The 140,716-nt window shown below is 50.9% G+C and overlaps 2 protein-coding genes and 1 non-coding gene across 5 annotated transcripts; 1 reads left to right on the top strand and 2 right to left on the bottom strand.

Annotated features, from left to right (window-relative positions):
• Positions 1 to 47,836: 47,836 nt before the first annotated feature.
• Positions 47,837 to 47,939, bottom strand: LOC120365423 (U6 spliceosomal RNA). Its single transcript, XR_005580364.1, has one exon. It is a non-coding gene; the product is annotated as a U6 spliceosomal RNA (small nuclear RNA).
• Positions 47,940 to 52,395: 4,456 nt separating this feature from the next.
• On the top strand, positions 52,396 to 131,162 carry DNAJB6 (DnaJ heat shock protein family (Hsp40) member B6). Of its 3 annotated transcripts, XM_039472723.2 has the most exons (10): positions 52,396 to 52,540; positions 71,696 to 71,786; positions 75,475 to 75,584; positions 78,877 to 78,936; positions 80,264 to 80,374; positions 97,370 to 97,501; positions 99,639 to 99,780; positions 100,317 to 100,387; positions 125,639 to 125,845; positions 129,691 to 131,162. In XM_039472723.2, the coding sequence occupies exons 2-10, from the start codon at positions 71,722 to 71,724 to the stop codon at positions 129,771 to 129,773; spliced, it is 981 nt and encodes a 326-aa protein (XP_039328657.1). In that variant the 5' UTR covers positions 52,396 to 52,540; positions 71,696 to 71,721; the 3' UTR covers positions 129,774 to 131,162. The 3 variants fall into 3 exon arrangements, with proteins under 3 accessions (XP_039328657.1, XP_039328656.1, XP_074234943.1); XM_039472722.2 differs by lacking the exon at positions 129,691 to 131,162 and having other exon boundaries at positions 125,639 to 129,684; XM_074378842.1 differs by lacking the exons at positions 52,396 to 52,540; positions 129,691 to 131,162 and adding an exon at positions 59,182 to 59,884 and having other exon boundaries at positions 125,639 to 129,684.
• LOC104649903 (peroxiredoxin-like 2C) lies at positions 93,431 to 94,462 on the bottom strand. The gene has a single exon (XM_010329576.3). The coding sequence runs from the start codon at positions 94,460 to 94,462 to the stop codon at positions 93,722 to 93,724; it is 741 nt and encodes a 246-aa protein (XP_010327878.1). The 3' UTR covers positions 93,431 to 93,721.
• Positions 131,163 to 140,716: the final 9,554 nt, after the last annotated feature.

Here is a 140,716-nt window from a genome sequence, read left to right as displayed (position 1 = left end):
TTTGGAGTCACTGCGCTTAGTAAGCGCCTTGCCATGGCCGAGGTTTTGCACACATGGTGTGTAAGCAAGCACTGTTACTAAGTTGCTATTAAAACGGGTGTCTGGGGCCGGGCGCGGTGGCTCAAGCCTGTAATCCCAGCACTTTGGGAGGCCGAGGCGGGTGGATCACAAGGTCGAGAGATCGAGACCATCCTGGTCAACAAGGTGAAACCCCGTCTCTACTAAAAATACAAAAAATTAGCTGGGCATGGTGGTGTGTGCCTGTAATCCCAGCTACTCAGGAGGCTGAGGCAGGAGAATTGCTTGAACCCAGGAGGCGGAGGTTGCGGTGAGCCGAGATCGCGCCATTGCACTCCAGCCTGGGTAACAAGAGCGAAACTCCGTCACCAAAAAAAAAAAAAAAAAAAAAAAAAAAAAAAAAACGGGTGTCTGGGCCGGGCGCAGTGGCTCATACCTTTAATCCCAGCACTTTGGGAGACTGAGGTGGGCGGATCATCTGCGGTCAGGAGTTCAAGACCAGCCTGGCCAACGTGGCAAAACCTCATCTCCACTAAAAATACAAAAATTAGCCAATCGTGGTGGCGGCGCCTGTAGTCCCAGCTACTTGGGAGGCTGAAGCAGAAGAGTCACCTGAACCCAGAGGGTGAAGGTTGCAGTGAGCCAAGATCGAGCCATTGCACTCCAGCCTGGGTGAAAAGAGCAAAACTCTGTCTCAAAAAAAAATAATAAAGAAACCAGCCTGGCCAACATGGGGAAACCTCATCTCTATTAAAAATACAAAACACTGGCCGGGCGTGGTGGCTCATGCCTGTAATCCCAGCACTTTCAGAGGCTGCAGTGGGAGGATTGCTTGAGGCCAGGAATTTGAGACCAGCCTGGGCAACATAGTGAGACCCCATCTCTACTAAAAATTATAAGTTAGCTGGGCTTGGTGGCATGTGCCTGTGGTCCCAGCTAACTCAGAAGCTGAGGTGGGAGGATTGCTTGAGCCCGGGAGTTCGAGGCTGCAGTGAGCTCTGATCGCACCACTGCATTCCAGCCTGGGCCACACAGCAAGACCTTGTCTCAAAACCAGTCAACCGGCCAGACAAACAACACAGAGACGCATCTGTCCACACAGGAAGCTCTGTGAAGTGACCTTTTGTTTTACTGACACACTTTGCTTGCCAGGTGTTGCAGGAACAGCTCACCTCCCCAGCAGGCCGGGCAGAGCTCTTTCCAGTCCTGCTGGAGAGACAAAGAGTTCCTTGAACCCGATGGGCGTTCCCTTTCGGGTGATCAGCCGGAAACGTGACCAGCCTCGGAAGGAGCTGGGGTTGCTCACGGCAGGCGGGAGGGGGCGCTGCAGTCAGCGGGGACCTTCCGGGCTCCACCCTCGGGACTGCGGAAGGAGTCAGAATCTCAGGGAATTGTCAAATTCCCCAAATCCTCAGTCCGTATTCGTCCTGTAACATGCTCTTTTCATGTTTTAAGTAATATTGACTGACCAGAATGATAGGAGCAAGTCACTTTCTGTAATAGAATCATACTAAACATTTCGCGACCTTTCTGTTTAAAAACAATTTAATAAGGCCGGGCGCGGTGGCTCAAGCCTGTAATCCCAGCACTTTGGGAGGCCGAGGCGGGTGGATCACGAGGTCAAGAGATCGAGACCGGCCGGGCGCGGTGGCTCAAGCCTGTAATCCCAGCACTTTGGGAGGCCGAGGCGGGTGGATCACGAGGTCGAGGGATCGAGACCATCCTGGTCAATATGGTGAAACCCCGTCTCTACTAAAAATGCAAAAAATTAGCTGGGCGTGGTGGCACGTGCCTGTAATCCCAGCTACTCAGGAGGCTGAGGCAGGAGAATTGCCTGAACCCAGGAGGCGGAGGTTGCGGTGAGCCGAGATGCGCCATTGCACTCCAGCCTGGGTAACAAGAGCGAAACTCCGTCTCAAAAAAAAAAAAAAAAAAAAAAAAAAGAGATCGAGACCGTCCTGGTCAACATGGTGAAACCCCGTCTCTACTAAAGATACAAAAAATCAGCTGGGCGTGGTGGCGCGTGCCTGTAGTCCCAGCTACTCGGGAGGCTGAGGCAGGAGAATTGCCTGAACCCAGGAGGCGGAGGTTGCGGTGAGCCGAGATCGCGCCATTGCACTCCAGCCTGGGTAACCAGAGCGAAACTCCGTCTCAAAAAAAAAAAAAAAAAAAAAAAAAACCTTTATTCATCGTTACGGAGATCTAAGAAGTTTTGCTTAATAACGACATTCAGTTTTAGCAGCATTTCCAAGGACAGGTAGCTTGTAGCAAACACTTGAGCATCAGAAAGCGGGACGTAGGGGCTCCGGGGTAACATCCAGTACCACGCGCTCACCCCTGCGGGCAAGGCTGGCACCAAGGGCTGCGCCCACCTCAGGGCTCCAAACCACAGCGCCCTCCCTACTGAGGCCCAGGAGGCTCGTCCAGCAGGAACCGTTTCCCTGTATTTTTGTATGTTTTGAGACGAAGTCTCCCTCCTTTCACCCAGGCTGCAGTGCAGGGGCACCACCTTGGTTCACTGCAACCTCCACCTCCCTGGTTCAAGCGATTCTCCTGCCTCCACCTCCGGAGTAGCTGGGATTACAGTCGCCTGCCACCACGCCTGGCTAATTTTTGTAGTTTAAGCAGAGACAGGGTTTCACTATGCTAGCCGGGATGGTATGGGTCTCCTGACCTCGTGATCCGCCCGCCTCGGCCTCCCAAAGTGCTGGGATTACAGGTGTGAGCCCCTGTGCCCTGGCCGTTCTTCTTGTCTTCGTGAAGGGTCGTGGCGAGGGGTCCCCTGACCGTCAGTGAGACTGTGAAGGGCAGTTGTCTCCTAGTACCCTGGACTGCACGTCCTCTTCACGCCCCGACCCTCTCCCCACACAGGCACCCCGCACTCAGCTCTTGGCCAGTGGCTCAGGAGACAATACCTCACTTGCACCTTGGAATGAAGGATGCACGGGACACTCCTGTACACGCCCACGTGCTAAAGAGAAGTCCCATGTGAGGACAAGGCTCACCCCACGAGTGTCGTCTTGGGAAAGGCCTGAGTTTCTGTGGTCCGTGAACCCAAAAATATCTGAGCTAAGTCTCAAATCAATTTAGAAGGCGTATTTTGCCAAGGTGAAGGATGTGCCTGTGACCTGGCCTCAGGAGATCCTGACGTCATGTGCCCAAAGTAGGCAGGGCACAGCTGCTTTTCCTGTGTTTCAGAGACAAGACACACCACCAACATATGTAAGCCAGCCGGGCGGTGGCTCACGCCTGCAATCCCAGCACTTTGGAAGGCTGAGATGGGAGGATCACCTGAGGTCAGGAGTTTGAGACCAGCCTGGCCAACATGGCAAAACCCCGTCTCTACTAAAAATGCAAAAACTAGCTGGGCATGGTTGGCATGTGCCTGTAGTCCCAGCTACTCAAGAGGCTGAGGCAGGAGAATCACTTGAACCCGGGAGGCAGAGGTTGCAGTGAGCCAAGACCACACCACTGCACTCCAGCCTGGGCGACAGGGTGAGACCCCTGTACCTATGTAAGATGTACGCTAGTTTGGTCTAGAAAGGCAGGACAACGTGGGACAATTTGAAGCGGGGGCTTCCAGTCAGGAGTAAGCAACAAACAGCTCCATTCCATGAGTCTCTGATCAGCCTTTCACTGAACACACTGTCTACATGTGAGGAGGAGGGGAAGGGTCACGGGCGCCTCAGTCTGGCTGGTGAAACAACAGGGCAGAGGAAGACATCAGCTCTGAGTTTGTCTCGGGAGCAGAGGGATGACTTTGAGTTCGTCCTGCACGTTTGAAGGTAAGCTGTCAGCCGACGTTGCCAGGGTGAAATTCCACACACTGCTTTCAGGTAAAGATCTTGAGCCCCACCAGGAATTTCCTTGTGAGGGACGTGTGTGGCACTAACGTGTAAATGACAGCGAGAGCCTCTTGGGGCAGAGGAGGGATCAGAGGGCAGGCTGCATCTGTCAAGAGGGTTTTTTCCAGGGGTCTTGGAGCCGTTTCTCAGGGGATGGGGTTGGAGGCACTGCCTGCTCCAGCCGTGCCCAGGAGGCACCCACCCAGGGGATGGCTGAGGAAGGCGCTGGGGCACAGTGCGGGGCTGTGGGTGGGAAGGAGGGAGCCAGGCCAGGCCCGCGGAGAAGAGAATGAGACGGGGCAGTCAGGCTGGCCAGGAGCCTCAGGAGGTGGGCCCAGGACAGGGGTGTGGGTGTGGGTGTGTGTATCTGGGTGTGGCCATGTGCATGTGTGTGCGCGCGTGTATCTGGGTGTGGCCGTGTGCACGTGTATGTGTGCGCACGTGTGTATCTGGGTGTGGGCTTGGGCGCGTGTGTGCGTGTATGTGGGTGGGTGTGCGTGTATGTGTGTGCGCGTGTGTGTCGGTGTGGGCGTGGGCGTGTGTGCGCGTGTATCTGGGTGTAGGTGTGGGCCTGTGCGCGCATGTGTCCGTGTACGTATGTGGGTGTGGACGTGTATGTGTGCGCACGTGTGTATCTGGGTGTGGGCTTGGGCGCGTGTGTGCGTGTATGTGGGTGGGTGTGCGTGTATGTGTGTGCGCGTGTGTATCGGTGTGGGCGTGGGCGTGTGTGCACGTGTATCTGGGTGTAGGTGTGGGCCTGTGCGTGTGTGTGTGCGTGTGTATCGATGTGGGCGTGGGCGTGTGTGCGCGTGTATCTGGGTGTAGGTGTGGGCCTGTGCGTGTGTGGGTGTGCGTGTGTATCGCTGTGGGCGTGGGCGTGTGTGCGCGTGTATCTGGGTGTAGGTGTGGGCCTGTGCGCGCATGTGTCCGTGTACGTATGTGGGTGTGGACGTGTATGTGTGTGCGCGTGTGTATCTGGGTGTGGGCATGCGCGTGTGTGTATCCGGGTGTGGGCGTGGGCATGTGCACGCGTGTGTGTGCGTGTATGTGGGTGTGGGTGTGCACGTGTGTGTGTGTGCTCGCACTCTGCAGCTTAGCCTTTCAAGCCAGGGCTGCCTCTGTCCCCGATGTTGCCTCATCTGGGGCCAAATCTCACCCTTCTGTGCATGGAAACGGCGCCGCCAGCCACCCCAGAAGGGAGCCGCTGCCTTCCCCAGGGCCTTGGTGCCCGGGGCACCCTGCAAATGTGCTCTGGGAAGGAACAGCACTGGCCGTCCTCACGTGGACGGGGGAGGCAGGGCCTCAAGGCAGGATGGCTGCAGGAAGCCTCAGGGGAGGGAGAGGGCTGGGGCTGGGAGGATTGGGGGGCTGAGGGGCTGGTGCCCACTCCCAGGTGTTGGAGCTGAGCACAGTGGTCCAAACACCTCCGGGTGAAGGAAGAGGGAACGAGTCTGGGGACCGTCCATGCACCTGTGAGAGGGGCCAAGGCCTGACTCCCAGGACGCAGTGATCTCTGCACCGCCCAGCACAGCAAGCCAGTGACCCTCAGGGCTCCGGTTGCTTCCCGGTCGCTCTGTGCCATGCACGCAGCCTGGGAGCGGGAGCTCTGTGCTGGCTTCACAGCCCTGGAGACTGGGGGAGGAACCAGCCTCTTGCATGGGGACAAGGAGCCACAGGGGCGCCAGGGGGTCCTTCCCCAGGGGTGCCATCCCAGGGGTTCCAGGGGGCTCTTCCAGGGTGTGCAATTCTGCCATTCAAGGCCCAGAAAAGTGACACATGAAGAAGAGTTAGAACAGATTCTGAATCGTTCAGCCTGAGCGGGAAGGAAACCCCTGCACCTGCGCAGGCTGGAGGACGCTGCCAGGCACGGAGGGGCAGGCGCTGCAGGACCGCGTGGATGTGGGCCGGAGAGTCTCCAGCCTCCTCAACAGCTGAGACAGTACAGTTTATATTAGGTGAGTTCTTTTTTTTTTTTTTTTTTTTTTTTTTTTTTTTGAGACGGAGTGTCGCTCTTGTTACTCAGGCTGGAATGCAATGGCGCGATCTCGGCTCACCGCAACCTCCGCCTCCTGGGTTCAGGCAATTCTCCTGCCTCAGCCTCCTGAGTAGCTGGGATTATAGGCACGCGCCACCATGCCCAGCTAATTTTTTGTATTTTTAGTAGAGATGGGGTTTCACCATGTTGACCAGGTTGGTCTCGATCTCTCGACCTTGTGATCCACCCGCCTCGGCCTCCCAAAGTGCTGGGATTACAGGCTTGAGCCACCGCGCCCGGCCGTATATTAGGTGAGTTCTAACACAACTTTTTAAAAATCAAGAAGTGGGCCAGGTGCTCACTGGGATTACAGCTCACACCTGTAATCCCAGCACTTTGGGAGGTCAAGGCGGGAGGATCACCTGAGGTCAGGAGTTTGAGACCAGCCTGGCCAACATGGTGAAACCCCATCTCTACTAAAAATACAAAAATTAGCCGGCGTGGTAGTGTGCGCCTGTAGTCCCAGCTACTTGGGAGGCCGAGGCAGGAGAATCACTTGAACCCAGGAGGTGGAGGTTGCAGTGAGCCGAGATCACACCACTGCACTCCAGCCTGGGAGACAGAGACACTATCAAAAAAAAAAAAAAAAAAGGCCGGGCGCGGTGGCTCAAGCCTGTAATCCCAGCACTTTGGGAGGCCGAGGCGGGTGGATCACGAGGTCGAGAGATCGAGACCATCCTGGTCAACATGGTGAAACCCCGTCTCTACTAAAAATACAAAACATTAGCTGGGCATGGTGGCGCGTGCCTGTAATCCCAGCTACTCAGGAGGCTGAGGCAGGAGAATTGCCTGAACCCAGGAGGCGGAGGTTGCGGTGAGACGAGATCGCGCCATTGCACTCCAGCCTGGGTAACAAGAGCGAAACTCCGTCTCAAAAAAAAAAAAAAAAAAAAAAAAAATCAAGAAGTGAAAATGTAGACCATGGATGCCCAGGTGAACAGCAGATAAAAAGTGGAAGAGGGGCCGAGGCCCATGGGGGTGGGGAGGAGGAGGCCAATTGCACTTTGGAAATCCACTCTGGCGGGGGCTTGGCCAGGAGCCCACCTGCCCCGGAGGGCGCTGCGCCCCTCCTCTGCAGAGGAGGAGCCCCGGCCGTGGGACCGGCTGTCCAAGGTCACAGCGGGGCCTGCCACCAGGGGTGCGGCAGGAGGGCGGTGGGGACAGGCCAGGGCACCGTCGGAGGCTGCGTTCGGGGGCCTGTGTTCACCTGGGGCCGGGGTGCAGAGGGGATGGCAGGGCAGACGGGGGAGGATGGGGGCTCCAGTCAGGTCTTCAGAGAGCCCGGGCCTGGGGGCGTTTGCCCTGGCTCCACACCGTGTGCAGTCGGCGCCAACAGCAAGTCAGGCATGTGCCCAGCTGGGCTCTGGGAGCAGAGACAAAGGCCAGTGCCTCCCACCGCCAGGGGCAGGACAAGCGGAGGGAGCGTGGTCTCCATGCAGAGACACAGGAGTGACCATGGCCTCGGCTGCCTGCGCCCTGCTGAAGGTTCTGTTCTCAAGGACCTCAGAGAAATCCTCTCCTTCCCCAGAGCTTCAGTGAACCGCAGCGCCGGAGAGCCCACTGAGGCGTGCACCGGGGCACCTGTGAGCGCTGCTTGTGTGTGTGTTCGTGTGTGTAGATGTGTATGTAGGGAGGTGTGTATGTGAATGTGCGTGTGTTACACATGTGTATGTATCTGCATGTGTAGATGTTTATGTGTGTGTAGGGGGTGTGTATCTATGTGAATGTGCATGTGTTACACGTGTCATGTATGTGTGTATCTGTGTATAGATGTGTATGTGTATGTAGGGAGGTGTGTATGTGAATGTGTGTTACACATGTGTCATGTATGTGTGTGTATAGATGTGTATGTAAGGAGGTATGTATCTGTGTGAATGTGTGTGGGTGTGTTACACGCTTTGTGTGTAGATGTGTATGTGTATGTAGGGATGTATGCATCTGAATGTGTGTGGGTGTGTTACACGTGTGTATGTATATCTGTGTGTAGATGTGTAAGGACGTGTGTGTGTGAATATGTGTGGGTGTTACACGTGTGTGTGTATCTGTGTGTGTAGATGTGTATGTGTATGTAGGGGGTGTGTATCTATGAATGTGCGTGTTACACGTGTCATGTATGTGTATCTGTGTGTATAGACGTGTATGTGTATGTAGGGAGGTATGTATCTGTGTGAATGTGGGTGTGTGTGTTACACGTGTTGTGTGTAGATGTGTATGTGTATGTAGGGATGTATGTATCTGAATGTGTGTGGGTGTGTTACACATGTGTATGTGTATCTGTAGATGTGTATGTGTAAGGACGTGTGTGTGAATGTGTGGGTGTTACACGTGTCGTGTGTGTATCTGTGTGTGTAGATGTGTATGTATGTAGGGAGGTATCTGTGAATGTGTTACACGTGTGTGTGAACATGTCTGTAGATGTGTATGTAGGTATGTGTGTATCTGTGTGTATTTGTGGGTGTATGTGGGAGGGTGTATGTGTGAATGTGTGTGTTACACTTGTGTGTGTGTGCTAGTGCGTGTACACGCAGCTCTGCAGTGGGCCTGGGGGAAGCCAGGACTGTGGAATCCTCGGGGGGGCATCAAGGGCCGTGTGTCCACGTGGAGGGGACACTTCTGGGGGTCACGCCCCTGACCCGGACCCTCTCCAGTGAAAAGGCAGGGGGCAGGTGAAACTGGGCCAGGCCCGGGGACAGAGGGACAGAGCCCTCACCCTGTCAGGTGGGGTGGGGCGAGCCGGGGAGCCCTGGACAGCCCAGCCCTGGAGCCCTTCCCAGACCTGACTCAGCGTGAAGGGGCAGACGGGGCGCGGCCGCCCACGGGGATTCCCATTTCCAGCCCGAACCCCGCCTTGTGCTGGCTGCAGAGACAGGGCCCAGCCCCTCCCGGCGCCGGGCGAGGCTCCAGGTGAGACCTAAAGACCCGTGGCAGGGACGGAGGACGCAGGTGCCTTCCAAGGCAGGGGCGCTGCTGGCGGCCGGAGCGGCTCCGCCCTCCCTTCCCTCCCAGGGGCTGGACCAGGCAGTGCTGGGCATGGCTCTGAACCTGCCTCGCCTGAGAAAAGACGTGAGAAGTGCACACAGGGCTCTGCGGCCTGCGGGACTCCTGGCCCCCCGAGGGCAGGGCCTCTGCTCCGACGCCTCAGGCTCCCGCACCACCCCGATGGGCCACGCGGTCTGGAGGGACCTTCGGCCCAGCTGCCAGGGACCATCCCGCAGAGACTCCTCGTTGGGGGACAAGTTCCCCGCATGTGCAGAGGTTCAGGCTGAAAGTGCAGAGATCGAGGCGTGGGACAGAGGAGTCCGCCGGCAGCCCGGGCGCGCCGCTCCCGGGAACCGCGTCGCCTGAGTCGTGTTTGGTAAAATTCACCCACAGGAGGCCACCGGTGCGGCCTGAGCCCCCGCGCTTGGCCCGGCAGAGCAGCCCAAAATGCGGCCACCTACGCTGGAGTTCACGTCGCCGAGCCAGAGCGAACTTGTTCCTCTCACCTTCCAGGAAACCAGGAGCGAGAAGAGCCCCAGACAGGCCAGGTCGAGCGGCATGACGCGGAAGTCCCCTCTGCCGGAACCTTCCGAGGAAAGCCACTTGGAAATGACCCGCCGGCTTTTCGTTCTGTGTCCGCTTCCTCGGCCCCTTTTGTCTACACAGCCAGCCTCCTCTGCCCCGCACCCGCGTGCTGTCTGACAGAATGATCTGTGCCTGGTTCTAGCATCGCAAAAAGAGCCTTTACGACCTTTCCTCTGGGGCCAGGTGCGGTGGCTCACACCCGTAACCCCAACACGCTGGGAGGCCAAGGTGGGCCGCCAGGACTGTGAGAGGAGATTTGAAGCCGTGCGGTGATCTTACCGCTGCCCTGGGAAACGCAGGGGTGGCCGTGCGGTCTCTGCCTTTTCCTGAACGAGTCAGCTGTGGCGGTGAGAAAGCCACAGAGCCCTCTGCCCGGGCCCCTGGTGTTTCCTCCCTGGGCAGAAGGGCGGATCTTTCTTTTTTTGAGATGGAGTCTCACTCTGTCACCCAGGCTGGAGTGCGGTGGCGTCGTCTCAGCTCGCTGCAGCAGCTACCTCCGGTGCTCAGGTGGTGAACCTCCTGCCTCAGCCTCCTAGGTAGCTGGGACTACAGGTGCCCGCCACCAAGCCTGGCTAATTTTTGTATTTTTAGGTAGAGATGGGATTTCACCATGTTGGCCAGGATGGTCTCCACCTCCTGACCCCACCGGTGATCCGCCCGCCTGGGCCTCCCAAGGTGCTGGATTACAGGCGTGAGCCACCGCGCCCAGCCCCATTTAGTTCTTTCACTGATTCAGGTTATTCATCACCGTGCTGCTGCAGGCAGGGGATGACCCAGTCTGAGGGAGTTCCCTAGGCAAGCACTGTCTCCAGCGCCTTACCTGGGCTCTGAATTCCCCAGAGATTTCAGAGGAAGTTTCCGACAAGCCAAAATCAAGGCAATGTGATCCGACAGAAAGTCCCCAACAGCTCTGACTGGCAAGAGTATCCGAGCGATCTGGACACACGCAGCTCTTCCTGGCTGGGTGTCTGATTAAGGAAGAAATCCCCCAAGTCACCTGACCTGTCGGTGTTTGTCGTCCAGGTGCTCGGCTGAAGAGGCACCACCGGCCCGAGGTCACTGCCTGGCACACGAAGGCTGTGATGGCGGGGTGGAGGGGTTATAGGTCACAGTCATGGGCTCCAGGCCCTCAGACCCCACCTCCAAATGCTCATCATCCTGCTAAGGCATTTAGAGCATAAATAATATTTCACCTTTAAGGTTGTTAGACACAGTCAACATGATTCTTCCATATTTTGAGTACAAGAACCACGTTTAACATCAAGAGATTATCGTGTCCTCTCGAGGGGTCATGAGTATAATTTCGTTATTTCTTGAACAAGAAAATTCGGAGGGACTCCAAGATCACCGTAAATTCAGTAACATTCACACGAGCTTGTGTCTCATTCATTCAAACAGCCCGTACATTTCATTTCGTACCTTCGCAGGACACGTGACTCATGCACAAGGCTTGCTGTGTTCGGGAATTTCCAAATCTTAGAGTGAAGCGGCCGCGTCCCGGGGCTGAGGTCCGCTGTAAGGACCCCAAGGCTGCAGGTGCCTGGGTGGGGCCGCGGGCGCTGGGGGACAGATGAGCTTCACACAGGTTGTTTTGTGTTAAAGTGTCCCTGAAAGGTGCACCGAAGCCCCAGTGCCTGTGGGTTTTGGGAAGCAGGGTCGGCGTCTGTGTGATTTGCTAAGAAGACGTCGAATTGTAACAGGGTGGACCTTAAATCCAGCGACTGCCGTTCTTACAAAAAGAGGGAAATTGAGACACAGGGAGGAGTCCATGTGACAACAGGCAGAGATAGGAGGGGCGCGTCCAGCAGCCGGGCAGCGCCGAGGGTCCCGGCACCCCGGAGGCCAGAGGCGCGCACAGAACAGGCCTCCTCCAGGAGGAGTCGCTTCTGCTGACACCGGGTCCGTCCCGGCCTCCAAGACCGTGAGGGGAGAAACCTCTGTTGTTTCAAGCCACGTGCGGTGATTTTACAGCCGCCCTGGAAAACGCATGCCATGGTCGTGTGTGCTGTGCCTTTTATTGAAATAATCCACATGTGGTTGTGAGAAAGCACACAGAGCCCTTCGCCCAGGTCCCGCCGCGGCGGCTCAGTGCAGAATCCCCACGTGGCATTCCCGCCAGCACTGCCACAGAGACGCAGCCACGCCTCTCGTCAGGCCTTCTGGCGTTTCTTGTACTTCCGTGTGCTGCATGTGTGTCTCTATAGATGTGTGTGTATGTGGTGTGTACGCTATGTGTGGTATGCTGTGGTGTGTGGTGTATGTTTATGGTGTGTGGTGTGTGTGTGCCTGTGATGTGTGTGTGATGTGGTGTGCATGTTATGTGTGGTGTGTGGTGTGGTGTGGTGTGTGCTGGGTGGTGTGTGTGGTGTGGTGTGTGTTCTGGGTGGTGTGTGTGTGTAATATGATGTGGTGTGTATGCTATGTGTGGTGTGTAGTATGTTCTGTAGTGTGTAGTATGTTTCTGTAGTATGTTCTGTATGTGCTGGGTGGTGTGTGGTGTGTGATGAATCATGTTGCGTTTTGTCTGTGTTGTGTATGTGGTGTGTGGTGAGTGTGTTGGGTGTGTTGTGTGTTGTGTTGTATGTTGTGTGGTGTGTGGCTTGTGTGGTGTATGGTATGTGTGTTGTATGCTATGTGGTGTGTTGTGTGATGTGTGTGTGGTGTGTGGTGTGTGTGGTGAAATGTGTGGTATGTGATGTGTGTGTGGTGTTTGTGGTGTGTGGTGCATGGTTTGTGTGGTATGTGTGTGGTGTGTGGTATGAGGTTATGAGGTATGTGTTGTGTATGTTTTGTGTGTGGTGTGTCATATGCGGTGTGTGTGTATTGCATGGTATGTGTGTGGTGTGCTGTGTGTGTGGTATGTGATGTGTGTTGTATGGTGTTTGTCGTGTGTGTATTCTGTCTGTTGTGTGGTGTGTGGTGCTTGTGGTGTGCACAGTGTGTATCGTGTGTTGTGTATGTTGTGTTGGGTAGGTGTGTGTTTTGTGTGTGGTGTGCGGTGTGTGTTGTATAGTATGTGTTGTGTGTGTTGTGCATGTGTTGTGCATGTGTTGTGTGTGTTTTGTGTGTGGTGTGGGTGCGTGTTGTGTGTGGTGTATGCTGTGTGTGTTTTATAGTGTGTTGTGTGTGTGGTGTGGGTGTGTTGTGTGTGTGGTGTGCGTGTGTGGTGTGGTGTGCGGTGTGTGTTGTATAGCATGTGTTGTGTGTGTTGTGCATGTGTTGTGCATGTGTTGTGTGTGTGTTTTGTGTGTGGTGTGGGTGCGTGTTGTGTGTGGTGTATGCTGTGTGTGTTTTATAGTGTGTTGTGTGTGTGGTGTGGGTGTGTTGTGTGTTGTGCGTGTGTGGTGTGGTGTGTGGTGTGTGTTGTATAGCATGTGTGGTGTGTGTGTTGTGCATGTGTTGTGCATGTGTTGTGTGTGTGTTTTGTGTGTGGTGTGGGTGCGTGTTGTGTGTGGTGTATGCTGTGTGTTTTATAGTGTGTTGTGTGTGTGGTGTGGGTGTGTTGTGTGTTGTGCGTGTGTGGTGTGGTGTGCGGTGTGTGTTGTATAGCATGTGTGGTGTGTGTGTTGTGCATGTGTTGTGTGTGTTTTGTGTGTGGTGTGGGTGCGTGTTGTGTGTGGTGTATGCTGTGTGTTTTATAGTGTGTTGTGTGTGTGGTGTGGGTGTGTTGTGTGTTGTGCGTGTGTGGTGTGGTGTGCGGTGTGTGTTGTATAGCATGTGTGGTGTGTGTGTTGTGCATGTGTTGTGTGTGTTTTGTGTGTGGTGTGGGTGCGTGTTGTGTGTGGTGTATGCTGTGTGTTTTATAGTGTGTTGTGTGTGTGGTGTGGGTGTGTGGTGTGGTGTGCGGTGTGTGTTGTATAGCATGTGTGGTGTGTGTGTTGTGCATGTGTGGTGTGTGTGCCGAGGCTTCTAGTTCTCTACAATTCCACTGCCCATGGGTGCTCACAGGCACCTGCTCGGGAGCGGCCCCGCCCACCCTGTGCCCAGCACCCCCGCTGCCCCAGCGCGCCCCCTCCCGCCGCGCTCATGTGCAGGCGCGGGGTGCTCCGTGTCCAGGATCTGTCACTCCCGCAGTGTCCGGTGGGCGCCTTCGGGCCGCAGGTCACCTTTGGGGTGCTTCCCACGCCCTGAGGCCGCTCTGAGCGTGGTGGGCGCCGAGGGTCTGGGGTGGGCGAGCCGGGGGTTTGCGCCTCGGGACGGACGATGCCAGGCTCGGCTGCTTCTCACCTGCAGCCGCGGCGACCCCGCTGCCCCGTTGGCCCCTAAGCCGGCCTCGGCGGGCGAGGGGTGCGGGCTCTGGGACCTGCGGGGACGCTGCGGTGGCTCGGCGCAAGCATCCCTCGGAGAGGCGAGAATGGCTCAGGTGATCGGTGTCACTCGTCTCTGCTGTGACTTCTTTTTTGCTGCTGCCTTTTTCGGGGCCCCTGTAAGGTTCCGGCTGTTTTTGTTTTGCCTTGTTTGCTGTTTGGCTGACCCGCCACGCGAGTCGCACCCCCTGTTCCGGGGAGAAGATGCGTCCAGCCCGCCCTCCGCGTGCCCAGCCTGCCCCCCGGAGCTACACGAGGGCCCGTGTGGAAAGGAAAAGGCGCAGCTCTCGCTGCGAGAGGCCTCGGCACAGCCCTGCCACCCCCTTACACGCGTGCCAGAGGGCCCGGGGCCACCTCCCAGGAAGGCTGTCTCCCGAGCGTCTGGCACGTGGCCCGCCCTGCAGGGGAGCTGGAGGCCGGGGGTCCCCCACACAGCTTCTTTCTGTCCACCTACGAGGAGACTCTGCACAGGGACAGGGGTGGGAGGACGGACCTCACGCGCGCCCGAGTCACTTTCCTGGGTGAAGCTTCACGGGTTCACTCACCATCGTCCCGCCCCACCATTCAGAGAGAAAAACGCCCTTAGTCCTACCTCTGTCAGGCTGAAAGCAGACACGACCAGTTTCTGTACGACCCTGGAGCCAAGAATGGCCTCTACATCTGCAGAGGACAAAAGATAAAGGCAGGAGGACCCCTTGAGGCCACAAGTTCGAGGCCAGCCTGGGCAAAAAAGCAAGCTCTTATCTCTACAAAAAAATTAAAAATAAAAAGTCCGCACCAGGCGCAGTGGCTCACGCCTGTAATCCCAAAGCTTTGGGAGGCCAAGGCAGGGGATAACCTGAGGTCAGGAGTTCAAGATCAGCCTGACCAAAATGGAGAAACCCTGTCTCTACTAAAAATACAAAATTAGCCTGCCATGGTGGCAGGTACCTGTAGTCCCAGCTACTCAGGAGGCTGAGGCAGGAGAATTGCCTGAACCCAGGAGGCAGAGGTTGCGGTGAGCCGAGATCGCGCCATTGCACTCCAGCCTGGGTAACAAGAGCGAAACTCCGCCTCAAAAAAAAAAAAAAAAAAAAAAAGGCCGGGCGCGGTGGCTCAAGCCTGTAATCCCAGCACTCTGGGAGGCCGAGGCGGGTGGATCACGAGGTCGAGAGATCGAGACCATCCTGGTCAACACGGTGAAACCCCGTCTCTACTAAAAATACAAAAAATTAGCTGGGCATGGTGGTGCGTGCCTGTAATCCCAGCTACTCAGGAGGCTGAGGCAGGAGAATTGATTGAACCCAGGAGGTGGAGGTTGTGGTGAGACGAGATCGCGCCATTGCACTCCAGCCTGGGACACAAGAGCGAAACTCCGTCTCCAAAAAAAAAGAAAAAAAAAATTACAAAAATACAAAAATTAACGTGGTGGCACAAGCCTGTAATCCCAGCTACTCGGGAAGCTGAGACAGGAGAATCACTTGAACCCAGAAGGCAGAGGTTGCAGTGAGACAAGGTCGTGCCACTGCACTCCAGCCTGGGTGAGAGAGCAAGATTCCATCTCACCAAAAAAAAAAAAAAAAAAAAAAAAAAAAAGGAGAAGACAGAGAGAAAGAGAGTGGCTGAGTCAGGGTTGATGTGACGTCCTCTGAGGAGGAGGTGCTGAATCTTCCACCAGGAGGGAGCTGGGCTCCGTCCGTATCCTGCAGAGAAAACGACACAGTTCTGGAGACAACCTCCAGAAGACAGCTGAGGGAACCACGCAGTTTGCCCGGGGCTGTGCTCCCCAAGCCACGCTGATGACAAAGGCGTGCTTTCGGGGCCGCCCCACACCAGGAAGCGGGCGCCCTCTGACAGACAGCTTCCTGGGTTCCGGCTGCTGCAAACTAGCACGTTGCTGGCACCGTCTCCACATCCTGAGTGGTTTTCCTTACTCATCCGTTCGGGGGGTTTTGTTTACTCGTGTTGGCTTTGGTTTTTATTTCCAGTTTTTAAAATGTGTGCCTATAATAGATAAAACGCACGTTGTCAGGAAAATTCGAAGCACGCCCTGCCTGTGCTGTGGACAGGCCCCGCGATTCCACTCCAGCGACAGGTCTGTAGCCTGAACATACACAGGGAACATACAGTTTAGACTCCCCCAAAACAGGCCCCGCCTCCTGGGTTCAAGCGATGTGATTCTCCTGTCTCAGCCTCCCAAGTAGCTGGGACTACAGGCAGCTGCCATCAGGCCCGGCTAATTTGCTAATTTTTTTTTTTTTTTTTGAGGCGGAGTTTCGCTCTTGTTACCCAGGCTGGAGTGCAATGGCGCGATCTCGGCTCACCGCAACCTCCGCCTCCTGGGCTCAGGCAATTCTCCTGCCTCAGCCTCCTGAGTAGCTGGGATTACAGGCATGCACAACCATACCTGGCTAATGTTTTGTATTTTTAGTAGAGACGGGGTTTCACCATGTTGACCAGGATGGTCTTGATCTCTTGATCTTGTGATCCACCCGCCTCGGCCTCCCAAAGTGCTGGTATTACAGGCTTGAGCCACTGCGCCTGGCCCCGGCTAATTTTTTTTTTAAGGCAAAGTCTCACTCTTGCCCAGGCTGGAGTGTAATGGTACGATCTCGGCTCGCCGCAACCTCAGCCTCCTGGGTTCAAGCAATTCTCCCACCTCAGCCTCCCGAGTAGCTGGGACTACAGACGTGCGTCCGGCTAATTTTTGTATATTTAGTAGAGACGCGGTTTCACCATGTTGGCCAGCTGGTCTTGAACTCTTTTTTTTTTTTTTTTTTTTTTGAGACAGAGTCTTGCTCTGTCACCAGGCACTAGGCTGGAGTGCAGTGGCACAATCTCGGCTCACTGCAACCTCCGCCTCCTGGGTTCAAGCAATTCTCTTGCCTCAGCCTCCCAAGTAGCTGGGACTACAGGCACATGCCGCCACGTCCAGCTAATTTTTTGTATTTTTAGTAGAGACGGGGTGTCACCGTGTTGGCCAGGATGGTCTCGATCTCTTTTTTTTTTTTTTTTTTGGTCTCGATCTCTTGACCTTGTGATCCACCCGCCTCGGCCTCCCAAAGTGCTGGGATTACAGGCTTGAGCCACCGTGTCCATCCCTGCTTTGTTAATAGAGACGGGTTTTTACCACTGCGCCCAGGCTTATCTCTAATTCCTGAGCTCAGGTCATCTGCCTCCCTTGGCCTCCCAAAATGCCAGGGTTATGGGGTAAGCCACCGCGCCCGGCCGACCTGCCCTTCTGTGCAGTCACTGGTAGTCTCTATTGCAAGGCCTTACCGTGTTCATTTCGCCAATTCCTTGGCAATCAGCGCTGAGGGTAGCTGCGGTCTCCGCCGCTCCCACCAAGGCTGCCGTGCGTGCCCCTGCCTGCATTTCACGTGTTTCACTGCGTCTGCTCACACGGACCTGCAGAAGCTCCTGTCTGTGGAACCGTCAGGTCAAAGACGACACATGTCTTCCTCTGAGTATTGATTGTCACGTGTCTCACAAGGACACATGCAACGGACTGCAAATATATGTGGGTGCTGCCTTATCAAATAACATTCGAATTAGTTGCAAGGGGAGAGAAAGACGGATTTCCTGCTATGAGTGGCAGGTACACAGCGACAACGTGGCGGAAGCGGGAGAGCCTGGGATGGAGCTGAGGGGTTTGTTTGTTTTACTGCTCCTGTAGACAGTGTGCCCAGAGTCATCAGAGGTTTTTCTTTTTGAGACCGAATCTCGCTCTGCCACCCAGGCTGGAGTGCAGTGGCACAATTGGCTCACCGAAACCTCCACCTCCCAAGTTCAAGTGAGTCTCTCGCCTCAGCCTCCTGAGTAGCTGGGATTACAGCTGCTGGGATTACAGCGCCACCACGCCTGGCTAATTTTAATTTTTGTATTTTTACTAGAGGTGGGATTTCACCATTCACCATGTTGGTCAGGCAGGTCTCAAACTCCTGACCTTGTGATCTGTCTGCCTCAGCCGACGTGCTGGGATTACAGGCATAAGTCACCATGCCCGTCATAACCTGAGGGTTCTTTTCAGAGGGATGATGGTGTTCTAGAAGTGGATAATGGGGATGGTTGCATAGATCATGAACAGACCAAAAAAACTTACGTGATTTTCTTTTCTCTCTTTTTTTTTTTTTTTTTTTTTTTGAGACGGAGTTTCACTCTTGTTACCCAGGCTGGAGTGCAATGGCGCGATCTCGGCTCACCGCAACCTCCGCCTCCTGGGTTCAGGCAATTATCCTGCCTCAGCCTCCTGAGTAGCTGGGATTACAGGCACGCGCCACCATGCCCAGCTAATTTTTTGTATTTTAGTAGAGACAGGGTTTCACCATGTTGACCAGGATGGTCTCGATCTCTTGACCTTGTGATCCACCCTCCTCGGCCTCCCAAAGTGCTGGGATGACAGGCGTGAGCCACCGCGCCTGGTTGATTTTCTTTTTTCTTTTCCTGATTGCATATTTAGAAAACACTCACTTTTTTTTTCTGATAAACTTGATTTTCTACGATGTGAATTATACCTCAGATTAAAATGAAATGAAAAGGCGATGCGTATTTGAAATTTTGTAGGCGCTGGTGACAGGCTGTGCGGCGCCCCCTCCCCACCGCTCAGGGCCCTGCGCCAGGCCCCGGGAACGCTGCGGGCCTCCCTGATGTTCACAGCCCCCCCAGTCGGTTCCGCAGGGGCGTCTTCCTTTGGTTGTGCCGCTCTGATTACTGATGAACTTGAGCAACTTTTTTTTTTTTTTTAATATTTATTAGTCACTTGCATTTCTCCTGTGAGCTTCACCAGATCCGGTGAGTTCGGCGGCTGGGGCTGGCGCTGGGACTCTGTCTAGAAAGGATTTCCGCAGCCCGGGGCAGAGGCCATCCCTGTGCCCTCCGGGCTGTGATCCTAGAAGCGCCCGTCAGCGCGGCTCTCTGTCATCTCACCGGAAACGTGCCCTCGTCTGTGGTGAAGCGGCCTCGTTCTCAGGCCTGCTTGTCTCAGGCACCCCTGTGCGCGGAGCCAGGCTGCCCTCCGGGTTGCTGCTGTGACGGCCTCGGTCACCCAGCCTTGTCCTACCAGCGCTCAAGGGCGGTTCAAGTGTCTTTCAGCCACTCAGGACAAGCAGAGAGGCTGCTAAAAAGAGGCTCATGCTTCATAGAATTCTGTGTTGTTTTGAGATGGAGTTTTGTTCTCGCTGCCCAGGCTGGGGTGCGATGGCGTGACCTCGGCTCACTGTAACCTCCGCCTCCCGGGTTCAAGCGATTCTCCTGCCTCAGCTTCCTGAGTAGCTGGGATTACAGGGGGTGCCACCACACAGGACTAATTTTGCATTTTTAGTAGAGACGGGGTTTTACCATGCTGGTCAGGCTGCTCTCGAACTCCTGATCTTATGATCAGCCCCCCTTGGCCTCCCAATGTGTTGGGATTACAAGCGTGAGCCATGGCGCCTGGCTTGCTTGCTTTGTTAATGGTAAAACACACGCAAGGTTAAATTGACCAGCTTCACCATTTGCAAGGATGTGGTTTGCTCGTGTGGCCTCCGCTGGCCGTGTTGAGGGCGTGGTTTGGTCGTGTGGCCTCCGCTGGCCGTGGCGAGGGCGTGGTTTGGTCGTGTGGCCTCCGCTGGCTGTGGCGAGGGCGTGGTTTGGTCATGTAGCCTCCACTGGCCGTGTTCGGCGACAGAGCTCTGCAAGTCTTTCACCCAACACTGAAACCCTACAGCCCCTGACACCCGTTCCCCTCCCGCTTCCCGACTCCTGCAGCCCTTGCTAACCACCTTCGACTTTCTGTTTCCATGATTTGAACTTCTTTAGACGCTTCCTATGAGTGGAATGATTTTACCTCGGGAGTTCCTGGTACCAGGTAGGAAAACCTCAGAAGGTGGCTGGCCCCAGGGTACTCGGCCACCCTCTTCCGGGCTGTGGGAAGAAGCTTCTCTAGCCTTCCAGACCTGGCCTTGACGCCAGAGGCTCCCACCTGGACCCACTCCAAACCCAGGTGTCTCCGGCAGAGCAGCTCTGAGATGCTGCTGACATCCTGGGTGTCCGGTGTCACCTGCCTTGGCCCAGGGGCTGTGACTCCACCTCTGCAGGGGGTGGGGGGACTGGAACGAGAATTCGAGCCCCAGTGACAGCAAGGGGAGGCACCTCCCTTCCCAAGAGCTCCCAGCCCACGTCCCCGGGCTCCACGCAATCCCAGAAATGCCTGCACCACCAAATGTGGCCATTGGTTCGAGGCTCCCGAAGGTGTTATTGTATGGACATGTAAGCTAGTCACCTGCTGGCTGGCGTAAGACACTTCTCTAGTTCCTTCTGAAAATGCCCACGACCGCATGAGTTGTAGGTGGTACATTCCTTCAGGATAACTGAGATTCTGTCCTTTTTTTTTTTTTTTCTTCAGAGACAGGGTCTTGCTCTGTTGTCCAGGCTGGAGCTCAATGGCGCAATTATAGCTCAGAGCAACACCAACCTCCTGGGCTCAAGCCATCCCCAACCTCAGCCTCCTGAGCAGCAGAGACAACAGACACGTGCCACCATGCTTGGCTAATTTTTAATCTTTTTTTTTTTTTTTTTTTTTTTTTTTGAGACGGAGTTTCGCTCTTGTTACCCAGGCTGGAGTGCAATGGCACGATCTCGGCTCACCGCAACCTCCGCCTCCTGGGTTCAGGCAATTCTCCTGCCTCAGCCTCCTGAGTAGCTGGGATTACAGGCACGAGCCACCATGCCCAGCTAATTTTTTGTATTTTTAGTAGAGACAGGGTTTCACCTTGTTGACCAGGATGGTCTCGATCTCCTGACCTCGTGATCCACCCGCCTCGGCCTCCCAAAGTGCTGGGATTACAGGCTTGAGCCACCGCGCCCGGCTAATTTTTAATCTTTTTATAGAGTCAGGGTCATGCTGTCATCCAGGCTGGAATCGAACTCCCAAGCTCAAACAATCCTCTTGCCTCAGCCTCCCAAAGTGACTCCGTGGCTCTTTCAGGCTACCGTTTGGGGCTGGTTTAGGTGAAAGTAAAATGTGACTTTCACCCAGGAGTTCACTCTGATCTCTAGTGAGATCTCAAGTCACTTAGCACTCACCTCCTGAGATGCTGTCTCGGATGAGTCAGTGATCTGCAGGACCCGAGAGCCGGGCTTCTCCAAGTGTGCTTGGGGAACCCACCGGAAGGGCAGGTTCTCAGCCCCTCCCCCGGCCAGTTCATCAGAAGCTCTGGGACTGGAGTCATGACTCCTGATTTTCCCTCCAGAGGATTTCCAGTCACACTGAAGTCTGAGAACCTCAGAGGCAGGATGGGAGACGCGCCTGCCACACGGAGCCAGGAAAATACTCCCTTGTTTTCTTTTCGTCTTTTAGAGATGGGCCTGGTGACGTTGCCCAGGCTAGAGGGCAGCGGTCATGGTCAGCACGGAAGCTCTCACCTGCTCCTGCTCCACGCTGGCCTGGGCCGGTTCTCCCCACCTTAGGCAACCTGGTGGCCCCCAGCTTCCAGGGGTTACCATATTGATGCTGAATTTAGCATGGACTCTCAGTCAACTTTGCACACTGCATCTCACCCGAAAGTTCCTGGGCTTACACCACCATCCCACCCTCCTGGCAATTGTTTTAGGAATTTATCTTTAGAAGATAATAAAAAATAACTTTTATTTTATTTTTTTTAAAATTCAGACAGGGCAGCAGGGGCCGGGCGGCGGAGAGAAAAATTAAATAAATAAATAAATAAATAAATAAAGTTCAGACAGGGTCTTGCCCTGTCCCCAGGCTGGAGTGCAGGGGCGCACTCTGAGTAGCCCACTGCAACTCCAGTCACAGCCCACTGCAACCTCAGCCTCCCAAGCTCAGCTCATTCTCCTGCCTCAGCCTCCCGAGTAGCTGGGACTACAGGCACAAGTCACCATGCTCAGCAATTTTTTTTTTTTTGAGACGGAGTCTTGCTCTGTCGCCAGGCTGGAGTGCAGTGGCACAATCTTGGCTCACTGCAACCTCTGCCTCCTGGGTTCAAGCAATTCTTCCACCTCAGCCTCCCAAGTAGCTGGGACCACAGGCATGTGCCACCACACCCAGCTAATTTTGTATTTCTAGTAGAGATGGGGTTTCACCCTGTTGGCCAGGATGGTCTCAATCTCGACCTCGTGATCTGCCCGCCTAGGCCTCCCAAAGTGCTGGGATTACAGGCATAAGCCACCACGCCCGGCCACTCAGCAAATTTTTTAAAATATTTTTTGTAGAGACGGGTTCTCACTATATTGCCCAGGCTGGTCTGAAAATCCTGGCCTCAAGTAATCCTCCCACCTCAGCCTCCAAAAGTGCTGGGATTACAGGGAGGAGCCACCACACCTGACCCTAGCAAAAGACAACTTTTAAAAAGAATATAGTCATGATTCATACAGATATAAAATGAGCATGTGTTAAAAGACTTAATGTAACTCATTAACTAAGATGTTACACCTGGCTTAAAAAGCATTCCAGGGCCGGGCGCGGTGGCTCAGCCTGTAATCCTAGCACTTTGGAAGGCCGAAGTGGGTATATCACCTGAGGTCAGGAGTTCAAGACCAGCTTGGCCATCATGGTGAAACCCTATCTTTAAAAAAAAAACAAAAAACATTTCAAGAACCACACACATATAGGAAACGTATGGGAAAGAGCCAAACTGTGTAAAATATTTGAAGAAATTTATTTTGAGCCAAACATGAATGGTCATGGCCCCTGACACAGCCCTCAGGAGGTCCTGGGAACACAGACCCAATGTGGTCAGGGCGCAGCTTGGTTTACACATTCTAGGGAGGCACGAGGCATCAATCAGACACGTTTAAGAAATCCCTGGCCCAGCCGGGCGCGGTGGCTCAAGCCTGTAATCCCAGCACTTTGGGAGGCCGAGGCGGGTGGATCACGAGGTCGAGAGATCGAGACCATCCTGGTCAACATGGTGAAACCCCGTCTCTACTAAAAATACAAAAAATTAGCTGGGCATGGTGGTGCGTGCCTGTAATCCCAGCTACTCAGGAGGCTGAGGCAGGAGAATTGCTTGAACCCAGGAGGCGGAGGTTGCGGTGAGCCGAGATCGCGCCATTGCACTCCAGCCTGGGTAACAAGAGCGAAACTCCGTCTCAAAAAAAAAAAAAAAAAAAAAAAAAATTAGCTGGGCATGGTGGCGCGTGCCTGTAATCCCAGCTACTCGGGAGGCTGAGGCAGGAGAATTGCCTGAGCCCAGGAGGCGGAGGTTGCGGTGAGCCGAGATCGCGCCATTGCACTCCAGCCTGGGTAACAAGAGCGAAACTCCGTCTCAAAAAAAAAAAAAAAAAAAAAAAAAAAAAAGAAATCCCTGGCCGGGCCGGGCACGGTGGCTCACGCCCACCTATAATCCCAGCACTGTGGGAGGCCAAGGCAGGCAGATCGCCTGAGATCAGGAGTTTGAGACCAGTCTGGCCAACACGGTGAAACCCCATCTCTGCTAAAAATGAGCGAGGCACGGTGGCAGGTGCCTGTAGTGCCAGCTACTCTAGAGGCAAGAGAATCGCTTGAACCTGGGAGGCAGAGGTTGCAGCGAGCTGAGATTGTGCCACTGTTCTCCAGCCTGGGCAACAGGAGCAAAACTCCATCACAAAAATAAATAAATCAATAAATATTAAAAAAAAAAAAAAGGCAATACTTTGGTTTGGTTTAGAAAGGCAGGCAACGCAAAGCGAGGGCTCTCAGGCTGTAGGTAAGTTTAAATATTTTCTGGTTGACAATTGGTTGAGTGTGTCTAAAGACCTGGGATTGATAGAAAGGAAATGTTCAGGTTAAGATAAAAGGTTGCCGGGCGAGGTGGCTCTTGCCTGTAATCCCAACACTTTGGGAGGCTGAGGCAGGCGGATCACCTAAGATCATGAGTTCAAGACCAGCCTGACCAACATAGTGAAATCTCTCTACTAGAAATACAAAATTAGCTGGGTGTGGTGGCACATGCCTGTAATTCCAGCTACCCAGGAGGCGGAGGCATGAGAATCGCTTGAACCCGGGAGGTGGAGGTTGGAATGAGCCCATATAGCACCACTCCAGCCTGGGCCACAGAATGCAACTCCGCCTCAAAAACTAAATAAATAAGTAAATAAAGATAAGTAAAATTAGCCGGGCGTGGGGGCTCCTGCCTGTACTCTCTTCTACTTAGGAAGCTGAGGCAGGAGAATCACTTGAACCCAGGAGGCAGAGGTTGCAGTGAGATGAGATTGTGCCATTGCACTCCAGCCTAGGCAACAAGAGCAAAACTCTGTCTCAAAAAAACAAAAAAGATAAAGGATTGTTGGCTGGGTGCAGTGGCTCACGCCAGTAATCCTAGCACTTTGGGAGGCCAAGGCAGGCAGAACACCTGAGGTCAGGAGTTCGAGACCAGTCTGGCCAACGTGGTGAAACCTCAGCTCTACCGAAAATACAAAACTTAGCTGGGCGTGGTGGCGGACGCCTTTAACCCCAGCTACTTCAGAGGCTGAGGTAGGAGAATTGCTTGAACCTGGGATGCGGAGGTTGCAGTGAGCTGAGATTGCACACTGCACCCCATCCATCCTGAGTGGCAGAGCGAGACTCCGTCTCCAAAAAAAATAAATAAATAAAAGAGGCCGGGCGCGGTGGCTTACGCCTGTAATCCCAGCACTTTGGGAGGCCGAGGCGGGTGGATCACGAGGTCAAAAGATCAAGACCATCCTGGTCAACCTGGTGAAACCCCGTCTCTACTAAAAATACAAAAAAAAAAATCAGCTGGGCATGGTGGCGCATGCCTGTAATCCCAGCTACTCAGGAGGCTGAGGCAGGAGAATTGCCTGAACCCAGGAGGCGGAGGTTGCGGTGAGCCGAGATCGCGCCATTGCACTCCAGCCTGGGCAACAAGAGCGAAACTCCGTCTCAAAAAAAAAAGATTGTGGAGACCAAGGTTCTTCTGAATGTTACAAATGTTTCCTATTCAGACTTTTAAAACAGAACGAGGGCTGAGGTGCTGGGCAGCAGAGGAGGCTGGCTGTGTAGACAGAAAGCGGCTGAGGAAGCAGACACAGAACAAAGAGCAGATTGGTCATTTCCAAGTGGTTTCCCTCGGAAGGTTCCAGCAGAGGGGAAGCTCCTCATGAGTTAATCTCAGCAGGATTGGGAGGGTCTGGAAGGAAGGATCTGGCTATGTTACATATTCTACAGATGCACATTCCCCCACAAAGACGCTTGCAGGATGATTTCAAAATACGTCAAAGAAACATGTTTTGGTGTAAAATATTTTTATCTTATATATTTATTTTTTGAGATGGAGTCTTGCTCTGTCTCCCGGGCTGGCATGCAATGAATGGCTCAAACTCAGCTCACCGCAACCTCTGCCTTCCGGGTTCAAGCGCTTCTCCTGCCTCAGCCTCCGGAGTAGCTGGGATTACAGGCGCCTGCCAGCGCATCCAGCTAATTTTTGTATTTTTAGTAGAGACAGAGTTTCGCCATGTTGGCCAGGCTGCTCTGGTATTCTTGATCTCAGGTGATCCACCCACCTCAGCCTCCCAAAGTGCTGGCATTACAGGCATGAGTCACCACCAAAATATTTTTATTTTCTTCTTAGTCATGCAATGTTATGCCAGAGTCAGATCAGAAAGTAAGTCACAATATATAGGGTTAAAGAAAACCCGTCTGTCTCTGAAGAAGGTCCCTCTGAGCCCTGGGGGGTGTGAATCCGGCCACTCTCAACCCAGCTCATCTCTCTACACCAGGGTCCAGGAAATGCTCGTGGTGAGGGGACGTGCCAGGGCCACACTGCAGCTCGGGTCCCACCAGCTGTGTGCAGCCACAGGCCCTTCCATGAAACTCACAGGACTTGATGCGCTTTGGAACTTGGGATTTTCCTGAGCTTTGAAAATTCGATTCTGCACAGGTACCCCAGTCTGATTCCATCCGCTCTCTGGGGAGCAGACAGCAAAGTGTGTGCAGGTCCACACTAGCCACCAGCAGCCTCAGGCCAGTTACATCACATTTGACAAACAAAGAGTTACTTTAAAATGTACTTTTTGCCTGGGCGAGGTGCTTGCCTGTATTTCCAGCACTCTGGGAGGCTCAGTCACTCTAACGAGGTGAACTCTCCCCGGCCCGAGGATCCAGCCAGCCACCACCTTCGACCGTCCCTGGTTTGTCCCTTCTGCTCCACGCCACACCTCTGACTGTTCTCTGACAGCTGCACCAGCTGCGTGAGCATCTCAAGTCGCTTGCCCCACAGACCTGGGTTTCCCAGCCTCCTGCCTCCCCATTCTCTGCTCCTATCACCTGCAGGCTTTCGTCGCACAGCAAGGCAACCTTTGTCCACCAGGCCCATTCTTCCCAGCCTGTCCTGAACCTTGTCTCCAGCAACCTCAGAAACCCCAAGCCCCTCTTCCTTTCTGTAGCTCAGAATGCTGGCCAGCCTCCGTCATCCGGTCCTCCTCTGAGTCTCTTAGCTCTGTGGTACTCTTACCAGAAAGGGGTCCTGATCCAGACCCAAGAGAGGGTTCTTGGATCTCGCGCAAGAAACAATTTGAGGTGAATCTGTAAAGTGAAATCAAGTGTATTAAGAAAGCAAGAGAACGGCCACTCCACAGGCCGGGCAGCACCTTAGGCTGCTGGACTAAGGATACTGACAGTTATTCACTGATTCCGTGCTAAACCAGGGGTGGATTATTCATGGGTTTCCGGCAAAGGAGGAGGCCAGCTCCTGGAACTGAGGCTCCTCCCCTTTTTAGACCATATACGGTAACTTCCTGACATTGCCCGTGACCTTTGTAAACTGTCAAGGCACTGATGGGAGTGTTTCTCAGCAGCTGAAGTGTTATAATTAGCGTATAATGAGCAGTGAGGAGGACCAGCAATCATCTTCATCCTGCTATTCATGGGTTTCAGGTGGCTTCTCGGCCGCATCCTGTCTTACCAGCAAGGTCTTCGTGACCTGTGTCTTCTGCCACTTCCTATCTCACCTGTGACCTGGAATGCCTAAGCTCCTGGGAATGCAGCCCGGCAGGTACCAGCCTCATTGTACCCAGCCCCTGCTCAAGACGGAGTGGCCCTGGTTGAGATGCCTCTGCCCGTACTCCCAGGCACGTGCATGGAATTCGAAGGATTTTCACCTGTTAAATCCGCTCTGTCAGTTTGATTCCTCGCCCAGCCAAAGCACCCGCGAGGTTGGACGGAAGTGCAGACTTTCCCTCGCTCCGGCTGGAGAGCTGCTTGTACACGCTCTGCCCAGCACTCATCGGGCGCAGGCTCGTTCCCAGCCTCTCTTGTCATTTCCACAGTCGATCCTGACTCAGGTCCTTCCCACGGTGGGACTCAGAGGGTCTCCGGTGAGCAGTGGGGACCCGCGGCACCGGGAACCCACCTGACACCCCGGTGCTGCCTCACGCAGGTGGCTGTGGCAGGAGGTCGGGCTCGGGCAGCAGCCCCGCCCCCACGGCGGCGCCAGGGCTGCGGGACCCGCGTCTACATTTCAGGCGGCCGGAGGGAAGAATCGGGGAACAGGGGCCTCTGCTGCTTCACGCTCGACAAGGGCCTGACCTCGTCCCGTGGCCACACCTAGCCGTGAGGATGCCGGCCAGGAACCAGAACCCACAGCGGAGTTCTGAAGAGCCAAGCGAAGGGGCTCCGTGGCGCACACGGGCGGTTTCCACGTGGAAAAGTTACAGTTTCCAGCTGAAACGGGCCGAGGTGTCCATGCTAGCTCCCTGGGTTCTCTAGCGACCAGAAGGACCCCCGGCGGAGACCAGGGAGCACCCACCCCCTGAGCAGGGGCACCGAGGCGGCGCTCGGCCGCCCCGCCGTTCCCAAGGATCGTGGCTAAATTCCTGCGCAGCTTCTGATGCATTTGCCGTTCTGTGGAACTTCGGGTATTTAAATATTCTCCAGCTGCGTTCAGGGCTCTGACGGACTCCGCGGCCGTGACTCACGCATTGTGATAATGACATACATGTCTGGCAAATGAATGAGGCTGGGACGTAGGAAGTGAGGGTGTCACAGCTGGTGGGAGGGCAGGCCGAGCCCCGGGCCGAAGTTACCGCTCTACGGGAAAGGAATGGCGAGTTAGTCCAGCAGCCAGGACGCAGCTGGGTGGCGTGAGGGCCACGCAGGGCACTGGGTTTTCTTCCCGTCAGGTGAGGTCACCTGCCCGAATCACCGGAGGCAGGGCAGAATGGGAGCCATCGTTCCACCTCACCAACAGCACAAAGGAAACGTTGTCACCCCTGGCAGAATGACAATGAGAGCCCTGTGGCTGCTTTTCCTACGAATGGACGGCCTCCTTGGCCGCTTGTAACGATGTTTACTCCGAAGTGAGGAAAAGCACCAGATTAGAAAGAAGGAAACCTTTCCTTAGAGACAAAATTAGCACAAACGGTTTAAAGATCCGAATTGGCTTTATTCGAAACTGTAGAACTGGGAAACAAGCCATTCTATGAAACAGAACGAGGGCTCCGGCGTGCGGGCCAGACGAGGCCGGCCGTGTAGACAGAAAGCGGCTGAGGAAGCAGACACAGAACAAAGAGCACATTGGTCATTTCCAAGTGGTTTTCCTCGGAAGGTTCAGCAGAGGGGACTTTCTCATCCTGTCGCAAGACCTGGCCTGTCTGGGGCTCTTCCCTGTCTCCTGGTTTCCTGGAAGGCGAGATGAACAAGTTCGTTTTGGCTTGGTGACGTGGAACTCTAGCGCGAGTGGCTGCGTTTGGGGCTGGTCTGCCGGGCCAAGTGCAGGAGCTCAGGCTGCACCAGTGGCCTCCTGTATAGTGCAGCCTTGACATAACTAACTCCATCTTGAGGCCGTGCACAGTGGCTCACGCCTGTAATCCCAGCACTTCGGGAGGCCGAAGCAGGTGGGTCACCTGAAGTCAGGAGATCGAGACCAGCCTGACCAATATGATGAAACTCCGTCTCTATTAAAAATACAAAAATTAGCCAGGCCTGATGGCGGGCGCCTGTAGTCCCAGCTACTTGGGAGACTGAGGCAGCAGAATCACTTGAACCCTGGAGGCGAAGTTTGAATGAGCCCAGATCACGACACTGCACTCCAGCTTGGGTGACAGAGCGAGACTCTGTCTCAAAAAACAAAAACCCAAAAATACGAAACTTAGCCTGGCGTGGTGGCATATACCTGTAATCCCAGCTACTCGAGAAGCTGAGGTGGGAGGATTGCTTGAACCTGGGAGGCGGAGTCTGCAGTGAGCCAAGATCATGCCACTGCACTCCAGCCTGGGCGAAAGAGTGAGATCCTGTCTCAAAAGAAAAGAAAAGGGCCGGGTGCGGTGGCTCAAGCCTGTAATCCCAGCACTTTGGGAGGCCGAGGCAGGTGGATCACGAGGTCGAGAGATCGAGACCATCCTGGTCAACATGGTGAAACCCCGTCTCTACTAAAAAATACAAAAATTAGCTGGGCATGGTGGCGTGTGCCTGTAATCCCAGCTACTCAGGAGGCTGAGGCAGGAGAATCACTTGAACCTGAGAGGCAGAAGCTGCAGTGAGCTGAGATGGTGTACTGCACTCCAGCCTAGGCAGTAAGAGTGAAACTCTGTCTTAAAAAAAAAAAAAAAAAAAAAAGCCAGGCACAGTGGCTCACGCCTGTAATCCCAGCACTTTGAGGGGCCAAGGCGGGTGGATCACTTGAGGTCAGGAGTTCAAGACTAGCCTGGTGATCATGATGAAACTCCGACTCTACTAAAAATACAAATATTTAGCCACAGGTAGTGGCAGGCGCCTGTAACCCCAGCTACTTGGGAGGCTAAGGCAGGAGAATCACTTGAACCTGGGAGGCAGAGGTTGCAGTGAGCCAAGATCCCAAGATCGCACCATTGCACTTCAGCCTGGGTGACAGAGTGAGACACCGTCACAAAAAAAAAAAAAAAAGTCTAACAGGATGAGCATGTTGGCTCACACCTGTAATACCAGCACTTTGGGAGGCTGAGGTGGGAGGATCACTCAGCCTGGGCAACAGAGCAGAACCCTATCTCTACCAAAAATGAACAAAAATTGTTCGTATCTATATTAATACACAGTCATGTATGTAGATAAAACACAATAAAAGGAAGAAACATAAAAAAAGAATGGTTAGAATGGGAGAGCATATAGATTTCTTATATTTGATCACAAATTCTAATTTTCTATAATGAAAACATTACTTTTACTGAAAGGTTAAAAAAAAATCCAACAATATAAAAGAAATGTGCTTTCTGTGCCAACAGTGCTCCCACAAACCTGGTGAATGTTCCTAAAACTGCTAGACACTTTTTTTTTTTTTTTTTTAGATGGCGTCTTGCTCTGTCACCCAGGCTGGAGTGCAGTGGCGCCATCTCAGCTCACTACAACCTCTGCCTCCCAGTTCAAGCGATTTTCCTGCCTCAGCTTCCTGAGTAGCTGGGATTACAGGCGCGCACCACCACACTCAGCTAATTTTTGTATTTTTAGTAGAGACAGGGTTTCACCATGTTGGTCAGGCCGGTCTTGAACTACTGACCTCGTAATCTGTCTGCCTCAGCCCCCCCAAGTGCTGGGATTACAGGTGTGAGCCACTGTGCCGGCCCGTTAGTTTCTGTAGAAGTGTGGCAGTCCCACAAAGTGACACAGCACAAAAGGGCACGGATTCTCCGTATGCCCAGGGAAAGCAGCATTAGGACAGGAAGCAGAGTGGCTACGGTGGGCAGACTAAGCTGATTTTCCGGGAAAAGCCTAGAACTATGAGGAAGCTTGTGCTCAGGCTTGAGTGTGTCACGCAGAGGTGCAGATCTAAGAGAATGCTGCCTCTAGAGACACGCAAGCATCTTCCTGGTTCCAGCGATTCTCCTGCCTCAGCCTCCTGAGTAGCTGGGATTACATGCATGTGACATCATACCTGGCTAATTTTGTATTTTTAGTAGAGATGGGGTTTCTCCATGTTGGTCAGGCTGGTCTCGAACTCCCAACCTCAGGTGATCCGCCCACCTCGGCTCCCAAAGTGCTGGGATTACAGGCGTGAGCCACCAAGCCTGGCCAGACTTACATATATGATTCTTACTACTGACCTTTGGAGGTCTCTGTACTGTTAAATATAAATTTCATTAAAAAATATATATGTGGGGCTGGGCGCGGTGGCTCAAGCCTGTAATCTCAGCACTTTGGGAGGCCGAGGCGGGTGGATCACGAGGTCGAGAGATCGAGACCATCCTGGTCAACATGGTGAAACCCCGTCTCTACTAAAAATACAGAAAATTAGCTGGGCATGGTGGCACGTGCCTGTAATCCCAGCTACTCAGGAGGCTGAGGCGGGAGAATTGCCTGAACCCAGGAGGCGGAGGTTGCGGTGAGCCGAGATCGTGCCATTGCACTCCAGCCTGGGTAACAAGAGTGAAACTCCGTCTCAAAAGAAAAAAAAAAAAAGAAAGAGCCTCTCGTGACCTGCCCTGCCTTTCCAGTCGTACCTGCTGGAAGCGAGGAAGGCATCTCGCCCACCAGTGTGGAGCGGCAGGCTCTGTCCCTGTGACCACGGCCTCCTGCCTCCAGCCAGCACACAGTGTGTCCGGCAAGCACACAGCCAGACAGCGCCCCACTGCTGCACAGCGTCCCCGGCTTGGGTGTCACAGCGTGACCTTTAAACCTCTTCTAACAATCCGAAGCCCACTGGGTGCCAGCACACCACAGTCTGAGCATCTCTGGGGGTGGAGAGTGAGATCGCGGAGCTGTGGGGATGGTACAGGTGCGCGTCGTCAAATCTCTGCATCAGGAAGTGAACTGGAGGGGAGTGTGATGAGGGAAGAGAATAAAACCCCACCCAGCCCTGGGAGCCGGCTCTGCCGGCCTCTGTGTGCTTGCCCTGGGCTGCCGCCTCTCACCTTTCTGCCCGCGGTGCTGGGCACGGATGTGGGACCCCCTGCCCTGTCTTCCAGGGGGCCAGACGCCTGCAGGGCACCCTCCATGTGGGCAGAATGACTGGGACCTTCACAGCGCCTCTCAGGTAGGCTGCCCTTTCGACAGTAAAGACTTGTCACCCACACCCCCTCTTTCCAGGCTTCTACCCTGTCGGGGACCCACATCCTCCCGCGACCCTCAGGGCACCTGAGCGGGCGGTTTTCTCAGGACTGAATTGAGGCCGCCTTAGCAAAAATTGTAACTGAGGAAATTAGGACAGTGAAAGAGATCAGACCTAACCGACTCCATCTTTCTTCCGACCTTCAAGCAGTCCTTGTTGACTCCCAGGGGCAGGAACTCACTTGGGGAAGGAATTCAGTTTGAGGACTAAACCCTGATTTCTTTTCTTTTTTTCTTTTTCTTTCTTCCTTTTTTTTTTTTTTTTTTTTTTGAGATGGAGTCTTGCTCTGTCACCCAGGCTGGAGTGCATCGGTACCATCTCGGCTCACTGCAACCTCTGCCTCCTGGGTTCACGCAATTCTCCTCCCTCAGCCCCTGGGGTTACAGCCCGACACCACACCCAGCTAATTTTTGTATTTTTGGTAGTGATGAGGTTTCACCATGTTGGCCATGCCGGTATTGAACTCCTGACCTCAAACTTGTAATCCCAGCACTTTGGGAGGCCGAGGTGATCTGCCCACCTTGGCCTCCCAAAGTGCTGGGATTACAGGTTTGAGCCACCATGTCCAGCCTGGAGAGTCTAGCACCTTTTTTTTTTTTTTTTTTGAGACGGAGTTTCGCTCTTGTTACCCAGGCTGGAGTGCAATGGCGCGATCTCGGCTCACCGCAACCTCCGCCTCCCGGGCTCAGGCAATTCTCCTGCCTCAGCCTCCTGAGTAGCTGGGATTACAGGCACGCGCCACCACGCCCAGCTAATTTTTTGTATTTTTAGTAGAGACGGGGTTTCACCATGTTGACCAGGATGGTCTCGATCTCTCGACCTCGTGATCCACCCGCCTCGGCCTCCCAAAGTGCTGGGATTACAGGCTTGAGCCACCGCGCCCGGCTTGAGTCTAGCACCTTTTAAAGGTCTGAATATTTGTCACGTATTGTCTTAAGGGCAGCCACTGTAACACTTCAAAATAACCTTGGTCTCCAATCTTTTATCTTTTTTTTTTGAGACATAGTCTTGCTTTGTCACTCAGTCTGGAGGGCAGTGGCTTGATCTCAGCTCACTGCAACCTCTGCCTCCTGGGTTCAAGCAAGCCTCCTGCCTCAGCCTCCCAAGCAGCTGGGACTACAGGCACCCGCCACCAGGCCTGGCTAATTTTTGTAAATTTTTTTTTTTCTTGAGACAGAGTCTTGCTCTGTCGCCCAGGCCCGAATGCAGTGGGGCGATCTCAGCTCACTGCAACCTCCACCTCCCAGGTTCAAGGGATTCTCCTGCCTCAGCCTCCTGAGTAGTGGGTGTCAGGCTCCCATGTGCAAGCCTGGATCCAGAAAGTCTAAAGTCCTGCCTTCCTGGGCTGGTCACCCCCACATCCCCACCCCCACCTTCAGAGCCTCCTGGGAACATTAAGCTTCTAACCCCACCCTGCCTCTTAACCTTTATTAGGATAATGTGAATACTCCTCACCCCACCCACCCTGCCATCTTAACGTGTTCTTTTTTTTTTTTTCTTAAGACAGGGTTTCACCATGTTAGTCAGGCTGGTCTTGAACTCCTGACCTCAGGCGAGCCGCCTGCCTTGGCCTCCAAAGTGCTTAGATTACAGGCATTAGCCACCACGCCCCTGACAACTGTTCTTATAATAATGTAAATACTCCTCACCCCACACTGCCATCTTAACTACTCTTACGCCTCACCCACCCTCCACTGTAACTGATCTTACTCCAAAACACCCCTGCCCCTCCCGATCTGCCCCAGCCCATAAAACCAACTCCTATCCCACTGCCCTTGGGCTACCCTTTTCAGCCTCAGCGCACCTGCACCCAGGTGAATAAACAGCCATGTTGCTCACACAAAGCGTGTTAGAGGGTGTCTGTTCATTCAAAGTGCACGTTTTAACACTGGGACCATAGGCACATGCCACCACACCAGGCTAATTTTTTTTTTTTTTTTTTTAAGTAGAGACGGGGGTTTCACCATCTTGGCCAGGCTGGTCTCGAACCCCTGACCTTGTGATCTGCCCATCTCTCCCTCCCAAAGTGCTGGGATTACAGGCATGAGCCACCATGCCCAGCCTAATTTTTGTATTTTTAGTAAAGTTTCACTATTTTGGCCAGGCTGGTCTCGAACTCCTGACCCCGAGATCCGCCCTCCACAGTCTCCCAAAGTGCTGGGATTACAGGCGTGAGCCACCACACCTGGCCTCAATCTTATATCTTAACCTGAACATTTCCTTTCTATGATCCTAGGTCTTCAGACAAACTCAACCAATTGTCAACAAAAAAGTGTTTAAATATATCAGCCAGAAAGCCACAGCTTGAAGGGGGCAGATCCCTTGAAGTCAGGAGTTAGAGACCAGCCTGGCCAACATGGTTGCAAATGGTTACAATATTACAGCAACATAGTAGTTGTAATCCCAGCTACTAGGGAGGCTGAGGCAGGAGAATTGCTTGAACCCTGGAGGTGGAGACTGCAGTGAGCCGAATTGCACCACTGTATTCCAATCTGGGCAACAGAGTGAGACTCTGTCTCCAAAGAAAACCCAAAAATTTACCTGTATCCCCCACCCCCGACTTGCTTTGAATTGTCTCACCTTTCTGGACCAAACCAATGTTTTTCTGAAATGTATCTGATGATGTCTCATGCCTCCCTAAAGTCTGTAAACCAAGCTGTCCCCGACCACCTTAGGCCCATGTTCTCAGGATCTACTGAGGGCTGTGTCAGGGGCCATGGTCACTCATGTTTGGCTCAGGATAAATCTCTTCAAATATTTTACAGAATTTGACTTTATGTAGACAAGTTTGTGGTTTGACTCTGAAACAAAACTGATACTGACCCTTTCCCAAAGAGACTGCTTCTTGCCTGGGGGCCCCTCAGCCTTTACAGAACTAACAAATTAGCGACAAGATTACAAATTCCAGTGAAGGCTTCACACAGCCTCTGGCTCCACGTGTCTGAACCTCCCGGAATTGCTCCTGGGGATAACATCACTATTGTGAAACCAAAACCAGAGCCTGAGATATTTTGCAGACCCTGCATCGGCTGACACCACACAGATTGGTAATGTGACTCAAGCAGTTCTCCTGTGACACCCAGGAACAAAAGGCAGCAGAACACCTCACTTCCACTCTCTCTGACTCCATCTCCAACCCGACCAATCGGCACTCCCCGTTTCCCGAGCCCTTAACCACAAAATTATCTCTAAAAACTCTGATCCCCAAATGCTCAGGGAGACTGATCTGAGTAATACCGAAACTCCGGTTTCCCTCCCAGTCTGCTCTGTGTGAATTACTCTTTCTCCTTTGCAATTCCCCTGTCTGGTCAGCGGTAAGGTGAACCCACTGGGCGGTTACACAGTGAGCGCCCAGAGCCTTCGATGTTCTGAAAAAGGCACTCGCTTCTCTCGGGTGTCCATGTCAAATTAAGTCACGTCTAAGAATAGGTTTGTTCATTCATTCTTTTATTCCATAAATACCCAATGGACACTGGTTGGGCACGGCGACTCACGCCTGTAATCCCAGCACTTTGGGAGGCTGAGGCAGGAGGATCACCTGAAGTCAGGAGTTCGAGACCAGCCTGACCAACATGGTGAAACCCCGTTTCTACTACAAATACAAATAATTAGCCAGGCATGGTGGTGGGAGCCTATAATCCCAGCTACTCAGGAGGCTGAGGCGGGAGAATCGCCTGAATCCTGGGGGCAGAGGTTGCAGTGAACTGAGATTGCATCATTGCACTCCAGCTTAAGCAATGAGAGTGCAGCTCCATCTCAAAAAAAAAAAAAAAAAAAAAAAATGTGGCCGGACGTGGTGGCTCACGCCTGTAATCCAAGCACTTTGGAGGCCAAGGCGGGCGGATCACCTGAGGTCAGGAGTTCAAGACCAGCCTGACCGACATAGTGAAACCCTGTCTTAAAAAAAAAAAATTAGTATGTGTATATATATATATATATATATATATATACACACACACACACACACACACACACACGTATATATATTTACATATATACCACAGTCTGAGGCATGTGTTGGTGTTCATAGTAAATATACATATATGTATATATATACGATGCGTATATATATATATACACGTATATATAAATATATATATACGTGCATATATATATTTACGATGAGCACCAACACATGCCTCAGACTGTGGCAGGTGCTGGGCATTTGGTAGTGTGCCAAGGCCGCCTGGTCTCTGCTGCGGGTGGAGGGTGGTGGGTACTGTGGGAGGTGAGAGGTGGGCGGAGGACAGCAGCACCGTGAGGATGAGAGGTCCAGCGATGAGGAGCCCCACTCAGTCTACATCCCAGGGAGACACAGCTGGCTCAGTTGCGACAGGCCAAGGGGGTCTGTCCGCAAACGGACTGGTTTCTAAGGCTTCGGTGGGTGTAGGGTGGGTGTAGGAACAGAACGAAACCCGGTAGGGGCAGCTTGGGTGGGGACGCCATGTCCCATGAGAGAGGCTACGAGTGGCATAGGCTATGCACAGAGCTGTGGCTGGGCTGGGAAGGTCACTGCTAGGATCTCATCCTGGTGAGGCTGTCTCGGGCTTACCTGGTTTTTTGAGGCAGAGCCCCAGTCTGTTGCCCGGAGTGGAGCGCAGTGGTGCAATCCTGGCTCACTGCAACCTCCATCTTACGGGTTCAAGTGATTCTTGTACCTCAGCCTCCCAAGTAGCTGGGATATCAGGTGCCCACTGCCACACCTGGCTAATTTTTGTATTTTTAGTAGAGACAGGGTTTCACCATGTTGGCCAGGCTGGTCTCAAACTCCAAACCTCAAGTGATCCACCCTCCTTGGCCTTCCAAAGCTCTGGGATTACAAGCATGAGCCACTGTGCCTGGCCACCTGACTAATTTTTTTAAAGTTTTCCGGTAGAGTTTTGCGCAGTGGCAGTATCGTAGCCAATGAGGTTTATCCGAGGTGCGGTGGCTCACACCTGTAAATCCCAGCACTTTGGGAGGATGAGGTGGGTGGATAACCTGAGGTCGGGGGTTCAAGACCAGCCTGGCCAACATGGCAAAACCCCATCTCTTTAAAAATACAAAGATTAGCCATGCATGGTGGCGTGCGCCTGTAATCTCAGCTACTAGGGAGGCTGAGGCAGGAAAATTGATTGAACCCAGGAGGCAGAGGTTGCAGGGAGCCAAGATCATGCCACTGTATTCTAGCCTGGGCAACAGAATGAGATTCCATCTCAGAAAAAAAATTTAGTCTGGCATGGCACGTGCCTGTTGTCCTGGCCACTCAGGAAACTGAGGTTGGAGGATCACTTCAGCTGGGAAGAGCGAGGCTGCAGACAGCTTTGATCACACCACTGCATTCTAGCCTGGGCAATGTAGTGAGACTGTGTGTAAAAAAGTATTTAAAAATACATATACAAATGAAAGTATTATTTCAATTAATTGATTATAATTTAAATGAAAATTACAATCATTTGAAAACAGTAAATATTTTATTAAATCTGAATTTGAAGCACTAACACAGATTCAATATATTTCTAGGGCAGACGACAATTCTTTTTTATTTTTGTAAATTTTATTTATTTATTTATTTTTAAAGACGGGGTTTCACCATGTTGGTCAGGCTGGTCTTGAACTCCTGACCTCAGGTGATCTGCCCAGCTCAGCCTCCCAAAGTGCTGGGATTATAGGCATGAGCCACCATGTCCGGCTAATTTTTTTAAATTTCTTTTTTTTTTTAATTTAAATTTTTGACTGCTCCTTGTAAAGCAGGCCTAACCCATAGGCAGCGCACCACAGTAGCCATGCTTGAAACTTTACAGATGCAGCAGCAAACGCTTTCCTCAGTGAATGAATTCCTACAGTTGAGGTCTGAAGCAGAACCAAATACAGCTGTAAGTGGGTTCCCTTCAGGACCAGGCAGGCCTTAACCCTGAGTTTTGTTAGGATGTGTCCACTGTATTGCATGATGTCTAGATCTGGTGTCCGTACATTCTGAGAACAGGATAACAACATACAGTAACAGAAACACGTGACTTACTGTGCTCTGGGGGGTCTTGCGGTTGGACGAGGGTGGGCAAACCGTAATTATGAAGAAGCAGTAACTCGAGAAGGCCCAGCCAGCAGAAACAAAAAAACCAGTGAAGCCAGGCGCAGTGGCTCAAGCCTGTAATCCCAGCACTTTGGGAGGCCAAGGCGGGTGGATCACGAGGTCGAGAGATCGAGACCATCCTGGTCAACATGGTGAAACCCCGTCTCTACTAAAAATACAAAAAATTAGCTGGGCGTGGTGGCGCGTGCCTGTAATCCCAGCTACTCAGGAGGCTGAGGCAGGAGAATTGCCTGAACCCAGGAGGCGGAGGTTGCGGTGAGCCGAGATCGCGCCATTGCACTCCAGCCTGGGTAACAAGAGCGAAACTCCGTCTCAAAAAAAAAAAAAAAAAAAACCAGTGAAGCAATCGCTGTGAACATCAGAAGTCAATGTGTATGTCCCCAGTGAAGGGCCACCGGGTGCAGGCTCCCGGCGCACCAGAGCTCCCTGGGAAGAAACTCATAAAGGGTCCCGGGTGGGCAATGGCGGTCGGTGGAAGCAGAGATGCCGATGACTGTTTTCACTGATCATTGGATTTCCTGTACCCTGTTAGCATTCACTCAAAGCAAACGAGGTCAATTTGTCTCATGGCATAGATTGCAGAGCCTGACCGACAATCCAGAACAGAACGTCAGCTGTTCAATGTTAGGCTGATTCATGTGGCCTGGGGTGCGGTTGGCTTGGGGAGAGACAGCCTTTCGGTCTGATCTTAAGATTTTCTTGCTGGGTGCAGTGGCTCGTGCTTGCAATCCCAACATTTTGAGAGGTTGAGGTGGGAGGATTGCTTGAGCCTGGGAAGTCCAGGCTACAGTGATCTGTGGTCATGCCACTGCACCCTAGCCTGGCAGCGTGAGACCTTGTCTTAAATAAAGGAAAGATTTTTCTTCTGGTTCTTCCTTGGGGGTTGGGGAATGAGATGAGGCGTATTCTGTTTTGTTTTTTTTTTGTTTTTTTGTTTTGAGACAGAGTTTCGCTCTTGTTACCCAGGCTGGAGTGCAATGGCGCGATCTCGGCTCACCGCAACCTCTGCCTCCTGGGCTCAGGCAATTCTCCTGCCTCAGCCTCCTGAGTAGCTGGGATTACAGGCACGCGCCACCATGCCCAGCTAGTTTTTTGTATTTTTAGTAGAGACGGGGTTTCACCATGTTGACCAAGATGGTCTCGATCTCTCGACCTCGTGATCCACCCGCCTCGGCCTCCCAAAGTGCTGGGATTACAGGCTCGAGCCACCGCGCCCGGCCATTCTGTTTTGTTTTGTTTGAGACAAAGTCTCTGTTGCCCAGGCTGGAATGCAGTGGCATGATCTCGGCTCACTGCAACCTCTACCTCCCAGGTTCAAGAGATTGATATTCCTGCCTCAGCCTCCTGAGTACTTGGGATTACAGGCACAGGCTACCACACCTGGCTAACTGTTGTATTTTTAGTAGAGACAGGTTTTGGCCATGTTAGCCAGGCTGGTATCGAAATCCTGACCCCAGGTGATCCACCCACCTCAGCCTCCCAGAGTGCTGATTACAGGTGTGCGCCACCACACCCAGCTAATTTCTGTATTCTCAGAAGAGACAGGGTTTCACTATGTTGGCCAGACTGAAGGAGTGAACCCTGTTCCGAAGGGTGCATGGTGACAGGGGTGAGGAGCCTCGCCACGCCTGAGGTTGGTGTTTCATCTCATCCGAAGGTGGCCTCTTGAGTTGTTGCTTCAGAGGCTCTGGAAGGCATCCGCTGGGACCCTGGGATTCATTATTGAAAACTTATTTATTGAGCAGCTGCTGAGAGATCAAATGCTCAGCAAAACAAACTAAATCTACAAACCACTCCTGGATAATTTTGTCATTTAAATGAACCTAGTGGTGATGCGACTGCCATGGTATCAGTCAGCCATAAAGGGATCAATAAAAAGCAACTGGGGGCCGGGCGCGGTGGCTCACGCCTGTAATCCCAGCACTTTGGGAGGCCGAGGCAGGTAGATCGCAAGGTCAAGAGATCGAGACCATCCTGGTCAACATGGTGAAACCCCGTCTCTACTAAAAATACAAAATATTAGCTGGGCATGGTGGCGCGTGCCTGTAATCCCAGCTACTCAGGAGGCTGAGGCAGGAGAATTGCCTGAACCCAGGAGGCGGAGGTTGCGGTGAGCCGAGATCGCGCCATTGCACTCCAGCCTGGGTAACAAGAGCGAAACTCCATCTCAAAAACAAAAACAAAAACAAAAAAACGTTGTCTCACACCTGTAATCCCAGCACTTTGGGAGGCCAAGGTGGGTGGATCACTTGAGGTGAGGAGTTCAAGACCAGCCTGGCCACCATGGCTAAACCCCACCTCTACTAAAAATACAAAATTAGCCCAGTGTGGTGGTGCACATCTATAATCCCAGCTACTTGGGAGGCTGAGGCATGAGAATCCCTTGAACTGGGGAGGTGGAGGTTGCAGTGAGCTGAGATTGTGCTCCTGCACTCCAGCCTGGGCGACAGAGTGAGACTCTGTCTCAATAAAATAAAAAGTGGTGGGGCTTAGTGGCTTACCCCTGTAATCTCAGCACTTTGGGAGGTTGAGGGGCGGATCACCTGAGGTCAGGAGTTCAAGACCAGCCTGGCCAATATGGTGAAACCCCATCTCTACTAAAAATACAAAAATTAGCTGGGCGTGATGGTACATGACTGTAGTCTCGGCTACTCGGGAGGCTGAGGCAGAAGAATCGCTTCAATCTGGGAGGTGGAGGTTGCAGTGAACCGAAATCATGAAACTGCACTCCAGCCTGGGTGACAAAGCGAGACTCCGTCTCTAAAATAAATAAATAAATAAAAAGCAATTGAGATTAAGAAGAACATAGACATAGGCCGGGCATGGTGGCTCATGGGAGTCCAAGGCACGCGGATCACCTGAGGTCAGGAGTTTGCCTGGCCACCCTGGTGAAACCCCATCTCTACTAAAAATACAAGAATTAGTGGAATGGGTGTGGTGGCGGGTGCCTGTAATCCCAGCTGCTCGGGAGGCTGAGGCAGGAGAGTTACTTGAACCCAGGAGGCGGAGGTTACAATGAGCCAAGATCGCGCCACTGCCCTCCGGCGTGGGAGAGAGCGAGACTCCATCTCAAAAAAAAAAAAAAAAAAAGAGCCTACATGTAATTTTAGGCATTGATCTTGTTCTTTTGTTTCTAGATCCCACTATATAGTTTTTTTTCACAGCTATTCTAAAGTAATGCTGAATGATATATGGAGAATATAAAAGACTTTGCAGAGCCAGCAGGAAATTAATTTGTGACTTGATCTGTTAATGTCACCCATAATCAGTATTATTTTCTCTCTAATGATGTGCAGGTCTTCCAAGCACAGAAACAGCCACCCGTGGATTCCTCCTGGGACACAGACTCTGTGGTGACTTACTGTCAAGAGCTCACACTTTTCCTGGAAGGAGGGATGGGGAGCTTACTGCCACAGAGAGTTTCCGTGGAACGGGTGTAGTCGATGTGTGGGAGCCAGACGTTTGCACATTAGCTGAATGTGTTGAAGTGCTGTTTTGTAACTAATTCCCCTGCTCAAGGGAGACCTGCCCATCTGTGCAGAAATCAGAGGGTGCAAGGCTGAGAAGGAAAACGCATGGCTCATCTCACATGCAGAAAAGCCTGACTTCTCCTGGCTCAGTGTCCTGAGGCGGTGTGAAGCCGCTGGTCAGGCGCCAGGAAAAGCCGGGCCTGACCCACTTTCACAGCCGCGCAGACACAGCGGTCTCTCCTGCCGGAGTCGGGACCTGTCTCCACCAACAGGCAGCCTTCGGGGAGTGCTGGCCAGTGCCAGATGCAGCGCCAGGTGCTTCTCTCTCGTCCTTTCTACTCCAAATCTCCCCTGGTCTACTTATTCTATACCTGAATACATTCCCAAGGCACGAGACTCAAACAAGAAGTATCAAGGACAACGTGTGAAAAATCCTGTTTGTGGCCGGGCGCGCTGGCTCACGCCTGTAGTCCCAGCACTTTGGAAGGCTGAGGTGGGCAGATCATGAGGTCAAGAGTTCGAGACCAGCCTGGCCAACATGGTGGAAACCCCGTCTCTACTAAAGATACAAAAAATTAGCCAGGAGTGGTGGTGCATGCCTGTAGTCCCAGCTACTCGGCAGGCCGAGGCAGGAGAATCCCTCGAACCTGGAAGGTGGAGGTTGCAGTGAGCCAAGATGGCGCCATTGCACTCCAGCCTGGGTGGCAGGCTGACATGCCATCTCCAAAAAAAATGAAAAAAAAAAAAAAAAAAAAAAAAAAAGGAAAGAAAATTTCAGTTCTCTTCCCTGCCTGCATTTACTGGGCTTCTCAGGACTAACCCTCTCACAGTTTTCTGCTCTTATGCCCACCGCCACCTCTGCAACCTAAAAAAAAGTTGTTTTTTTGTTTTTGTTTTTTTGAGATGGAGTCTCACTCTGTTGCCCAGGCTGGAGTGCAATGGCGCAATCTCGGCTCACTGCAACCTCCGCCTCCCGGGTTCAAGCGATTCTCCTGCCTCAGCCTCCTGAGCAGCTGGGATTACAGGCACGTGCCACGACGCCCATCTAATTTTTTGTATTCTTAGTAGAGACGAGGTTTCACCATGTTGACCAGGATGGTCTCGATCTTTTGACCTCGTGATCCACCTGCCTCAGCCTCCCAAAGTGCTGGGATTACAGGTGTGAGCCACCGCGCCCAGCCTAAACACAATTTTAAAGCTAAAGAAAACTTAAAAGAATGTAGAATGGGCCGGGCCCGGTGGCTCAAGCCTGTAATCCCAGCACTTTGGGAGGCCGAGGCGGGTGGATCACGAGGTCGAGAGATCGAGACCATCCTGGTCAACATGGTGAAACCCCGTCTCTACTAAAAATACAAAACATTAGCTGGGCATGGTGGCACGTGCCTGTAATCCCAGCTACTCAGGAGGCTGAGACAGGAGAATCGCTTGAACCCAGGAGGCGGAGGTTGTGGTGAGCCGAGATCGTGCCATTGCACTCCAGCCTGGGTAACAAGAGCGAAACTCCGTCTCAAAAAAAAAAAAAAAAAAAAAAAGAATGTAGAATGGGCTGGGTATGAATCATGCCTGTAATTCTAGTACTTTGGGAGGCTGCGGCAGGTGGATCACTTGAGGTCAGGAGTTTGGGACCAGCCTGACCAACATGGCTTAACTCCATCTCTCTAAAAATACAAAAATTGGTCAGGTGCAGTGGCTCATGCCTGTAATCCCAGCACTTTGGTGAGGAGGGTGGATCACTAGAGGTCAGAGGTTGGAGACCAGACTGACCAACATGGAGAAACCTGGTCTCTACTAAAAATACAGAATTAGTTGGGCATGGAGGTCCATCCCTATAATCCAGCTACTCGGCATTGCGCTCCAGTCTGGGCAACAGGAACAAAACTTCCTCTCAAAAAAAAAAAAAAAAAAAAATTGCCGAGCTGGTGATGCATGTTTATAATCCCAAGTATCTGGGAGACTGAGGTAGGAGTATCGCTTATACCCGCTTGAACCCAGGAGGCAGAGGTTGCAATGAGCTGACATCACGCCTCTTCCTTCCTGCCTGGGTGACAGAACAGGACAGCATCCCCCCAAAAAATAAAAAAAATATATGTATATGTGTATATATAGTATATATAAGTATATGTATATATATATATATATATATATATATATATTTTTTTTTTTTTTAGACGGAGTTTTTGCTCTTGATGCCCAGGCTGGAGTGCAATGGCGCGATCTCGGCTCACCGCAACCTCCACCTCCCGGGTTCAGGCAATTCTCCTGCCTCAGCCTCCTGAGTAGCTGGGATTACAGGCACGTGCCACCACGCCCAGCTAATTTTTTGTATTTTTAGTAGAGACGGGGTGTCACCATGTTGACCAGGATGGTCTCGATCTCTTGACCTCGTGATCCACCAGCCTTGGCCTCCCAAAGTGCTGTGATTACAGGCTTGAGCCACCGTGCCCGGCCATATATATGTTTAATAGGCAATATAGTCACATCATTTAAAACTCAATACAGAAAGAGGGTTCAATGAGTAATATTTTACCCTTGGCCTCCTCTTCTCTTTATTTTCTGCCCCAAACCCCAATGTATTAAATGCAGTTGCAGAGTTTTTTACACAAATGCAGGATCTTCTTCTCTCTTTCTTTACTATACACACTGCTCTAATGTTCTAAACCTGGCCTTTTTTTTTTCCCTACTTAGCAATATATCTTGATGATGATAAGATAAAGATGATGATAAAAAAAAAAGATTCCTTTTTTTTTTTTTTTTTTTTTTTGAGACGGAGTTTCGCTCTTGTTACCCAGGCTGGAGTGCAATGGCGCGATCTCGGCTCACCGCAACCTCCGCCTCCTGGGTTCAGGAAATTCTCCTGCCTCGGCCTCCTGAGTAGCTGGGATGACAGGCACGCACCACCAAGCCCAGCTAATTTTTTGTATTTTTAGTAGAGACGGGGTTTCACCATGTTGACCAGGATGGTCTCGATCTCTCGACCTCGTGATCCACCCGCCTCGGCCTCCCAAAGTGCTGGGATTACAGGCTTGAGCCACCGCGCCCGGCCCCCTTTTTTTTTTTTTTGAGAGGGAGTCTTGCTCTCTACCCAGGCTGGAGTGCACTGCCATGATAAGATAAAACGACTTCTAAGAATATATGTAAGTAATTCTGTAATACAGTGAAAATTCATTACTGCTGGCCTGAGGTAATCCTCCCCTCTCACCAAAGTACTGGGATTACAGGTATGGGAAAGTTCCTGTTTAGTGCCTTTGAATTATCAGGATTAAGGTAATATTTCTCCTTTTTAAGCTAATATTTTGATTTTTTTTTTTGTCTTTTTTTTTTTCCCGTTTTTGTGGAGAATGGGATCTCACTAAATTGCCCAGGCAGGTATCGAACTGCTGGGCTCAAGCTATCCTCCGGCTTCTGCTCCCCTAAGAGCTGGGGTTACAGGTGTGAGTCACCGCACCCAGCTTAAGCTAACATTTCTAAAATGAACAGTGGGCAATTTATTTTGATGGCAGGAAACCTAACAAATAAAGCCCTTATATGTAGGATTCTTCAAAGGTAATCAAATCTTAGATATTCTCTGACAGTTTTGATTTACATACTTTCCTCAGAGGGTTTGAGCACAGGGATTTCATTAGAGAAACATGAAATAAATGCGTGTGTCAAATACCACAGTTCTCATACACTGCCCTGTTTATTTCTGGCACCAGTATAGTACCCATCAGTTCGTAGCCTTCTTCCTGTTGTACAGACAAGGAAACTGAGGCTTGTTGATGTGGGTAAAGTCACCGAGTCATCAGCCCTAAAGTTTTATTGGGCATCGGGGGACGCGGGCACCACAAGGCACCATGCCTCTCGTCCCTGTGTTCGCTCCTCAGCTCTGGTCTGGCCCCAGTCGGCACCGGGCCTCCCTCTCTCCGCCCGGGGGGCAGCATAGCCCTGCGGCCTTTGCGCCTCTGCACTTGCTGGCCCAGGAAGCTCCTCACTTCACTTTGGCCTTGAACGTTTCAGCTGACCTCAACACCAGAGGCTCCCTGTGAGCCGTCACCCCAAATCCATCCATCCATGTTCCCCTCCCTCCCTCTCTCTCTCTTTCTGACAGAGTTTACTCCTGTTGCCCAGGCTGGGAGTGCAACGGTGTGATCTCAGCTCACTGTAACCTCCACCTCCTGGGTTCAAGCAGTTCTCCTGCCTCAGCCTCCCGAGTAGCTGGCATTACAGGCCCACACCACCACGCCCAGCTAATTTTGTATTTTTAGTAAAGACAGAGTTTCACCATGTTGGCCACACTGGTCTCGAACTCTTGACCTCATGATCTGCCCACCTCAGCCTCCTGAAGTGATGGGATTGTAGGCGTGAGCCACTGCACCCTGCCTCCACGCTCCTTCTTTCTTGAGGCTGGTTCCACTTCTGCCCGGCTCTGCCTCTGCCTCCCCAGTCTCTGGGCTGTGCTGAGGGAAGGGGTGTGAACCCCTCTTGAAGGTGAGCCCCACCCCTGCACCTTGCCCCGGGAACACTCACTTTCCCTCCAGCCCCGCAGTTCCTGGCTCTTTCCAGCAGGCTCTCTGATTAGAAAAGTGTGTGAGCGTCTCTCAGGTAACGGCCAAACAGAAGCGAACAACAAAACCAAACCAGATAAACCCACACCTTCCCCTGCCGTTCCCTCCCTGGCTGTCCGGCTTCCTGTGTCTGTTCTGACAGATGTTTCCAGCTGCCACTCAGGCTCCCCACAAAGCACTGAACAGCCAGCTGTCTCCTGCAGTGGTTACTCTTTCAGAGGTCACAAAACTTTTTTTCTTTCTGAGACAGAGTCTTGCTCTGTCTCCCAGTCTGGAGTGCAATGAGGTGATCTCTGCTCTCTGCAACCTCCACCTCCTGGGTTCGCGCAGTTCTCCTGCCTCAGCCTCCTGAGTAGCTGGCATTACAGGCCCATGCCACCACGCCCAGCTAATTTTGTATTTTTAGTAGAGACAGGGTTTCGTCATGTTGCTCAGGTTGGTCTTGAACTCCCGATCTCAGGTGATCCGCCCGCCTTGGCCTCCCAAAGTGCTTGGATTACAGGTGGGAGCCACTGCGCCTGGCATAATTTTCGTATTTTTAGTAGAGATGGGATTTCATCATATTGGTCAGGCTGGACTTGACCTCCTGACCTGGTGATCTGCCTGCCTCAGCCTCCCAAAGTGCTGGGATTACAGGTGTGAACCACCGCACCCGTCTCCTTTCTATTTATTTATCTCATTTTATTTTTTGATACAGGGTTTCACTCTGTTGTCCAGGCTGGAGTGCAGTGGCTTGATCGTGGCTCACTGCAGCCTCAATCTCTCCAGGCTCAAACCATCCTCCTGCCTCAGCCTCCTAAGTAGCTGGGACTACAGTTTATTTTTTATAGAGATGGGGTTTTACCATATTGCCCAGGCTGGTCTCGAATTCCTGAGCTCAAGTGATCTGCCTTCCAAAGTGCAGGGACTGCAGGCGTGAGCCGCTGTGCCTGGTCCTCTCGCGGCCTTTTTATTTTTTATTTTTGTTTTCAGTTTCGTTTCTTTTTTTTTTTCTTGAGACAGAGTCTTGCTCCCTGGGCAGGCTAGAGTCCATGGCACGATATTGGCTCACTGCAACCTCTGTCTCCCGGGCTCAGGCGGTTCCACTGCCTCAGCCTCTGGAGCAGCTGGGACCATAGGCGGACACCGTCAGACCCAGCTAATGTTTGTACTTTTAGTACAGACAGGGTTTCACCACGTTGGCCAGGATAGTCTCCATCTCCTAACCTTGCCATCTGCCCGCCTCAGTCTCCCTAAGTGCTGGGACTATAGGCATGAGCCACCACACCTGTAGTTTTGAGTTTTGAGACAGTTTTGCTCCTTTTCTTTGTTTCTGAACATCTCTTTCTTGACAGTTTTGCTCTTATCACTGAGGCTGGAGTGCAATGGTACGACATGGGCTCACTGCAATCTCCACCTCCTGGGTTCAAGTGATTCTCCTGCATCAGCCTCCAGAGTAGCTGGGATTACAGGCATGTGTCACTATGCCCAGCTAATTTTTGTATTTTTAGTAGGGACGGGTTTTCACCAAGTTGACCAGGCTGGTCTTGACCTCCTGACCTCAGGTAATCCACCCACCTTGGCCTCCCAAAGTGCTGGGATTATAGGTCTGAGCCACCACGCCCTGACCCCACCTCTGCCTCTCAAGAGTGCTGGGATTAGCCAGGCGCGGTGGCTCAAGCCTGTAATCCCAGCACTTTGGGAGGCCGAGGCCAGTGGATCACGAGGTCGAGAGTTCGAGACCATCCTGGTCGACACGGTGAAACCCCGTCTCTACTAAAAATACAAAAAATCAGCGGGGCATGGTGGCGCATGCCTGTAATCCCAGCTACTCAGGAGGCTGAGGCAGGAGAATTGCCTGAACCTGGGAGGCAGAGGCTGCGGTGAGCCGAGATCGCGCCATTGCACTCCAGCCTGGGTAACAAGAGCGAAACTCGGTCTCAAAAAAAAAAAAAAAAAAAAAAAAAGAGTGCTGGGATTACAGGCATGAGCCACTCCGTCTGGCCTCTTGCTGCTTTTTAATTTTTTTGAAAAAACTATGGAACGCTTCACGAATTTGCGTGTCATCCTTGTGCAGGGGCCATGCTAATCTTCTCTGTATTCTTCCAGTTTTAGTATCTGTGCTGCCGAAGCACGCACTCTTGCTGCTTATTTATTTATTTATTTATTTTTATTTTTATTTTTTGAGACGGAGTTTCGCTCTTGTTACCCAGGCTGGAGTGCAATGGCGCAATCTCAGCTCACCGCAACCTCCGCCTCCTGGGTTCAGGCAATTCTCCTGCCTCAGCCTCCCAAGTAGCTGGGATTACAGGCACGCGCCACCATGCCCAGCTAATTTTTTGTATTTTTAGTAGAGATGGGGGTTTCACCATGTTGACCAGGATGGTCTCGATCTCTCGACCTCGTGATCCACCCGCCTCAGCCTCCCAAAGTGCTGGGATTACAGGCTTGAGCCACCGCGCCCGGCCCTCTTGCTGCTTTTTTAAACTGTTGATGTTGACCCAGCTTTTTTGAAAGTTTTTTTTTTTTTTTTTTTTTTGAGACAGTTTTGCTTTGTGGCCCACGCTGGAGTGCAGTGGTGCGATCTCAGCTCACTGCAACCTCCATCTCCCAGGTTCAAGCAGTTCTCCTGCCTCAGCCTCTCCAGTAGTTGGGACTACGGGCATGCACCACCACGCCTGGCTAATTTTGTATTTTTAGTAGAGCTGGGGTTTCACCATGTTGATCAGGCTGCTCTCGAATTCCTGATCTTATGATCAGCTCCCCTTGGCCTCCCAAAGTGTTGGGATTACAAGCGTGAGCCATGGCGCCTGGCCAGAAATTTTTTTTTTGTAGAGATGGGGTCTTGTGGTGTTACCCAGGCTGAGGAATTCCTAGGTCAAGGAATCCTCCTGCCTCAGCCTCCTGAAGTACTGGGATTACAGGTGTGCACCTCTGTGATCAGCCTGATACATATTTTAATAAAAAGAAATACATATATTCCTTTTTTGAAGGGAGAAGAAAAAGCTATTTGTGGCTAGCCTGCCACTTACAATGTAAAATTCATGTCTGTGCTGTCTGCATTTCAAGATTAGCTCACAACTGCTGCAGCGACTTGCTAAATGTAAAACATCCCATGACAGTACTGTCTGTCAACACTGAGATGGAAATAAACCTCCATCAACCTGCTAGCAGATGGGTTACACGTGACAGTGCCAAGCTGTGCACATATCTGAAATTCCAGTCTTTGCCGTGATTACTTTACATTTTATTGTGACACGCCCATACTAACACAAAATATTGTGCCATTTCTTCCTTTTGACCATTTGTATAACCAGCAAAAAAAAAAAAAAGAGAGAGAATAGGCCAGGCATGGTGGCTCACACCTGTAATCCAAGCACTTTGGAGGCCAAGGCAGGTGGATCACCTGAGGTCGTGAGTTTACGACCAGCCTGAATTTAAAAAAAAAAAAAAAAAAAAGAATAGAGGCTGGGCTTGGTAGCTCATGCCTGTAATCTCAGCACTTTGGGAGGCTGAGGTGTGTGGATCAGGAGTTGGAGACCAGCCTGGCTAACATGGTGAAACTCTACCTCTATCAAAAACACAAAAAATTAGGCAGGCATAGTGGCTCATGCCGGTAATCCCAGCTATTCAGGAGGCTGAGACAGGAGAATCACCTAAACCTGGGAGGTGAAGGTTGTAGTGAGCTGAGATCATGCCACTGCACTCCAGCCTTGGCAACAGAGCAAGACTCAGTCTCAAAAAAAAAAAAAAGAGAGAGAATAGAGAATCAGGTCAGATTTTCCTGTGCTAACTGATCATCTGCTAGAAATGACACACGGTAACACAATTAAAGTTTAAGAAACATGAAAAATGACCTGGCACAGTGGCTCACACCGGTAATCCCAGCACTTTGGGAAGCTGAGGCAAGAGGACTGCTTGAGCCCAGGAGGTCAAGGCTGCAGTGAGTCGTGACCGAATCACTGCACCCCAGCCTGAATGATAGAGCAAGATCGTGTGTCAAAAAAACAAACAAACAAACAAACAAAGGAATAGAAAATATGAAGCAGGCCGGGCGCGGTGGCTCAAGCCTGTAATCCCAGCACTTTGGGAGGCCGAGGCGGGTGGATCACGAGGTCAAGAGATCGAGACCAGCCTGGTCAACATGGTGAAACCCCGTCTCTACTAAAAATACAAAAAATTAGCTGGGCATGGTGGCGTGTGCCTGTAATCCCAGCTACTCAGGAGGCTGAGGCAGGAGAATTGCCTGAACCCGGGAGGCGGAGGTTGCGGTGAGCCGAGATCGTGCCATTGCACTCCAGCCTGGGTAACAAGAGCGAAACTCCATCTCAAAAAAAAAAAAAAAAAAAAAAAAAAAAAAAGAAAATATGAAGCAATCTTTCATTTTGATGTATAAAAATTAGAGCCATTAACCAAGTGTTCCAGTTGTCTAAAATGAAGGAGCTATCGAGGGGAAATTTTCCCTCTAGTCTCTGAGGGTTTGATAACCGAGTCTCTAAACTAAGCTGACAGTAGACAGACTGGTAAGAGAAAAAGTATACAAATTTACCACGTGTACTAGGGCAACCCAGAATCCAGTGAGATCTGCAGCTCAGGAGCTCTGCCTTCAGGAGAACTGGTGGTGTCCTGTGGCAGTCTGCATGGGTATGGGCTGAGGTTCCTTGGTGCTCGTCTGGTGGTATCAGTTCTTCCTTACCTGCGGATGAGATTTCCAGGAAGCGGGTCAAGACAATTGAGTTCCTTTGGGATGATCTATCCTTATGTGGATAAGGGGAATTCAGAGAATGCCCCTCCCTGCCTTGGCAGGTCTCCATATGCCCTTGGATTGATGGCATACTAACGTGATAATCAGTGTACTCGTTATTAATCAGTATCCTAACATGGCATAATTTGGGTTGACATTTCTTGAACTCTTTCATTACTAACCAGCTCTTATAAACTAAAAGTGACTCAAGTGTTAAAGGACCTTTTACTTGAATATCCCCCAGGCTTTAAATGATCAAGAGTTGGTCACAGTTGTTAGTTGAGAAGGTGGCTGAGCAGGTCCCTGGAATTCGGTGTCAGCACATCACAGGATCAGGGAAGGCAGGACAAAGAGGGATTTTTATGTCTTAAAGGAAAGTACAAGGTGGGCGGGGACTCAGACAACACAGTAGCAAGCCTCTGGCTCAATGCTGGAGAGGAAGACAGCGGGAGATCCGGGCCAGGCTCCAGGTTTGCCTCCGTAAGCTGTGGGTCTGCGGAACCCGTTCGCTACTGGAAATGAGTCTGTCTGACTGCACGGGGTGGTTTCCATGCGTGTTGTGTTGATCTCCAGGGTTAGAACCAGAACCCATGAGGCCGCGGGAAATACCAGAGGGCCTGGGGCTGACCTAAAGTCCAGCGATCAAAATGCTCTGCGTTTTCAGGAAACTACTGTCACGATTTAATCTAAAAAACCTCATCTGTATTTTCGACCACAGTTTCCTTCCGTCGTCATTACTTGGCGAAGTCTCCACGCGCTCCCGTTCGCCGGGGAACTCAGGGTGACCGGGCTTCCCTAAATTGGGGAGCGGGGACTGGCGTCGCTTGTCTTCCCTGGCCTCTGCTTGGTTTCTTTTTCCTTCTCAAGCCGTCTGCCTTCCAAAGTGCGGGGATTACAGGCATGCGCCACGGCGCCTGGTGCTCTCACTGCCTTTTTGTTTTCAGCTTTGAGACCATTTTGCTTTTTTTTTTTTAAGAGGGGGTTTCACCATGTTGGCCAGGCTGGTCTCGAACTCCTGGCCTCAAGTGATCCGCCCGCCTCGGCCTCCCAAAGTGCTGGGATGACAGGTGTGAGCCACCGCGCCCGGCCTGACAGTTTTGCTCTTGTGGCCCAGGCAGGAGCGTAAGAGCGAAACAGCGGCTCACGGCAACCTCAGCCTCCCGGTTCAAGCGATTCTCCCGCTTCAGCCTCCCGAGTAGCTGGGAGGACAGGCGTGCGCCACCAAGCCCGGCTAAGTTTTGTATTTTTAGTGGAGACGGGGGTTTCATGATGTTGGCCAGGCTAGGCTCGAACTCGCGACCTTCGGCGATCTGCCAGCCTCGGCCTGTCCGAGTGCCGTGATTTCAGGCCCGAGCCGCCGCGCCCGCCTCTTGCTGCCGTGTTTAAACCGGTGATGTTGACCCGGCCTTTTTGGAAGCTTTGTTTTGTTTTTGTTATTTTGAGACAGAATTTCGCTCTGCGGCCCAGGCCGCAGTTCAGCGGCCGGGAGAGGCCGCGGGGCGGGGGCGGCGCCGGGAGGAAGGCGGAGGGCGCGACGCGTTCGCGGGCTCCTTCCCGCCGGGACCATCGAGCCCTTCCGGCGTCTTCTCGGCCTCCCTGGAGCAGGCCGCCCACTGGCTACGGCGCTTTCGGCACCTCTGGCTCCTCGGGTACCGGAGTCGCGGTCCCGAGCTCCGCCCCTCGCTCCCGCTTCCCGGCTTCCAAGTGGCTGCGGAAGGGCCTAGAACCTTCGCGAAGGTGGGGCGGGCGCGCCGACGCGGGGCCCGCGGTATGGGCAGTGGAAACTGCGCGTGCGCGGCGTCAGGACCGGGCGGAAGTTGACGTCGCTGTGCCGCCGCCGCGTGACGTATTTCCTGTTTGTTGTTGGAGAAAGGAGAGAAAGGAAAGCGCGAGGAGCCGCCGCCACCCGCGCAGCAGTGCTGGAGCCGTGAGGAGATTCGGGCCGGCACCCCCGCCTCCCCTGCGCCCCGCCGCCGACCGCCTTCGTCCTCGGTGAGAGTCTACTCCGAGGGTCAGGGGAGGTCGGCCGAGGGCCCCGCGCGCGGGCGGCAGACGGCGGACCCGACCCGGCGCCTGGCAACGGCGTGCGGGGGTGACCGGGGTCGCCGGCCGGGCCAGGGCTGGGCGGGGCCGGGGCCGCGGGGCGAGGCGCGCGTGGGGTCCTCCGGGGCTGGGGTCGGGGCTGGGGGCTGGGGCCGCCCGGCCGCGTCCTCCCCGCCCGGCGTCCTTGCGGGAGCGCGGCCCGGCCTCCGCGGCGGCGGCTGGGGGTGGGGCCGGGCCTGGGAGCGGCCGGCTGGGGCCCGGGGCCGGGGGCGGGGCGGGGCGGGGAGCGCTGGCTGTTCCTCGGCCTCCCGCCCTGGAGTCCGAAACCAGAAACGCGAGTGGCCGGCGGAGCGGGAGCGCGTGGCGGCGCCGCCGGGGGGCGGGGGGCGGGCCGCGGAGCGCCGTGTCCGGGGCTCCGGGGGGTGTCGGGCGTTCGCGGGCGAGCGGGCCGTGTTTCGTCGCAACGCCGCCCTGCCCTGCCCTGCCCTGCGTGCGAGGACGTCGCGCGGTCGCCGCAGCTGAAGTTGGTGTCGCGCGTTTGCGTTGAAACTTGCCCCACTGAGGAAGGAGGTCAGTGGCGCGCGGAGCGTGAACTGCAAACCGGGTATTGGCTCGAAAGACGTGGCGCCAGCGCGTGTTTTGAAGGATGGATGTGCTGGTCGGATGTCAACTTCACTGCCAACTTCTGCTCGTCCGCGAGGCAGGAGACGGCCGCCGTGGGAGGACCGTGCCGGCGACGAAGGGCTGCCGCCTGCGAGCCCGGAGGCCTCCGCCTGTCCGGGAAGAGCAGGCGGAGCGGCGCTCTTGGTGGTCTCCATCGCTTTTATTCTGCTTTTCTTGAGACGGAGTTTTGCTTTTTGTCCAGGCTGGACTGCGATGGCACGATCTCGACTCACCGCCATCTCTGCCTCCCGGATTCGAGCTTTCGAGCAATTGTCCCGCCTCAGCCTCCCGAGTAGCTGGGATTACAGGCATGCACTTCCACGCCCAAGCTAGTTTTGTACTTGTAGTAGAGAGACAGAGGTTCTCCTTGTTGGTTAGGCTGGTCTGGAACTCCCGGCCTCAGGTGGTCCGCCGCCTCAGCCTCCGAAAGCGCTGGGATTACAGGTGGGAGCCACCGCGCCTGGCTCAACGTTTTTATTAATGTGAGTTGTGAGTTTTAGTTAAGGTTTATGACTGCAGTTTAAGTCTAATTACGGATTTAGTCGAAAAGTTAGACTGACCAAAGAAGGAAAGTAAGCAGACTTTAACCGTTAAAGCTTGGTTGCTCTGCTGCTCCATGATTAACTGCACTTTTCCAAATAATTTTGCGTATCAGAACGAATCATGGCTTCCGAAAGGAATTACACGCATCCACTTATTCCTCCGCCAGTCCACCCTCCCGCGTCCTCTCTGGGTTTACTCCAGATTTTTTTTTTTTCTCCTCCTTTGAGATGGGGTCTGCTCTGTTGCCCATGCTGGAATACAGTAGTGTGATCTCTGCTCAGTGCAACCTCCACCTCCAGGGTTGAAGCGATTCTCCTGCATAAGCCTCCCGAGTAGCTGGGATGACGGGTGCCCGCCACCATACCCGACTAATTTTTGTATTTTTAGAAGACACGGGGTTTCACCATGTTGGCCAGGCTGGTCTCGAACTCCTGGGCTCAAGTGATCTGCCTGCCTCTCAGCCTCCCAAAGTGCTGGGATTACAGGCGTGAGCCGCCGTGTCCCACAGACTCCACACTTCATTGTTTCCACTCTTGAGAGCCTTAAGCTTCCTTCGAGTTGGTACTTTCACATTTTTTCCTGCTTTTTGTGATAAAAGGATGAGTACTTTTTATGCACAGTTTAATGAGCTGTGCGTTTTTATGGATTATGTCGAATGTGAAATTTGGGAATTAAGTTGCCTTCAATTGGTACATGTGGAGCCTTGACAGGAAGTGGAAGAATAAAAGGTTGAGACGCTTTTGAAAAATGCCCAACTAGGCTCAGTCTGTGCTATGGAAGATGAGAAAGTTGGGAATTTCAGAGGGCAAAGCTTCTAAAGTATTTGAACGTCGGGCACGGAGGTTCATGCCTGTAATCCCAGCACTTCGGGAGGCCGAGGCTGGCAGATAACCTGAGGTCCGGAGTTTGAGATCAGCCTGACCAACATGGGGAAACCCCATCTCTACCCAAAATACGCATAGTTAGCAGAGTGTGGTGGCGTATACCTGTAATCCCAGCTACACGGGAGGCGGAGGTTGCCGTCAGCTGAGAGCGTGCGGTTGTGCTCCAGACCGGGCAACAAGAGCAGAACTCCGTCTCAAAAAACGAAAACGAACCAAAAAAATTGAGATGAGTTCAGAACCCTCTTCAAAACATCAGTGTTTAAAACTTTATTCTGGGTATGAAAGTGTTAGGTTTGGGAAGTAATTTTGGCTGTAGGGCAGTTTTTTTTGGAACACTGGGGAGTATTGTTGAATATTGTAAAGATTAAGATACGGTTATCGTATTACAGTGTGATACCCGAAACTGAGTGGCATAGGTTAGCTTTTGTTTTCAAGCAAGCCCAGTCTTGGACAGTTTCAAATGACAGTGGTACCCACCACCCCCATCAGTTTTCAAGGAAGATAACGCAAATCCAGGTTTGGCATGTGGGGTGGGATGGTCTGTTTGCACTTTTTTTTTTTTTTTTTTTTTTAAATACCGGGTTTCACCATGTTGGTCAGGCTGGTCTTGAACTCCCAACCTCAGGTGATCCGCCTGCCTTGGCCTCCAAAGTGCTTGGATTACAGGCGTGAGCCACCACCCCCGGCCCACTTTTTTTATTTTTGAGATGGAGTTTCGCTTTTGTTGCCCAGGCTGGAGTACAGTGGCACCATCTTGGCTCACTGCACCCTCCCCCTCCCAGGCTCAAGGGATTCTCCCACCTCAGCCTCCGGAGTAGCTGGGATTTACAGGCACCCGACATCACACCCGGCTAATTTTTGTGTTTGTGGTAGAGATGGGGTTTTACCATGTTGGCCAGGCTGGTCTCAAACTCCTGACCTCAGGTGATGCACCCCCCCTTGGCCTCCCAAAGTGCTGGGATTACAAGCGTGAGCCCCCGCTTCCAGCTGTCAATTTATTTTGTTATTTTAAAGATTATTTAACAGGAGGGCACTTTAAAACTTAGGCAGGTATTTTTAGTCATCCTGAACATGTCGCTGTGGACTGAGCATAACCCGCGTGACCGCACAGACAACACCTTACTGTGGTCAGCAGTAAAGGTCAGCTGCTATACTGGCTATTGCTTATGCGTATCTGTTGATGAGGAATAAGAGTATAATCAGTCTTTGTGAGTTGATGTTTTGACAGGATTTTTGCTTTTTAATATTTATTTGTATCCAGGTTAGACACTGGATTAACAGGAATTTTTAAAAACGTTCTTAGAACTTTTATTTTCTGGGAAATGATTGTTCAAAATCGGGTTTGTTTAAATTTGTCCAGGACACCACCTTGTGGTGAGAGGCGAGTAACTGCAGGCTTGTTAGCGAGTAAGAATAGTGGCAGGATTTGGCAAACGCTGCAGTTCCTTGATGAATAGGACTTGAGAATATCAAACTTAAAAAAATGAGGTTAGTCAGACGAAAAGCAAAGTTGGTGAAAACAAGAATACGTTAGAAACTGATGTAGGAATAGAAAAATCACGCCCACCTGGAGAAAGTGATTTCCTGGATAAGTCAACTAGGAAAAATGCGATGCTTTTCTTGTATTAATATTAATGAGGTGTTTTGTCAAACAAAATTCTTTGTGTTTTTGTATGGACATAAATCACTGTTGATCCGTTTCATGTTCCTGGAGATATCCTGGTTGAGAAGTGAGTTTTACTTATTTTTTTGAAATGGAGTCCTTGCTCTGTTGCTCAGGCTGAAATGAAGTGCGGTGGTTCGGTCTTGGCTCACTGCAAATTCCACTTCCCAGGTTCAAGCCATTCTCCTGCCTCAGGCTCCGAAATAGCTGAGATTACAGGCGTGAGCCACCGTGCCTGGCCGTTTTTTTTTTTTTTTTTTTTTTTTTTTGTACATGTGGAGTCTTCCTCTGCGCCCAGGTTGGTCTCAAACTCCTGGCCTCAAGTGCTTCTTCCCCCCTGGCCTGCCAAAGTGCTAGAATTAAAAGTGTGAGCCACGTGTCTGGCCAGATATTAGGATTCTTATGCTCTGTTGCAAAATCACTTGTCTTTCGAAGGGTAATTTACTAACACAGCATATGATTTTGCCCCCTTTGATATTTTTCTGCCTTTTGCCACCAAAGGCATTGAGTGTGTTTTGTATTTGTGTTGTGCACGTACACGTGCGTGCTCTAGTTGGTATGCTTGTGAACTGTGTACCAATAAATCTTACTCCTCTCTGCCACCTTGAGATGGCATATTCCTCTTGGTTGGGCTTTGACTCGGAGGTTCTTTGTGCTTATAGGAATGTCTAAAAGAGCAGAGTGGCTTTCTCAGGTGATCCACTCACTTCAGTCTCCCAAAGTGCTGGGATTACAGGTGTGAGCCACCCCGCCTGGCCCTATTTTATTATTATTATTTTTATAATATATTTTTTTGAGTTAGGGTTTTACTCTGTCACCCAGATTGGGTGATCTCAGATCACCCCATCCTCTGCCTCCTAGGCTCAAGTGATTCTCCTGCCTTATCCTCCTGGGTAGCCAGGATTACAGGTGTGCTCCACTACCCCCTAGCTAGTTTTTTTTATTTTTTATTTTGGGGTTTTGCTCTTGTTGCCCAGGCTGGAATGTAATGGTGCAATCTTGGCTCACTACAACCTCCGCCTCCCGGGTTCAAGCAGTTCTCCTGCCTCAGTCTCCTGAATAGCTGGGATTACAGGCATGCCACCGTGTCTGGCTAATTGTGCATTTTTACTAGAGACGGGGTTTCATCATGTTGGCCAGGCTGGTCTTGAACTCCTGACCTCAGATGATCCACTCGCCTCAATTTCCCAAAGTACTGGGATTACAGATGTGAGCCACGGAGCCGGGCCAGTTACTATGATTTTTTTAATGAAAGGGATTTAGTTAAGCCTGGAAGTATTTAGTAGGTGATGACTGCCAATTGAAGAAATGGTTTTTGATCTTGAGTAATGAGGAAATAACTTCTTGTGTTTGTTTCAGAAATATTTTAGGACATAGTAAAGAATGAAATAAGTGACATGTGATAAGGAATGAAAATTCACTGCTGTGGGTTTTAATTTTTATTTTTCCTACCTGACTGTATGTTTTTTGTTTTTATTTTTTTGGTGTTTGAGACCGAGTCTCTGTCACCTAGGCTGGAGTGCATGATATGATTGATTTTGGCTCACTGCAACCTCTGCCTCCCAGGCTCAAGCAATTCTTGTGCCTCAGCCTTCTGTGTAGCTGGAATTACATAACGTGCACCACCATGTCCAGCCGATTTTTTTTTTTTTTTTTGGAGGCAGAGTCTCCCTCTGTTTCTCAGGTAAGAGTGCAGTCACTGTCTTGGCTCAGTGCAACCTCTGCCTTCCAGGTTCAAGTGAATTCTGGTATTTTTAGTAGAGCTGGAGTTTTGCTATGTTGGCTAGGCTGGTCTTGAACTCCTGACCTTGGGTGATCTGGCTGTCTTGGCCTCCCAAAGTGCTGGGATTACAGGCATGAGCCACCTTGCCTGGCCTCAGATGAGTTTAGAAACCACTGATTTTTTTTTTTTTTTTTGGAGATGGAGTTATGCTCTGTTGCCCAGGCTGGAGTGCAATTGTGCGATCTTGACTCACTTCGAACTCTGCCTCCCAGGTTCAAGCAATTCTCCTGCCTCAGGTGGGACTATAGGTGTGTGCTATCACTCCTGACTAGTTATTGTATTTTTTTTTTTTTTTTTTGAGACGGAGTTTCGCTCTTGTTACCCAGGCTGGAGTGCAATGGCGCGATCTCGGCTCACCGCCACCTCCGCCTCCTGGGCTCAGGCAATTCTCCTGCCTCAGCCTCCTGAGTAGCTGGGATTATAGGCACGCGCCACCACGCCCAGCTAGTTTTTTTTTTGTATTTTTAGTAGAGACGGGGTTTCACCATGTTGACCAGGATGGTCTCGATCTCTCGACCTTGTGATCCACCCGCCTCGGCCTCCCAAAGTGCTGGGATTACAGGCTTGAGCCACCGTGCCCGGCCTAGTTATTGTATTTTTGGTAGAGATGGGGTTTCACCATGTTGGCCAGACTGTTCTCAAACTCCTGACCTCAGGTGATCCATCCCCCCTTGGCCTCCCAAAGTGCTGGAATTGCACGTATGAGCTACCCATGCCTGTCCAGAAACCGATGATCTTATGTGGTGTGTTTTCTGAAAGTCCTGAACTTAGAAGTCGTTAAATTTATTGGAGAAAGTTATTTTTGATTAATGGCGATTAGACTAATTCTTTTTGTGGTTGTACTGAAGAGGTTTTTCTGTTTTTCCTTTTTTTTTTTTTAGTTTTCATTTCTGTTTCTGCAAACAATATTCATGTCTTGCTTTGCACAATTAGGTCTTTTTTTTTTTTTTTTTTTTTTTTTTTTTTTTTTTTTAAAGACAGATTTTTCTCTTGTTGCCCAGGGTGGAGTGTAGTGGTGTGATCTCAGCTAATTGCAATGTCCGCCTCCTGGTTCAAGCGATTCTCCTGCTTCAGCCTCCCAAGTAGCTGGGACTACAGGCCTGTGCCACCACGCCTGGCTGATTTTGTGTTTTTAGTAGAGATGGGGCTTCTGCATGTTGGTCAGACGGGTCTCAAACTGCTGACTTCAGGTGATCCACCTGCTTTGGCCTCCCTAAGTGCTGGGATTACAGGCGTGAGCCACTACGCTTGGCTGAGCAGTACGGTTTTTTTAATAAAGGATTTTTGCTAAGTGGGGTGCTGGTGGACACCTGTGCTTCTAGATCTCTGTTGTGAGTGATCTGTAGAAATTATTTCCTTTGATTTAGTGTATTATTTCCAATGCAGGTGATGCACTGGTTTTCTCTGGCGGAGCTTCCGTAGAGCAGGGAAGGCGGCTTGAGTGTGCCTTCAGTCCTCCTGAGGGCTCGTGTTTCTCCGGTATCTGGAGTTCTGTTATTTTTAAAGGTGTGTCGTCTTTGTTATGTGCCCAGTTTGAACTCAAGACTCCTGGGCTGAAACCATCCTCCCGCCGCAGCCTTCCCAGTTGCTTGGATTTCAGGGACACATTTGGTGCTTGGCTCCGACTTGGGTTTTGAACTTGCTGGAACGTTGACTTAACCCTCCGGAGCCCTCGTTTCCTCGCCCACGAGACGTAACTTGCAGAGTGACCGTGACAGGATGTGTACCTGCCGTGACGTGTGACGCGACACGGGTCGGTAAGACATCGTTGCCCTAGCTTCTTTGTCCCTTAGTGGGCTAATAAGAAGCCTCAGTTATTAGTAAACTCATTGAGCATCATGTGACTTGATGATTAGTATGTCATGCCGTTTGGGTTATAAGAAGTGCATTTTTTTTTTTTTGATGGAGTTTCGCTCTTGTTACCCAGGCTGGAGTGCAGTGGCGCGATCTCGGCTCACCACAACCTCCGCCTCCTGGGTTCAAGCAATTCTCCTGCCTCAGCTTCCCTAGTAGCTGGGACTACAGGCGTGCACCACCATGCCCAGCTAATTTTTTGTATTTTTAGTAGAGACGGGGTTTCACCATGTTGACCAGGATGGTCTCGATCTCTTGACCTCATGATCCACCCATCTCGGCCTCCCAAAGTGCTGGGATTACAGGCGTGAGCCACCACGCCCGGCCCTGCATTTTTTTTTGAGATGGAATGTAGCTCTGTCGCCCACACTGGAGTGCAGTGGCGCAGTCTTGGCTCACTACAACCTCCACCTCTTGGCTTCCAGTGATCTCCTGCCTTGGCCTCCCAAGGAGCTGAGATTACAGGTGTGCACCACCGTACCCAGCTAATTTTTGTATTTTTAGTAGAGATGGGCTTTCGGTGTTCTTGAACTCCTGACCTCAGGTGATGCACCCACCTCAGCCTCCCAAAGTACTGGGATTGCAGGCATGAGCCACTGTGCTTGGCTTTATTTTTTATATTACAAATGGAAGATTTCTGGCATCAGTTGTAGCATTTATGGATGTGCATGGAACCCTATTGGTAAAGTCTCCTTGTCTTAGAGCAGGCGTCCCCAAACTATGGCCCGCGGGCCGCATGCGGCCCCCTGAGGCCATTTATCTGGCCCCCTGCCACACTTCAGGAAGGGGCACCTCTTTCATTGGTGGTCAGTGAGAGGAGCACAGTATGTGGCGGCCCTCCAACGATCTGAGGGACAGTGAACTGGCCCCCTGTGTAAAAAGTTTGGGGACGCCTGTCTTAGAGAAAGGCCCTAAACAGCTGCTTTGAATAGCTCTCCTTGTCTGCTGCTCGGCCTCGTTTCTGCTGTTGTTTCTGATTGAGGCGCACCTCATTTGGAGCGTCTTAGTAGTGATCTCCCTGCCGTTCAGGCATCGCTCTCTTCTTTAAGTCCACCTCGTAGTTAGACGTTGTCTTTCCAGATCCTCCTGTTGACTTCACACCACTGCTTAACTTTTCTGCTGAACAGTGGAAAAGTCCTAATTCCGTAGGCCTAAAATTCTTCAGTTGCGGCTGGTTCTTTCTTGTCCTAACTCCCTCCCCTCCCTCTCCTTCCCAGCACCTTCACACTAACGTTCTACCAAACTAACTTATGTCACACGTGGGCTGTGTGCTTTGGTGATTCTGCCTGAGCATACGGTGTTACTTGTGTGTGGAATACTTTCGCCTCTGTTCTCTGCCTGGGGAGCTTACGCTGCTTTTTCATTTCATCAGTAAAATGTCAGTGTTTTCGTAATCTTCCCTTTCCTCATGGTTTCCATACCATCTCCCCACCACTCTCTACATACTTGTCTTTTTGAACATTAAAAAAAATTTTTTTGTGAAGCCAAGGTCTTGCTGTGTTGCTCAGACTGTTCTGGAATTCCTGGGCTGAAGCGGTCTTCCAGCTCCTGCCTCCTAGGTAGTGCTGGAATTACAGGTTTGAGCCCCTGCACCCGGCCGCGTGCGTATTTTTCAAAATTGTGAATGACTGTCCTGTTTACATGTCTGTCTTCTTCTAAACTTGGTGACTCTTATTATTTCCAAAGCTAGCATAGTGCATGTTGTAAACAGTAAGGTTGTGTGATTAAATTCACTCAGAATGACAGTGTTCTTTTAATATCAGGAAGACTTTGGTTGGTTGACTAATGGGGCCAGCTCACTAAAATGAAACAGTTGTGCAAACTGTGACCCTCCCTTTCCTTGAGTATTTTTTTTTTGGAGACAGAGTTTCGCTCTTGTTACCCAGGCTGGAGTGCAATGGCGCGATCTCGGCTCACCGCAACTTCCGCCTCCTGGGTTCAGGCAATTCTCCTGCCTCAGTCTCCTGAGTAGCAGGGATTACAGGCATGCACCACCATGCTGAGCTGATTGATTTTTTGTATTTTTAGTAGAGTTAGGGTTTCACCATGTTGACCAGGATGGTCTTGACCTCGTGATCTACCCACCTCGGCCTCCCAAAGTGCTGGGATTACAGGCTTGAGCCATCACGCCTGGCCCCCTTGAGAGTCTTAACCTGCCCAAAGGTAGCGGGAAGGCAGGACAGTGACGCCAGCTTTAAAAAGACCAGGGGACTAGCAGAGTTTTATTACTCTGTGTGTTTGTGTGTCGGTGTGTGTCGGTGTGTGTCGGCGTGTTGCTCTGTCACCCAGGTTGGAGTGCAGTGTGCAGTGGTACAATCACGGCTCACTGTAGCCTAGACCTCCTGGGCTCAAGCCATCCCCCCACCTCACCCTCATGAGTAGCTGAGAGTATACACATGTGCCATCATACCTGGCTAATTATTTTTTTGAGACGGAGTCTTGCTCTGTGACCTAGGCTGCAGTGCATTGGTGTGATCTCAGCTCACTGCAACTGCTGCCTCCCAAGTTCAAGAAATTCTCATAACCACCTAATTTTTGTGTTTTTAGTAGAGACAGGCTTTTGTCATGTTGGCTAGGCTGGTATCAAACTCCTGCCCTCAGGTAGTCTGCCTGCTTCGGCCTTCCAAAGTGCTGGGATTTACAGGCATGAGTCACCACACCTGACCAATGCCTAACTAATTATTGTAATTTTTGTGGATTCAGAGTCTTCCTTTGTTGTCCAGGCTGGTCTTGAGCTCTTTAGTTCAAGCTTTCCCCCCTCCTGGGATTACAGGCATGAACCACTGCACCTGCCCGAATTGTGTTATTCATTGCAGCATCCTGGTCCATATTCCCTTCCTGATACACTGGTGATTGAGTTCAGAAAGAGCTTTGGGCCTTGTTATTTTTTGTGGGTGACAGTGGACTGTCCGTGGAATGTCTGTTGGATTGGGGCAACTAAGACATGACAACATCAGAGCTTACTCAGAGGGGAGGGACCAGGTAGGTCAGGGTTTCTCAGGAGGAACTGTAAATAATTGTACGTGTATGTTTGCCTAGAGACAGAAAAGGTTGGCAAGATAAAGCCCCCAAATATCCAAAGGCAAGTATGTGGAAAAAAAATTGAACCTGCATCGAATAATCTGAGCAAAGACTGAAGGGTAAAAATTCCCTGGAGACCCCCCACTCCCCAGCCTAAGGAATAATTTTTATACATATATAGTCAACGAAAATTCAGGGCTTGACTTTGGGGATAGAGTTCCAGTCACTGGCGATTGTTCAGAGAAAGGTTGCACTGATTAGTGGTTATTGAAGTCTGGATGTTTTATGAGTCAGAACTTGAACTTTGTGTTATAAAGATCCCTTTATTTAATAATTTGTGGAAGACACCCAATATGGCACTTTTCTCAAAGGAAGTACTTGGAGACAACTATTTTTTTTCCTGATGGAGTCTTGCTTTGTCTCCCAGGCTGGAGTGCAGTTGTGTGATCTTGGCTCACTGCAACCTCCACCCCCCAGGTTCAAAGCGAGTCTCCTGCTTCAGCCCCCCCGAGTCTCACGCTGTGATTACAGGTGTGAGCTGCCACACCTGCCCAGAGACAGCAACTTTTTTTTTTTTTTTTTTGAGACAGGGTTTCGCTCTTGTTACCCAGGCTGGAGTGCAATGGCGCGATCTCGGCTCACCGCAACCTCCGCCTCCTGGGTTCAGGCAATTCTCCTGCTTCAGCCTCCCTAGTAGCTGGGATTACAGGCGTGCGCCACCATGCCCAGCTAATTTTTGTATTTTTAGTAGAGACGGGGTTTCACCATGTTGACCAGGATGGTCTCGATCTCTTGACTTCGTGATCCACCTGCCTCGGCCTCCCAGAGTGCTGGGATTACAGGCGTGAGCCACCGTGCCCGGCCTGAGACAGCAACTTTTTAATTATGGGATGCTGTAATAGCATACGTCACACATTAGCTGCCTAACTTTTGTGGTGCGATCTTGGCTCACTGCAGCGTCTGCCTCCTGGGTTCAAGCAATTCTTGTGCCTTAACCTCCTGAGTAGCTGGGATTACTGGAATACACCACCATGCTTGGCTAATTTTGTATTTTTAGTAGAGATGGGGGTTTGTCCATGTTGGTTAGGCTGGTCTCAGAATTTTTTACCTCAGGTGACCTGGCTGCCCCCCAAAGTGCTGGGATTACAGGGGTGAGCCACCATGCCCCGCCTGTCCTGTCTTTGAATACTGCCTTATTGTTTTTGTTCTGAGTTTTTGATAAGAATGTTAAAAGCCAACAGTAGTTGGAAGAATTAACCCTGACAGTCTCCCAACTCACTGTTTTACCTCTATTAAAAAACTGTTGTTTGGCTGGGTATGGTGCTTTACCCCCGTAATCCCAGCAAGTGAAACCCTGTCTCTCCTAAAACGAAACGAAACAAAACACAACAAAAAATTAGCCGGTGTGGTGGCGCGTGCCTGTAGTCCCAGCTAGTTAGGGGGCTGAGGCAGGAGAATTGCTTGAATCCAGGGGGCAGAGGTTTCAGTGAGCCGAGATCACAGCACTGCATTCCAGCCTGGGCGACAGAGAGTGACACACCGTCTCAAAACCCAAAACTGTTGTCAATTTAAAGTATTAACTCCAAATTAAGCCAGGAGTATTTTCAGTATCACTTAGACTTTACTTAGTCATGCAGTGTATTTTATTGTGAATTACTGAGTGTCGAGCCTCTCAGTGTTTAGTTGAGTGTCGAATGAGGTGGTGTGATGCGTGGGGGTGATGTGGAGCGGAGGTCTTTTGACTGTTCCTGCTGGCTCCCCAGTGAGGGGGTGGCATCTCTGTAGATGAGTTCTGACTGTGCTCAGGCAGCTCTGTGTGTGCATGTCTCTCCTGCCTGCTTTTCTTTTTTTTTTTTTTTTTGAGATGGAGTTTCGCTCTTGTTACCCAGGCTGGAGTGCAATGGCGCGATCTCGGCTCACTGCAACCTCCACCTCCTGGGTTCAGGCAATTCTCCTGCCTCAGCCTCCTGAGTAGCTGGGATTACAGGCATGCACCACGATGCCCAGCTAATTTTTTGTATTTTTAGTAGAGACGGGGTTTCACCATGTTGACCAGGATGGTCTCGATCTCTTGACCTCGTGATCCACCCGCCTCGGCCTCCCAAAGTGCTGGGATTAGAGGCTTGAGCCACCGCGCCCGGCTGCCTGCTTTTCTCTTTCCTCCTCACTTCCTCATTTTGTGAGCCCATCCACTCCATGTATTACCAGTTCTTTCTACTTCATCTCAGGCAGGTAGCACTTAGAAAGCCCAGGGCTTTCTTGCCATGGACATCATCATCTATAACCATAGGAAGTGGATGTCACCCATTTCACAGGGTAGGGAAGGAACCACAATGAAGGTAGGTCGTTTTTCCAGGAACCACGGCTCATTTACGATGAATGCCGTTTCACTTCCTAGTTCCACGCGATGGACATTACTAAATCCTTTAGGTGTACTACATTGGTCCTCCCCTGTCCTCTGGGGTTATGTTCCAAGGCCACCAGTGCAGTCTGGAACCCTGTATAATGCTGTATCTTCTCCTGTGCATAAATATCTAGGCTGAAGTTTGATTTGTAAATGAGGCACACTGTGAGATTCACAATCACTGGTAAGATGGTGGGACCATGACTACAGTACGCTACTCATTCCATGGGTGGAAGGTTTGTTCTTGTTGTAGATCTTAGCAATCTCAATGTAGGGTTTTTTCCTTGAGAACGTTCGCCTTTTTCTCTTAAAGGAAGCCTCTCTGGCATATTCAGATTGCGTGTTCAGATCAGGCTTCTGGCGCTTTGGGCCATGTGAAGTAAAGTGAGGGCTGTTTGAATGCAGCCATTGTGGGTACCACAGTCAGTCTGATAAACCCAGATGCCTGAGTGTTGCGGGGTGCGTCCACAGCATGGGTCCACTGGACAAAGGAATGGTGAATGTCCTGGGCTGGGGCTGGAGGATGGCACGAGATTTTATCACACCACTCTGAAAGGTGAGCAATTTAAAATTTATGACTTATTTCTGGAAATGTTTATTGTTTTTGGACTGTGGTTGGCTGTGGGTAAGACCATGGATGGCTTTGAAGCGTCAGGTAAGGACTCATGCTTTGGGAGCTGCAGCGCATCCCAAGGCACAGTGTCTCCCATAGCGTGGGTGACCCTGACAGCTCCATGTCACAGGCCCACTTCTGTTCACAGTTCCTGCTGGAGTCCCTGGGTCCTTCATGCTGCCGTTCTCAGCCTGCACTGTGGCACCTGAGGGCTGGGCTCCACCCCACAGTTCCTGATTCAGATGTGGGCCTGAGATAAACTTTCAAAGTGATGTTGATGCTGCTGCTTCGAGTCCTGGCTTTGAGAATCACCGCCTAATTCTAGAGTTTCTTCTGCATTTGTTACCTGGAATTCTTCTATTAAAAAGAGTATTGACTTGTCAAGTATATAGTTAAAGATACAGTAATAGTATGTACAGGAAAGGCAGGGTGGTAAGTCCTTGATTCTTAGATTGACATGAACTGAAAAATTTTAAATGGAGGTTTTTTATTTTTTTTTGAGACAGAGTTTCGCTCTTGGTACCCAGGCTGGAGTGCAATGGCGCAATCTTGGCTCACCGCAACCTCCGCCTCCTGGGTTCAGGCAATTCTCCTGTCTCAGCCTCCTGAGTAGCTGGGATTACAGGCACGTGCCACCATGCCCAGCTAATGTTTTGTATTTTTAGTAGAGATGGGGTTTCACCATGTTGACCAGGATGGTCTCGATCTCTTGACCTCGTGATCCACCCGCCTCGGCCTCCCAAAGTGCTGGGATTACAGGCTTGAGCCACTGCGCCCGGCTTAAATGTAGGTTTTAAATTCATTTTAGTCAATTTATTTTGAAGCCTCCATTCTCTTTTAGGTCAGGGATTACCCTGTCTTTTTTTTTTTTTTGAGATGAAGTCCTGCTCTGTCCATCAGGCCAGAGTGCAGTGGTATGATCTTGGCTCACTGCAACCTCTGACTCCCTGGTTCAAGCTATTCTCCTGCCTCAGCCTCCCAAGTAGCTGGGATTACAGGCATTTGCCACCAAGCCCAGCTGTTTTTTGTATTTTTAGTCCAGATGGGGTTTTACCGTGTTTCCAGGATGGTCTTGATCTCCTGACCTGGTGATCCATTTGCCTCGTTGGCCTCCCAAAGTGCTGGGATTACAGGAGTGAGCCACTGCCTGTTTTTTTTTTTTTTTTTTTTTTTTGAGACAGTGTTTCACCATGTTGCCAAGGCTGGTCTCAAACTGCTCGGCTCACATAGTCTGTCCACCTCGGCCTCCCATAGTGCTGGGATGACAGCTGTGAGCCACCATGCCCGGTCCTGTTTGGTTTCTATGTCCTTTCATGTGCACTTTGTCTTTTTGAACTTTCTTTTTCCTTTTTTTTGAGACAGAGTTTCGCTCTTGTTGCCCAGGTTGGGGTGCGATGGTGTGATCTCAACTCACTTCAACCTCCACCTCCTGGGTTCAGGCAACTCTCCTGCTTCAGCTTCCCAAGTAGCTGGAACTACTGGCATGTGCCACCATGCCCGGCTAGTTTTGTATTTTTAGTAGAGATGGGGTTTTTCTGTGTTGGTGAGGCTGGTCTCAAACTCCTGACCTCAGGTGATATGCCTGTCTTAGCCTCCCAAAGTGCTGGGATTACAAGCGTGAGCCACCATGCTCAGCTGTTCATCTTTAATCTTAATTTATTTTTAAATTTTATGTTCATTTTTTGGAGACAGGGTCTCACTCACCCAGGTTGGAGTGCTGTGGCACAACCGTGAACTGGTCTCTAGCTCCTGGGCTCAAGCAGTCCTCCAGAGTACTTTGGTTTCACAAAGTGCTGGGATTACAGGTGTGTGCCACCATGCCCAGTCAGTGTCTGCACATTTTTTTTTTTTGTGAGACGGAGTTTCGCTCTTGTTACCCAGGCTGGATTGCAATGGCGCGATCTCGGCTCACCGCAACCTCCGCCTCCTGGGCTCAGGCAATTCTCCTGCCTCAGCCTCCTAAGTAGCTGGGATTACAGGCACGCGCCACCATGCCCAGCTAAATTTTTTTGTATTTTTAGTAGAGACGGGGTTTCACTATCTTGACCAGGATGGTCTCGATCTCTCGACCTCGTGATCCACCCGCCTCGGCCTCCCAAAGTGCTGGGATTACAGGCTTGAGCCACCGCGCCCGGCACGTGTCTGCACGTTTCTAAGCTGACATCTGTGAAAGCTGAGGGCAGGATGAAATTAGAGGCTGCTGTGGGTCAGGGTAAGGGATACTGATGCTGTTAAAGATAGAGAACAGTGAATGCATTTGAGGTTATTTCAGAGGTAGACTCGGCAGGACTTTGTGATTAATTTGTGTCTGTGCTGAGTGTAGTTGGCGAAGGTGAACGTTTCAGAGTCAGGCACCTTGGACTTCAAGGTAGAATTTACTAGAAAAAGACCAGGTGTGTATGGAGTGGGGAGGATTAAGAGTTAAATTTTGGTTGTGTTCTATTTGGGGTGTCTCCTGGACATCCAAGTGGCTGTGTCAAATAGTCATCTGTCTATTTGTGTCTGAAGTGCGCAGGAGAGGCCTGAGTTTGGAGCTAACATTTGGGACTCATTGCTAAATCAGTGATTTTTACATAATGGGAACGGGTGAAAACCCCTATGTAGGAGGAGAGTTGGCTTTGAGCTTTTAGCGTTTCCGCAGTTTCTTCAGCAGGCTAGTAGAGGGGCAAAAGCTGGTGATGGGAGGCAGAGAGAAGTCAGACAAGGAGAGCTGGGAAACGTCTGGGGTGGTGCCGTGGGTTTTTTACTGACCTTACAGAAGAGTGAGTGTCAAGTGGCAGGCAGTGGCGGAGCCGCTGCAGGACTGGGGAGGAGCCCAGGCAGGAAGTGGAGCAGGCGAGGGTAGGCAGTGCAGGAGGAGTGCAGAGGCGAGAGCATCTACTGCGGGGGCTGGCTCTCGGTACTGCCTTACGCTTTTACGTTTAGTAAGAAAACCAGCCATTTGATGAAGTGCCACTTGAGTACCAGGTGCTGTTAGTGGTTGCTGCACCTGTGTGACAACAGGCTTTCAGCGAGTGTTTTTGTTGAAGTAAATCACAGCATTCACCAGCTGGCGATGCGACCCCAGCCCTCACCTCTGTCCTTGCTGTCTCGGGGTGTCTTTCTTCTGTTACCGCCACCACATGCACAAACCCAGGCACGTGCGTGCGGACGGAAGATGAGCTGTTTGGACTTGCAAGGGCCTGTATGCTTGGCGTATGGCACACTAAATGGCCTCTTGCTGTATGTGCTTAGAGGGGATGATTCAGATGCCTGGCATTGGAAGATTGGTACTGAGATTTCTGCTCTGGTTCTGTTAGAGTGGATTAACAGCTTCCCCCTCTGTTGTTTCTGTTAGGTACTGCCGCTGGCGTCACTTCCAAAATGCCACCTCAGATCCTTGGCAGCAAACCAGAGCTCGAGTGAAAATAACCTTGCCTAGTCACTCAGCTTAGAGAGTGAGGGAATGAGGGAGTGGGGGAGACTTAAAGAAATGCTGGCCCTCCTGCTGCTTGTTGGCTGCCCCGCTTTGTGTGCTGTGGCTGATGGGCAGGTTTTTAGTTCCTGAAAGATAGCAGATTGCAGTGTTCTCTACTTCCGGGAATGGACTCCTGTCTTTTCTACGTAGGCTGGTAGGACTGGTGTGGTTTGAATCCTTTATGCTGCTGTGTCATTCTAACTACCAGGGAGGAAGCCTTTCAAAATTGGGTGTTCCTTTACCGTGCAACTTACTACACAAAAGAGTCTCTGATGTTCTATACTGAATATTCCAAATGGAGTGGAAAGAACTGTGTAGTGGTATACCCGTAGGCACATTCTCCAATTAATATTTTATCTTTGCTTAGTTACGTATCCAGTAATACTGATAACGTAACGTTGGAATAACTGAAAGAAAACAACCATACAGTTTATTTCTAAGTTGTAAATGGTTTATTTTTTATTTTTTATTTATTTTTAAAACGGAGTCTCTCTTTGTAGCCCAGGCTGGCTGGAATGCATTGGCATGATGTCAGCTCATTGCAACCTCTGCCTCCTGGGTTCAAACGATTCTCCTACCTCAGCCTCCTGAGTAGCTGGGATTACAGGCGCGGGTCACCATGCCCAGCTAATTTTTGTATTTTTAGTAGAGACGGGGTTTCACCATGTTGATGAGGCTGATCTTGAACTCCTGACCTCCTGATCCGCCCGCCTCGGCCTCCCTAAGTGCTGAGATTACAGGCATGAGCCACCGCATCCGGCCCTAAATTCTGTGTATCTTGTAGTTGACATATTAAACTTGTAACACCCGGGCCGGGCGCGGTGGCTCACGCCTATAATCCCAGCACTTTGGGAGGCCGAGGCGGGTGGATCACAAGGTCAAGAGATCGAGACCATCCTGGTCAACATGGTGAAACCCCGTCTCTACTAAAAATACAAAAAATTAGCTGGGCATGGTGGCGTGTGCCTGTAATCCGAGCTACTCAGGAAGCTGAGGCAGGAGAATTGCCTGAACCCAGGAGGCGGAGGTTGCGGTGAGCCGAGATCGCGCCATTGCACTCCAGCCTGGGTAACAAGAGTGAAACTCCGTCTCAAAAACAAAACAAAACAAAACAAAAAAACAAATAAAACTTGTAACACCTAGAATCTTGGCTCTAATGTATTTGAAGATGTGCATTCTTTTCTAAATTTGATGTTCCATTAAATTGATAACGTAGTTTATATACATCCAAGTATATTGTGATTTCATTATAGAGTTTTAGGTTTGGGCCTGGTGCGGTGGCGCGTGCTTCTAGTCCCAGATACTCCGGAGGCTGAGATGGGAGGATAACTTGAGCCCAGGAGTTCTGGGCCATAGTGTGCTATGCCGATCGGGTCTGCACTAAGTTCGGCATCAATATGGTGACCTCCTGGGAGCTGGGGACCAGCAGGTTGCCCAGGGTGGGGCAAACCGGCCCATGTCAGAAACGGAGCAAGTCAAAACTCCCGGGCTGCTGATCAGTAGTGGGATCACGCCTGTGAATAGCCACTGCACTCCAGCCTGGGCAACATAGCAGGAACTTGTCTCTTAAAAAAAAGTTTTAGGTTTGAGCCTCCCCCCCACCTCCCCCAGTCTCACTCTGTTGCCCAGGCTGTAGTACAGTGGCGTTATCTTAGCTTATTGCAGCCTTCGCCTCCCGGGTTCAAGCGATTCTCCTGCCTCAGCCTCCTGAGTAGCTGGGATTACAGGCCTGTGCTACCACGACTGGCTCATTTTCATTAGTAGAAAGGGGATTTCACCATGTTGGTTGGGCTGGTCTCTAACTTCTGACCTTGTGATGTGCCTACCTAAGCTCCCAAAGCGCTGGGATTAGCAGGTGTGAGCTATTGCACCTGACCTGTTTTATTTTTGAGACAGTCTCACTCTGTCGCCCAGGCAGTTGGTGTGATCTCCATTTACTGTCTCAACTTCCACTCACTCTGTTTTGCTTGGAGTGCAGTTGGTGTGATTTCCGTTTACTGCAACTTCCATCTCCTGGGTTAGAAGGGTCTGAGATGAATCTGGGAAACAGCTTCCAGACAAGGTCTTTCAGCACGCTAGTGGTTGGCTAGTGGAAGTTCCCTCTGTAGGGCCAGTAGGTGCTGAAGTGATACCACCCCCTCCCTCTGCACACCCGCCCCACCGCTGTGACCTGCCCATGCGCGGCAATGTCGTTACTGACCACCTGTTTTTACTTGCAGGACCTGTTACAGCAACCTCTTGAAACATGGTGGATTACTATGAAGTTCTAGGCGTACAGAGACATGCCTCACCCGAGGATATTAAAAAGGCGTAAGTAATTTTATTTCTGAGGTAATACATCTGCACAGTGATACATTGGTAATTGAGTAGCGTAACTTTTTCTGTTGCCTATGAAAATGGCTTTTAATGTAGTATGTAACAGTCTGAATGCTGCCACATAGTTTAATCGGACAGCAATTAGTAAGGAACATTTGCAGTCTAGGTCTGGGCTTTGCCCTTCATTAGTCATTCACTTGGTTTCTGTTGAAGTCGATTAAAAAGTTACTGAGGATGTGACATCATCACAAACATCTTTTACATTGGACTTTGAGATGGAGCTGACTTGGTACTCCTGAGTACCCTTTCCCAGGTAGGGGCCCAGAGTAGAGCACTGAATTTTTTTGGTGTGATTGTTGGGCTCCAGCCTATGCTGTTGGAGTCCCTTCTGATGCACATGAAAGTTTGAAAGCTGCACCACTGCCTGTTAGACCAGCATCTGTATGACCTGGGCCTGGCTAACGTGAGGAGGGCAGTTCCAGCCACAGAAGGCTCTCATGGTAATCTGAGTCTGTTTAATTTAATGAGGTGTCAACTCTAAATGTAACGTGTGAAGCAAAGAAGTCATGAAATAGATAATGTTAGATTTTAACACAACTAGAGAGCAGTTAGCTGGAATAGTTGGAACCAGCTTTTAAAAAAAATAGATAATAAATAATGAAGTCCATACTACTAGACTTAGTGGGTCTGAAGATAGAATTAACTTTTCTGGGGGCAGATAGTTGATTTTGCTTCATTGTTTTTTTATTTTTATTTTTATTTTTATTTTTATTTTTATTTTTTTGAGACAGAGTTTCGCTCTTGTTACCCAGGCTGGAGTGCAATGGCGCGATCTCGGCTCACCGCAACCTCCGCCTCCTGGGTTCAGGCAATTCTCCTGCCTCAGCCTCCTGAGTAGCTGGGATTACAGGCATGGCCACAATGCCCAGCTAATTTTTTGTATTTTTAGTAGAGACGGGGTTTCACCATGTTGACCAGGATGGTCTTGATCTCTTGACCTCGTGATCCACCTGCCTCGGCCTCCCAAAGTGCTGGGATTACAGGCTTGAGCCACCGCGCCCGGCCGATTTTGCGTAATTGTTAATTTCAATTAAAAAACCAAAAACCGAGTCTCACTATGTTGCTCAGGCTGGTCTCAAACTCCTGGGCTCAAGCGATCCTCTCGCCTTGGCCTCCCAGATTGCTGCAATTATAGATGTGAGCTACTGTGCCTTAGCTGAGATAGTTCATTTTAAAATGCTGAAGTTCTGAGTGCAATGACTCCCGCCTGTAATCCCAGCACTTTGGGAGGCCGAGGCAGATCACCTGAGGTCACGAGTTGAGACCAGCCTGGCCAACATGGCGAAACCCCATCTCTACTAAAAATACAAAAAGCTGGGTGTGGAAACACGTGACTGTAATCCCAGCTACTCAGGAGGCTAAGGCAGGAGAATCACTTGAACCCAGGAGGCAGAGGTTGCAGTGAGCCAAGATCATGCCACTGCACTCTAGCCTGGGTGACAGAGCGAGACTCCATCTCAAAAAAAAAAAAATAAAATAAAATAAAATGCAAATTACGGCCAGGTAAATGGCTCATACCTGTAATCCCAGCACTTTGGAAGGCCTAGGTGGGAGGGTCACTCAAGCCCAGGGGTTTGAGACCAGCCTGGGCAACAAAATAAGATACTGTCTTTACAAAAAATAAAATAAAATAGTTGGGCATGGTGCTATATGCCTGTAGTCCCAGCTCCTCCAGAGGCTGAGACAGGAGAATTGCTTGAGCTCAGGAGGTTGAGGCTGCATTGAGCCGTGTTCATGCCATTGCACTCTGGCTTGGGTGACCGAGCCAAGACACTTTGTCGAAGCCAAGTCCGGCTGACTGCTGCTGGGCAGAGCTGATGTTGCTTGCAGAGTCTGTGAAACCTCTGCCAAGGAACCTAGTAGAAGCAGCCCACTGAGGAGAGGCCAGGCAGACCCTGCTGCTGTCAGCAGTGGAGTGAGGTTTTCCACACTTGTGAGGAAGCCCGTGCTGCACACCATAGGCCCACACTGTTCTTATCAATAGTGTCAACAGCCAGTGATACTTGACAGGTCATAGAATGAAGACAGCTGGAAATACTTTACTCCTCTTGAATAAGTTAATGCATGTATTAGTCCATTTTTATGCTGTTGATGAAGACATACCTGAGACTGGGAAGAAAAGGATGTTTAAGGCCGGGCGCAGTGGCTCAAGCCTGTAATCCCAGCACTTTGGGAGGCCAAGGCGGGTGGATCACGAGGTCAAGAGATCGAGACCATCCAGGCCAACATGGTGAAACCCCGTCTCTACTAAAAATACAAAAAATTAGCTGGGCATGGTGGTGTGTGCCTGTAATCCCAGCTACTCAGGAGGCTGAGGCAGGAGAATTGCCTGAACCCAGGAGGCCTCGGAGGTTGCAGTGAGCTGAAATCGCGCCATTGGACTCCAGCCTGGGTAACAAGAGTGGAACTCCGCCTCAAAAAAAAAAAAAAAAAAAAAAAAAAGGATGTTTAATTTGATTTACACTTCCACATGCAGGGAAGTTAATCATGGCAGAGGGTGAAAGGCACTTTTTACATGGTGGCAGCAAGAGAGAATGAGGAAGAAGCAAAAGTGGAAACCCCTGAGAAACCCATTAGATCTTGGGAGATGTACTCCGTGGGAATAGCACGGGAAAGACCAGCCCCTATGATTCAGTTACCTCCCCCTGGGTCCCTCCCACAACATGTGGGAGTTCTGGGAGATAGAACTGGAGATTTCGGTGGGGACACAGCTAAACCTTATCAGTGGATAAACTGTTAATACTTGCACAGTACTTTCAGTAAGTGATGGAAATTATATACCTTTATGATGGTTTGCAGTGGCACAATCTTGGCTCACTGCAACCTTGGCCTCCTGAATTCAAGCGATTCTCCTGCCTTAGCCTCCTGAGTAGCTGGGATTACAGTCACGTGCTTCCACACCCAGCTTTTTGTATATTTAGTAGAGATGGAGTTTCGCCATGTTGGCCAGGCTGGTCTCAACTCGTGACCTCAGGTGATCTGCCTCGGCCTCCCAGAGTGCTGGGATTACAGGCGTGAGCCACTGCCCCTGGCCTTTTTTTTAGTATTTTAATGACATGCAATTATTTAGCCATTGGAACTCTGCAACTGACTATGACTTTAGTCATAGAATCTTTGTAGAAGTTCGTGTTTTAACTCTTGTTTAGATCTTGAATCTGGCACAGAGGGCTGTTGGAAAGATCTTGCAATCTTGACCTGTTTTGTGGCAGGTGACTCACCTTGGGCACACAGGTCAGCTGAGTAGTGGGCTGGCTGACAAAGTAGGGTCCTTGGAATCCGAACATGGAAGGATAGGGATGGTGATGTTGGATCCTACTGCTGAGTGACGCAGGCCTTTCCTTCCATGCTTGCTCAGTCTCCTCACTGTCAGGCCATCTTGTGGACACCGTGATCTTTGTTTTTCTCTCTTCAGAGGTTTGTATTACGCTATCAGGATTTTGTTTTTTATGCTTATTTAATGAGTGTTTTTACAATTGTAATTTTGAGACAGGGTCTTGTTCTGTTGCCCGGGCTGGACTGCAGTGGTGTGATCATAGCTTACTATGAGTTCATTACGTTAGTTTCAAAAACATAGTTGATTTCTGGATTTAGACTGTGGTAAGTGTCCTTCGTTCTTTCCAAGATACCGGAAACTGGCACTGAAGTGGCACCCAGATAAAAATCCCGAGAACAAAGAAGAAGCAGAGAGAAAGTTCAAGCAAGTAGCAGAGGCCTATGAGGTGCTGTCAGACGGTGAGTGACACTGGGCTGCCTAAGGGCTCTGAGCTGTCCCGCCGGGGTGCGGAGCAGGTGTGGGAGCCTCCTCAGGGCTGGCACGGTATGGATCAAGTGACTTGTTAATGCCAGCTGGATTTTGGGCCCCCTGAATGTCTTTATTTTTTTTGGTGAAGATTTGACTTGGTGTAGGTCACTGCAAGGGCTGAGGAGCACGAGGGCTTCTAGCAGTTTCTCTTAGGATGGCTGTTTTCTTTTTTTAATTCTTTTGCTCACCTTTAACTGTCTTGATTGAGTTATAAGGATGGCTGTTTTCTTTTTTTTTTTTTTTTTTTTTTTTTTTTTTTTGAGACAGAGTTTCGCTCTTGTTACCCAGGCTGGAGTGCAATGGCGCGATCTCGGCTCACCGCAACCTCCACCTCCTGGGTTCAGGCAATTCTCCTGCCTCAGCCTCCTGAGTAGCTGGGATTACAGGCACACGCCACCATGCCCAGCTAATTTTTTTGTATTTTAGTAGAGATGGGGTTTCACCATGTTGACCAGGATGGTCTCGATCTCTTGACCTCGTGATCCACCCGCCTCGGCCTCCCAAAGTGCTGGGATTACAGGCGTGAGCCACTGCGCCCGGCAGGGATGGCTGTTTTCAAACAGGACTAGCCACTCTGGGTCTGATGAACCCAGGAGAAAGGAGGTTGCAGGACTCAGGCCACTGTGCGTGTGCTGTGCCTGCCCCGTTGTTGTGTGTGATCCTTCTGACCTTGCTCACCCCATGGGCTTAAACAGTACTGAGCCAGTGGAGTCAGCTTTACTGCTTCAGAGGACGTCTCAGGTTCACAAAAAGAGGGGATGGAACATACAGTTAAAATTTAGATTTCAGATTTCAGGCCTGTCTTCCCCACTTAGGTCTGGAGCAGAGGTGGTGTATGTTACTGGAAGCCTTATCCATTGGCCTGGTTCACACGTGGGTGAGGGGTCAGAGGTCTCTTGTCACCTAGCCAGGGTTGCATGGGGCCTGGGGTTGGCGGGGAGCAGTGGCATAAGTGGAAAGCCACACGATGCCCGGTCAGCTGCAGAGGCAGTTTACAAAGCTAGGGATGGATTAACTGGAGCCTGGAAGTATGGGCACCGGGTTAAGTGTGTCTGAATATGGTCAGGTGATCGGCCCTTATTTACAACAAATTTTTTCTTTTTTTAAAAGAAGGAACCCAATGTAAGTTTGCCAGCTTCAACAGTTACCAGCCTGTCTTTCTCTGCTGACACTATCACCCACCTCTTTGTTTTAGAGGAAATCCCAGATACTTTACTTCAAAAATGTGAAAAGGCATAAAACACTGATATTTGGAATCTTCATGAAATGTGGCATTTAAGGTCATGAGCTGTTGATCTTAAACTGTTGTTTGGAAAGTTTTATTTATTTTATTTTTAAAGAGAGAGGGTCTTGCTATGTTGCACAGGGAGGCCTTGAATTCCTGGGCTGAGGTGATCGTCCTCCCTCCTCAAAGTCCTGAGCAGCTGGGCCCGCAGGCACAAAGCACCCCTTGGGTTGTGTGCTGGTTTGACAGAGGAGAGCACAGGCCTCAGGGTTGCTGTCTTGTTCTTTGGTCCTTGGTGTTTGTGTGTGCTAATTCAGTACTGTCAGATGCAGGATTTCAGGGACCAGTAACATTAAGAAAAGTGAGGACTAAACTGAAGCTTCATATTTGATAGAGCATCTTTAAACTACCATACTAAAAATTCTCGTTTTTTTTTTTTGTAGGGGAGGGGGCTTGGGGTGTATTTTTCATGTCCTTTTAGGCAGCCATGGGTCCCAGCTGGAGTTAAACATAGTCATTTTTCTTGCCGTGGCACTGGCTATCTGAACCTGCTTGTAAGTGGTTTGCTTCTAAGCGTGTGTTCCCATTTTGTGGAATATGAGATTTTCTTTTACTTTTTAAAAATTGAGAAGGGATCTCAGTCGGTTGCCCAGGCTGGAATGTAGTGGCATGATGACAGGTCACTGCAGTGTTGACTTCCCAGGCTCAAGCAATTGTCCCATGGCTTCCTGAGTAGCTTGGACCCACGGGTCGATGTCACTATGGCCGGCTAATTTTGATTAGAGATGGGATTTTGCTGCCCAGGCTGGTCTTGAACTCCTGGGCTTAAGCAATCCACCTACCTTGGCCACTCTGTGTGTTGGGATTGCAGGTGTTAGCCGCTGTGTCCGGCCTGTGAGTTTTTTGAGGAACTCAGATGGTGTCATATCAGAGTTCCAGTGCTTCTAATGTCATTCTTTTTGTTGTGGAGTATTAGTAGAGTTTGGAATGTAAGTGTGAAGACCTTCAGTGGAGAATGGCACACTAGCCCCAGGCCTTGCATCTGGGTGGTCCCTTGGATGGTGAATGAGCCTGTAGGGTGTTGGATAGCTCTTTTCTGGCACATCTACTTTCTGCCACTTGCCTAGGCCCTGGCACGTTTCTTTGTGTGCCACAGATGTAGTCCTCTAATTGGGTTTTTGTAGTAAGATGGTGCACTTGTATGGTTGGAATAATGTTGTACTTGGTTGTGTTATTTTTTTTTTTCCTTTTTTCTTTGTTTTTTAATTTTTTTAAAGATGGATTTCACCATGATGGCCAGGCTGGTCTTGAACTCCTGACCTCAGGTGATCCACCCATCTCGGCCTCCCAAAGTGCTAGGATTACAGGCGTGAGCCACTGTGCCTGGCAGTTGTATGATTTTAATGTAGCATGCCTGGGCTCTGTGGGCAGTAGAGTGAAAAGCTATCTAATGGAATAATTTTTTTTTTTTTTTTGAGACAGAATCTTGCTCTGTCACCCAGGCTGGAGTACAGTGGGGTGATCTTGGCTCATTGCAACTTTTGTCTCCTGGGCTTAAGCAATTCTCATGCCTCAGCCTTCTGAGTAGCTGGGATTATGGACACGTCACCATGCCTGGCTGATTTTTGTATTTTTAGAAGAGACGGGGTTTCACTGTGTTGGCCAGGCTGGTCTCAAGACTCCTGACCTAAGATGATCTGTCCCGCTTGGTCTCCCAGATTGCTGCAATTACAGGCATGAGCCACTGCTCCTGGCCGTAAATATTTAAATAACTTGTTAAAAAAATTCAACGAACTTAATTTTTTTTTTTGAATTGTTTTTCATGAGAGAGGTACAGAAAGTTTTCCCTCGTTTCCTTTTGTTTTAAAGAAAGGGGGGCCATACTCCTTACATTTAATTGCAAAACCTTGAAAACTGATTTACAACTTGGGAAATACTTCATTAAATTAGAGGTTTAAAAGGAACTTGGCCTTATTGACTTTTCTTTACATTTTTAGCTAAGAAACGGGACATCTATGACAAATACGGCAAAGAAGGATTAAATGGTGGTGGAGGAGGTATGTATGTACATGACTTTTTTCTTTGAAGACAAAAGGTCTTGGCAAGTTAGTTGAGTTTGTCTGTAAATAATGAGTCTTTTGGTAAGAGTCTTTTATATCAGTAGAGATGCAATCTAGAAAGTGGGCTGAATTGGGGAGAGGACAGAGAAATTGATAGCATTTTTAAATCTTTGTGAGACTAGCAGTATATGTGGGCCAGCAGGGGGGCCTTCCTGGTGGCAAACACATTCCAGGCACGTGGGGAAGCTGGGCTGACTGCAAAGCAGGAGGCCTGTGCTGTCCAGTGAGGCAGGAGGAGCCACAAGGTGCAGTCATGTCGGCCACAGTGTGCCCACCTATGTGGCCCGTGTGTAGCACAGACAGCCTCTCACTTCCTGTAGATAAGAAATAATGTACTTCCTGTAGATAGGAAATAATTTGTTACCATACTGCAATATATCTGCAATGATGTAAGGACAGACGCCCTTACATCAGTACTTGACATGATGTTAAAATATCCTGAGGGTTTAAAGAGCAGATTTTCCTGAAAAGCTAAAATAATGACCTTGTGGGGCCTGGACTTTTGTTTGTCTCTAAAAGTTTGCATGGTCTCTGGGCTGTGACCAGCCTCCCCAGGGGTCTTTGGGAAATTATTGCTCCAAACCTGGCTACACGGCAGCTTCTGCGGCTCCAGGAGGTCAGTTGTCAAAGTGGATGCAGGTACTCGTGGTCTTCATAAACCTTCATAACACTGGCCGGGCGCAGTGGCTCATGCCTGTAATCCCAGCACTTTGGGAGGCCAACGCGGGTGGATCACGAGGTCAAGAGATCGAGACCATCCTGATCAACATGGTGAAACCCCGTCTCTACTAAAAATACAAAAAATTAGCTGGGCGTGGTGGCGCGTGCCTGTAATCCCAGCTACTGAAGAGGCTGAGGCAGGAGAATTGCCTGAACCCAGGAGGCGGAGGTTGCGGTGAGCCGAGATGGCACCATTGCACTCCAGCCTGGGCAACAAGAACGAAACTCCATCTCAAAACAAAACAAAACAAACAAAAAAAAACTTCATAACAAATCATAGAAATGGTGTGTTACCTTATATGCCTATTTAGAGATGGCAAAGAGTAGTGTCGAAGGGGCCACCGCTGCACTCACTTGTCATCAGCTCTGAGCACACTCACTCTGTCAGTATAGGGCTCAGGTTTTGAACTTTGGAGAACCCCAACTTTATGAAATATTTTTGTTTTTTATTAGGTCGTGATTTGTATGATATTCTGTCAACAAAGAATTTTTTGCCTGCAAAACACCAAAATTCATAAAACTAAAAGCTGTATTGTATTTGCAGGTGGAAGTCATTTTGACAGTCCATTTGAATTTGGCTTCACATTCCGAAACCCACAGGATGTCTTCAGGGATTTTTTTGGTGGAAGGGACCCATTTTCATTTGACTTCTTCGGTAAGTTAATTGCGTGGGTAGACTTGATGTGTGTCCATGACCCAAGTGAGGGTTTAGTAGTGGCCTTTCAGTTGAATTTACATGGTATCTGTATTTAAAGCAGCAGTGGACTAGCCTGGGCAACATGGTGAAACCTCGTCTCTACAAAAAGAACACAAAACATTAGCTGAGTGTGGTGGCATGTGCCTGTGTTCCCAGCTCCTTGGGAGGCAGAGGTGGGAGGATCTCATGAGCCTGGGAGGTTGAGATTGGGCCACTGTACTTCAGCCTGGGTGACAGAGCAAGACCCTTTCTGAAGAAAATAAAGCAGCACAGGAGCTTTAAAATCTTTCTCTTATTCCTCTTTGAAAATGTTTTGAATTTACAACTTGAAAAATTAGAATAATACAGGGTTTAATGTACTTTTTATTTGTTATATATGGCCCTACTTAACTTGATTTTGTCCTCACATGAGACAGTGGTAAGGGCATTGGTGCTGACGTCTTGGAAATGTTGTTTACCATTGAATGCCAATTTGTGTGTGAATTTGCCACCTCATGTTCCTGTTAAAATCATTAAGCATCATAGTACTGTCTGCAAGACCTTTCCATCTGTAAACGTTGTGGTGTGTGAGGAGCGTCGAGTTCACAGTTTGCGGAAAGAAAGACACCTCTGGAGCGAGGCTGCGGAAGCCTTCACTGAGGAGAGTAGCTTTGTTAAGGGAGACAGTGCTGCTCAGCTGCTGTTTGATTGTAGGGAAATGGATTTCTCATCAGTGGCATCTCAGTCCTGATACCTGGTCCTGTGCTTCGGTGGGTGTCTTGGGCACAGTTTGGGTCAGGCACTTTCGTTGGCTGTCTGCTGTTAGAGCCTTCTCAACCACTGGGATGGGACTTTCTGTGTGGTGCACTTTGCAGCCGTTTTTGTCTTTTGACTCATTGAGAGGGAAACACATTGTGTGTTTATCTCCTTCATTGCCTGCATCATGGGTGAAGAAACTGAACACCCCTTGCAATCCCCAGGAGGGAAAGAGGAAAGCCTCTGTATCTACAGATAGTATACGGGAAACATGTGGGGCCCTGCCTGCTGCAGGCATGCAGAGGAATAATCACTTCTGTATCGGGTAGGTCTTGGGCCTTTTAGATGGTGCAGTTCTTCAGTTTATCTCAAATGGCGATTCAAAGAGGTTGTTCTTACGCCTTATTATGTATGGGCTGGTGGCTTGAAGGGAGACCCTTTCTGAGGGAGGAAAGACAGGCAGTGCCCTCAAGGATTTTCAGGGAGAGTGGAGCAACTGAAGCTAAGCAGGGGGTTTCAGATTAGGGGACCAGGAGACTGGTCTGCTCATCGTTGAAGCTCATTTGCTGTAATCACTGCTGCCATCAGCAGAGACAGCACGAGAAAGAGCCATCTTTCCTTCATCTACTGTCACAGGCGAGAAATCGCTAAGAAAAGTAACTTACAGATCGATCTCTGTCTTAAAAATGACCTTTGCATCTTGTTACAGCCTTCAGCAAACTGCATTTGTTGCTCTGCAGGACAGAGAACTGTTGAAGTCCTGTGTTCTGATCATGATTCTCAAGGTGATCAAGCAAGGAAGAAGGCTTGCTCTTCCGACTCCATGGTTTCTGTTCTAGGGCCCACCTGGTGAAACTGGCTGTCCTCTCGACAGCTGAGACCAGGCGCCTTCAACAGGCCTTTTCTTAACGTTATTATTTTTTACTTAAAAGGGGAAGGGTCTCTTAGTGACCGAATTGTAGCCAATTTTTGTTTTCTGTGGGGAAAATAATCTGATAACACCAAGCCATATAGCAATTCTTTGTAAAGTAGGTATAGAGATTTAGTTAGACTGAGTGAATATGTGAGTTTTTATCCTTGGTCCAAGGAGAGAGGTGCTAGTCTCACTGATACGCTGCACTGTTAAATAATGCACACTGACCTGTTTTAAGACTAGGTGCCCTGTGTTTCCCATGATGGGTGTGGCAGTGATACTTGTTTAATCTGTTCTTGTAGGTATTTTAGATGACTTCCATTTTCAGGCTCTCAGGATTTACACACAGGAGAAGCTGCTGTTCCCCGGCTACTGTATGTGTGAAGTCACTGTGCAGCCACCTGGCAGTATGTTTAGTGTAGATGGGCGTGGATGCCCACCCAGAGGGATTTCTGCCTAGTAATAATGTAGATCGGGGGTCAGCACCCTGGTTCCTCGCCTGTGAGGAGCAGGAGCAGGAGGTGAGCGGTGGGCAGGCGGGTAAGCCTTACTGCCTGAGCCCCATCTCCTGTCAGATCAGTGGCAGCACTGGAGTCTCAGAAGGGCACGAACCCTGGTGTGAAGGGCAGATGCGAGGGATCTAGGGTTGCGCATTCCTCATCAGAAACCAATGCCAGAAACCAACCGTCTATCAGTGCCACCTCACCCCACGCCCTTGTCTGTGGAAAAAAATTGTCTTCCATGAAACCAGTCCATTGTGCCAAAAAGATTTGGGACTGCTGTTGATGAATCATATTTGCTAGACCTAGTTGTGTCCACTTTGTGTAGCGGATTTTTCAGGTGACACAAAGTAGTTGAAAATCTGCTGTACGGTAATTTCCGAGCCGCGCTTTAAATTTATCAGAATACAGAACCCCTATTTACATAAGGGAGGCCTTACTTCAGCCCTCCCTAGTGATACGTGCGGAAGTGGGAGGGGGCCCGAGTGTTGGACACCTGGTATCGCGTCTGCCTGTGAGCACCAGGCAGTGCACACGGTCACATTGTGGCCAAGGGGAGTTGGCCCGGGGCCTGCAGGTGTGGAGCCCATCCTTTCTAGCAGAAACCCTCCCAGGAGAGGTGTGGAAGTGGATTCTAACACCAACCCGGAAGGAATGCCGCCTCTGAATTGGAGGGCGAGAGTCAAAAGTGTTGAGGCTAGGTGACTGGTTAAATTTCTCCAAAATACGGAGAACATGAAAATGAGCTCTTATTAAAATGTTAGTTGGAAAATTTAATAGACGGTAGGCCAATTTGCATTAGGGTAATTTGTTTGTTTATTTTGATGAACATAGTCCTCTCAATTTAGGGTAATTTATTACAGGACCCTGTTGTTCAGTTAAATGATGTCCTAAGATAGAAAAGAAAAGGTACGTGATAATAGTGTGTTTTGATCCCATTAGTCATAGTAGGCATTACCATCTGGGAAAAGCCTGTGGTTTTAATGTCATATTTTTATTTATATTCTTACCTAGAAAGCCAAAGCCAACCTTTAAGGTTTCCACAGAGGCCTTTCATTTGAGCAGTGCAGCGAGTTTTCCTTTTAAAGCATCACCCTGCTACAGTAGATGCTCTGTGGCAGTAGTGGAGGAATCCTGCAGGACATAGAACCAAGGGAAGCGGATGTTTCGGAGGAAGGACGAGTTCATTGAGGATAGTAACTTGGTCCTCCAACCTGTGATGAATTTACTCTCTCCCAAGGTTCGAGGAAGTGGCCAGTGAGCACTTGGAGCCTAGTGAAGAGTTAGTAGAGCTGCCCGAGATGGCGGAGGCTGCAGAGGACAGCCCCAGTGAGGAGAGCAGTGAGGCCTTGGCCGTGATACTCAGCGAGGACCTGGCAGTCTCTAGTGAGGATGAGTCCAGCACAGGATACAGCCGGGGCCTGGGCGAGCTCCTCAGCAAGGAGAGGAGCTCATATCCAGCGAGGACGGGGCCAGCCCTGGGGACACAGAGGAGCTCAGCGAGGAGTGTGAGGAGCTGCTGAGCGAGGAGGAGCACAGTGGGCCAGAGCTGGGAGCACTGCCAGCACCATGACAAAGTGTTAAGGAGCTCCCCGGGCTGGACTGACTTAGTGTATATCTAGAATAAAATAGTTTCCTAGTGCCTCGATGGTACTATCCTTGGCCAGACGACCTCAGCTACCTTGGAGAGAGAACTGAAGAAGCAAGAGAGGCAGGTGGCAGCCCTGAAGCACTGACCTGCGGCCTCCTAGGTTCTTGCCCTAAAGCCAGAGCACAGACATTGAAGGCAGCCTTTGGTCTCTGTGTTTGATCCGTGTGACAAACCGGGAGCTTAAACAACCAAAATGTATCATCTAGTCCTGGAGACTGGCCCTGTGAGACCCAGGTGTCGCAGCGCGGGTTGCTTCTGAGGATGACGGGTGTCCCGCTCCCGGCCCCTCCCCAGCTGTTCTCTTTCTGCATTTGCAGGTGGGTGGCCCATCCGGTCTCCACGTCATCTCCTCTGGGGCTGTCTCCCTGTGTCCATTGGTTCGGTGTTTCAGAGACGGGGTCTCACTGGGTTGCCAGGCTGGCCTCAAACCTCTGGGCTGAAGCAATCTTCCCTTCTCAGCTTCCCAAGGAACTGACTACAGGCATGAGCCACCATGCCCAGCCACAAATTCCCCCTTTTTTTCAAAAGGACATCATTTATATTGGATTAATTCCCACTTCAGTAATTTCATCTTAACTTGATAATCTACAAAGACTCTATTTCCAAGTACGGTCACAGTCACAGGTGCTAGGGATTAGGACTCTAATGTGTTTTTTGGGGGCCGTGATTCAACCTTTTATTTTTTGGGGTCCGTGATTCAACCTTTAAACATTTCTTTTTTTTTTTTTTAAACAGTTTATTTATTATACTTTAAGTTCTGGGGCGCATGTGCAGATTGTGCAGGTTTGTTACATAGGTGTACACGTGCCGTGGTGGTGGTTTGCTGCATCCATCGTCCATCATCTACGTTAGGGATTTCTCCTCATGCTGTCTCTCCCCTGTCCTCCCACCAACCCCTGCTATTCCTCCCCTAGCCCTCTATGCCCCAGGCCCTGGTATGTGGTAAACATCGTATTTCTAACAGAGGGAGGTAGATTTTTGTGTTAGTCTGTGCAATTTACAACCAAACAGCAAATTTTGAAAGGTCAAAGGAGGAGGAAACTTTAGACTTTTTTTTTTCCCCCTGAAGTGGAGTTTCATGTCACCCAGGCTGGAGTGTCAAGGGGTGATCTCAGCTCATTGCAGCCTGTGCCTCCCAGGTTCAAGCAATTCTCTTGCTTCAGCCTCCGGAGTAGCTGGGATTACAGGTGTGCACCACCATGCCCAGCTAATTTTTGTATTTTTGGCAGAGATGGGGTTTCCCCATGTTGGCCAGGCTGGTCTCGAACTCCTGACCTTGAGTGATCCCTTCACTTCAGCCTCCCAAAATGCTGGGATTACAGGCTTGAGCCACTGTGCCTGGCAAGAGTTAGGCATATTAATGAGAACTAGAAGTTAGGCACGTGTCAAGTGCAGATATGGGAGTGGCACAGCAGATGGGATCGATGTGTACTGGTGACCTGCACCCCCTGTCATATGGTGCTACAGACGTTGGTTTGTCGTGAGTGTTCTTTGATTACTTAAGGACAGAGTTCGTATGCACGCACACCTATGCATAGGTCACTTAGAAGAAGTTAAGGAGTCTTTTAAAATACACATAAAAACATCACATATTAAGCTGGGTATAGTGGTGTACCTCTGTAATGACAGCTACTGGGGAGGCTGAGGTAGGGGATTCCTTGAGCCCAGGAGTTTGAGTCCAGCCTGGGAAAAACAGTGAGACTCCATTTCTGAGACTGGTTTCTGGCTGAAGTTTGTTGGAACCATCCTTGTGTGTGACGAAGAGCTACGTCATGGCTGTGAAGCAGTGGGCAGTCCTTCACGGTGTCCCCACACGCTCTTCCTCTCATCTGCTGAGAGTTTCTTGGAGAACATGCCAAACTCATGTATGGTTGTGTGCATATTTGAGAACTCTTCATGTTGAGATGGAGCTGTTTTTTGGAAGTATTTTTTTGAGATGGAGTCTCTGTCGCCCAGGCTGGAGTACAGTGGTATTATCTCGGTACGCTGCAATCTCTGCCTTCGGATTCAAGTGTCCTGCCTCAACCTTCCAAGTGGCTGGGATTACAGGCATGTAACACCACACCTGGCTAATTTTTCTATTTTTAGTAGAGATGGGGTTTTGCCATGTTGATGGCCAGGGTGGTCTCAAACTCTGACCCTCAGGTGATCCACCCACTTTAGTCTTCCAGAATGCTGGGATTACAGGTGTGAACCACCATGCCAGACCCTTCACTTCTACTTAAAATCCTGGCAGTTGACGATGGGTCCCATGTAAGTGATTTGCAGCTTCTTTTGAGCTGTTTTTCAGTACATACTTAGTAATTTCAGGACCTTTGTTTTCTCTGACCCCTTCCCTTAAATAGGGAGAGGAAGTGGTTCCTTTAAATGATCATTTTCAGAATTTCTCTGCTGTGAGAACTGAGGCTCTGGCTCCTTCTTTTTTTTTTTGAGGCGGAGTTTCGCTCTTGTTACCCAGGCTGGAGTGCAATGGCGCGATCTTGGCTCACCGCAACCTCCACCTCTTGGGTTCAGGCAATTCTCCTGCCTCAGCCTCCTGAGTAGCTGGGATTACAGGCACGAGCCACCATGCCCAGCTAATTTTTTGTATTTTTAGTAGAGATGGGGTTTCACCATGTTGACCAGGATGGTCTCGATCTCCTGACCTCGTGATCCACCCCCCTCGGCCTCCCAAAGTGCTGGGATTACAGGCGTGAGCCACCTCGCCCGCCAGATTTTATTCCCATTTTTTTTTTTTTTTTTTTTTTTTTTTTTTTGAGACGGAGTTTCGCTCTTGTTACCCAGGCTGGAGTGCAATGGCGCGATCTCGGCTCACCGCAACCTCTGCCTCCTGGGTTCAGGCAATTCTCCTGCCTCAGCCTCCTGAGTAGCTGGGATTACAGGCACGTGCTACCATGCCCAGCTATTTTTTTTTTTTTTTGTATTTTTAGTAGAGACGGGGTTTCACCATGTAGACCAGGATGGTCTCGATCTCTCGACCTCGTGATCCACCCGCCTCGGCCTCCCAAAGTGCTGGGATTACAGGCTTGAGCCACCGCGCCCGGCCGGCTCCTTCTTTAGGAAGCTCAAACCATGCCATAAGATTTCATGTGCAGTGTTCAGATCATCCGTCAACTGCGCTCTGATTACTGTGGTGCTTCCTCCCTTGTATTTTGTGGTGTTGGCCCCTTTGCAGTACTCTGTATAGTGTTTGGTTCACATTGTTGGCATGACAAGTCACCTTAGCAGGACATGGCCCGAGTCCTTTGTAGGTTTGTGGGTTTTTTCATCATCTGTTTCCCGTGGGATTGTGGTCCCTGGTGGATTTGTGGACAACTCCAGAGGTTGAGGTAATTGCTGCGTCCTTAGTGCTCTCAGGAGGAGATGTTCTGGTATTGTAGGTGCAAGATGTAGGGAGAGTGGTTTAAGCTCGAGGCTGCAGCCAGAACTGATACAGTGTTGAGCTTTGACAGGTCTGGGGAATACCGGCATCTATAGGAAGTATGGTAGTGTAGGGGATAGTGAGGTGGGAGGTGAGGTGGTGGAGGCAATTGGCCATTTGCGAGTAGGGGTCGGAAAAGAGCCCGTAGCCTGCTGCTGTTCTGGTGGTTTCTTTGCTGAGGAATGAGGACTGTGGTTGGGAAGAGACCTGACAACTGGGGTTCCTCATCTCATGACAGGCCTCTTGTATTTGAAATAGAATAATTTAAATCCAATGTATTTTGGATTCTTTGACTTGGATAGATTTTTAACTTTTGGGTAACAGATTGCTCTAACCCAGGCGTCCCCAGACTTTTTACACAGGGGGCCAGTTCACTGTTCCTCAGACCGCTGGAGGGCCGCCACATACTGTGCTCCTCTCACTGACCACCAATGAAAGAGGTGCCCCTTCCTGAAGTGTGGCGGGGGGCCGGATAAATGGCCTCGGGGCCGCAGTATGGGGACGCCAGCTCTAACCAGTCCTAGGATGTAACTAGAAATTATACTTGTGATTAAAAAACAATTGTATGGGAATCTGAACATGGTGGTGTTCACTTAACAAATACGGTATGCCCGCTGTTCAGTGCAGGCACTACTCTAGGTGTGGGTTTGGCAGTGGAGAGAAACGCTGAAGCACTGTTCCCCAGGGCATGCGGTTCAGGGTGAAGCTCCAGCCATGTCATTTGCTCCCATTGCTGTATTCCAGATTCCTAACAGTTATGTTATTTGCTACTTGTGAAAATTTGAGTGACACCATTCAAAACACAAGAGTTGTAAAAAACGAGTGACTGGTTTTGAGGAGTTGGGAGAGCACAGAAAGTCTGTGTCTTCATGCTTGACCTTTGACTCTTAAGTGCTTTTCCTTTTTGAGGGCTGCTGTCTAGCTTAGCTTTGGAACTCCAGGAGAGAGTGACATATTTTCCTTGGTTTAAAATAGCCATGATGCTTTTCAGTTTTATTTTGCTGTCATTTTTTTGTTCTAACTTTTCTGTGCGCTTGGGGAATTGATAATGTGAGGCCTGAAGTCATTGCAGCAGGCTTCTCCTGGGCTGTGCTTGTGGTTTCTGAAATGTTTACCTTGGGGCACATGGTGACAGTGTGCTGAGGAGGGGGCTAGCTGGGTTCTGCCCTGCACTGCCGCTGCTGTGAGCTGCTGTGAGATTAAAGCGGCTGGGAGGAGTCCCCTTCTCTTCCTTGTTAGCTGTTCCTGTTCTGTCAGGTTCTCACACTCTGTAAAGCTCAAAGAAAACATGTGGGTTTAAAACATCTTTTGCACTTAGTGTTCTTTAAGTCTGTATGTGTGTAAATGTTTGTTAATGTGTTTTGTGGCCAGTTTTCTCAGCACCGTTCAGTTCATTGCACATATTCTTTTTGGTCATAAATTTGTGACTGTTCTTGGATTGTCAGTTAGTTTAGTATCTTGTTAATGTCATGCCCCTCCCTTTTAAAATCACAATGTAGGTTTTGGGGTACATATGAAGGACATGCAAGATTGTTGCATAGGCACTCACATGGCAGTGTGATGTGCCTTCCTCCTCATCACCTGTATCTGGCGTTTCTCCCCATGCTATCTCTCCCCAACTCCCCACCCCCTGCTGTGTCTCCCCTTTTCCCCCTAAACAGACCCCAGTGTGTGATGCTCCCCTCCCTGTGTCCATCTGTTCTCATTTTTCAAAACCCAACTATGAATGAGAACATGCAGTGTTTCTGTTCTTGTGACAGTTTGCTAAGAATCATGGTTTCCAGGATCATCCATGTCCCTACAAAGGACACGAACTCATCTTTTTTGATGGCTGCATAGTATTCCATGGTGTATATGTGCCACATTTTCCCTGTCCAGTCTATCGTTGATGGGCATTTGGGTTGGTTCCAGGTTTTTGCTATTGTAAAAAGTGCTACAGTGAACATTCATGTGCATGTGTCCTTATAGTAGAATGATTTATAATCCTTTGGCTATGTACCCAGTAATGGGATTGCTGGGTCAAATGGGATTTCTATGTCTAGGTCCTTGAGGAATCGCCACACTGTCTTCCACAATGGTTGAACTAGTTTACACTCCCACCAGCAGTGTAAGAGTGTTCCTATTTCTCCACATCCACTCCAGCATCTGTTGTCTCCAGATTTTTCAGTGAACACCATTCTAACTGGCAGGAGGTGGTAACTCAATGTAGTTTTGATTTGCATTTCTCTAATGACCAATGATCATGAGCATTTTTTCCTATGTTTGTTGGCCTCATATATGTCTTCTTTTGTAAAGTGTCTGTTCGTGTCCTTTGCCCACCTTCGAATGGGCTTGTTTTTTTTTCTTGTAAATCTGTTTTAGGCCGGGCGCGGTGGCTCAAGCCTGTAATCCCAGCACTTTGGGAGACCGAGGCGGGTGGATCACAAGGTTGAGAGATCAAGACCAACCTGGTCAACATGGTGAAACCCTGTCTCTACTAAAAATACAAAAAATTAGCTGGGCATGGTGGCACGTGCCTGTAATCCCAGCTACTCAGGAGGCTGAGGCAGGAGAATTGCCTGAACCCAGGAGGTGGAGGTTGCGGTGAGCCGAGATCACGCCATTGCACCCCAGCCTGGGTAACAAGAGAGAAACTCCGTCTCAAAAAAAAAAAAAAAAAAAAATCTGTTTTAGTTCTTTGTAGATTCTGGATGTTAGCCCTTTGTCACATTGGTAGACTGCAAAAGATTTTTCCCATTCAGTTGGTTGTCGATTGACTCTAATGACTATTTCTTTTTCCGTGCAGAAGCTGTAGAGTTTGATTAGGTCCCATTTGTCTATTTTGGCTTGTGTTGCCAGTGCTTTTGGTGTTTTGGTCATGAAGTCCTTGCCTGTGCCTATGTACTGAATGGTTTTGCCTAGATTTTCTTCTAGGGTTTTTATGGCGTTAGGTCTTATGTTTAAGTCTTTAATCCATCAGGAGTTAATTTTAGTGTAAGGTGTCAGGAAGGGGTCCTGTTTCTGCTTTCTGCACATGGCTAGCCAGTTTTCCCAACACCATTTATTAAACAGGGAATCCTTTCTCCATTGCTTGTTTTTGTCGGGTTTGTCAAAGATCAGATGGTGTAGATGTGTGGTGTTGCCTCCAAGGCCTCTGTTCTGTTCCATTGCTCTATATCTCTGTTTTGGTACCAGTACCATGCTGTTTTGATTACAGTAGCCTTGTAGTATAGTTTGAGATCCGGTAGTGTGATACCGCCTGCTTTGTTCTTTTTGCTTAGAATTGACTTGGCTATGTGGGCTCTCTTTTGGTTCCATATGAAGTTTAAGGTGTTTTTTTCCAGTTCCGTGAAGAAGGTCACTGATAGCTTGATGGGGATAGCGTTGAGTCTGTACATTACTTTGGGCAGTATGGCCATTTTCACGATACTGATTCTTCCTAACCATGAACATGGAATGTTTCTCCATCTGTTCGTGTCCTTTGTTACTTTGTTGAGCAGTGGCTTGTAGTTCTCCTTGAAGAGATCCTTTACGGTCCTTGTTACTTGTATTCCTAGGATTTTATTCTCTTTGTAGCAATTGTGAATGGCAGTTGGTTCTTGATTTGGCTCTCTTTAAGTCTGTTACTGGTGTATAGGAATGCTTGTGATTTTTGCACATTGATTTTGTATCCTGAGACTTTGATGAAGTTGCTTATCAGTTTTAGGGGATTTTGGGCTGAGACGATGGGGTCTTCTAGATATACAATCATGTCATCTGCAAATAGAGACAATTTGACTTTCTCCTTTCCTATTTGAATACCCCTTTTCTTGCCTGATTGCTCTGGCTAGAGCTTCCAATACTGTATTGAATGGGAGTGGTGAGAGAGGGCATCCTTGTCTAGTGCCAGATTTCAAAGGGAATGCTTCCAGTTTTTGCTCATTCAGTATGATATTGGCTGTGGGCTTGTCGTAAATAGCTTTTATTATTTTGCGATACATTCCGTCAATACCTAGTTTATTCAGGGTTTTTAGCATAAAGGGCTGTTGAATTTTGTCAAAGGCCTTCTCTGCATCAATTGTGAGATAATCGTGGTTTTTGTCTTTGGTTCTGTTTATGTGGTTTATTACGCAAGTCTGTAAAATTAGGTTTATAGACTTGCGTATGTTGAACCAGTGCATGACTGGGATGAAGCCTGCTTGATCATGGTGGATAAGCTTTTTGATGTGCTGTTGCAGTCGGTTTGCCAGTATTTTATTGAAGATTTTTGCATCTACGTTGATCACGGATATTGGCCTGAAGTTTTCTTTTCTTGCTGAGTCTCTGCCAGGTTTTGGTATCAGGATGATGATGTTCTCATAAAATGATTTGGGAAGGATTCCCTCTTTTTGAATTGTTTGGAATAGTTTCTTTCTTTTTTTTTTTTTAAATGAGAAATTTCATTTTTATTGAATAAAAACATGATTATACAAACATGAAAATGTATTCAAATATTTGAATACATTAAATTTTTTTGCAACTTCATATGCTTTATATAAAAGCATTGAGTTCAAAGCAGTATTATGCTTGGTAATAATTACCAAGATTCTGATTTTGCTATACTTTTCATCAGGATTTCTGGGACACCTCCCAACTAAACATATTAAGATTCTACAAAAATAAAAGATGACAACAGTCTTCCAAATAAGAGCAATCTGGGGGTGAGAAACAGCAGGACACATTTAGGTTACAAAGTTTGTAAAACTTAATTCTTGGCCAGGCACGGTGGCTCACGTCTGTAATTTTAGCACTTTGGGAGGCCTAGGCGGGCGGATCACACTGAGGTCAGGAGTTTGAGACCAGCCCTGGCCAACATGGCGAAACCCCATGTCTACTAAAAATTCAAGAAGTAGCTGATGTGGTGGTGGACGCTTGTAATCCCAGCTACTTGGAAGGCTGAGGCAGGAAAACTGCTCACCTAGGAGGTGGAAGTTGCAGTGAGCTGAGATCGTGTCATTGCACTCCAGCCTGGGTGACAGAGCAAGAATGGATCTCAAAAAGAAAAAAAAATTCTTATAATTCCCTTTCAAAATGCACATTGACCATATTTTAAATACTTATCTTAAATATCTAGAACAAATTTTTTCTCAATAGCTCCCCAATCCACAAAAATCCTAGTGAAATGGATAGCAAGTGTGTACTGAGAAAGTGCTATGAACACTGGCTATATGTGCGACGTTCAGATTGCCACACTTCCTCTGAGTAAAGCAATTAGGACAGAAACATGGACTAGAGCCTGTATAATTTACACTGTTGTGAAGGTTGTTATGTAGGCATAAAATTGTCATATAATGTCTAAAGACCTTTTCCTGGACCTACAATATTAATCATGCTCATTTTAGAACAGTTGGGAAATAGAGAAAAATACAGAAAAGAAAATAATAACACTGTAATCTTACCACAGAGATACCTACTGGCAACATTTTGGTGTTCATTTCTTGTCTTTTTCCTAAGCATACAAAAATACAAATATATACATAGAAAAATGCAGTTATATTGTTGACAGAATCTGGTATTTTGCTTTCTTCACTGATACAATGGTCTTGTGTTGCTCTCCCTGCCCTTTATATATTCTTTTTTAAAATTTATTTTATTTATTTTTAAAAATTTTTGTTTCTAAGATGGGGTTTCACCATGATGGCCAGGCTGGTCTTGAACTCCTGACCTCAGGTGATCCACCCACCTTGGCCTCCCAAAGTGCTAGGATTACAGGCATGAGCCACTGCACCTGGCCACCCCTTTCTATATTCTTCATCAGAACTCACGTTAATTGCCAAATCTTTCATTGACTGAATATACGATAATGTAAAATAATTTAAATGGTATTTATGACTTTATAGCTTTTAAGGTTATATTTTGTATATTCATTTTTGTTATTTTGTGTAAAATTTTATACAGAATGCAAGTATATATCACATTTTCCACAACTGATGCTTCTTCAGCATGCAGTTCACTAGTTCAAGGCCCTGTTATGCTTCCCTAAGTCCTCAAAGGCTGGGAAGGGACAGCAGGTTAGACACTGCACAAGGATATTACAGAAGGTCACATTCCAAAACGTCCAGTTGAAACTGACTGATTCCATTTTAAGTCACACATGGATGACTGAAGGCCTGTTTGTAAAGTTCACATGCTGAACTCCTACAAGCTGTAAAACAGAGTTGATAGGTTTGTGATCCAACCTATTCCTATCACGGTCTATAAAATGGATGTTGTTACCTGGACCTAAAATGAGGGTTCCACCTTGCTGAGCTGGGTCTCCTTGAAAATTAAAGAGAGGGCCGGTCACTGCCCGCCACAGGCTCTGAAGGCTTCCTGAGAGTAGATTTGACTTTATGTGGGGGCTCTGTCCTGAGGAGGCAATTTCTTCACCTCTTTTCATTCCCAATCTTTTATAAATTTCTCTCTCAGGATCGACATAGATTTCATGAGAATATCCAGTCAGTTTGCAGAAAGACTCAATATGATGGTAGGATGACTGTCCGATCACTATCAAGGTGACATCTGCTTCTTGTAAGAAACTCTTGGGGATTCTGGCCAGATCCTCCACGTATTTCTTGCAGATGTAACACAGGAAATGCCGCATGAACACCACCACGGTGCGGCGCTCCCGGAACAGTGCGCCGAACGGCACCTGCTGCCTGCGGGCGTCCAGCACCGGTAGCTCGGCCACGGCGGCCGCCAGGGACTGCCCGCGCTCGGGGTCGCTTGGGGCCAGGACCCGGGCGGCGCCACCGCTAACCTGCCGTGTGACTACAGGTGTGAGCCACCATGCCTGGCCAGGAAATGCTTTTAAATGGTCACCTCCAAAGGGAGATGTAGAGTTATGCATAATTAGTTTTAAATGTATTTGTAATGTTTCTTCACCTGGGTAGATATGTCGTAGATATGTCAGAGTACTTAACTGACATGATGTGCAGGCTCTGGCTGTAAATTAGAAAGTTACTAAATAGAATGCTTGGATTTTATTTGAGTTGGATGAAGTTTTTGTGTCCTGGAGAAATTCACAAAATGTTTGTAGTTTTGGATAAAAGGTTATGATTTAACATCTTTGCTTTTATTCTTGTCTGTGAGATGGATTCTTGCTCTTTTGCCCAGGTTGGAGTGCAGTGGCTTGGTCTCCACTCACTGCAGCCTCCACCTCTCAGGTTTCAAGTGATTCTTCTGCCTCAGCCTCCTGAGTAGCTGGGATTATAGGTGTCTGACACCACGCCAGCTAATTTGTGTTTTTTTTTTTTTTTTGAGATGGAGTTTCGCTCTTGTTACCCAGGCTGGAGTGCAATGGCGCAATCTCGGCTCACCGCAACCTCCGCCTCCTGGGTTCAGGCAATTCTCCTGCCTCAGCCTCCTGAGTAGCTGGGATTACAGGCACGCGCCACCATGCCCAGCTAATTTTTTGTATTTTTAGTAGAGATGGGGTTTCACCATGTTGACCAGGATGGTCTCGATCTCCTGACCTCGTGATCCACCCGCCTCAGCCTCCCAAAGTGCTGGGATTACAGGCTTGAGCCACCGCGCCCGGCTTTTTTTTTTTTTTTTAAGTAGAGATGGGGTTTCACCATGTTGGTGAGGCTGGTTTTGAACTCCTGACCTCAAGTGATCTGCCCACCTTGGCCTCCCAAAGTGCTGGATTACAGGTGTTAGCCATCATGCCCAGCCTTGTTCTTGGCTTTGATAGAACAGTGGCAACAGTAAGAACTGTTTGCACAGTACCTATGACCGTCTTAACAGTATTTTATTTGGGGAGAGGGCATTGACTGTGGAACGTAGGCAGTAACTTGCACAATCAGTAACTGTTGGAGTAACGTCTTGTTGGCATACCTGTTCTGGCACTCCTCCTCTAGGTCTCCCCCTCGGGCTGGCTTGTGGGTGGAGGTTGTTGGCATGGGGTATCTGGGCACTGGCTGTGCATGCCTCCTTCCTCTCCTGTCTCTTGGGCACCTCTTCCAAAAAGTCACCAGTGACCAGTTCTCCCATTGTTTGTTTCTTCAGACTCAGTGTCTTGGACTTGGCATTGGTTAAAGCTGACTGGCGAGTTTCATTTCAATGAGCTCTGTAATAGACCGGTGTAGACCTCTGTTCCTCCTTCTCTGGAAGCTTTCTCAGCCTTTGCTCCTCTCTGTTTACTGTTGTGGGTCCTGAGGGTACCCAGCATCTAGGGTTTTGGGTGCTCACCTGCACATTGATTCTTTCTGGCTGTGGGCAGAGTCACCTCAGGTGCTGCTTTTCTCCAGTGACTTAATTTTTTTGTTGTTTTTGAGAACCAAGTCTCGCTCTGTTTCCCAGGCTGGAGTGCAGTTGGGCGATCTCAGCTCACCACAACCTCTGCTTCCCAGGTTCAAGCGATTTTCCTGCCTCAGCCTCCGGAGTAGCTGGGACTACAGGCGTCCATCACTACGCCCAGCTAAGTTTCGTGTTTTTAATAGACACAGCGTTTCACTATGTTGGCCAGGATAGTCTCGACCTCTTGACCTTGTGATCCACCTGCCTCAGCCTCCCAAAGTGCTGGGATTATAGGCGTGAGTCACTGCTGGGCCTGGTCATTTAATTTTTTTAGTAGACACAAAGTCTTGTTATGTTGCCCAGCCTGGATTCAAGCTCCTGAGCTCAAGGAATCCTCCCACCTCAGCCTCCAGAGTAGCTGGATTAAGTCACTCTTGTTCATAAACCTCAGTTGCTTCATAAATCTTGATTTCTGCTTGATTTCAGTGCTTGCTGTTTGTACCCTTGTGTACTGTATAGTATTTATTGATACAACGTTTGTGACTCAGATGTATCCACTCCAGCCTGGAAGTAGGACATACTAATTCTGTTGGTTGTGGCTTGCCTTTTTCTTTACTTTGCATGCATTTATGTCTTAATGCTGCATCTATTAGGATTTGTTGTTTTTATCACAGATTTCCCATTTTTCCGAAAAAATACAGTACTTAGGAATAATGGAGAACCAGGTAAAGTAAAAAGGTTTGTATACTTCATGAATTTCCAGTAAGTACTCTTTGATTGATAACAGCAGCAAAGGAAAACAAACGGTCGGTGCTGATGCTTATTTTCAGGAGCATTTTGTTTCCAGTTGGCAGCAGGATGCTTCCTCATGTCAGTGATTTTCTGTTGAGACAACTTCAAGTGTAATCTTAACGTCTGCTGGTTAACATTTGTTCAGATTTGATTGTAGTTAATCAAAGTTACAGTAAAAGGAATTTCCTTTGGGCTCATGGCTTATGTGGCCATACCATTCCGTGTGTGTGTGTGTGTGTGTGTGTGTGCGCGTGCGTGCGCGTGTGCGTGCGTGTGCGCCGGGGTCATCCACGTTTCTGTTTCTGAATTGCTTTGGAGAAGGCAGTTCAGTCTCCACGGAATTCGACAGTCTCAGTGTGAAGCTTTTTCGCACTTTTGCAGTGGTTGTAGCAGGGACAGTGTCTAACAGGACCTGAAATAAGTGATGTGAAAGGAGCTGAGTTTGAAGTACATATTGATGCTCCATAAAGTGTGTGTATATGTGCTGTTTTTAATTTAATTCATTTGATATAATGTGTTGTAGTTTTAGTTGAATTGAACTAATAAAACTGTTGGTGAGATGGTATTTCAGCTACTCTGTATACAGATAAGCTCTTTTGTTACCACCTAAGTTTTTGTTACTGAATATGTTAAAATTAAGATTCATCTATTTTCTCTTATTGTAGCTATGTGGAAAAAAACGTGGAAAAAAGACTTGATCGTGTGTGTTTGTGCTTGATTTTAGAAGACCCTTTTGAGGAGTTCTTTGGGAATCGAACGGGTCCTCGAGGAGGCAGAAGCCGAGGGACAGGGCCGTTCTTCTCTGCCTTCAGCGGGTTCCCACCTTTTGGAAGTGCATTTCCTTCTTTTGATACAGGTATTAAATCCCTAGATTTAATCTCTTGTTGCCTTAACAAAACATTTAGTACTTATAAGCATAATAGTATTTTAGTTAGAGCACTTGAAAATTCATGTATATCCCCCCATCCCCCCCTTTTTAAAGATGGAGCTTTGCTCTTGTTGCCCAGGCTGGAGTGCAGTGGCCTGCGGCAACAAGAGACGGGGTGTCACCATGTGGACCAGGATGGTCTCGATCTCTTGACCTCGTGATCCGCCCACCTCGGCCTCCCAAAGTGCTGGGATTACAGGCTTGAGCCACCGCGCCCGGCCCCCGCTTTTTTTTCTTTTCTTTTTAAAGACAGAGTCTCACTTTTAGTGAGTGCCACTCTTAGTGTAGTGGCATGATCTTAGCTCACCACAACTTCCTGCCTCCTGGGTTCAAGTGATTATTGTGCCTCAGCCTCCTGAGTAGCTGGAATTACAGGTGTGTACCACCAGGCCTAGTTAATTTTTGTATTTTTAATAGAGACAGGTTTTGTCATGTTGGCCAGGCTAGTCTTGAACTGACCGCAGGTGGATCCGCCTGCCTCGTCCTCAAAGTGCTGGGATTACAGGCATGAGCCATCACATGTGGCCTGGAGCTGTTGTTTTGATTCTCTTCGTTTTTATGTTTAAACCTTAACGGTAAGAATTGGGAGAGCTCTTTATATAGCGTTCCTTCCTCATAAGGTCAGAGTTCTGTTTTCTTTCAACATTGTGCTTATGCAGCTAGGCAAATAGTGAAGTCTGCTAGACTGGACCTCAGTTTGGATGTGCTTTCCTCCCCTCAGCAGAGCCTCTCCTTGATACGATGGAATATGCTGACCACAGGTTAAGAAAACTAGTTAAAAATACCACGTGAATAGTCCTTTTTAAAAGTAATCAGTGGCTCCTGTGTGTGGGGGTGTTGTGCAGCAAGGCGTCCCCACTCCTGAGGTGCCTTACAGAGTATCACAAGAATTGGTACTTAGGCTTCATCTAGACCAGCGCAGCAGCCACCAGCCACGCGCAGCTCCTGAGCCCTGGAGGCTTGGCGACTCCACATGGAGATCAGCGTGAGTGAAACAGTCACTGGTTTCCAAAGACTGACCATGGAAAGCAGTGTAAAATACCGCGAACGATTGATTTTTTTATATTTCCAACTGAAACATTCTGGATATTCTGTATTTAATACTAAAATTAATTTCACTGGTTTCTGCTTTTTAGTGAAATCGTTAGAAAAGGTAAACTTAACATAGCCAGCTCACATATTTCTTCAGGACAGCACCAGTCCTAGACAGTATCAGGGCGTAGGTGATTGAATCATGTTCAGAGGTATGTGTCATTTGTGTTAATGTGAGCATTTTGGAAGCAGCATGAGTGTAAAACTCTAATCAGTAGACCAGCATTAATATCAAAAAAGGTTTGCTTTAGTATGACTTGTGAAGTTTTTTAGTGGCCACACGGCGATTGTGTTCATAATGTAGAATTGAAAATGGTGTCTGTGAACTGTAGAACCATAGTTTTTTCAGATGAATACTTGTAATATTCTCTCTCAAATTAGTTTTTAAAATAATTTAGATTCTTATTTCCTGTGGCAAAGCGAAGGGAAGCCGGTTAGGTTTGCTATTCTGTGGTGGTGAGGTTACTCTGTTCGTGCAGGATAAGGATATTCATCACAGCCCATGGAGTTTACGGGCCACACCAAAGCAAACACAGCTTTGTATTGAGGCTTGTCTGCTGGTTGGAGCTTAATACCGGTCCTGGTTCCAGAAGGTTCACATGAACGCATATTACACGTGCTACGTCGTGCCAAGCAGACCACCCACAAGCAGGGGTGGGCTGTGGCATGTTGGCAGAGCTGCTCAGGTCCACTGAAGCTCTGCGTGAGGAGACAGAGCGGCTGCACCGAAGCTCTGTGTGAGGCAGGGGGAGGCCGTGTTCTTGTGCCCCTCTAGAACCCTCCCTGAGGGATGCGAGAGGGTCTTCTCCCCGGGACCACAGCACTTCCCCAGAGGCCTTGCTAGTGGCGTGGTCTTTTACGCGTCGGTTCCATGTCTTAACATTAGATAGTCTACTACTGAATTTTCAGATCCACTCTTTGCAGTAGTAATGACATACTTCTCTAAGCATTTTTCTTTTCTGTTTTCCTGTAGGATTTACTTCATTTGGGTCACTGGGTCACGGAGGCCTCACTTCATTTTCTTCTGCGTCATTTGGCGGTAGTGGGATGGGCAACTTCAAATCGATATCAACTTCAACTAAAATAGTTAATGGCAGAAAAATCACTACAAAGAGGTACTTTCATATTTTTAGTAAGCAGGCATAACGTTTCACTGGTGCCCTGTTGCACATCTCCCAGTGTGAAGTTACACAGGTGACTGTATGCCAAATCTGGCACTGTGAAAAATCTTTTACTCCAAATTCATTCATTAAGGCTTTTTCTCTTAAGTTAATGTTGATTTATTAGAAGGAATCTTTAGAGCCATATTTTATGTGTAGTAATAATATTTAATAAGTTTCTGCAGCAATGGTAAAATGGAAAATCATTAATAATAAAGCCTTTACTGTTTGATCTGTGCCTTTATTTAACATTCACCTGAACAACTGAATGAGTGAGTATGTGAGACACAATTTGTTTTTGTCAGGATAATTCTGTTTTAGAAAAGGAACATGTATTGTTCACAGGTTGGCTTCAGCCATGTTTTTTCATCCTAGAAATTATACTTACATTCATGGTGTACTGCAGTAATGTCCTTAAAAAATACTTATTTACCCTCAAACGCATGTATTTATCTTACCAAAAAGGTTTTTAAATAATTTTTTTCCTATAGAATTGTCGAGAATGGTCAAGAAAGAGTAGAAGTTGAAGAAGACGGCCAGTTAAAGTCCTTAACAATAAATGGTAAGGAGCACCTGCTGCACTTGGATAACAAGTAATTCAACGCACGCGCTTAACAGAAATGTTAAACTATAACAAGCAACCATTTGAGGATTAACAGGAACATTTTTTTGAAGATTTCAAACGAACTCGACTTTCAGTATAATTGTACTTAAAGTATTTATAAACAGCTCATCGGAGCCTCTATTTGTCATAGACTTTTGAGTTTATTGTTGGGACCACATAATAGGACCATTTTTTTTTTTGTCTTTAAAATTGTTGTAAATCTCTGTATGCACTTTGCTTTTTTATTAAACGTACTCCAAGGTGAGTCTTGACTCTTTAGTGTAGGACAAGATTGTACACTAACACCAGCATGGACCTGCTTTTCATTGTGTCTGAGACGTGAGCCACGTAGTGTCGGCCTGCTGTGAAGTTAACATTGCCAGGACGAATCTTCTACAGAAATAATTTCCATTTTTTCAGTATTTAGTAGTGAAAGATATTAATGCATTAATGGTAATACATTTCTGGTTTAATATAAATTACGGATGTTTCCTAGTTGTGCATGAATGCTGGCAACTTAGTAAGTTTTGACAATTGTTTAAATTTGTAATGTTAAGCTTAGGTTTAAAAAAGTAACGCTGGTAAACCGGGTCTTTGTCATTTGCTTTAAAAAAAAAAAAAAAAAGAAAATAAATGCGAATGTGTTGGTGCATTCTTCCTGAGTGGGATCTGGAGCCTTCTTGTGTCTGTGTATGATTTGTGCCTGGGCTTACCTAGTGTCACTTCCATAGCGTTTTGTGATGTTCATTCAGGTGGATGCCGCACCTCAGTTACATGTAGACATTTTCTTCAGTATATTTGGAATATATGAAGATTTTCATATTGAAAGTTGTGATTTAGCAATTGATCAAACATTTAATTACAGTAAAATTTCTGCAGAGGTGGGAAGAAACCATTGTATAATTTTTCACTCTTAACGTATGTTCTAGTTTTTAGGATTTGATGTAAGATCACTTATGGAGCGAGGTGCCATGGCTTACTCCTGTAATCTCAGCACTTTGGGAGGCCGAGGTGGGTAGATCACCTGAGGTCGGGAGTTTGAGACCAGCCTGACCAAGATGGTGACCTATCTCTACTAAAAATACAAACATTAGCCGGGTATGGTGGTGGGCACCTGTAATCGCAGCTACTCAGGGGGCTGAAGCAGGAGAACTGCTTAAACCCGGAGGCAGAGGTTGCAGTGAGCCGAGGTCACGCCACTGCACTCCAGCCTGGTCACAGAGGGAGACTCTGTCTCTCAAAACAAACCAAAAAACCCCACTTATGAACAGTATGTATGGTACAGTCATGGAATGATTTAGGAGTGAGCAAAAATAAAGGTATTTCTTTTGTTTCTCAGTTTGTAGTATCTTTCATGATTACCATTAGTAACTAGAATTCTAGCCATGGTGAATATTGAACTAGACTTTGAATTTTAAAAACTCTGTTTTGTTTTGGAACTAAGCAGTTTGAAAGGTGCTGGAAGGATGGACGCTGGCCTGACAACAGCACGTCCGTGCTGGCTTAGCAGGAGCAGGAGGGCATAGAGATTGCTCAGGATACGCCAGCGCCTTTAAGGAGCCCGATGTGCTGTCACCCAGAATAAGTAAGCAGTGTAAGGCATTTCATAGGCGCTCAGAGCAGCTTAGCAACAGTGAAGTATTTGGGGACAGCTGAACTACAAGAACAACAACGAATGATGTGCTTGTCTGTTTATCGGAGATACCCTGGCACGCGGCACTTGGCATCTCTGGGTAAGGTAGGTATGCAGCCATGGCACATGCAGGAGAGCGGGAAGCGCCCTCTGGTGTGGTCAGTCTCACCTCACAACTGGAATCGGAGGGTTATAGAGCGTCCTTGCTTATGCTGCCTGGACAGGTGGTGGCTTTGTTACTAAATGAGAAATTCGAGTAGATACTTTGGACTTTAAAGGTTTTATATTTTTCACTAGTGGGTAGGATAAGTCAGTGCAGCAGCCTCAAGACATCTAGGGGTGTCCAGAAAGAATACGTAAAATGAAAAGTCCTGTCTATCCCGTAATTGCTGAAGTAAACTAGGAAGAAGTTTGCCATAGCTTTGGGACCACAAAATTTTCAAACACATTTGGATGTTCTAGACTTTGTGGAGTGTTTTATGCAACTCTGTCCGTGAACAGTTTGTTCAACATGATGTCACTGGTAAAATACGTTTGACTCCTAAGGAATCTTTCTGGTGAAAATTTTGAGGGGGGAGACAGCATTCATTTGCATTTGAGAAAATCACCTTTTTTTTTTTTTTTTTTTTTTTTTTTTTAAATTTTGTGATGGAGTCCTGCTCTGTCATCCAGGCTGGAGTGCAGTGGCGTGATCTTGATTCACTGTAACCTCTGTTATAACCTCTGCCTCCTGGGTCAAGCAGTTCTCCTACCTCAGCCTCTTGAGTAGCTGAGATTATCTCTGTGTGTTACCACACACGGCCAATTTTTGTGTTTTTATTAGAAACAAAGTTTTACCACGTTGTCTAGGCTGGTCTGCAACTCCTGACCTCAAGTGATCTGCCCACCTCTGCCTCCCAGTGCTGGAATTACAGGCGTGAGCCACTGTGCCTGGCTGAGGAAGTTTTATTCTGTTCTTCCTTTCATAGAAGTGTAATTTTTTAAAGTTACTAATAGAATAGGAAACATATTTGTTGCTTTCGAATCTTACACCTTTGATTTTTAAACCCTATTAAGTTTATTCCTAGAGAATTTAGTCTTAAGTGTGCATGAGAGCAGCTTTGAAAAGTTAGGAAACTGCTTTGAGCATTGATAGCATTGCTCAAGCAAGTGATGACTTGGAAGAAGAATAATCGCGTTTAATGTAAATCACAGTTTTTGGTAAATTTGGCACTCTTTCTGTAGTGTTGAGTGCCTTTGAAAATAGGAAGCTGAATGAACGCTCCTTTGTAAACGGCGGTGGGTATCTGGGTGTGCGAAGCCCCATGTGGTCCAGACCAGTGTGTTGTCTGTTGTTTGGTTGTGTGCAACTTTCCTGTTTGAGATTGTTTTTCAAGTTTTATTTTGAAATTCTTTATTTAAAGGATGTTTTAGTAGCTTTTATGTAAGTGTAGATGGTGGTGAGTTCTGAGATGCTGGTGCTCCTGTCACCCCAGCACTGTCTGTTGTACCCACAGTGTCGTTTTTTCATCCTCTTTGGCATCTTTTTGTCTGGGGGGCTCAGTAGTCTGTAGTTTTGTCATCTCTGCCGTGTTTTTGTATTCCTTCTATTTGGGCTCAGGAAGGGTTTTAAATAATCTGTGGAAGCTGTCAATAGTGACATCGTGGGCAATGCGTCCTTCCTCTTGGGAAGTTCAACGAGATTTTAGAAGTGGGAGAGTTAGCGTCAACACTTGCTAAACTTGGCTGTGCACCTAGTGTGCTGAAGGAAGTGTTCTTTACAGTGTGGTAATGCGTGAGGAGCACTGTGGGGTGAGGGTCTTTCCAGTCAATGTGAATTTCTTTTGATTAATTAAAGCTTTAAAAATGCCTGCTTTTCCTGTTTTGATTACCTTCCAAGTATCATTTCTCTCTCCAGGGAATACTGATCTTGTTTTTCTTTTAAGCACCACAGAATTAATTAGAAACATTTTTATTTGCAGAGGATTCAACAGTAATAAGTAATTGGCATGTAATCTGCTGTTGATTGGCAGCGGTGTTGAAATTTAGCCATTAGCATGTTCAGTAACAGAATAGAGGCAGATGTTTTTATTTCTGGAGGTTTTCAAGCACAACGTTGTGTTGAGTTGACATTGTAGGGTCTAGAAGGGGTTGAACTGCATAACCCACTGCCATTCTTTATTTTAAAAAGTGAAGGCATGAGATCGTCTTACTGTTTGGGGTCTTGGTTTCCAGGCCTTTGGATATGGTCTTCCTAGCTGTTCTAGGATGTGGGGTAACTGGATGTAGACCTTGGTACTAAGGTGTGACCAATGGTTGAAATGGGATAGACTGAAGCTGTCATTTGGCCAAGTTACTTTGTCTTCCTGTTTAGAAAGGTGAAGAGGGAATGTCACAACAGCTCTTCCTCTTTCCATCTAGAAATCTAGATGTCCTTGATTTCCAGAGATGGCAGAGTTTATGATTGGGTATCAGAAGGCCTGGCTTCTGTGCTGTGGTCCATATTTGCTGCCTTTTTGCAAGGTGTCAGTCTGTCTTACCTAACTGTTCACTAAGGACTCAACTCTGAGCTTTGTGACCAGGGTAAGTTGCAGACTCGGGAGACCCCCCCCCCCCAACTGTGCTTTTCCCTGTACCCTGATTTGGACAAGATTCCCGCCCTGGAGTGCAACCCCACAGGAAGGCAGGTCCTGGGAAGGCAGTAATTCTTGTCTGTCTTGCTGCTGCTGTGTCCTGGCAGTGGTACCCTGGAGGCATCCGTGAGTGCTTGCTGTGGAAACCCAGATGCTGGTGGCCGTCCCACAGGCCTTGATTCAGATGCCCTGGCCCGTGGCTGCCTGGAGCGTAGCGCGCAGGGGCTCCCTCCCCGCATCTGTCCTGCGGTGCGACCAGCGGCCCAGCCTGCTGCTGGAGGCTTGCCATGTGGACCTCAAGGAGCTACAGCTTGGCTCCCAAAATTGTCCCCTCTGGGAGCCCTGACTAGTAGTGCTGATGCCACCGTCTCCTCAGCGCATCCTTTCCCCCCCTGTTCTGGTCTCTCTCAAACAGGGCAGCACTGCCATCCCATTCCTCCACCTTGCCCTTAGTCTTCCCGCCATCCGGCTCCTGAATGACTGCCACTCAGGCACTGGTGGAAAATCGCTTCAGAAGCGGAGAGACCCGGAGGTCTTCGGAGGGAGGTTGGGTGCTGAAACATGGCTGCAGAAGCGTCACCCAGGGGATGTGGTTTGCTCTCCCTGTGGTCAGCGTTGTGATACGAACTCTGAGAGGTGACCTTTTTCTCTGTCTTCCCAGAGCTGCCCTGAGTTAGCAAGAAGTGCTGAGCCTGAGGGCAGGGTCGGATTGCTAATGGCGTGTGGAGAGACGTGGCTTCTGAGGCCTGGAGCATTCGTTCGTTCATTATTTTATATTTTACTTATTTTTTGGACCAGGTTTCACTCTGTATCCCAGGCTGGAGAGCAGTGGTGCAATCGTGGCTCACTGTAGCCTTGAACTCCTGGGCACAAGCATTCCTGCCACCTCAACCCCCAAGTTAGTACAGGCGTGTGATACAACGCCTGGCTAATATTTTTATATTTTTAGTAGAGACAAAGTTTTGCCATGTTGCCTAGGCTGGCTTGAACTCCTGGGCTTGAGTGCTTGCCACTTTCAGGCATGAGCCCCCAGTCCTAGCCCAGAGCATTTTTTTTTTTTTTTTTTTTTAGACGGAGTTTCGCTCCTGTTACCCAGGCTGGAGTGCAATGGCGCGATCTCGGCTCACCGCAACCTCCGCCTCCTGGGTTCAAGCAATTCTCCTGCCTCAGCCTCCTGAGTAGCTGGGATTACAGGCACGCACCACCATGCCCAGCTAATTTTTTGTATTTTTAGTAGAGATGGGGTTTCACCATGTTGACCAGGATGGTCTCGATCTCTTGACCTCGTGATCTACCCACCTCGGCCTCCCAAAGTGCTGGGATTACAGGCGTGAGCCACTGTGCCTGGCCTGCCCAGAGCATTTTACGCTAGATACCAGGACATTGCTGGTAGGAACAGTAGTCAGAGCAGAAGCTCGAGATGTCGTCAGGGATCCATGTGGAGTTTGCAGCCCACGTGAGACACGTTTCTTCCGTGCATTTCCCCCACATTGAGAACCTTGCTGCTGATCAGCTTTAAGCCAGATAACCTCTTTCCTAAGAAACTCCTAGGGCTGCTTTACAGAATGCCAGACCTCTGAGAAAGTCAGATCCTGAAGAGGAACGAGAAACTGCTCTTTTCCACGAGTCTTCAGCCGTGTCTTTTGATGCCCGTGGGTCAAGGGTCCCTGCATTGGCATTGGATACAGCCTCCTGCGGTGGGCGCCGGGGGCCGAGCCTTCCCTGCCAGTCCCTGCCAAGCAGGGAAGACACGTTTCTCTCAGTTGTGGTCTGTGCATGACGTGAGTGGTCCCTCTAGTGAGTGGCCGTTCAGTCGTCCACATCCGTGGCTGGTGCCTGCTGGCAGTTAGCACCCACTGGGTCTCAGCCGAAGTTTCACGTGGACCCTGGCAAAATACTGGTGTCCTTTTCACGTAATATTTAAGGTATTTGTGTACAATCTTACGTACTTATACGAGTAGTTTGTTAAATTAGGTGCCTAGAAGTTGAATAATTGGCTTGAGAAACGTGCACTGAAAATGGGTTAAGTCGCCAGGTGCAGTGGCTCATACCTGAAATCGCAGTGCTCTGGGCGCTGAGTTAGGCTGACTGCTTCAGCCCAGGAGTTCAAGACCAGCCTGGGCAACATGGCAAAATCAACGTCCGTATAAAAAATAAAAAAATGAGCTGGGCTTGCTGGTGTGCGCTTGTGGTCCCAGTTACTCAGGAGGCTGAGGTGGGAGGATCAGTTTTGCCAGGCATGTGAAGTTGTAGTGAGCTGTGATCGTGCCACTGCGCTCCATCCTGGGCAACAGGAGACCCTGTCTCCAGATAAAACTGATGATCATAGATGGTTTCTTAGAAGGAGTATTCGCCTATCAACAATATTCCCCTGTTGTGGTCTGTGTCCTCACACTGGGCAATACCCTAACCCTAAGCTGTCAGCAGTGTCTGAAATGTGCATCTTGGCTATCTAGGCATCTTGTGTTACCTGCTTGTGCCTCCTTTTTTGTGGCCTTACTGTCTTAATTTTACAGGAGTCCTTTACATGCTGGTTGATTAGTCCTTAGCCTGCTGTGTTGAAAGTGGGTTATTTTTCTATTTTTCTTTTGTTCATATGATGTGCTGTGTGGCAGTCTTATTTACACGGACGCGTGTGTCTGTTATGGAACTGCCCCATATTTTTATTTTGTACTCCTGTGTGCGTTTCTTTTTTTTGTTTGTTTTTTGAGACGGGAATTTCACCCTTGTTGCCCAGGCTGGAGTGCAATGGCGCATTCTTGGCTGACCGCAACCTCCGCCTCCTGGGTTCAAGCAATTCTCCTGTCTCGGCCTCCCAAGTAGCTGGGATTACAGGCATGTGCCACCACGTCCGGCTAATTTTTTGCATTTTTAGTAGAGACGAGGTTTCACCATGTTGGCCAAGATGGTCTCCATCTCTTGACCTTGTGATCCACCCTCCTCGGCCTCCCAAAGTGGTGGGATTACAGGCATGAGCCACCACGTCTGGCCCATGCGTTTCTTTTTATTGACTTGGAGTGGTGGTTTGTGTGGAAGACAGCCCGCATTGTCCACCACGTTTCTGCGGGCCTCTGGTCAGCGTCTGGTCCCTGACACTCTTCATGGGTGGCAATGCATCTGGAAGCGCAGCTCATCTCAGCCCGACTAGCCCAGTCTTCTTCATGCTTTCAAATGAAAGGTGCAGCCCATGCGAGGAACACCTCATGCGGATTTGGGAGAGCCTTTGACACCCGAGAGCCACGTGGCCGACTAGACTGATGTTCTGTTTTACATACAGCTGTAAAGTGCTGTATGTAATACGTAGGTGTGCACATTTCTTAAATGTATCACTAAGTGAAGCTGCGAATGTCCTGTGCTTGCTTGCTTTTCTAACTGGTTATGGAAAACCAGGAAGTTGATATGCCTTACATTGCTTTTTATCCCATCACTTTAGTCTTGCATTATTCTGATTTTATTTTTTTATTATTTGTTTTGAGATAGCATCTTGCTGTGTCGCCCAGGCTGGAGTGCAGTCGTGTGACCTTGGCTCACTGCATCCTCTGCCTCCTGGGTTCAGCGATTTTCCTGCTGTAGCCTCCTGAGTAGCTGGGATTACACACATCTGCCAAAAACACCCAGCTAATTTTTTGTATTTTTTAGTAGAGACGGTTTTACTGTGTTGGCCAGGCTGGTCTCAAATTCCTGACCTCAAGTGATCTGCCTGCCTTGGCCTCTCAAAGTGCTGGAATTACAGGTGTTAGCCACTGCACCTGGCCCATTCTGATTTTAAAAAGAATTGGAATATATTTTTTGTAACTGGAAAATTCTATTAACTTTTCTCATTTTAAATTTTATTTACTTATTTTTTGGAGACGGAGTCTAGCTCTGTTGCCAGGCTGGAGTGTAGTGGCACGATCTCGGCTCACTGCAACCTCCACCTTACCAGTTAAAGCGGTTCTGCCTCAGCGTCCAGAGAAGCTGGGATTACAGGCATGTGCTGCCATGCCGAGCTAACTGTTTTTTTGTTTGTTTGTTTTTTTATTTTTAGTAGAGTTGGGTTTTCACTATATTGGCAAGATTGTCTGAATCTCCAGACCTCAGGTGATCTGTCCACTTCAGCCTTCCAAAGTGCTGGGATTAAAGGTGTGAGCCACAGTGCCTGGCCTACCCTTATTTTTCTTATCATTGATACAGGTATTTTTGTCTTGTTTTCCAGCAGGCTGACTTTAGTATTTTACTGTGTGATTTTGCTCTTGCTTTCTGAGAAGGATTAGTTACTGTGTTTATGACTGAAAATTCCTCTACATGGCAATGGTGGGTTCTCTTGTACCTTGATTTGGCTTTGGGTTTTAGATGGTCTGGATGGAGGGCGAGGCTCCCGGCCCTGTGATCTTGCTGGTGAGTTGGGAGCCTCAGTGCCCTGCCTACCCCAGCACCAGGTCCAGCTGACTGTGAAGGCTTTTCCTGGCACGTTTCCTAGTTACTGGTACTTTTTAATGGTTAAAAATGTTTTTAAATTCTTGATAGTAATTGTATGCATTTGTGGGGTGCATGTGTGCAGTGGATGATGGTCAGAATGGGATGAATGGGAGAGCCACCTCAAACAGTTACTGCTTTGTGCTGGGAACATTTGGAGCCTCTCAGAAAACTTTTAATTATCTCCTAAGCTGGCTTGTTGATGTTTGACCATTTGTATTTTCACCGAAGCCACCATGCTGTTTTGAGGTCGGTGATCGTGCATTTTTCTCAGTCTTTGCGTTTGTCCTTTTTGTGTAAGGCTTTCAAGTGTTTTCCTGTTGGTTTAATTTCTCAAAAGAAGTTTTCTAACATAATATTTAAGTCTTATGCTAAGTTTTTCTTCCTATTCTCTTGGTTAGTTGTGCTTCTGCAGAAATATTTATTGCAGCACTTGTTTGACTTGTAAAACATTTTTGTTGATTTTCAAATCGTTTGTTCTTTTTTTTTTTGAGACGGAGTTTCGCTCTTGTTACCCAGGCTGGAGTGCAATGGCGCGATCTCGGCTCACCGCAACCTCCGCCTCCTGGGTTCAAGCAATTCTCCTGCCTCAGCCTCCTGAGTAGCTGGGATTACAGGCACTCGCCACCATGCCCAGCTAATTTTTGTATTTTTAGTAGAGACGGGGTTTCACCTTGTTGACCAGGACGGCCTCGATCTCTCGACCTCGTGATCCGCCCGCCTCGGCCTCCCAAAGTGCTGGGGTTACAGGCTTGAGCCACCGCGCCCGGCGGCGTTTGTTCCTTTAAATTTCTATTTTCGTTCAAAACATGACTCCTATGATGTCTGTTTTTTGGAAGGAAGGGTTAAGGAACAGTAAATGTTGCCTTGTCAATTCTGTGAACTTTTATTCTACTGCATTTTTTTCCTATCTTGGTTAAGAAATGCTGCCCCTGCATATCTACCTTCTTAAAATGTGTTTAAGTCCAGGCATGGCGGCTCATGCCTGTAACTCCAGCACTCTGAGTGGTCAAGTGGGCGGATCGCCTGAGCCCTGGAGGTCAAGGCCATAGTGAGCCATGATTGCACTGTTGCGCTCCAGCATGGGTGATGGAGTGAGACCCTGTCTCAAAAAAAAAAAAAAAAAAAAAAAAAAATTGGATTCTGGAACATGTGTTTGAGGTGGCCTCACTTGTTCCTCCTGTACGGATGACTTGTCCTCCACCAAGCAGTGTGATTTAATTTTTAATGATTTGCTTGCCTGCGGCGTTTTTGGAGAGGAAGTTTATTGGAATTTACCCTGTTAAGGACTGATGCGATTTCCCTCCCTTAAAGGAGAAGGCACACATCACGAGCAGATTCCGTGTCCGCTTCTCAGGTGTGAGCTTAGAACCGTACAGAAAGTGGGCCAGGAGTGGTGGCTTATCCTCCAATGACAGCACTTTGGGAGGCTGAGCCACTCGGCCCGCAGATTGCTTGAGCTCAGCCAGGGCAACGTGGTGAGACTCTCTCCACAAAGAACAGAACAAATTAGCCAGGTGTAGGGGTGCGTGCCTCTAGTCCCAGCTACTTAGGAGGTTGAGGTGCAAGGATTGCTTGAGCTCGGGGAGGTCTAGGCTGCGGTAAGCCAAGATTGCACCATTCTGCACTCTGGCCTCAGCACCAGAGTAAGACCCTACACGGGGAAAAACCAGAAAGCGGAGAGTTAGCTGTTGGTCTTCCTCGTCTGGTATTACCAGGGCTGAAAGTATATGTCAGAGCACTATGTCTAATGGGCTGCATGCATTTTGGGGAGAAGGGAGTTGGTGATGGGTATTTGGCCACTTAATGTGGTTAATAGCAATAGCAAGTGAATGAAAAGCTTTAGCATAAATTCATCATTTCCTCTGTTATTTGACTTAATATATCTAGTTCTGCTTTTGTCTTTATTTTGTCTTTTTTTTTTTTTTTTTTTTTTTTGAGACACAGTCTCACTCTGTCATCCAGGCTGGAGTGCAGTGGTATGATCTTGGCTCACTGCAATCCCTGCCTCCCTGGTTCAGGTGATTCTCCTACCTCAGCCCCTTAAATAACTGGGATTAACAGCTGTGCGCCACCACGCCTGGCTAATTTTTGTATTTTTAATAGTGATAGAGTTTCACCATGTTAGCCAGTCTGGTCTCGAACTCCTGATCTCAAGATCTTGCCTGCCTGGGGCTTCCAAATTGCTGGGATTACCTGTGTAAGCCACCGTGCCCTGCCATGCCTCTGTCTTTCTATTAAAGAGAATTGCATGGGATGCTTCTGTTTTTGATGCAGGTTTAGGAGTTTAACTTTGGGCTCCCGAGCTCAGGTCTTCTCAGCTCTAATGAGCTTCAGGAGAGGCAGTTGGAGGTTGAGTTCTAGAATGGTTTATGCCTTAAGGAAGTCCCTGATGGGAAGACTGAGGAACTCTGAGAAGAAACTAGAATGACTTGTCATTCATTTTTATGTGGAATAAGCTTTAGATGGTTTTAGGAAAATAAAATATGAATATGTGAGTCTACAAAAGCCACAACATTCTTTTTTTTTTTTTTTTTTTTTTTTGAGATGGAGTTGCTCTCTGTCACTCAGGCTGGAGTGCAGTGGCGCCATGTCAGCTCACTGCAACCTCTGCCTCCCCCATGGCTGGGATTACCGGTCTGTGCCAACAGGCCTGTCCAGTTTTTTTTTTTTTTGTATTTTTAGTAAACAGGGTTTCACCACGTTGGCCAGGCTGGTCTCGAACTCCTGACCTCAAGTGATCCACCTGCCTTGGCCTCCCAAATTGCTGGGATTACAAGCTTGAGCTGCTGCACCTGGCCTACTCGTTTTGTTTTGTTTTGTTTTGTTTTTTTTGCAGTGAAGTGAACTCATCTCACTGCAACATCTCCATCTCCCGGGTTCAGGCGATTCTCATGTCTCAGCCTCCTGAATAGCTGGGACTACTGGTGTGTGCTACTACACCTGGCTAATATTTTACATTTTTAGTAGAGATGGAATTTTGCCATGTTGCCGAGGCTGATCTTGAGCTCCTGACCTCAGGCAATCCGCCTGCTTCAGCCTCCCAAAGTGCTGGGATTATAGGCGTGAGCCCCCGTGCCCAGCCCCATGTTCCTTTTCAAGATTTATTTTAATGATTATGGTGCCTTTTGTCCTTGATAAAAGGGAGCAAGAGTTAAATCTCTCCAGCGCCTCCCCCAAGACCGAGGAGCGGGGCAGTCTCAGGGTGTTTCTTGAGGACGCTTAGGTGCCTAGGGTTCCATTTATAAATATTTCCTTGAATAAAAATCACACGTGGACTTAACGGGCAGCTGGAAAGAGGGAACTAAAGACTTCCTCTCTCTACCTCCAGCAAAGCCCAGGCACCCCAGCCAGCACCTTGCTCTCAGCTGTGGACACAGCCAACCCAAGGCCACAGGGAGAGGGGTCCTAGGAGGCCTGGCCTTCTAGGGTGAGGCGACGGTCTACCCTGAGTCCCCTTCTCTGCTGCCCTCGGGGGTACACTGTGGACCACAGCTCTGTCCATACTACAACATGACCAAAGGCTGTGGTTCCGGGCTCTGTTTCGAAAGTGACCTGGAGCCTCTTTGTCTGGGTATTGTATCTTTTGAGTTTCTGAGAAATAAATGCAAATCAAAGGGAAGCAGCTCCCGAGACTGAGGAGCTTCAGACAGTGCAAGTCTCAGGGCCTTTTCAGTCGTGAACATCCACCGCCCGCCTCCTTTTCTGGAAGGGAAGGCCCGTGCCACAGTATGCTTTCGTTGGTTTCCATTTCCCGAACCTGCCACGGGACATGATGCCAGTGGTAGCTGAGCGTGCCTCGCTCTAGGCCCTTCTGGGATGCTCCTCACCACTCGGTGAGCAGATGCTGTACACGTCCCCTCACCGATGTGAACGCGTGTGTGTGGAATCCAGGCCATCCAGGATGCTGTTCTGTGGTTGTCCCCATGAAGCCCATGTGAAACCAGCCCCGTGCATCCATTGCTGCCCCTCGAGGGGTGACTGGAGCTGCATGCTTCCTGGGACGTTGCTAAGCTGCACTGTGGTGTAACTAACGACACATGGCCGCCACCTCACACAAGCATTTGGTCTCACCTTCAATGTCTGTTGTGCCTTAGCCCCTACAAGCCGCTGAAGGGCCAGACCCAGCGTCCAGCCAAGGAGAGGGCGGTGCGGGTGAGCGGCGTCCCGCAGTTGCTGTGGCACCTCTGTGTTGCTGTGGCGGTGTTTTAAGCTCTGCCACTAGTGGGGATGCTGACCCCACCAGGGCTGGGAATCTTGTGGCCTTTCGTTGGCTTCACGAGCCTCTTATGTTGGGGGAATCCAGCAGGATACTCCTCGGCCTCAGCCTTCGTCCATGCTCCCATTTTCTCCCCTGTCCCCGTGTGTGGCCAGCGCCAGCGTGTCTCCCCGCCGGATCCTGGGCGCGTCCCTGTGCACTTGGCCGATGCACTCACTTCCGAAACCGACCTTCACGTCTTCATTCCCTGATGCCACCTCTTCGTAAGTAGCAATGCAGGGTTCACTGTGGCACCTGGAGCACCTGCTCTCCCTTGCGACCTCTGCCCTTCCTCCTCCGTTCAGCGGCCGTATCACGAGCCCATGACATGACCAGCAAAAGTCATCTCCTGTTTAAAACTGTTCTGGAGGCTCGGCTTGGTGGCCCACACCTGCGATCCCAGCTACTCGGAAGGCCGAGGCAGAATTACTTGAACCTGCGAGGAGGCGGAGGTTGCTGTGAGCTGAGCTGGCACCACTGCACTCCAGTCCAGGTGGCAGAGCCAGACTCCGTCTCAAAACAAAACTGTTCAGCCTTGGTACCTGCCCCGCCCTGTTTTGAAGAGGTGCCTTGAGTTTCCCCAGGGCTGTCCACGGGCCTTCCTGTTGGCACAGTGTGGCCGACTGCACCGGCCGTGCCGCGTCGTCTGGCGTCTGTCCACCCCTGAGCTCCCTAGGACTGAGAGCAGGGCCTTGCGAGGTGTTCACAGTCCTCGCCACACGTTACGTGTTGGAACGAGCTGACCTTCCGATGGGCTAGGCATGCGTTTTTGGGTGTCGAGTGGTCTGCAGCTTGTGAGTGGTCCTCCTAATTTGCGTAAGTAGGGACTAACCCCCCTTTCTCTGAAAAAAGCCAAGGAAAGCAGCCGTCTCCCCAGGGGCCTCGTGGACTGTGCTTATTTGGGAAAAGTGTGTTTTATCTGCAGCAGTTTGCTTTCATCTGCGTGTCGCCAGCCAGGCTCCTGCGCTGCATTCAGTCTGCATTTGGGGAAGGAACCGGGGCTTCGCTTCAACGGTCATCCGGCGGCGGCCGCGGACATTCCTCTGACAGCTTCTCCGTGATCTCAGTGTGTAGAGCGTGGGGCGCGGGCAGAGGGCGGCGGGAACCCTGGCAGATCTTGTTTTTGTTTTTGAATTTTTTTTACCTTGCGGTCACAAAGCAGGATGTTTTCTGGTGTATTTAGTTCCCCTAATAAAAAGAAACTTGAACTGTTGTGACCAGCCTACATTTTAGTAATTTATAAGGTTTAATATTTAATTCGCACCCAGGAAGAAGCAGAAATTCCACCCAAACAGTAAATTATCTATGGGCTGTAGAATTAGAAGTGACTTGTTTATTTCTACAGCTAATGCGTATTGCCTTTTTAGTACAAATTGCTGAACTAAAATTGTTTAAACAGTTAGTGGTAAATTTCCAAAGAAGAGTAATTACTGGTTTACATGGAAAGTTTTAAAAGGCTATGTAGAAAGACTTTAAAGAATGTTTGGCTTTTGGAAAGTGGGGTTGCTGTAGGAGGATGGGACTAATGGCTGTGAGTGCCCTTTTGGTTTTAATTTGGGGAATGTTAGGTTAATTTGTGAGAAAGTTGAGTTGATTTTTTTCTTAAGGATGTTTGTATAAGTCCCACTGACAGGTTTGTTGGGGGTTCTTTGTGTGAGATCTTGCGTAAGTCAGGTTGGTTGACTGGGACATTCTGAGCAGCTTTTGCAGCAGGGGTCCATGTGGTGCCCCCACCCCCACCCCCAGCCTCCTGGTGACACTCATGCCTGGGAGGGAGGTCTTTCCGCTCCTGATAAGTAGGTGCCAGGGAAGTGGCCCTGCCTCTGCTTGGTGCTAAAGCACAGGCCTGACCTCAGGAGGACATTCTGGCCAGAGGTGGTCCACAGCCACCGCCGGGTTGCGTGAGGTTAGGATGGTGTTTTGACTGCGTGGTCCAAGTTTGTTTCCTTGCCACTGAGCTACAGCTGCCCGCGGCGCTCGGGGCTGGATGGTGGCACAGCTTAGCCTGGCGCGGAGCGGGCCATGTGCTCTAGGCTCGAGTGCCATCACATAGCTCTCTTGCTAAGCTGTGTGTGGCTGTGTGTGTGTGTGTGTGTGTTTGGAGATGGAGTCTTGCTTTCTGCCCCAGGCTGGAGTACAGTGGTGTGATCTCAGCTCACTGCAACCTTTGCCTCCAGGTTCAAGCGATTGTCCTGCCTCAGCCTCCCGAGTAGCTGGGACTGCATGTGCCCGCCACGATGCCCAGCCAATTTTCGTATTTTTAGTAGAGACGAGGTTTCACCATGTTGGCCAGGCTGGTCTCAAAATCCTGACTTAAGGTGATCCACCCGCCTCAGCCTCCCAAAGTCCTGGGATTGCAGGTGTGAGCCACCAAGCCCGGCCTGTATTTTGTCAGGAGAACATCAGCATGTGTGAAATTTATGATGCAGGTATTCAGAGTTTTTGTTTAGTTGGGGAAAGTGCAGTGTTTTGTACCACCCTGTAAAGCCAAAACGTGAAGTAGATAATGGTCACTCATAAGGTTTTAATTCAGTTGGTTTTGCCTGTTTTTTTGGTTTCTTCGCGCGCTTCAGTAAAGGGAAGGCAAGTTCTCGGGAAGCCTGAGCGTGAGTTGCTGGGTCGCCCGTGTCCCACGCCTTCGTGGGCAGCTCAAGTGTGGTGCGCCGTGACGCGGGCTCTGCACAGGCCTGCTGGTGGAGAGCTCGCGCTGGCACCGGGCTCTTCTCCTCGGTGTGCCCACCGGCCCCCTTGTGGTCATCCTCCCCTGTTAGGGGTCATTGGAAAGGTGGGCCCTGAATTTGGCAGGAACGTCTGATGAGAAGGGGCCCTAGAGCCTCAGGCGGGCGGTGTCTTGAGTTCTTGGCGCCGGAAGTACCTTTGTCTTGTGGCCTTTGTTGCTGATGGTCTGTGTCTCCTCGCCAGGCTCTCACTGGGGCTCTTGCGGCCGCCCGGCGCGTGTCAGCTGTGGGTCTGGGATGAAGCGCGGGTGGAAGTCGAGGGTGCGGATGAGTCACAGGTCCTGAGGCAGCTGGCGGCCTCCACTCGGCGGGAGCGTGCGTAGGTGAGATGTGACTGGGGCCATAGAAGGGTCTCTGGAAGTGAGTCGGTCACTGTGAACCCCGCAGAGGGGCCTAGGCACCAACTTTAGGCCACAGAGGCACGGTGGGCAGATGGGGCTGGAGCCCCCGCCCTGGCCAGCCCTTGGCTGTTTCTGTGTGTGGCTGTGACCCCTGACTCTGGATTTCCAGGAAGCTGAAAAGGTTTGATGACCTCTTTCTGTCTTAAGTGGGGAGGTAAGGTAAAACTGCTCCCGAGAGGGACCCACCCACTCTGGTCCCGGCTGTGTGGAAGCCCCAGGTCCCCATGCCGCCGGCAGCTGCAGGCCCCTTTGCCTCCTGTCACTCAGGCCCCCCGTGAGCCCCTCCCCTCCTGCAGGGCTTACAGTGACCTGGGCCCCTCTCCTGGATCAAAGGATTGCCAGCAGCCAGCCCTTCCGTTGCATACTGAGTTTTATATATATATATTTTGAGATGGAGTCTCACTCTGTTACCCAGAATGGAGTGCAACGGCGCGATCTCAGCTCACTGCAACCTCCATCTCCCAGGTTCAAACGATTCTCCTGCCTGAGCCTCCCGAGTAGCTGGGACGACAGGTGTGCGCCACCATGCCCGGCTAATTTTTGTATTTTTAGTAGACACAGGGTTTCGCCCTATTGGCCAGGCTGGTATCGAACTCCTGACTGCAGGTGATCCAAAGTGCTGGGATTATAGGCTTGAGCCACCGCACCTGGCCCAATTTATATTTCTCTTCTTTTTTTTCTTTTTCTTTTTTTTTTTTTTTTTTTGAGATGGAGTTTCGCTCTTATTACCCAGGCTGGAGTGCAATGGCACGATCTCGGCTCACCGCAACCTCCGCCTCCTGGGTTCAGGCAATTCTCCTGCCTCAGTCTCCTGAGTAGCTGGGATTACAGGCACACGCCACCATGCCCAGCTAATTTTCTGTATTTTTAGTAGAGACGGGGTTTCACCATGTTGACCAGGTTGGTCTTGATCTCTCGACCTTGTGATCCACCCGCCTCGGCCTCCCAAAGTGCTGGGATCCAATTTATATTTCTTAAGGGATAGAAAGAGCACAGAGACCTGTTCATATGGTGTATGTAGCAGTTTTTAGAAAATGTAGATTTAAAGTCAAGAGTGAGTTTTGGGGGACACAGTTCAGCCTGTATCAGGAAGTAAATCAGGTGTGAAGATGTGTGGAGCGTGCGGTGACGCGGGCCTGTGGTCCTAGCTACTCCGGAGGCTGAGGAGGGAGGGGCTGGAGCCCAGGAGTTCTGGGCCGCGGTGCGCTATGCCGATTGGGTGTCTGCACTAAGTTCGGCAACAATACGGGGACCTCCCGGGAACGGGGGACCACCAGGTTGCCTAAGGAGGGGTGAACCGGCCCAGGATGGAAACGGAGCAGGTCGAAACTCCCGTGCTGATCAGTAGTAGGATCGCGCTTGTGAACAGCCACCGCACTCGAGGCTGGGCAACATAGCGGGACCTCATCTCTTATTTTAAAAAAAAAAAAATGTATTGATCGAGGGGAGTGGAACTGAGGGGAGACGGCTGTGATGCGAAGCATTGCATGCCACGGAAATCCCTGCCCATTAGCAACGAAGGCTCTGCAGCCCAGCCCTCCTGCCACAGTCTCCACGTGCCCTTCTCAGACCGGGCCGGCGCCCTGCCTGCCCTCTCCCTGCTCCAGAGGCGGATCTTCCTGGGTGTGGGCTCCCACAGGCTCCTTACATGAGCAGAAGGCCTTGGGGACTCCTGCTTCCTCGGTTGCTGTGACAGAGGGAGCGTGTCTGCTTTCTGTGGCTTCGGTTCTTCGGGATGCTGTCGTGTGCTCTGCCATGCTCAGCCTTGATAGCTGGGTTTCATCCTCGTATTTTATTTTTTTGAGACGGGATTTTGCTCTTGTTGCCCAGGCTGGAGTGGTGCGATCTCGGCTCACTACAACCTCCGCCTCCTGGGTTCAGGCAATTCTCCTGCTCTCAGCCTCCTGAGTAGCTGGGATTACAGGCAAGCACCACCACGCCCAGCTAAGTTTTGTATTTTTAGTAGAGACAGGGTTTCTCCAGGTTGGTCAGGCTGGTCTCGAACTCCTGACCTGCCATCTGCCCACCTTGGCTTCCCAGAGGCATGAGCTACTGTGCCAGCCTGTATTTTTTCTATTTTTTTTTTATAGCGATGGGGTCTGCCTATGATTCCCAGGCTGGTCTTGAACTCCTGAGCCCAAGTGAATCTCCCCACTTGGTCTCCCAGAGTGCTGAGATCCCAGGTGGGTCCTAATTTTAAAGATGAGGACAGGGGAAGCACAGGGAAGGCGCCTCTTCTTCCCCGACCCGCACCCCTGCCAAGAGGACCCACGCTTCTAAGGAAACCCACACTACACGTGCAGTGGCGGGTGCAGCACAGCCCCACTGCTGAGCGGCTTGGCCCACCCTGAGTCCCCACCACCTGCCACGCTTTCCCGCTGGCTGTGGGGTGGGCATGGGGTGGCCACAGGGCCGTGTGTGATTTGTTAGGAAGCATGCCGGCCACAGCACTTTGAGCTTGACGCTATCATGCTGCGCCGGCCTTCCATCTCCATTCAGAGACAAGCACCCCGCAGGCTGAGCAGCCTGCTCACGTCATCTCCACCTCTGCAGGCATGAGGCTGGGTCCCGGGAGGGTCGTGGGAAGTAGCTTGAGTGTTGCGGAGTAACTGTTTCTTCCATCCTGGGGACCTACAGATGCATGGGTGGCCCCATTGTAAAATGAATAAGGAATAGGGAGCCTGTGGTTGCTCATGTAAAGTAAGTCACTCTTTGGCCCCTGTACTTCTCCCAGGCCGGGTAAACCGGAGTGCTGTTAGACCGCAGCAGCCGTCACCGTGGGCCACGGGGCTACTCCAGGGACCTGCTGTCTGCACCAGCCTCTGGTCTGCCTTCGTGCTGTGCACCAGAAGTATCCGAGACAGCCTCAGGCAGTGTAGAAAGCTGATTTTTCGGAGGCTGAGCACACGCCTGTGACAGCCTCAGGAGGCCCTGACCACAGGTGACGAGGTGGTTGGGACACAGCTTAGTTTTTTGCATCTCAGGGAGACATGGGGCATCCCTACATGCAAGATGTGTGTTCCGGAAAGGTGGGACAGCTGGGAGCGGGGTCGGGGGCTTCCGGGTCATAGGTCAGCAAGACAGATCGTTGCATTCTAGTGAGTCTCTGGTCAGCCTTTCGCTGAGTACACACCTACGTGTGAGAGAGGCCAGGGGAAGGGTCACGGGTGCCTTAGAAACAGTGGGGCGGAGGAAGTCAAAAGATCCGCGTTTGTCTCTGGGGAGCAGAGGGATGACTTTGACTTCTGCCCTTTGTCCTGCTCCTGTGAAGATAATCTGTTGACAAAACTGCTTTAGGGTAAAGACCTTGAGCCCCACAAGGAATTCCTTTGTGCACAAATTGTGCGGGAGATGTGTGGCTCTTTTTTTTTTTTTTTTTGAGACATTGTCACACTCCTGTTGCCCAGGCTGGAGTCTCAGCTCCAGAGACCTCCGCCTCCCGAGCTCGCGTCAGGCAATCTTCCCAGCTCAGCCTCGCGAGTAGCTGGGACTACGGCATTCGCCCCTGTGCCCGGCTGTAGCCATCATCTTCAGGGATGAAGCGGGAGGCAGGTGTGCCCCACGTGGTTCCCAGCTTGCTTTTTCCCTCTGGCTGAGTGATTTTGGGTTCCCGAAATTCCTTCTCCTTTCTGAATACCTTGTTTCCCAATTTCGCGATCAAGGAGAGTGGTCATTTTTGTCCTGGGGCTTTAGGAGGAAGCGCATCGCACCCCGTTTGGACTCCCAGCGGAAGCAGCTGCTCCAGACACGGTGTGGCCTTCCCGTCCATCCTGACCCGGGAGCCTCTGTGTTGAGCAGGGGCCACTGGCTGTTTCTTGAGAGTGGGAAGGAAGGAACACCTTTCAGCCTACTGCGCAGGGGTTTTTGTTTTTTTGACAGTCTCACTCTGTCGCCCAGGCTGGAGTGCAATGGTGTGGTCTCTGCTCACTGCTACCTCTACCTCCCAGGCTCAGGCAATTCTCATGCCTCAGCCTTCCAAGTAGCTAGGATTACAGGTGCACCATCACGCTCGGCTAGTTTTTTGTATTTTTAGTAGAGATGGGGTTTCACCATGTTGGCCAGGCTGGTCTCGAACTCCTGACCTCAAGTAATCCACCTACCTTGGCCTCCCAAAGTGCTGGGATTACTGGCCTGAGCCACCACGCCCGGCCGAGGTGGGGTCTTTCTGTGTTACCCAAGCTGATCTTCAACCTAAAATGGTCTCAAACTCCTGCCTCAGCCTCCCACAGTGCTGTGATTACAGGTGCGAGCCACTGTGCCCAGCCTGTGCAGTGTTTTTACGGGAGTGGTTGTAACAGTTCCTTGTGTGAACACATTGGTGTGGTTTGGGCCCTTCCCTGCACTAGAGGACAGAATCCTCAGGACCAAAGGGCGGGTGTGCCCAGCGCTGGAGGCAGGGTCCTGGGGTCTCCGGCAGGCTCGCCTTGGCGCACACGCCTGCAGAGCGCTGTCTCCAGGCCTCCCGCACGTGGGAAGCAGCGAGGGTAGAGATGAGAAGGTGGTGTGAGGAAATTGAGTCCGACAAGGAGGCGTCGGGTAACTGCGGGCTCCGCGCAGGTTCTAACCGGGTGCTTGAGAGCGCGTCCTGGGAGTTGCAGCGGGAAGTGTGCTGAGTTCGTGTGTCCTCAGCCCTGCGCGTGCCGCCTACTTCCAGGCTGTGCATGAGGCTGGCTCGTCCCATCCTGCGACTCGGGCAGGAGTGTGGTCTGGGCACTTCCATATCCCGTGAGGCGCGTTTCTCAGCATCAGCAGCCCCAGCTCCTTCCTCCTCATGGTGAGTGGGAGGCAGATGGCTTGGGGTGCAGGGTTTCTAGGAACACCTGCCTTGGTCTCTGGGGACCCCAGGGTTCCCGCCATGGCCCTGTCAGCCTGTGAGGCCCTGGGGCTTTGGAGAGCGTGTCACGGCGTGAAGCTCACTGTGCAGTCTCCTGGGACCTTGACACACTGCACCAGGCTGCATCCTGTGCCAGCTAAACCCGAACCTCAGGGCTGATCCCCTTGCTGCCAGGAGGGAGATGGGATAACTCTGGCCTGGGAGGGACCGGGAGGCCGAGGCCGAGGCGAGGGCCATGGGGTGGTGCTTGTTCTGGCTCTCCCGCAGCCGTCTGCCCGCCGGTGACTGCTCTCCAGCCACTTGCTCTTTCTCTTTCAGCGTTCTTGCTGGAAAGCTGTGGGAGGCATTGGGGTGGGACCGCTCTGTCCACAGTGCAGGTTAGAATCTCGGAGGCGACAGCTTCGCCTGCCAGTGAGGTGGTGAACAGAGCCTCCGGCAGTGCCGGGCACAGAGCTGGGGCGGGCACAGCAGCAGAATGCCTGGGGCCTTGGCTTAGAATAGTTAGAACAGGCGCCCCCAAACTACGGCCTGCGGCCATTTATCCGGCCCCCCGCTGCATTTCAGGAAGGGGCACCTCTTTCATTGGTGGTCAGTGAGAGGAGCACAGTATGTGCTCACGGTCTGAGGGACAGTGAACTGGCCCCCTGTGTAAAAAGTTTGGGGACGCCTGAGTTAGAACCATTGAGGCCGAGTGGGGCAGTTCTCCTGTGCAGACCAACTGTGTCTCTCTCTTGTCAGATGGCAGATGAGCCCTGCTTGTGCCTCTGTGTCCTAGCCGTGAGGTGGCTGCTCCCTGCCCACACCGGCACCCCACCGTGCCTACGGGAGGCTGGGCATGGGGGTTTGGAGCAGCAACGCGCCACGTGGCTCCCCAGGCGATGCAGGGAGCTGTGGATAAGGAGGTCCTTATCTCCACCTTCATCTTCCCCAAGTCACTTCCTGGCACCTCACCACTACCCATGAGGTTTCAGGGGAACCTTGACGAGTCCCTTGTGTGTTCCTCCTGGGGACACAGGCCCTGTGGGTGGCTGGGGTGGGGACTGTCCTGCTGCTGGGGCCAGAAGGGTTTGCTCAGAGACCAGACCTGAGCAGCTGCTATCCACCTGCCATGCATGCCAGCCCCAGCCCTCCTCACGGAGGGAGGGTAGGAGGCTTCTGGGCATTGCCTGGACCTGTGGCTGGTGGTGGTGGCTGAGCAGCTGAGCTGTGCTGGAGAGTACAGGGGCACAGGCGTCTGCAGGAGCCAGGCTGCCTTGTGGACATGGCCATGGAGCCTGCGCCTTCCTCTCCTGTCACTCCAGGGCCACTCTGAGCCTGCGGCTGCCAGCGCAGCGGCCGGGGGTTGGAAGGAGCGCCGGCGCCTGGCAGTGGCCTCAGCCTCTGCGGAGATGACGCAGGGAGCTTTGGATGCTGCAGGTGTCTTCAGTACTTGTTTTCAAAATATCAGGCTTAGGTCTCGGCGGGGCCGTTTTCTAAACAGACAGTAAAGCAGAACCTCCCTGAGCAACTCTGAAGGCAGCGCGTTTCTCTGCCGTCGTGGTGGGAGGAGGCTGGGATGCCCGGCTTGAGGCTGGACCCGCAGCCTGGCCCTCCCCAGGCGATAGCAAGCCCCAGCTGATCCACAGTGCTCTGAAGATGGGACCCTGGACACCCACCCAAGGGCGTGTTTTCACCTGTGGACCTGGGCGCAGGCGCAGCTGAGGCAGGAAGTCCCAACTGTGGCCGAGCTGGAAGTGCAGAATTGCAACTGTCGGCAAGACTGGGCTTCCCAGAGCTGGGATGAGCCGGGATGTGTGGGGCGATACTGTCCCTGTTTCCCCCTGAGTGGAGTTGGGCAGGTAAGTGGCTTTCGCTTGGCTCTGAAGCTCCCGGGCACCGGGATGTGTGGCTGGGCAGGCAGCGGCGGCTCTTCCGGCGGTCTCAGAGCTCGGCCGTGTCACCCTGCCCAGGAGGACTTCACAGCTATGGATGTTAAGGGTCCCGTTCAGTGTGTCACACACCCAAAACTTTAAATTTCTTCTTCAAAGGTTCCACGTTAGCTGGCAGAGTGTAATTTTTAAAAGTCAGGTGCGGTCCTGAGGCAGCCGGGCTTGGCCGGCTCTGGTGGGCCCTTTGCTGCTGCGTACGTGGGTCCCTCCACTCCTCTGTCCCTCCGCGGTGGGATGCGGCATCCTGGGAGCACCTGTGCTGGGTCTTTCCTTGGTGTCCTGGGGGCCGCGGCGGCCAGGGTCCATAGGTGTGGCTGGAGGAGCCTCAGATGCGGCTCGGTGACATGGCTCCTGTGAGTTTCTGTGTCAGGTCTGGAGGCACGTTGCCACACAACAGTGAGTTCGCAGCGCTGTCCCCACATGTCCCACTCTCCCGCAAGGGTTCAGGCAGCTGGGACTCAGTTTGGTTTGCTGAGAAGCTGCGTCCTGGGTGTGTCCTGGGCATCCGACACAGAGCCGTCGCTCCCAGCCTGCGACTGGAGCCTGGTCCGGGGGCCCTGGCACGTTTCCTCCGGCCGCAGACGCATCGAGGAGGCGGTGTGTGCATGGCTGGTGTGCCAGGTGCTCGTCCTTCACTCAAGTCATAGAATCGCAGACAGCATCCAGGCCACCTTCATTCTGCAGGTGAGCACACGGAGGTCCCGAAGGAGGAGCAGGCCTCGGGCAGGTGACCCCTCTCAGCTCAGCGGTTCCGTCCCGCCTGATGCTGAGAAACCTGCGTGCGCTCTCTTGGTGTGGCCGTCTCAGCAGAGGTCCCGCAGTCTCCTGGCAGGGCTACAGGACGGCTGTCGGCAGTGGGGTGTTGTTTGTGAAACCTTGCACCCTGGGTTTGCCATGCTTTGTTAAATGGTCCCAAAAATCATGAATCTGTGTTCAAAGTGTGGGGAAATAGGATTGGGGTAGAAGGCGATGTCTCAGGCCTGCACCTCCTCCTGCGTTTGCCGAGTTCCAGAAGCGACTGAGCCCCCGGGGCACCGTGCCACGGCTCCAGCGTTGCGTGCGGCTCGCCCTCCCCTCTGGGACACACAGGCGGCAGGTTGCAGATTGCCCAGGTCTTGGTATTCCTTGGAGATGAATTTTCACACACAGTGAGGGCCCTCCTTCGGTGAGCACTGTGGTCCTGAAGGACTGGAGCCCTGGCCCGAGGAGACAGCCTGAGAGCAAGGTCCTTCCTGACCTCGCAGCCTGTTCTCCGTTCTGGGTGGGCCACATTTCAGCCCCTCTCCGACCCCGCGCCCTGCGCTCGGCACTGGAAGTGGCTTATGGGCCAGTTTCCTTGAAGAAGCTCTGCAGCGCACGTCAGTCTCAGTCCGTTGGCGTTTCAGGCATGTTTCAGTGGCTGAGTGCTCCCCATGCTTGCGGGAAGCCAGGAGGACGGGCCACCTCTGGGGTAGACTCTGCGTCCAAAGCACTGGGTGTGACCCATTTTAGACTCTGCAGAGGGACTAGGCATCCCACCACCCACGGCGTCGCGTTCCTGCTCCTAGAGCTCTGACCCGGCCGCCTCCTTCACGTCCATGTGGCAACTACCATGCAGACATTCGGAGAGTCACGGTGGAGATAATCGAATTGTTGAATGTTCAGTGTTGAATATCGTTTGCTTATTTTATTCCTCGTATGCATCAGTGGGCAAAACATTTTTTTCTGTATTTCTTTTTTTCAATGCATGGCGTTCCGATGACTTTTTCTGTATTTCAAAAGACTGATACCAGCACGGCTTTCAGAGCACCGAGGAGTCTTGGGTGTGTGTGTGGTGCCGGGCTGGAGCTGGAGCTGTGGCTGCACCTGCACGGGGGCGGCCGGATGGCCCTGCCCTGGGCGGGGTGTGGCTGCTGTGGGCGCCGCTGCTGCCACCACAGAATATTCCAGCATGAGGAGGAAAGGGGGTGTCTTCTGTGTGTGGACTCTGAGGAGGAAATCACCGACGGGACGCAGCGCCCTTCTTCCTCAGGGTGGCCCAGCTGGCTGGTTTTGACAATTGAATTTCTTAGCCCTGGACCGTGGTTTCGGTGGGACACACTCTTGGAAGGGGCGTGTTGATTGTGCTAAAGCAGGTGGCAGGGGGTCGGCGGGGGAGCCACTTCTTTCAGGAGAGAGAGGTGCGATGTTCAGGGGACTCTTTATTTTCCCCCTTAAGGATTCAGTTCTGGCCCCAGTGGAGCCCGTGAAGAAACGAAGTAACCTCTTTCTCCTCCACAGAGGTGACACGGCTGGATTCACAGAGATGGCGCGGCCAGCCCCCGCCCCCCGCCTCCCCCGCTCACTCATGCCTCTCCCGCTGTGCTTGCAGGTATGGCCGATGAGGATGCCCTCGCTGCGGAGCGCGCGCGGAGAGGCCAGAACGCCCTGCCAGCCCAGCCCGCCGGCCTGCGCCCGCCGAAGCCAACCCGGCCCGCCTCGCTGTTCAGACACGCGCCCCACGGGCTCTATGAGGAGGAGGGCGAGCAGGACCGACCTCGGGTGTCCGGGCCCTGGGACTCCCTCGCGTCCGCAGCAGGTGTGCAAAGGGAGGAGGCCGTGGAGCGGGCCCAGAGTGAGACTTCCCCGGGTGCCAGAGGACGGCAGGGACGGAAACGGCGCCTGGGCTGCTGCGTTCTGACCTGAGCGGGTGGGGCGGCTGTGCGGGGCGGGAGGACGTGGCTTCGCTCCGCTCCCCGCCCGCCCTCAGGCCCCACAGCCCGTGGCTCCGGGCCCCCACCATTAAAACGGGGTCCCCTTGCCCTGCACACAGCGTGTGGCTCTGCAGAGGATGTGAGCTGCTGTGCAGGGCCAGGTGCTGCTTTGACCATAGATGTGCCTTTTCGTAGCTTTGAGTACAGAGCTTGAGGCCTGTGGCTCAGGCCAGGTGGTCTCGCACTGCTGGGGGCTGTGACTGCCCCTGCCCTCCGTCAGCTTCACCTTCTCGTGCCTTCTTCAGCTCGGGGTGCAGAACCAAAGACCCCCTTGAGTCAGGCCTCCTTGTGAAGCGGAGCCTGCCCGCCACCCGCTGTGGGGCTCCCGGCCGCCCTGCCCCCCTCCCACCTCTTAGGGAGCTGCATAGTCTCTAAGTGAGTGTCCCAGAGAAGTTTTGGGGCGCCTGAGGATGTGCTGTGGATGCAGGCTTGGCCCGGCCGCATCCGAAAGCCCAGGGCCAGTGTAGTGTGACTCTCGCCTCGGTTGGAGGGATTTGTGCTGCTTCTGGTTCTTGTCACTGCAGCAGCGAGGTGACCTAGCCACTCCTGTCGGCAGGAGGACACGGTGGCTGATCTCCGCGTGTGGGGAGCTAGGTGATGTCGTGAGGTCACGTCTGTGGACGTGGGCCGAACAGCACTGTCTCAGCAGGACATAAAAGAAGGGGGTGGCTTCCCTCCTCTGCCCTTCATAGAACTTTCTCTTGAATAATTAGCCCCTTGCAGCCCTTCCCGGATGAAGCAGTGGCCACCTCTGAGGGGGACGGAAGGCGCACCCAGCCTCAAGAGCCTTGGCAGGCGCTTCCCGCGGTGGGCACAGCCCCTCCCGCCTGCCGCGCCAGCCTTTGCCATGCTAGTCTGTGCTGTGTCACCGAGTGACACACAGAGGCAGTTGCAGGCTGCATGCACCTAGAAAGAACTCCCTGTGTGCTGAGCGACTGCTGGAAAGCCCCCGGGTCTGTTGTGCGCTCCTGGTGCTGAGGGTCCGAAGGCAGGAGGGAGTGGGGCGGTGTTTGTCGGTGGGTTTTTGCAAGGTGCGGGATAGAACAGGGGCATGGCTGTGGCATCCCTGAGCCACCGGAAGCCTGGCCTGCAAGGGTCCTTGTGACTTCCCAGTCCCCCAGAATGTGGGGTGCGGGTGTGGTCCCCTGGAGGAGGCGGGGGAAAGTACAGTGAGCAGCACCCGGCAGAGGCCCCGGGCCACACACTCATTTCAGAAGTGGGCCGTTCTCCTCCTTCCGGGCCTGCGGCCGGCCGTGGCCGTGGCCGGGGGCAGGACCGATGGCACGGGCAGAGCCGCTGTCCCCGCGCCTCGTGGCTTTGCCAGTTTGCATCCTCCGGCAGGACACCATTTCTGAGGGGAACCCGGTTGGCTGCTGAAGCCCACACAGATCCTTGCACACAAGCGGCAAGTGAAGGCTTTTGTTTCCGCCGGGTCCTCTGTGGGCTTCTGTCCCTCGGCTTTTCCTCGTTTGTTTTCTTGTTTCCAGTTGTTTCATGAGATCTTGAGGCTACCAGAGTAACCCTCAAAGATTGACAGACGCGATTGCCCCCATGCCAGAGACTTGTACTTAAGTTCTTACTGAGAGACAGCAAAGCTGACTCAAAGGAAGATTCGAGAAACCCCCGCAGAGCTGGGGACGGAGCTGGAGCGAATAGCACAGCAGATGGTTTTGGTCTCTGCAGAGGCTGTTTGTGACTGTCTCACCCAGCCCGTGGTGTCCGGGCGCTAGTGGGTGACGAGGAGGAGGCTGAGCAGGGCTCTGCCCCTGCAGGCTGGGGGAGACAGCCTGAGCGCTGAAGGTCTCGTTTTCCCTGAGCCCCTTGTCACAGAAAACCCGTGACTCTTGGCCAGGCCTCTGGGTGCCTGGAAGATTCCCCCTCTCGTCTTTTTGCGGGATTTGGAAGTCCTGGGCAGGTTCTTGCAAAAGGCCCGGCCGCCCTGGCCGTGCTGACGGCTCCTGCTTTTGCCTGCAGCCATCCGACCGGTCCCTGCATGGAGCAGGTCCTGTCCCAGCTCCCGGGAGTGAGCAAGCTTCCACTCAGGACTCAGCCAGGTGTGCGGCCCCAACGCCTGGGCGGATCTAGGGCATGATATTTTTTAGGCTGGAAATGAGCGCTCACTTGAGATACACTCCTCAAAATATCAAACTTACTCGCCCCGCGGCTCCAGGGGCATCTCCTGGCTTCTCCCGCTTCCTTTCCTGTGCCTTTTCCAAAGAGCCGCCTCCTGACTTTGGAAGCAGGTCCCTGGCGGCCTCTGCACAGCGGCCAGTGGCAGGCAGCCCCCTCTCTTCCCTTCCGTAACTGAGGCCCGCTTCCTAAACACGCAGCATGGAAGGCCTGGTGTTTCACAGCATGTGTATCTTGTGCTGCTCGTGTAGGGTGGTGAGGATGCACCCGCTTGCATGGAAAGCACCCTGAGGTGGCAGCCTCTGCCACGCACAGGCCGTGGGCAAGTATGGCATGTTGTGTGGCTGCAGGTGTGGACTGGACCTGCAGTCTCGTCCCCGTCTGCATGCACGTTCCCTTCCGTGGAGAGCTTCTGGGTCCGGGCAGTGCTCTGTGGTGAGAGCCACAGCACATTTGAAAGTCCGTGTGTGTCTGCCCCCCTGTGGTGCAGGATGTGTGCGAGCCACATTCAGTGGGCCTGCACCCTGTGACATGTTGGTCAGTGTGGCGGCCATCCGCTGGGCGGGGAAGATGTGTCTGGTTGAAGCCTGGTACCTGGCCCACCTATGACTGTGATTCCCTGGGGCGAGTCCTGAGTGTGGGTGGGGCCTTGGGTCCCCAAGAGGGTTGTGAGCAGACTCCTCCCTGTGGGGCACGTCGCCACCACGAGAGGTTGTGCGGGTCTTCAGAGGGTCTTCCTGGCAGGTCGGGGGCCCGTGCATGTGGGACCCAGTTCCACCTGCCTGCTGCCGGTCGTGAGCCCTGTGCTCAGTCACGTCGGTCGTGTTGACAGTTGTTGCCTGACTCAACATCAGGCCCGTCTTCTGCACCCACGTGGACACGCACTGAGTCTGAGACTATTTCTGCAGGGCTGCAGCCAGGCCTGTATTTGTGTCACCTTGCATCGACTGTTAAGAGGGTGGGCATCTTTCTCCCTGCTCTTCAGCTGGGTCAGTGGCTGCCGTTGACTTCAGCAGCAGGGAGATGCAAGGTCACTTTCCTCAAGTAAGAAACGGGACTTTCATGCTGGATGCCACAGAGCCCACAAGCATGAGGCTGGTCCACAGCAAGGCTTTGCCTGCAGAAAGGCCTCACTGTGGCCAGCGCTGGGGGAGCGTAGGAGATGCCGTGGGCACCCTCCCCACAGGTGGGCGTGGCTCTGCGCAGGCCCCGGGTGTGCTCTGAAGGAGGGCCCAGGGCGGGGTTGTGACCCTGAGCTGCAGCCGTCCCCAGGGTGGGCTTCCAGCTCTGCCGCTGAACTCGGGTAGGGGGAGTCGCCCACTTCTCTGCAGGGTGGTGAAGTGCTCTGAACAATGGGAGCCGTCCTCGGCGCGCACCTTGGAAAGTCAGCTCAGGCTTCGAGCTTTAGGCGTGGCTGAGGCAGATGACCTCACGTTGCTGCTTTTTGTTCTTAACATGGGAGACATTTAGAAAACACACTGGCTCTTACTGGGGAAGCAGTGCTGGTCCGCACCGTGTTTTACAAGCCGTGTTTCCTTAGGATTCAAAGAAGGTGGCAAGAGGAAGAAGCAGAAGCAGAGAGAGGAGTCGAAGAAGAAGAAGTCGACCAAAGGCAATCACTAGACCGGACTTGCGGGCGCGCTGCCCCCAGAGCCGGCGCTCCACCGTGCTCGGCGTGCGGCCGTGCGCACGCGCTAGGCGGCAGCGTGGGGTCAGACTGCCTGGTGGCCACACTCGCTCGGCAGGATTATGCAATCACAGATCAGTCAGAGCAGGGGGCAGGAGGCGGGGCTGATGGCACAGGTGGCGGGCACGGACACTGGGGACGGGGACGGGGCCGCGGCTCTCCCTCTGCTTCTCCCAGCACTCGATCTGCTAGCGTTTTCCTCTAGAGCTTCCGGATCCTCTTCATTCTTTTTGGCCACGCAACCACTCCGCATGCTGCTGGGGTATTTGTAGCGTTAGGAGAACAGCAGGGCAGACAGCTGAGTGGCTTTCACTAAACGACGTGCTTTCCCGTGGCGGTGTTGTGTTTGGAATTAGCGGGTAATTCAGCAGAGTGTGACTTAGAGAATGCCCTAAGTGACACATCGAATCCTGGCGGCCAGAGCACCTTTTCCTCTGGGCAATATGGCCACACGAACAGAATCATGAATCACACCACATGTAAAATCATTCCTTCTATTTCATCTTTTAATTTTCACCTGCAGGTAGTCCAAATTCAATTCAAATATTGTGTAAGTTTTGCTAGATTCCACATTTTTTTCCCTGGGATCCATAATTCTTTTTGGCAAAAGGTTTTTGCTCAGCAGCACCCTCCCTCGCGTTCCTGGGTCAGGGCTGTGCTGGGGAAACTGGCGGGTCATTACGCATGCCCAGAACCCCCAGAGGTGGCACCAGGAGGCCGGGCCAGTGTTCAGTTTGCCAGCACTGTCGCCTCGCAGAGTCACCACACTGCTGCCCGCTGCTGGCAGCCCTTTCGTTTGCATCGTGTACTGCTGCTGCTCCGGAGCGGAATTCGGGGTTGCCTTGCCTTCTTCCCTGCACGCGCACCCTCCCCCGCCCCCCCACTGTCCTTCCCTTTCCCATGAGGACCTGCTGCTCCTGTTGCTTTTCCTTTGTCCTCTGGGACGTGAGCACGCTGTGAGAGGCTTGGTGTGATGTGAAGACACCAGCAGTTTTAATCTAGCGATATTGAAGCCGGGAATTCTTTGGCGCTATCCCTGTAGCAGTGACCCAGGCTTGGGAGCCAGAAACAAGCGTGATCTGTGATTTTATTTAACACAACTGTTGCCCAGGAGTTGGCTTTGTTTCTTTGGTTTTGGTGGGGAGTGGAGTGGTATTTGATGCTTTCTGCGGACAGTGTAACTCTCAGCGCATCATGTGTCTTAAGTGCCACCTACGTAAATAAAACATGAGCATACTGAATACAGCTCACCTGCCGTCCTCTGTAAGCACCAGTAAGTTGCACTGTTAAGATGAATTAAAAATAAAAGCAATTCTTCAACATCAGCATTATGAAGGATAAAGTGGCATTTTGCAGGCAAAAGTCTTGTTTCTGAAATGCATCACTGTAAGGTGAAGGTGTGACAATCCCAGCACTTTGGGAGGCCGAGGTGGGCAGATCACCTGAGGTCAGGACTATCCTGGCCAACGTGGCGGGACTCCATCTTTACTAAAAATGCAAAAAATTAGCCGGGCGTGGTGGTGGGCGCCTATAATCCTAGCTACTTAGGAGGTTGAGGCAGGGAAATTGAACCTGGGAGGCAGAGGTCGCAGTGAACTGAGGTTGGGCCATTGCACTCCAGCCTCGGTGACAGAGCTACTTCCAAAAAATAAATGAATAAATAAATAAAAGGCTAACACGCACACAACAAGCTCTCGGAAAAGTGGCCAGAGCCCCTCTTCACACAGCCTGGCCGCCAAGTCAGCTCCGTGCTACAGGCTGGTCCTCTTGTCACTGCGTTACTCCATGAGAGGGAGAGACCCCGACGCCAGGAGGAGGAGGTAGCTGGTGCCCATGGAGCCAGCAGGTGCCCGGTCAGTAGGTAGGTATCTGCTTCTCAGGTGAGGAGGGGTGCTGGGGTCTACGCGACCCATGTGCCCAGTGCCCCACACCCCTAGAGTGCTTCCGGAGTCCCACTGTGCAGACAGAGCCCACGGCTGCTTATGCCAACATCTGCTGGGAGGGTGGGGGAGGGGAGCCCAGCCCCTGGGTGTGCTTGGCAGCTGCTGAGATGATGGTAAAGGGGAGCGTGTGGCACCTGTCATCAACACCTTTGTGCTGTTCTGAGCACTGGCGGGCCCTGCGGGGAGTGGGGAAGGCAGCGAGGTGTTGGTGGGTGGGAGGCAGGTGGGTTTCGGAAGGTGTGGCAGGGCTGGGGTGGGAGAGTCAGGACCACAGTGGGGCCTCCCAGCCACCCCACCGCTAACTGCGGGGCCACCCTGTATGCTGCTCACCTTTGTCAGGAAGGGCTGCAGAACCACTTTCCGTAAGTAAATACGTGGAAGCATTCTGAAAGGCTCACACTGTAACCCTGACCGGGAGCCCATCTGCCTTTCCCCGTGTGGGCTGCCCGGCTGGGGACAGAATCAGAACCAGGACATGGCGCTGTCCCCAGGGAGAGCTCTCTGTTCTTTTGTTCAGAGCCCTGGAAAAGTAGGACCAGATGTGAATGACTGCACCCGTGTTAAACACATTGCCTTTTTTTTGGTTTGTGTTTTTGAGATGGAGTCTTGCTCTGTCACCCAGGCTGGAGTGCAGTGGCGCCATCTCAGTTCACTGCAACCTCCACCTCCCAGGTTCAAGTGACTCTCCCGCCTCAGCCTCCTGAGTAGCTGGGATTATAGACGTCCATCACCACACCTGGCTAATGTTTTTGTATTTTTTTTTTTTTTTTTGAGACGGAGTTTCGCTCTTGTTACCCGGGCTGGAGTGCAATGGCGCGATCTCGGCTCACCGCAACCTCCGCCTCCTGGGTTCAGGCAATTCTCCTGCCTCAGCCTCCTGAGTAGCTGGGATTACAGGCATGCGCCACCATGCCCAGCTAATTTTCGTATTTTTAGTAGAGACGGGGTTTCATGTTTTTGTATTTTTAGTAGAGACGGGGTTTCATCATGTTGGCCAGGCTGGCCTTGAACACCTGGCCTCAAGTGATCCACCTGCCTCAGCCTCCCAAAGTGCTGGGATTACAGGCGTCAGCCACCGCGCCCATCTCTGGTTTTGCCTTTGCCAAAATTAAGTTTTGTTTTGAGAACTGTCTGGAAGGAAGCCTGGGATTCATTTACATGGACCCCACGCGTGTGGTTTCCACCGTCCCCATCCTGGCTGCCCTGGAAGTCGCTGTGTGGGATGCCTGGCACTGCCCATGTATCCTCCTTAGTCCTGGCACCGATTGGCAGGTACCACCACGAGCACATGCCTTGGTCCCGCTCCTTCCCAGGAGGACCAGCCGCACTGCCCGGTGCCTGATGCGCCTTGGTGCCTGTGGTGGCAGCCTGGGGCCGTGGTGCCGGAGCAGCCTGTGCAAGGCCACCATGGGCTCTTCCAGGTGGGGGTGCGTAGTGGCTGACCACCCACCCTCTGCCAGCCACCTGTGCCCTCCAAGGGGGACGACCTCTGTCACAGCACTTTCTTCCAGACCTACAGCGTTGAGCAAATGGATAGACCAGCAGCGAGCTAGGCTGCCAGCCAGGGCGGGCCTGTTCGGATCCCACCTGGGAAGCGCTGAGCCTCTCCTGCCCAAGTCCCACTGACGGGGAAATGACACCAGCACATTTCTGCTCCCCTGCATGTCTCCGTGAATGTGACATTGGCTGGGAGGGGTGTGCCCCGAGGACATGGTGAGGCTGAGCACTTGGGCAGCAGGGACCTGGGTGTCAGGAGGGTGGTGGCCTAGAGGATCCCGTACCCAGCGGGGGGAGAGGTCGAGCTGCAGCCGTGCCTGGGCAGCACGTGGAGGGACTGGGGCCCAGAAGGCTCTGTGCGGCCGCTTTTTGGAGAGGTTGCTGGGGCTTGGTGCCTGGGCCCCACTGTCTCAGTGGTGGGCAGGAATCTGGGTGGGGTTGGAGCTGGAGCTGGAGGTGATCCTGGCTCATCTCTGCTCCTTGCTTCGTGCCAGTGGGGAGAGCATTGGGATTTCCAGAGAATTTCGTGTTTTCTTTAACCTGGTTTTTGTAGTTTTTATGAACCGAAGAAGAGGCTGAGAGGAGATGCCCTTTGGCACGGGCCTGGCACCTTCGGTGAGTTGGTCTTGTAGGCAGATGCCAGCCTCGGCAGGTGTGGACAGGGGTGCCGGCCCACTCCTTGGCCTGTGGAGTCCGTGGCTCAGCCCCACACAGCTCCTCCTCCCTCGCCCACCCCCAGCAAAGCCCCTTTGGTTTCGGCCTGCTTTCCCTAGAGCCTGCTTCTGGGTGGGCCCTCGCCATGTGGGCACTGTGGGCAGCCTGTGGTTGCTGTCCTGGGGTAGGCGGCCCTGGAGCCCCTTGCTCCTCTCTCTCCTCTTCCAGTGCCTCATCCGGGATGATTTAAGCAAGCTCACTGGTGTGGAGGTTGGAGGCCTCAGCACAAGGTGTAGCCTCCCTGCAGCCCCCGAGGCTCAGAGACCCCCAGCTCCCACCCCTGGGGCTCACTGAGAGGAGCGTTTGGGAATCTGGGCCCTATCACTTCATCCCTACCTCCCTCAGCCCCACTGAAGCCTGGCCGAAAACGTGCGTTGTCTGTGCCAGTGTGAACCACCCATGGGTATCAGCGGCAATGGAGTGGGGCCTGGGCCTCACCCTGCAGCCAGAGACTCCACCTGCAGTGGACATGGGCCTGTCTCACTGTTGTGCCCAGCACGGCCTCACCTCGCCTGATGGAGCCATTCACATCCAGACCTGGGCTCTGCCTGGAGGCTGCCAAGGACTTAGACTCTGGAGAAGGGGCGGCGAGGAATGAATGAAGGGATGGCCGTGTGTGGGAGGAGAGGCTTCCGGCCGGGCAGCCCTGGGCCTCGAGGTTTTGGAGGTGACCCTGTGTCATCTGTGCCAAAACTTGGCTGCTTAAAAAATTTTAAAAATCCCGGTAAACAACACATAACATAAGTTTAATCATCCTCTTTCTAAGTGCACGGTTTGGGGGCACTGAACACATCCACACTGCGGAGCAGCCCCCATCACCACCGTCTCCAGGCCGCTGGTCTCCCCACGCCAAAGCTCCCTCCCGATTCTGTACCGACTCCTCACTCCCCCTCCCAGCCCCCAGGCCCCCTTCCACTCCCTGTCTTTATGAGCTTGAGACTCCGGGGACCTCCTGGGAGTGGAATCAGGCCGGCCGTTCCTTTCTGTGTGGTCAATTTCATGCCACACGACACCCTTCAGGCTCCTCTGGGTGGTGGCCATGTTGGGATTTCCTTCCTTTTCAAGGCTGGGTCGAGCTCTGCTGGGTGGAGGGTGACAGAGCAGGAGCCTTGTTATCTTGGACAAACACCACCATCTGAAGTTCCCTTTAATTAAAAATCACCTAAAATCCAGCCCCAAAACATCAAGCTAATGGCTAACGTCAGCATGGCTAGAAATATTCCAACCCTAAGTTAAACCCCCACTCCAACCAGAAACATGCCAATCTTGAGATAACCTCCCCTCCCACCAGAGACATTCCAACCCAATGAAGCTCTCGTTCACGCAGAAACATTCCAGCCTGTGATAAGCTCCCCTGCCCTAAAACCCTTAAATACCCTTAGTCTGTAAGAAGAAACGCCCCTGACCGAAATCAACCAGAAGCCCCTCTCAGGTTTATTCTTTAGAATAAACCTGTCTTTGACTGTTGAGCCGCTTTTTGTGTCTCTTTCTTCTTTCTTCAACTTACAGAGGGACCTCACTGTGGCCACCGTTTGTCCTCCATGGACTCCCAGGGGGCCCTGCCTGAGTCGATTTTGAGTAGCATCCTCATATTTAGCCATGAACATCCATTTTTTTCTCTCCTGCAGAGGCGTGTGTTATGTGCTTCTGCTCTGTCCCCATTTGGTGGCTTTGGGGAGCAGGAGTGAATGCCAGGGTGTCGCTTGCAGGCCTCGGAGAAGCTTGGGTACCAAGCAACTTACCCTCAAGGTGCCTGACTTGGGCAGGCTGAGCGGCTGCCCTTGCCAGGTACACAGCTCCTGCCCAAGGCCACCCGCCCTTAGCACCCAGCCCTGGAGGCAAGTGCTGCCTGCTGTCCGTGTGGACCTTCAGCTGACTCCGCTCCCAGGTTGCAGGAGGCACTGCTTCGTATGCATGGTCAAAGTGGCCGATGACCTCAGGTACCTAATTTCTCCGTCCCTGCCTCTGGAGCTGCTGGGGTGGTCAGGGTGGATGGAGTGGGTGTCTTGTGCCCCTGATGGTGGCCTCGCTTGACCTGCAGCATTGAGTGGGCCCTGGGGCCCCTTCCAGGCCTCAGCAATCGGGGCTGCTTCCTCCCTGCCCCTCTCACTCTCTCGGTCAGCCACAAGAGATCACGCAGGTGTTAGGGTCTCCCGCCTGCATCTGAGCACCTGGTGCCCCCGTTTCCTGTCCTTCTGGCCAGCCCTCGCTCATCCCGAGAATGCTGCTGTTCTCAGTGGGGAACCCACCAGCGGGGTGGTGGTGCTGGCTTGTGAAAGCCGCTGCAGCGATGGAATGTGGGGCCAGAGGGCTCTGGGACAAATTTACAGCAACGGCAGGGGCCCCAGCCAGTGCCTAGTCCTCTGTACGTGTGTCCTAAGCTCCTCTCCATGCGAGGACACCAGACAGACTGGTCTGGGGCCACCCTAAGACCTCATTTCAACTCAGTTATCCTTGAAAGATCCCACCTCCAAACACAGGGATGTTCTGAGGCCCTGGGGGTTAGGACCAACACGTGCGGGCTTTCCCAGGACAGTCCGCCGTTGCCACAGTGTTGCTGCTGGGATGCCCCACACATATGCCCCCCATAGTGAGGCCACCTCACCTTTTGTGCCAGGATGGGAAGGGGGCATGGGGTGAGTGGCTGGGAGCACCCCTACCCTGCAAGACCTCCAGTCAGAGGCTCTGTGCCCAGCTCTGTGCCCAGCTCTGTGCCTGTGTGTCCAGGCTTCACCAGTCTCTGGAGACCAGCAGCCAGTCTTGGTGGACACAGAGAATTGGGTTTTTATGACATAAAAATGAATGTTCTTTTGACTAACTAGCCATTATGTGGTTACAGGGGTGGCATTGTGTGGCACAGGGTGGTGACTGTTACCATGACTGAGAAAGTGAACTTGGGAATCAGCCTGGGGTGTAGTCAAAGCCAGAGCCCAGCATGGTGCAGTGCAAGAAGCCAGGACCCAGGGAAGGGGGAGGTCCCTCCAGCCCACTGGCCAGGCTCTGGGACGCTGGCTGTGCCTGGAACTGGGGGGATATGCTGGGTTCTTTGGCTTCTGAGCTGGCTGCTTCCTTACTCTCCCCCACTGCAAGGGGCCTTTGGACTTCTAGAAGCGCCCGGGACCTGGGATGGCCCATGGCTTAGGGAGGTAGGGGCTGCTGGTGCTTGACTGTGTGAGCTTGCAGCCCCAGGGTGTTGAGGTCGACAGCGTTCACATCCAGCGTCTGCAGATGAAGGGCGGGTGGCATTGGAGCTGGACTGCTTGCTGTGAGTTCTGCTCCCCACCTCCTGGCATGGGGTCCCTCTCAGCCCAGACCCTGGTTACTTGGCAAAAGCCCGGGGAACCTCCTTCAGTGAAGGGTGGTGTGGGGAGGCAGGGCTGCCTCAGGGCTTGCCGGGTCCCTCCGCCCCTGGGGGCCAGGCCTGGCCTGTCCCAGCTGGGCCCCCGCCCCACGCCAGGGTCATGGCAGTGCCCTCCGTGACCTACTGGCGCTGGGGTCCCAGGCCCGGCTGCCTTTCTGCAGGGGAGCTTGGATGGCTGAGCTGCTCCCTTGCTAGGGAGGAGCCCAGATGGCTCTGAGGAGGTGACTCGCCCTGCCCCGACTGTGGGAATGTTTATGAGCCCTGGAGGGAGAGGGGCCGCTCCGCTGAGTTTAACGGGAGCCCATCAAGAAAGCGGCCTGCGCTCGGTCCGGCTCTGCAGTGGGCACTGGGGAGAGTTCTAGGTGCTCAGGGTTTCAGCGTTGGCCATGCTGGAAGAAGCGGTTCCGGAAGATGGACAGGCTCCCCTGCCAGCAGGAGCAGCCAGAGGCCTTCCCCAGAGGGGCTGCTGGGGTGCGCGGATGGTGTCCCCTGGTGGAGGGAGGGGCCACCGTTTACAGCCACGCAGAGTGACATGCTCCAGCAGTGGCTGCACCTGGACAAGGGGTGCTGGAGGGTGGTGGGTGCCCCAGTTCTGGGAGTGGCACATGTGGGGTTATCAGGCTGAACTCTGGAGTTCCGGCTGGCTTTTGTTTTTTTAAGTTTGTAGTACAGAAATGTTCAAATATACAGAAAAGTAGCTAGAGTCAACAACTGTTAATATGCGTGTGTGTGTAATTTGCAGAAGTTTAACGTGAATCAAATACTTCATTCCTAAATACCTCCGTATACATCTCCAAAAATATAAAATACAAATGGAATGCCAGTACTGGCCAGGCACAGTGGTTCACACCTGTAATCCCAGTGCTTTGGGAGGCCGAGGTGGGCAGATCACCTGAGGTCAGGAGTTCAAGACCAGCTTACCAACAGGGTGAAACACTGTCTCTACTAAAAACACAAAAATTAGCCGGGTGTGGTGGCGGGCACCTGTAATCTCAGCTACTTGGGAGGCTGAGGCAGGAGAATCGCTTGAACCCAGGAGGCAGAGGTTGCAATGAGCTGAGATAGAGCCACTCCAGCCTGGGTGATGGGGAAATGCTATCTCAAAACACACACACACACACACACACACATATATATATATATATATATATATATATATATATATATACACACACACACACAAACACACACACAGACACACACACATATATATGCCCAGTACCATTATCACACTGCAGAAAATTAGTAATTCCCCCATGCCAGCTACTTCCCAGTCCATTTCAGGAACTCTTTAGTTTTATTTTCTTTTTTGAGGCGGAGTCTCCCTTTGGCCCCCAGGCCAGAGTGCAGTGGCTCAGTCCTAGCACACTGTCCCCTGACCTCCTGGGATCAAGCCGTCCTCCGTCCACAGCCTTCCAGGTCGCTGGCGCTACGGAAGTACCACCATGCCTGGCTAACTTTTAAATTTTTTATAGAGCCAGGATTTCACCATATTGTCCAGGCTGGTCTCAAACTCCTGGGCTCAAGTAATCTGCCTGCCTTGGCCTCCTGAAGTACTGAGATTACAGGCGTGAGCCTGGCTCGTAATTTTCTGTTTGTTTGATTTTGCAGGAGACTGGAGTTTTATTTTGACTCCAGTCAGTCTCCCTGGCCTGTATTTTTAAGCGAGGCTTCAGTCAAGACTACACATTACATTTAGTTGTCACGTCTGTTAGATCTCGGTACATTTTTACATTTTGTTATGAATAAATCTTAAAAATGTTCAAATAGTGTGTTTGGAACAGGTAACCGTATAAACGAACCCCCAGAGGTGTGCAGCGCCCCGATCTCTTGTGTATCTGGACCTCCTCCCCATCACGCATTTGTTTGTTCATTTGTTTTGAGACAGTCTTGCTCTGGCCCCCAGGCTGGAGTGCAGGGGTGTGATTTTAGCTCACTGCACCTCCACCTCCCGGGTTCAAGTGATTCTTCTGCCTCAGCTTCCAGAATATTTGGGACTACAGGCGCCCACCGCCGCACCCGGTTAATTTTTGTATTGTTAGTAGAGACGGGGTTTCACCATGTTGGCCAGGCTGGTCTCAAACTCCTGACCTTAAGCGATCCACCCACCTCAGCCTCCCAAGGTGCTGGGATTGCAGGCGTGAGTTACTCCACCCGGCCTCCAGCATCTTTTTTTTTTTTTTTTTTTTTTTTTTGAGACGGAGTTTCGCTCTTGTTACCCAGGCTGGAGTGCAATGGCGTGATCTCGGCTCACTGCAACCTCCGCCTCCTGGGCTCAGGCGATTCTCCTGCCTCAGCCTCCTGAGTAGCTGGGATTACAGGCACGCGCCACCACGCCCAGCTAGTTTTTTGTATTTTTTAGTAGAGACGGGGTTTCACCATGTTGACCAGGATGGTCTTGATCTCTCAACCTCGTGATCCACCCGCCTCGGCCTCCCAAAGTGCTGGGATTACAGGCTTGAGCCACCGCGCCCGGCCCAGCATCTTTTGAAGTAAGTCCCGGGCTGTGTGTGACTTCATCTGTCAGTGTCTGACCCGTCCTTCCTCCAAATTTCTTAGCCAGAATTCTTCTGTAAAGATGGATTTTCCCTCATCCACTGCTTGGGTCCCTGGAGTACAGTTTCTGTTTTAAAATGCCCAGCACATTCTTGTTTTCCCCCGGTCTCAGCGTCTAGAGCAACTGGCTGGCTCCCTGGCTCCTCCGGGGACCCGAGGTGACCGGTGGCTGGGTCTAGTCCCAGGTGAGCCCACAGCTGGGATTGCACCTGTAGTTTCCCACGGTTGAAGCCATTGCCCTGGGAAGCTCGATGGCCCCGTCTTGGGGACAGACTGCTCGATCCTCGGCTGCTCTGGGTCCTGCGTGGGGAAGCCCAAGGCCCCTTCCATGGACGTGGGGAGAGAGTATTTTTTAAAGAGGAAGTTCATGCTGGATATATAAGATAAAGGATTTATATTAATATTTTCAGTTCAAGTTTAGGATTTCAGGGTTTTCACTATTTGGATTTTATATTTGATGTTTTTCTTTTACTCTGAGAATTTAAATTCTTTTTTTTTTTTTTTTTTTTTTTTGAGATGGTCTCACTCTGTTGCCCAGGCTGGAGTGCAATGGCGTGATCTCACCTCACTGCAACCTCCACTTCCTGGGTTCAAGCGATTCTCACGCCTCAGCCTCCAGAGTAGCTGGGATTACAGGCACCCGACACCACGCCCGGCTAATTTTTTGTTTTTAGTAGAGACGAGGTTTTGCCATGTTGGCCAGGCTGGTCTCGAACTCCTGACCTCAGGTGATCCACCTGCCTCGGCCTCCCAAAGTGCTGGGGTTACAGGCGGGAGTCACCACACCCAGCTTTATCGTTTTTCTTAG

Source organism: Saimiri boliviensis, chromosome 10, assembly GCF_048565385.1.
Source record: "Saimiri boliviensis isolate mSaiBol1 chromosome 10, mSaiBol1.pri, whole genome shotgun sequence".
Classification (NCBI taxonomy): domain Eukaryota; kingdom Metazoa; phylum Chordata; class Mammalia; order Primates; family Cebidae; genus Saimiri; species Saimiri boliviensis.
This window is presented reverse-complemented; position numbering and strand designations above follow the sequence as displayed.

What these genes read in the sequence shown, in the direction of transcription:
- DNAJB6 (XM_039472722.2), top strand. Translation starts at nt 71,722, where the DNA reads ATGGTGGATTACTATGAAGTTCTAGGCGTACAGAGACATGCCTCACCC. An exon ending in ATTAAATGGTGGTGGAGGAG is followed by an intron (nt 78,937 to 80,263) that starts GTATGTATGTAC and finishes TTGTATTTGCAG; the next exon opens with GTGGAAGTCATTTTGACAGT. An exon ending in AAAGTCCTTAACAATAAATG is followed by an intron (nt 100,388 to 125,638) that starts GTAAGGAGCACC and finishes CTGTGCTTGCAG; the next exon opens with GTATGGCCGATGAGGATGCC.
- LOC104649903 (XM_010329576.3), bottom strand. Translation starts at nt 94,462, where the DNA reads ATGCATAACTCTACATCTCCCTTTGGAGGTGACCATTTAAAAGCATTT.